This window comes from Macaca nemestrina, chromosome 8, assembly GCF_043159975.1.
Source record: "Macaca nemestrina isolate mMacNem1 chromosome 8, mMacNem.hap1, whole genome shotgun sequence".
Taxonomy (NCBI): Eukaryota; Metazoa; Chordata; class Mammalia; order Primates; family Cercopithecidae; genus Macaca; species Macaca nemestrina.
This window is the reverse complement of record NC_092132.1, coordinates 151,828,308-151,972,486: the sequence shown is the minus strand read 5'-3', so window position 1 is coordinate 151,972,486 and position 144,179 is coordinate 151,828,308. Positions and strand designations below refer to the sequence as shown.

Sequence of the window (144,179 nt, the reverse complement as noted above, 5' to 3'; positions counted from 1 at the left end):
CTACCCACACGCCACCAAGCAAAGCAACATAGAGCACCATTAAATTGTGCATTATGGAAAATTAGCTTTACTTCTGTCTAAAGAAGATGGAAAGAGGCAACAGTCAGTAAACTATAGCAAACTATTATAGAGACAAAAATGCTATAGGCATACTTCGTTTTATTGCACTTCACAGATGTTGCATTTTTTTAAATGGAAGGTTGTGGCAGCCCTGTGTTGAGCAAGTCTCTCAGCACAATTTATCCAACAGCACATGCTCCCTTCATGTCTCAGTATCACATTTTGGTAATTCTCATATTATTTCAAGCTTTTTCCTGATCTTATTACTATGATAGGTGATCTTTGATGTTACTTTTGTAATTGTTTTGTGGTGCCAAGAATTGTGCCCATATAAGACCACAACATTCCTCCATCTCTATCTGTCTCCTCAGGCCTCCCTGTTCCCTGAGACACCACAATATTGAAATGAGCCCAACTAATAACCCTAAAATGGCCTCTCAGTGTTTGAGTGAAGGAAAGAGTCACGCGTCTCTCACTTTAAAATCAAAAGCTAGGAAAGACTAAGCTTAGTGCAGAAGGAGAGTCAAAAGCCAAGAGAGGCCGAAAGCCAAGCCTTTTGCACTGAAGAGTTAGCCAAGTTGTGAATGCAAAGGAAAAGTTCTTCAAGGGAATTAAGTGCTACTCTAGTGAACACAAATGATCAGAAAGTGAAATGACATTATTGCTCATATGAACGTTTTAGTGGACTGTATAGAAGATCAGAGCATTTGCAACATTTCCTTAAGCCAAAGCCTAATCCAAAGCAAGGCTCTGAATCAATTTAGTTCTACAAAGGCTGAGAGAGGTAAGAAAGCTGCTCCAGAAGTTTGAAATTAGTAAAAGATGGTTTATAAAATGTGAGGGAAGAAGCTAGCACCGTAACATAAAAGTGCAAAGTGAAGCAGCAAGTGCTGAGAAGCTGCATCAAGTTATCCAGAAGATCTAGCGGAGATCAGTGATGAAGGCATCTACACAAAACGACAGATTTTCATGTGGACAAAACAGCCTTCTATTGGAAGATGCCATCTAGGGCTTTCATAGCTAGAGAGGAGAAGTCAATGCCTGGTTTCAAAGCTTCAAAGGACAGGATGACTCTCTTGTCTGGGGCTAATGTAGCTGGTGACTTTAAGTTGAAGGCAATACTCATTGGCTCTTCCAAAAAATCCTAGGGCCTTTAAGAATGATGCTAAATCTACTTAATCTGTGCTCTATGAAAGGAGCAAAGCCTGGATGACAGCACATCTGTCTGAAGCATGGTTTACTGAATATTTCAATCCAACTGTTGAGACCTACTGCACAGAAAAAAAGATCCCTTTGAAAATATTACTGCTCATTGACAATTCACCTGGTCACTCAAGAGCTCTTATGGAGATGTACAAGGAGGTGAATGTTGTCTTCATGCGTGCTGATGCAATGTCCAATCCACAGCCATGGATCAAGCAATAATTTTGACTTTCCAGTCATATTATTAAAGAAATACATCTTGTAAAGCTACAGCTGCCACAGGTAGTCGTTCCTCTGATGGACTGGGGGAAAGTAAACTGAGAACATGGAAAGGATTCTCATGCTAGATGCCATTAAGAGCATTTGTGATTCATGGGAGGAGGCCAAAATATCAACATGAACAGGAGTTTGGAAGAAGTTGATTCCAGCCCTTGCGGATGACTTTGAGGGGTGCAAGACATCATTAAAGGAAGTAACTGCAGATGAGATGGAAATAGCAAGAGAATTAGGATTAGAAGTGGAGCCTGAATATGTGACTGAGTTTCTGCAATCCCATGATCAAACTTGAATGGATGAGGAGTTGCTTCTTATAAATGAGCAAAGAAAGTGGTTTCTTGAGACAGTATCTATCTATCTATCTATCTATCTATCTATCTATCTATCTATCTATCATCTATCCATTTACCTATCTACATACCCATCCATCCATCCATCCATCTATGATGAAATAGTATTCAGCCTTAAAAAAGAAGGAAATCTTGGCATTTGTGACAACATGGATCCACTTGGAAGACATGATGTTAAGTGAAATAAACCAAACACAGAAATACAAATACCACATGATCCCACTTGTAATGCTTATAGCTAACAATATTATGCTGCATACTGGAATTTTCTGAGAATAGACCTTAATTGTTCTTACCACACCCACACACACAAGGTCACCATGTGAGGTGATGGATATGTCCATTAGCTTGATGGTGGTAATGATTTCACAGTGTATATGCATATTAACATGTCATCTTATACATTTTACATATATACACTTTTAATAGTCAATTTTGCATCAAGAAAGCTGGAATAAAAAACCAAGGAGGTACTACTTCGAAGTATTTTTCTCTATGGAACACGATTATGTTAATCATAATATGTTTAATGGAATAATTATAGCTATTTTAAACATAGGTTTGAACTTTTCTTTGAATATCAATTTCTTCTTTTGCTGGAATATGATAGATATTCCCCAGTCAGGAATGACCAAAACAGTTTCTTGAGTCCTTCTGCCCTGATCTGCAATTTTTCTCTCTTCTGTCTTTTCCTTAAGAGTTTTCCAGGAGACTTTATAGACTCCCTCGTATCTATGTATTATACTGTTTATTTTATGATTATAAATCCGAGGAAGTTTGGTTTCTCTGTAGGATGTCACTAGTAGTCTGCCAGCCTCTTCCCCAACCCTTGTGCCAATCTGTGGTCACCCATGGTAAGGGGACAGCAGGGCAATGACAGAGAAGGTCCTTCGGCTTGTTTTCTTGCAGGGCCCCTGGCAGCGCTTTGTTTGCCAATATGTGTTAAAATCGTCAGTCCTACTGCAGGTCTCTTATTTTCTCAGGCTTTATCTGGACAAGGAATTTTTCATAGCAGCTTTAGGAGACCCGTGTCCCTGAGGACACACATTGGTTCTCTCATCCCCCTGACTCTTGCTCCATGAATTGCCACCCTGGTTCAGTTCTCACACCGCAGCCCCCAGCCCTGCATGTCCTGTAAACATACTGAGCTCTCCCTGGCAGGGTGGCCGGCCTCACAGGGTCCTCTGAAATGGTGCTTTGGATCTCTGAGGATGTGAGTCACCTGCTTCCTCGCTTGGTGAGGGCTTTGATTTCACTGGGCAGGTGGCCCTCACCGTCCCTGGTGCCCACCTGAGGCTGGAGGATGAGTGGGAGGGCCTCCCCATGAGTGTCACAGGGGGATGCTATTTCCAAAGACACAGCACACATTCTGACTCATGATCCTTTTCAGGGTGTCTGTAAGCAGGCTCCTGATAAAGCTGTGGGGTGGCACCCGTGGCCTCTTCTGCGGTGGCACCCATGGCCTCTTCTGCGGTGGCACCCATGGCACTGTGTGGGTCTCTGGCCAGAGGGGCTTCACTTTCCCTTTCACTGTTTCCTAGATGTAGATTATCCTTTCACATCCATGAGGGCATGTTGTCCTGACCACTCCTTCCTGGGGTTTGGTGTTACTGATATCTATGTATTGATGTCGACATCTGTATCCACATCCACCTCTGTCTGTGTATCTCTATGTCTCTCTATCATCTAGATATCTATGAAGATGGATAGAAAGCGGTAGGCACATAGATAATTGACAGATGTAGATAGATTTATTTATAGCAAATCTAAATCTATGAAAATCTGTTAGAGCTACTTATTTATCTATCATCTATCACTTATCTATCATTTATTACCATTTGTCTATTTTATCTACCTATTGATCTATCATGTAGGTATGTATCTATCATCATCATCACTTGCCTATCTACCTGTTGATCTATCATTTATTATCTACCATCTATCATCATTTGTCTACCTACCTATTGATCTATGATCTATTATTTATCCATCTATGTATCATCAATCATCGTTTGTCTATCCGGTGAGCTATCATTTAGCTGCATATTTAAAAGTTTAAGTTTTTAATATCCTCCTCTTCCCTTCCACCTTTTTCAAATTAAAGTTGCCCTTTTAAGTAGAATGACTTTTTTCAAAAATAATATTTCTCATTTTAATTTTTTTTGATTTTTACATTTTAGTGAGAGTTATGCACATACCTGTGACATACAATTGGGTTCCTTTTGCTTTTTAAAAATGTCTATAATTCAAAGAGGTGAGCAAATCAAGGAAAGTGGTGATGTAGGCGGTGAGAGCAGGCACGTGTTTCTGCAGCATCTTCATCATCAGAGTGGTGGTCGTGCTGCAGCATTTTATTTCTAGAAATATGACCCATGACTTCCTTCTGTGCTGCCGATGAATAATTAAAAAGCTATCTGCGTGCAGTGCTGAAGATGATCCTCCTTTTCTTCCCCATGTAGTTGTAAAATGCACACTGGATTTAGAGGATTCAGTACAAAATAAAATGCAAAATATGTCAATATTTTTCACATTGAATACACAATGAAATAATTATATTATGGACATATCGGCTTACATAAAATATATTATTGAAGCTACTTTTGCCTGCTTCTGTTTACTTTTTTACTTGTCTGCTGGAACACTAAATTATGTATGTTTTTTGCTGTCTGTTTCTATTGGAGAGTGCTGTTTTTGAACTTTGTAGACCAGTTGGAAAATTATTTTATTCTTTGTAATTCTGAATATGATGGGGTATCATCAAAGAATCTGAGTAGAGGAGTGATGCGGCGAGTTTTGCCTTTGGAAAACATCACCGGTCCTGCTGTGGGGAATGCCCCTAGAGGAGGAGTCAAAGGCACCGTGGAGACGTGGGACAGAGTCCTTTGCGGTATCGTGAACACACGGGAGGCCCAATCTCTCCCCCAGGGCCCTGGCACCTGCTTGTGTCCCTGTCTGCACAGTGTTCTCAACCCTGCCCTTCCCAGCCAGCCGCAGCCCACACATCACTAACACATCTACTCAAGTATAGCTTCTTTCCAAAGTACTCTCCACAACCCCTCTCCCTGTAGAGTAGACAGCTTTTGAAATAGGTTCTTTCATAATGGCTCCTTGTCTTTACAGCGCTTACTCCCTCTGTGTTTATGAGGATCTGAACAATGCCTGCATCCTTCACCTGTGAATCAGCCCCGGGAGGCCACAGGCCCCACTGAGGTTCACTTTGGGTCCCCGGCCCTCTCACGGCGCCTGTTACACACTTGGTGGTCAAAAAGTAATTGCCGAATGAACAAACAAATTAACAGATGAGGCGCTCGCTTCAACTTCAGGCACTCCAGCGCCGAATAAACCTGACTGAAAAGCGTTTCTTTTTTTGTTTTTTGGTTTTTTTTGGTATTGAACACAGAGCAAACGGGAATGCCGACTGACTCAAGTGCAACAAATTCCAAACGGTAATTCCAGACACACTGAACACATTATGCCCTTTAGTAGACATCTTCTCCAGCTCAAGCAGACTCATTTAATTCCTTCTTTCCATGAATTTTACCCCCTACATTTTTAACAGAGGAGCAGGGTTGGTGCTTAACATTCTCTCCGGTGATGCATCTTGCATCTCAGAGCAGGGAAATGTATCATTTTGAGAAAACGCATAACAACAAAATATTCTGAACATCTCTAGGCCTACTCAGTGGGCACTGGGGAAATCTTCGGGTTGAATCTGTAGGGTACATCCCTTGGGATCTGGGGCCCTTGCAGATGAAGGGTTGGAGCCGGCAGTCATCGGCACCATGCAGGAAAGAACAATTACCTACTGACTTTTTCTAGATGTGTTTTGCTTTTGCATGTGATCTTAACCTTCCTAGAAACCACGGGTCCTTGCATTGTATTCCTGCATTATCTGTCAGTGGGTTATCCCTGTATTGTTTTATCTTCTTTTCTTTTTTGGATCCTCTTCCACTGATAAATGCCAAACAGCAACTGAAGGTATTAGTGACCTTCACTATCAGTGTTTCAGTGTTAGGCAACCAAAATGGATTGTTTTTATGAAGCCTGGGGGAGGCGCCACTCATCCTGTTGTCTTCTAGCATAAACAGGTGAAGGCAGCAGAGGGAACATACAGGTCTTAGCAGCTGATAAGGTTGGCTGTGTTCCCCAGCAAAATCTGATCGTGAATTCTAGTTCTCGTAATCCACATGTGTTGTGGGAGGGACCCGGTGGGAGGTAATGGAATCATGGGGGCAGGTACCTCCATGCTGTTCTTGTGATAGTGAGTCAGTTGTCACAAGATCTGATGGTTTTATAAGGAGCTTTTCCCTCTTTTGCTGGGCACTTTTCCTTGCTGCCCATGTGAAGAAGGACGTGTTTGCTTCCCTTCTGCCATGACTGTAAGTTTCCTGAGGCCTCTCTAGCCACACTGAACTGTGAGTCAATTAAACCTCTTTCCCTTATAAATTAAACCTCTTTCCTTTATAAATTACCCAGTCTTGGGTATGTCTTTATTAGCAGCATGAGAATGTACTAATACAGCAGCAGATAAAAATTCCATTGCTATTGTGAGCTGCAAATAATTTTCAAAGATTTAAATGGAAAATAAGTGGAAATTGTACTCACTGTATTTAATTACCTCTATAGCAAATCTAATATCTCTCTCATATCATAAGTTTGATTAATAGGTGCTGACAATTAAATTACTCTCAGTAAAATTTGGGTTGGTAGCAGTTTGGAACATTTTTGATTGGAAATCACCAAACCTAAATAGTTCTCTAATCAGGAGAAATCAGGCACGCAACTGAGATTCAAAAAACTCCTCGTGGGGGATGTTGAAGCACCCAGTCTCTGCATACCTCCACTCTGCCCTGTCTACACATTGGCTCTGTCCTGGACTTTGTCTGCAGACCACAGATGTTGACTTTTCAGCCCACGTGGCAGGTAAGGTCACCACCTCACAGTGCCCAGCCTCAGCCTTCAGGGTGATGAAAGAATGAGTCTGCCTCTGGATTTTCTCTGTCTCTCACACTCCCTCCAAGAATATTAAAAACAAAAACAACTACATAAAAAATCAGAGTTTGATGGTTGTGTGTTACTGACTTATTCCAGGTTTGACAGATAATTCATCCCTACCTCTGCCTTCATTCAACAGCCTTGTATTATGTGGCTAGATGAAGGGTAGATAGATAGATAGATGGATAGATAGATAAACAGATGGATAGATAGACGGGTGGATAGACAGGTAGATATATGAATGACTGGGTGGATAGATAGATGGATAGAAGATGATAGATAAATGGATAAATGGATGGATAGAAGGATAGATGGATGGATGAATGGATATATGGATAGAGAGGTGAATGGATAGATGGACGGATGGATGGATGGGTTTATAGATGAGATGGATGGATGGATAGATAGATATAGATGAAAGAAATAGAGAAAGGAAAGAAGGATGGAAAAAAACAAAGACAGAAGAAAGAAGAAAAAAAAATGAAAGAAAGAAAAAGAAAAAGAGGCCAGGTGCGGTGGCTCATGCCTGTAATCACAGGTGAAACCCCGTCTCTACTAAAAAATACAAAAACTTGGCCGGGTGTGGTGGCAGGTGCCTGTAGTCCCAGCTACTTGGGGGGCTGAGGCAGGAGAATGGCATGAACCCAGGAGACAGAGCTTGCAGTGAACCAAGATTTCACCACTGCACTCCAGCCTGGGCGACATAGCAAGACTCCGTCTCAAAATAAAACAAACCAAAACAAAACAAAACAAAAAACAGAAAGAAAGAACGAGAAAGAAAATGGTGGCTAATACATAGATGTTAGATGTTATAATATCCCCAGGAGTTTTCTGAAGTCAAGGATAATGCCATCTGGTTCCTAACACCATTCACAATGCCTAATACATACCAACTACTTAGTATTTCTTGAGCAGATGCCAAACCAAGTTTCTATATATTTTGTTTTGTTTTTAATATTCTATCTCAGACACAGTGGATGCCAGAGAGTTCATTCTCATTGATATTAGATCTCTTCAATTCAGCCCATTGTCCTCCTGCCACTTGCAGTCACACTTTAGCATCATGGTCAGTGCATACAGTTTCATTTGAAAAGCCATAGATTGACATTGGATTATTATGTATGTTGTTGATTACTTTTCTGGGCTATCATTCATCTAGACAGACATTGACCATATTATTGGAAACATGCAGAAAGGCACAATTTTCATGTGCAAATTCAAGGATGCAGGAAATACTACAGGTACTTACTGACTGCCCTTAAGTCTACTTAAATCCAGGTCTAAACTTTCACCTCCCTCTACTCCATCTGAGGACTGGACAAACCCGGGCAGGAAGCAGGGCAGAGACCAGGGATTCTCCTGATTCTACATCTTGTTAGGCTCAGAAGACAACACCCCAAAGTGAAGACATCAGAGGAACCCTCTGGAGCAAAAGGTTTTCTCTTACTTCCTGCCCTCCCGTCTCACAGTCCCTTTGTCCCCCGAGGCTGGCCATAGAAACTAGAATCCCTTTAACCAAAGGTGGGTCATAGAAACCAGAACCCCTTTTCCCCAAAGCCAGCTATAAAACCCAAAAATATGATTCTAACTTCCCCCTGCCTTTCTGTGTAAAAACTGGCCAAATAAAGAAATCATCTGACCTACTTTGACTGAAGGTTCTAAGATCCCAGTTCCAGAGAGAATCCTGGCCTCAGTCCAGAAGGAAGAAACACTGTTCAGAGAGGCCAAGAAAAATATTGACACGCAGGCCTTACTGGGTTTCTCCAGTTAGTCTATCAGCACAAGAGCATTGGCCTTTATGTCCAATTACATTTCTCTCTCTCTCTCTTTTTTTTTTTTTTTTTTTTTGAGATGGAGTCTTGCTCTGTCACCCAAGTTGGAGTGCAGACGCACCATCTCAGTTCACTGCAACCTCTGCCTCCCGGGTTCAAGCAATTCTCCTGCCTCAGCCTCTGGAGTAGCTGGGATTACAGGCACCTGCCACCTGCAATCCTGGCTAATTTTTTCTATTTTTAGTAGAGACAGGGTTTTGCCATATTGGCCAGGCTGGTCTTGAACTCCTGACCTCAGGTGATCTACCCACCTTGCCTCCCAAAGTGCTGGGATTATAGGCATCAGCCACCATGTCTGGCTGTCCAATCACATTTCTATATGACTGTCCATACCTCATTGAACGTAAGCATAAAGATAGACAATTTCCCTTATATCTTTGGGTCTTCATTCTGGAGGCTCCTGTGTCTACACACTAATTTGTGTGCCTTTTCTCTGATTATCCTGCCTTTTGTAAGTTGATTTTTCAGCTAACCTTCAGAGGGTGAAGGGGAAGTTCTCCCTTGGCCCCTACAATCACTTGTCCTCAGTGACTTCTGCTGCTGTTTGTGTGGAAGCTAAGATACAGTTTCTCAGCAGCAGCCCTGGAAGGTGACAATATCAGCCGATCCCAGGCACGAGGCATAGACCCTCTCCCATGGCCCTCCTCTCTCCTCATGTTGCTCAAAGGTTCTGCCCCTAAAACCTAAGTGGGACAATGAGGTAAGCTGATACTTGGTGGTAAGACTCTGACTGCCAGAAACACCAAATTACAACCATAGAAATCCCAGAGGCAAGGAATTAAGATGTCCTGAGTAAAGTCAGGGAATAAAAATAATAAAATATAAATTATCTCAAAAATATCCACCCATAAGTGGAAAATCCAGTATCCTAATGCATAAACTTATTGTTATTGACTGTGATTGAAATCACATTGGATATTGTATTAGTCTATTCTCACACTGCTGTAAGAAATACCTGAAATGGGGTAATTTATACAGGAAAGAGGTTTAATGGACTCACAGTTCCACATGGCTGAGGGGGCCTCACAATCATGGCAGGAGGCGAAGGAGTAAAGTCACGTCTTACACGGTGGCAGCAAAAGAGCGTGTGCAGGGGAACTGCCCTTTATAAACCATCAGATCTTGTGGGACTTATTCATTGTCATGAGAATAGCATGGAAAATAACCCACCCTGATGATTCAATTACCTCCCACCAGGTCCCTCCTATGACACACGGGGATTATAGGAGCTAAAATTTACATGAGATTTGGGAGGGGACACAGCCAAACCATGTCAGATATCTTCAGTTCATATCAATAAATAAGAGTCAATTATAGAAATGGAAAGACATCAGTGAATTTCCCAATTTGTTTCTCTTATAATCAACATTAACACTTTTTAACTCCCTCCCTTTCTTTCTTCCTGCCTTTATTTTTCTTTCTTGGCTTTCTCTTAGTTTTGGTAAATCTATAATTTTTGCTTCAACTTTTGGCTTTAAATCCTACCTGATCCAACTTATTTAGCATGTGACGAATGGCCAGTTAACCATCAAATTTTAGAAAGCTGAGGCTATGACTGCCTGGTTCATAGCAATTTTCTTATGACTTCCTGCTTTTGCTCTGTCTTCAAGGTTATCTCTGTTTTGTTCTTGTTTCTGGCTTTCAACTTACTTTTCAGATTTGTTGATGAAAAGAGTCAAACTCTCCAAGATGTTTGAAGAGATTTATTCTGAGTCAAATATGAATGACCACTGGCCCAGGGCACAGCCCCAGGAGATCCTGAGAACATGTGCCCAAGGTGGTCAGGCTACAGCCTTGTTTTATACATTTTAGGGAGACATGGGACATCAATCAATATGTGTAAGGTGTACATTGGTTTGGTCTGGAAAGGGGAGATGACTGCAAATGGGGATGGGGGAGATGGGGGGCTCCAGGTCATAGGCAGTTGCAAAGATTTTCTGATTGGCAATTGGTCAAAAGAGGTATTATCTACAGACCTGGAATCAATATAAAAGAATGTCTGGGTTAAGATAAGCGGTTGTAGAGACCCCTTTATCATGCAGATGACTCCTCCAGGTGGCAGGATTCAGAGCTCTTATCGGATCTAAAAACATGCCAGACTCAGTTAATTCCCTATTGGGCCAGGGAAAAAGAATAGAGAAAAAGAATTCTCTATTGGATCTGGAAAAAGAAGAGTGTTCTCTACGGAACATAGATTGTCCCCAGAAGAGACAGCCTTGCAGGGCCCTTTCAGAATATGTCAAACATATGTTTTGGGTTAAAACACTTTGATTTCCTTCCTGGCCTACTACCTGCCATGTGATGCTATACCAGAGTTGGGCTGAAGTTGTTTGTACTCCTCCAATAATCCATCTGAAGGTCTGAAATCATGACTTCTGTTTCTTCGACTCCCCCACAGTGATGGTCCGAGACTCCCACCATTGGCTCATAGAAGTGGCTTCATTAATAAATGTGATTAGACTAAAATTAATAATTTCTGTATTTTGTTAGACTGATTTCTTAAGTAATGGAAATACAGCTTTTATATTCATGCCCATGGTTACTCCAATTGAAATTACCAAAGTACTCAAGAATACAAAACACAATTTGTGCTTTGAAGGGTTCAAATTTCCAAATCACCTTAAAGTGTATTAAAGATAATACTATTAACAATTTTAAAGTATGTACTGGTTGGCTATTTTAGAAATATATATATATGACAGGGTCTCACTTCTCAATCTGTTGTAGAGGCACAATCATGGCTCACTGCAGCCTCAACCTCCTGGGCTCAAGGGATTCTCCCACCTCAGCCTCCCAAATAGCTTGGACCACAGGTGGGTGTAACCATGCCCAGCTAATTTTTGCATTTTTTGTAGACACAAGGTTTTACCATGCTGCTAAGGCTGTTCTCAAACTCCTAGGTGCAAGTGATTCTCTTGCCTTGACATCCCAAAGCACTGGGATTAAGGGTGTGAGCCACCGTGCCAGATGTGGATTTTATATTTTTAAATATGTGTAATGTCTTTTTCTCCAAACTTTTAATCTGTACATGGGCAATTCTAATTTTTTTAAGTATGTAAGAATGCTAGTTCTCATTTTTACTGCTCCAATTATCAACTTAGAGGCCTACCCAGGCATGCCACTGTCTGGAATTCAAGGAGTACAGAAAGAGGAAAAACTTATTTTTCCATCTGCCCTCCGAGATTCTGTGTCTGGGTCTCTGTGTAAACTGACGAAACACAAATTAATAAGAGAAAAACCAGGTTTAATGACACGTCAACACTTGGGATTTCAAAATAAGTGTGGCTTAAGCAGGTGGTTAACTTTGGGGCTTCCAGATGATATTAAGGACGATGAAGTGTGGAGAAGAAGGGAGATGAAAGAAGGGAAGTTTGGTGCTTCTGGGGGATGAGTTATGGGAAGGCAAGTAGGATAAGAAGGTAAGGGACATTTATGAAGGTTTGTTATGCAGATAAGAGTCATCTCAGGCAATAAAATTTGCTCTCTTTCAGGTAAGAGAGAAGAGGACACTTTTGCAAATAGAAATTTCTTTTGTAAAAGTGAATTTCCTTTACCAAAGGGCTTTAGAGCTTTTCTTGCCTTTGGTGTTCCTCAATTGCCATCAGCTCAAAATAATCCTCAAGCTAGAGTGGCACATTTTGGGGTAGCATCTTCTGGTTCCCTTCAATGTCTCTGAGCAAAGGCTCCTCTTGGAAACTGTTTTTCTCTATCTCACTCTGATAAGTCACAGTAGCACTTGCTCTGCAGCGGTTACGATAGTGGTCTGCTGAGGTTAGAGTTAGACAGTGGACCCTCTGTTCCGTGAGTCACTGTGAATAGCAGCCTGGGAGACCCCAGCTCTGGGCCAGCTCTGTCAGAGGTTGTAATGATCATCATTTGAGATTTGCCAGCTGAGCAGACAGTGGGTGTCTCCTAAAGCCCCTGTGATCCCACGACTTTGGCAGCTCCGTTTGTGCTGGAACTGTGCACTGCTCAGGGAGAAGCAGGGCTGTGCCTCCCCGGTGTCCTCCTGCCGACCCACACCTTGGTGGCTCGGCTCACGACGTCCCCAGAGCATCTTGTGTAGCTCTTTGGTCTTCCTAGACCCTGCCCAGGGTCAAAGCCTGGCCTTCAATCCCCGCTCAGTTTTCACCTGCAGACAAAGGCCTCTAACATGGCTTTGACGGACTTGTGTCTTTTTTTCATTTCCTCATAAGACAGCTCTCATTTGCAGCTTTTAGGACCTCAAGGCAGAGACCTGTGTTTGTTTATTTTCTTCTCCTTGCAGTTTTGAAAAACATAGAAAGCAAAATAACAATAAAATAAATATCTTTTTGCTGAGTGTTTGCTACCATCTATGTCTGCAGGATGGTCTTGGAGAAGGCCAAATATATTCTATTTGGTCCCCTATGAAAACCCAAAGTAAAAATTAATAAAGCAATTTTAAGATGGGAACTTTTTATTATTATTATTCTGGAATTGAATTAAGGTTTGTCTTCCAGAGAAGCAAAGAAATCAATGCAAATTCATTTTAAATATTCCTGCAAGCTAAAGGAATGCTTAATATTAAATTATATGAAAACAAATTATAAATTAAAACAAAACAGCGTCTGACAGACAGGTACAAAAGGACCTTGTAATTACCTTTATCTAGGAAAATAGACATTGAAACAGAGTGAATTTCTAAATTAGTTTGCTTATTAGAATGTATCTTATACGGAAGGGGGCATTATCTCTCTAATTAGAAAGAACCTGATGTTTTGAAAACATTCAAGCCAACTCATTGTGAAATGTTAAATGAAAATGCTGAATTTCTCTACAAAAAAAATAGATTGGAAAATTGATATCTCATTGGCTTAACTCAATCTGTTTAAGAAACATGCCCATAATCCCAGCAATTTGGGAGGCTTAGGTGGGGCGATCACTTGAGGTCAGGAGTTTGAGACCAGCCTGGCCAACATGGTGAAACCCTGTCTCTACTAAAAATTCAAGAATTAGCTGGGCGTGGTGGTGGGCACCTGTAATCCCAGCTACTTAGGAGGCTGAGGGAGGCTTGAACTCGGAAGGTGCAGATTCCGGTGAGCTGAGATTGTGCCACTGCACTCCAGTCTGTGTGACAGAGCGAGACTCTGTCTCAAAATAAAAAAATGGAATACTTGTAGACGATCTATCATACACTTCCTGATACCATGTACAAAGAACAGCAAGAGCAATGCCCCCACCCCCAACGGAAAACACATCCGGATGGTGGCATTACCAGCACTGAGTCAGGGCTGGCCCCACAGTCCTCGAATCCTTGTATTCTTGGGAGAAAAAATTTGGCCAAGAGATAGAAGTAGATTTAAGGCAGAAATGAGAATGTATTGGAGCAAGGAGAGGTACACTCGGAAGGAATGAAGCAGGCAACTCCAAAGATTGAGTGCCCCACCTGATGGTCGGCTCAGGGCTACTATGGAGTTACTATCCTCTGTTGTTTATCCTGGTCTCTTCCCCTCGTCCTTCCCTCTGGGCAGGCTGTTGGCTACTCGCCCCATGCGGTGTCCTGCTGGCATCTGGAGGGGCCACATGCACCATTTGTTGGCTGAAGTTATGCCTATGCTGTCTGAGGGCAATTTTCTCTTAGCAGTCTAGGACCCCCACAGGAAGGTCATATACAGGTCAAACTCCGCCATTTTGACCCTTACTGCGCATGCCTGGACACGTCCACAGGGGAAGGTCAAATGCTTCCATTTTAAGTTCTTATTAGGAAGTCGTTGGCCACAAGCTCAGGTTGTCTCCTGTTTTCAGGAAATTTTCTTTTCCCTGTTACCAGCCCCCTGACAGTCTCCTGACATTCCTTGGAACCTAGTCCCTCTCTGCTCATGTCACTGCCCAATGGGTTCAATTTGCCTGCTGCCTAGACAGAGCTGATTCATCAAGACAGAAGAAGTGCAACAGAGAAATAGTAATTCACACGGAGAAGGCTGTGCAGAAGACTGGCGTTTTATTATTACTCAAATCAGTCTCTCCAAGGATTCGGGAGCAGAGTTTCTACAGACACCTTGGTGGGTGGGGGGCAGCCCTTGAGCCAGAAGTGCTGATTGGTCAGGGATGAAATCATAGGGAGTTGAAGCTGTTCTCTTGCACTGAGTCAATTCCTGCGTGGGGGCCACAAGATCAGATGAGCCAGTTTATCTGTCTGGGTAGTGCCAGCCTATCCAGCAAGTGCAGGGTCTGCAAAATATCTCAAGTACTGATATTAGGAGCAGTTTGGGGAGGGTCAGACTCTTGTAGCCTCCAGCTGCATGGCTCCAAACCATAATTTCTAATCTTGTGGCTAATATTAGTCCTACAAAGGCAATCTAATCCCCAGACGAGAGGGAGGTCTACTTTGGGAAAGGACTGTTAGCATCTTTGTTTTAAACTATAAACTATAAGTTCCTCCCCAAGTTAGTTCAGCCTATGCCCAGGAATGAACAAGGACAGCTTGGAGGTTAGAAGCAAGATGGAATCAGTTAAGTGAGATCTCTTTCACTGTCTCAGTCATAATTTTGCAAAGGCAGTTTCACACACATCTTCCTGTCCACCTGCTCTCACAGTGATGGAGTCAGGGGGACGAGGGCGGGAATGGAGCTTTTGTTCTGGGGTCAACTCACTCATTCTGTAGCAGCAACAAGTTCAAAGTCTCAGGGACTCACAGGCAGATGGTTTTTGCCACAGCTGCATTTCTGTCCTGAGTCACCTGCACTTGGGTGTCTCAGCTGGAAGAGCCATCTTTACCTGGTGCTTTGGGGAGAAACATGATGGTTTGGTGCTGGCAGGCTCCACACAGGTGAGAAATTGTGCACACAACACTCCAATTCTGGGACAGGAATGGCAGAGGAAGAGAAGTGGGATCATCTTTCAGGCAGGACAGAAAATACTTGGGAACAAGAACAACACAGCCAGTTACAATGTGGGGTAGATAAATCACCACGTTAAAGGGTATTAAACTGAGTTGGCTCTTGGTGTTATGCCATCAGTCCATTAATGGAGGAGCCTAAATAACTCGTTTTCGGGTGTGAGGTCATGCAAAGGAAGACAGAATGACAATCTGGCATCTTGACAGGTTGTGCAGTTAGACTGATTAATTTGAATCCATTTAATATCATAAATAATATTAGATTGACATGATCAAGTTTTGATGGATAGGAGCTTTAAAATCCCCACAAACATTACGTATCTCTTTTTGAAATCTGGCTTTATGGGACAACAGCACGTTTTTGGTTTTAGGGGTCAAGAGAGCATCATCAATAATGCAGATGGGGTAAAGTCACATTGCAGCGTTTGTGTTGCGCTGATCTGCTAAGTAAATTCTCTGACGTTGCTGGGTGGTAATTTGACTTGCCACTATTGTAGTGTGGCTGAAGTCGGGAGAATTTTGACCCAATGAAGGAGAATGCAAAAGGTTGACATTTTGCCGAAAAACTTATATTTCTTGATATCACACTAGGAACGCATTTTCTAAATATCCATCCAAAGGCAGCGATGGATAGAGTAAGCAGCTGTGACAATATGGACATCAGGAAGGCAGGCCAGTGTGCTGGGAGACAGGAGCTCTCTCTTTAAGCCACAGCTTTGTGAGCTTCAGCGATTATGCATCCGGACAGAGACAGCAGCAGGACTTTGTGCCTCCGTTGTAGCCGTGCCTGGGGGCATGCTGGCCAAGTTAAAGCACCAGTCCACGCAAAAATGCTGGGCACACACTGGCCTTTGCTGCCTGACACAGAGTCAGACCAGCACCCAGAGCCAGGCCATCTTCAGGACAGAGCCAGCCATGGGGTCATTTTGTGTGGCTTCCCAGACAGCCAGGTGGGAGGGTATTTGCTGTCTGCCAGGTCTCTCGAGCTACAGAATTGTGGTTTGGTGGAGCATGCAAATGCGCTACCCTCTCTTTCCAGAAATCCCGAGTGTGCGGTTGTCACTGGGGTCCATAGCAGGGAAGACGTGCAGCTAAATGCACTCTCAGGACATCTCTTCCTCTGTGCAAGGCCTCCTACAGTTCCCGGCTGCACTGACATGACCCACCACCCACAGTCGCCGTGGCGTCAGTGCTGCGTTGGAGTGCCTGGCATAAGGGGTCTCCTCCCCAAACTTGCAGGAAACCTTTTGGCAGAAGCGCAAGCTCCGTATTCAGATGTTCAGAGTGAAATGTTCTTGTTCTTGTTGCCCTGTGTTTTGGAGTCATTAAATCACAACTGGGCTCCCCTCTGCTGTTCAGGACAATCATTCCAGTCCTTACCTTTCACCAGGGGAAACCCTAGGTGTGGATTAAGATCTTGCATCTGTGAGAGAAATGTCTAGCACCTTCTTAGAGTTATAGGGGAGAATTGGACCTCGTGCATTATAAATTGTGTTCAAATATTAGCATTATTTAATGTGACTCTAGTCTTTGAACTAATGACTATTGAGTTTTAAAATATAGGTAGACAAATGAGAATTTGATTTTTTGCAATGTTGATAACATGATGTTATGTATCCTGGTAAGTGAAATATAGACTAACTTGTAGAAGTTATTGGAAGGCATATTTTTTTTTCTAAGAAAAACTTTGGAAGATCTATGAGCTGGCCAAAGAAGGAATGTACTGTCTCAGGAGGCAGTATGTCCTATCCCTGGACACGTTCAAGCATAGGGAATCTTACTGTTTGGCTGAATTTTTGTAGAATGGATTAAAGTATCAAATTGTAGTTTATTGTTCAGTAGAGTTTTTTATTTGTTTTTGTTATAGTTATACAATTAGTGATCGACTCAAAATCTTTACTAACCTTTTAACTGTGCATATAGCATACACCAGTTCCTGTGTGGGCTAGTTACACTAAGAGGTGTTAATTTTAGTATTTCCATGCTCAGCTTTCTAACTAGAGAATATTCTACGTCGAAAGGAATAAGGTCCAAATGAGGCCGAATATATTTAAACCTATCCTAATTAAAAGGAAAAGTGTAAAAAGTAAACTTCCACATCTAGACAGCCCTAGAGACTACCAGCTATATTCATTTTTCATTCTGGCGAAGATATATTTTCGATGATCCAATTTGCATTTCTCTCATGCCGAATGGTTTTGAGCACTTGGCTATGAGTGCACCATTTGGCATCTTCTGGGAAGAGCTTGTGCAAGTCCTGTGCTTATTCTTAATGGAGTTGTCTGTCGTTTCATGATAATTTGTAGCAGGTGTTCATGCATCCAGGGTAGGAGTCATTTGTTGGATAAATAGATTTCATGTCTTTTCTTCTGTGTTGGCTTTTTCTTTCATTCTCTTTATGGTACTTTTTTTTTTTGATAAGCTGAGATTCTTAATTATAATGTAGTGCAGTTATCCTTGTTTTTATGATTAGTATTTTCTATTGGTTAAAAAATACTATTCTGGTATATTCTAATACTGTTCTACTTTCTATGTTTAGTTATATTAACCATCTTTAATCAAAACTGTCATATTCCTGGAAGGCCTGTGACTGATTCATGCCTTTGAAAAACTGGCAGAGTCCACTAAACTAACTTGTAAGTATTTCCTAACACACAGCATTTCCACTGCTAGATAAATATTCAACAGAAATAGATTTGTATTCACCCAAAGGCACTATAGCTTAAAGTTTATAGCAGCCTTACCCACGTTAGTCCAATGCTGGAAGAAACTCAAATAGCCATCAAATAAGAATGGGCAAATAGATGGTGGCATGTTCTTGTAATTAAGCACTGCACTGCAAAGAAAAGAAGAACATTACTTGCAACAACACGAATGGATCCTAAAAACATTATGTTGAGCAAAGGATGCCAAGAACAAGTATGTACATACTGTTGGGTACCATTTCTTGGCATTCAAAAACTGGCAAAACTAATGTATGTCAATGAAGATGAGAATAATGGTTACCCTTAATGCTGACACAAGTATCGACTTAAGGGGTGTGGGTGCCTATTTTGGGGGTGCTGGACATGTTCTTTATCCTGATCTTGGTGTGGTTCCACAAGACTAAACGTATGTAAAAACTGACCACGGTTTACACTTGAGGTTTGTAAACCTGAACAAAGTCAGTCACACTTAAATTAAGAATCAAAGGAAAAGATCTCAATTTGTTTAACAAGGCAATAGCACCCACGTTAACAATAACAACCTCAGAAAGTGCTCAAGTTATAGCTGAAGGACTTAGTTCTGAGATTCATATGCTTAAAACGTGTATGCAAAGTTGCCAAGTATGTCTCGGGTCACATTGCAACATCCTGGGAGATTTTAAGTCTGTGGAAATATAGGGACCAGAAGGTGGCCCTCGAAAATCAAATCATCTGCAATGTCACTTCCATACATTTTCTGATCATGCCCCTTTCTATGAAAAAATTAGTTTCCCAAGTGAAACAATTCTTCCTCTGAATTGACTTTGGCTTAAAACAACAGCTTTAAAGGTAACCGCATAGACCAAATGGCACAAGGAAACATGCAATCCACCCAGTAAGGAGGAACAATGACTTAGTTACATGTTTTAATGGCTGTGGCTAGGATTTGGCTGTTGAAAAAGGCTTGGATCTCTGGAACTGAAGGTGACAGGAAGCAGCCAAATGTCTAGGCAGATGGGGCAGGTACCGGGTACCCACTGACCCCCACCTCCAAGCCAAAGACTGTTTAAAGCCTAAAAGCCAAGCTACAGGTTTAAATCCTCAGACTGGATTGAGAAACTGTCTTCCTATTCCCTCACTGGATTGTGAACCTGTCTTCCTGTTCTTGGACTGGATTGTGAACCTGTCTTTCTGTTCTCGGACTGGATTGATAACCTGTCTTCCTGTTCTTGGACTGGATTGGGAACCTGTCTTCCTGTTCTCAGACTGGATTAAGAACCTGTCTTTCTGTTCGTGGACTAGATTGGGAACCTGTCTTCCTGTTCTTGGACTGGATTGGGAACCTGTCTTCCTGTTGTCTGACTGGATTGAGAACCTGTCTTTCTGTTCTTGGACTGGATTGGGAACCTGTCTTCCTGTTCTTAGACTGGATTGGGAACTGTCTTCCTGTTCTTGGACTAGATTGATAAACTGTCTTCCTGTTCTTGGACTGGATTGGGAACTGTCTTCCTGTTCTTGGACTGGATTGGAAACTGTCTTCCTGTTCTTGGACTAGATTGATAAACTGTCTTCTTGTTCTCGGACTGGATTGATAACCTGTCTTCCTGTTCTCGGACTGGATTGATAGACTGTCTTCCTGTTCTCGGACTGGATTGATAACCTGTCTTCCTGTTCTTGGACTGGATTGATAACCTGTCTTCCTGTTCTCGGACTGGATTGGGAACCTGTCTTCCTGTTCTCGGACTGGATTGGGAACCTGTCTTCCTGTTCTCGGACTGGATTGGGAACCTGTCTTCCTGTTCTTGGACTGGATTGATAGACTGTCTTCCTGTTCTTGGACTGGATTGGGAACCTGTCTTCCTGTTCTTTGACTGGATTGAGAACCTGTCTTTCTGTTCTTGGACTGGATTGGGAACCTGTCTTCCTGTTCTTGGACTGGATTGGGAACCTGTCTTCCTGTTCTTGGACTGGATTGGGAATCTGTCTTCCTGTTCTTGGACTGGATTGGGAACTGTCTTCCTGTTCTTGGACTAGATTGATAAACTGTCTTCCTGTTCTTGGACTGGATTGGGAACCTGTCTTCTTGTTCTTGGACTGGATTGATAGACTGTCTTCCTGTTCTTGGACTGGATTGGGAGCCTGTCTTCCTGTCCTTGGGCTGAATTGAGAACTTGTCTTCCTGTTTGGGGTGCTTTCCTTGGATTGATCCTCACCCTTCACCTATTTTACATATGCCTACCCTTTCCTAATTGGTTTTATATACTGTTGTGCTAGCCCTTGAGTGGTGTCTTTGCTTTAACCTTTTTTGCATACTCACAAACCAATCAGCATGCACCCTCCATCCTGTGCCTACAAAGAGCCTAGACTTAGTTGGTAGAGTAGGAGACAGCCTGACTTTGGGAAAGATGACCTGCCCTTTCTATCCCCTCTCCAGCTCCCCTCTCTGCTAATAGCCATTTTCATTCCTCAATAAAATTCTTCACCTTCATCATCCTTCAATTGTCTGTGTGACCTCATTCTTCGTGGATGTAAGACAACAGCTTGGTACCCACTGAGTATGGGCACCCAGAAAGGCTGTCACACCAGTCCTTTGCCCTCACCAGTCGGGGCAGCAGCTCCAGATGCTAGAGGCAAGGGGCCACCTGAGCTGCTAAAACACCGCTGTCTGTGGACAGCAGAACTAAGAGAGCACTGCAACACCCGCTCTGCAACACCCACTCTGGGGCCTTGGGATTGCAGGCACCTCCACCTGGGCACCACTGCAGGCTCTGCATGGAGCTTGCTCCTGTGTCAGCACTGGAGCTGTTGGCCTGGACACCATACTTGCTCACTTACATGATCCCTCCTGCAAGGGGCTGAGCACAGCGGGCTGAATGGAGGGGCTCCCCTCTCATGAGTCTGGTGAAGGGGCCAAGAAAAATCCTTCATCAGAAGGTCAGAAAAACCTGATCAAGGTATTTATATTTTGGCCTTTTTGACGAAGCTGAGCTGAGCTTAATCAAATGCAGTCACAACCCCATTCTCTTAATGTATGAATAAATTATTATGCTCATACTTTGAATGCAATTAGGAAAAGGATCTTTCCCAATGAAATTTTTCTCTAATATTGTGTAACAGAGAACTTCAGCAATTCTTCTAACTCAGTGCTGTTTTTGAAAGCTTGCATTTGGGACCAAACAAAGGAAGAGCTTTCTAATGAAACCTAAATATTAAGTCTGTTGTGCATTTTCAAAGTTACAAGTGAAAGAAATCTGGGAATTAGAACAAAGCTTTGCCTGGGTTTTCTTTTTATTTTTAAGAATGAGATAGGGAATTGCTTTGACTTTTACTAGAAAAGTTTTGAAACCTACCCAGGTGGTTAACTCCCTATCTTCAGAAAACAACTGTCTTACTTCTGCTTTATATATAATTTTCTATGAAGTGCTCAAAGTTCTTGTTGCTCTAATCTGTTGCTGAGTTTCAAATATCCTCTGAGGTTCAGGGAAATGCTATGGAGTATTTGTTGAAGCAAATGTAAAGCTCAATGAAAACCAGCATTTGAATTTTAAATAGGCATTATTCGCAAAATAAATAGAACAATAGCCATGAGATTCTGATATTCTTTAATCTTAAGTGGGGTTTCTAACTTTTCAAAACAGTTTTGTTATGGACAGTTGTAGCTCTTTTAAAATTACAAAAATCATTATCAAATTGATAAAATGATAAAAATCATTATCAAAAGGATAGCTCCCGAATATTCTACTGAGCGTTGGTTGTAGGAGAGCAAGGCTTCGGTGGGGGGATATTAGCTGGCACAATGCTAATTTTTAGATAGTTAGATATCCACACAAAATGTGAAGGAAGCAATTGGGTATAAGATTCTGGAATTAAAATATGAAACAGGACAAGAAGTTTAAAGAGTTCATTCGAAATTCTAGGTAAATTGTAGGGAGATTGAGTTGTAGATTTAGTTTTGGGGGCCACTGGTTTATGGATTGTATTAAAGCCATATCCTGGGTGAGATCACCAAAGACCAGTGTAGATAAAAAGAGAAGAATTATAGGCCAGGCATGGTGGCTTATGCCTGTAATGCCAGCACTTTGGGAAGCTGAGGTTGGCAGATCTCTTGAGGTCAGGAATTCAAGACCAGCCTGGCCAACATGGCAAAACCCTGACTCTACTAAAAATACAAAAATTACCCAGGCTTGGTGGTGGGCACCTGTAATCCCAGCTACTTGGGAGGCTGAGGCAGAAGAATCACTTGAACATGGGAGGTGGAGGTGGCAGTGAGCCGAGATCATACCATTGCACTCCAGCCTGGGCAACAAGAGTGAGATTCTGGCTCAAAAAAAAAAAAAAAAAAAAAGAAGAATTCTAAAAGAATATAAATTGAGACATTTTCTATATTCAAACAATACTTTTTGTGGCAACCAGAATTCACAATTAAAAAGTAAAAGCCCCAGATTGGATAAAACATTTACAAAGTTTGTAGCTAAATATATGTTTTTCCTTGCAAATTATAAAGCATTGCATTTATAATCGTAGCAAGGAGTGCATGTGTTAATTTGTGAGTTTCTTTATGAGAGCTGCAGCAGCTCCTTAGTCTCCTCATGATCCCTGGGAATTAAAATCCAATCGCACACAATTCCGAGGTCTGTGTCCTTCAGGCCTCTCTCCACCATGCACTTCTGCCGCTTACTTTCTTTAAGGTGGGAATCTTCAGGATTCTGTATTCTCCAGGCCAAGCTGCAGCATTATCTGCTCCATCACTCCTGACCGTGGCCTCTAAACAGCCAGCAGTTTCAGATGAACATTGTCTAACCTAGAGTTTATATTCTGGTTTCCAAAGGATCATATTTTTAACTTCATGTAAGTTGTTAGAATCAAAACAGAGTATGTGACTGTGTTAAAACAATCCAAGGCACCATAAAATGTTCAAGAGTTTATTTTAGTAAAAAGCAGTTCCTGAAATGGGGCCGCTGCAAACCAGAAGGGGTTCAGGAGCTCCTCCTTGTCAGGCTGTTAAGGCATCAATAACTTTTCTATTTTAAAGCAAGATTGTGTTGCTGGAAGAGAATTCAAAGTGTCAGCCTATGAAAACAAAAGAAAAACAAAGGTTCATATATGGAGCAAATTACGGTCTTATTCTTTGGATCCAGAGGGCAGAGAGTGGAGATTTCTAGACTGGAGCATGAAGCACCTTTCGGTGGTGGAATGCAGGTGGCAGGTGCATGTCTGGATGTGGTATCAGGTGATGTCCTGGGGAACTCTCCCAGTGTCCCACAAAGCAGCACCCGTGAAGGTTGTCCATGGGTGATCTGTTGTAGTGAGTTTTCTGATGAAGGTTGTCCATGGGTGATCTGTTGTAGTGAGTTTTCTGAAGTTTAAAGTTATCCGCTTTCAGCTTTCAGGGCTTGGGAAAAGGGCAGTTTTAATTTCCATAAAACTAGAAAATTCCAGGATTCTATTCAGTTTGCTTTTTAAATCTAGGTTAACCACTTAGCTTGGGCGATTGGTGTTTCACATGCCAACAGTAACGAACGAGAATCCTTAGTATTTGATTTATTTTTGCCAAAAGGAAAGAAAATTGGTAAACGAATGGTTTTGTCTCTTCCTTATTTGAATTCATTTTTCAGATTTTTAGATTTGTTTTGCTTTTCTTTTATCATCACAACTGCTATGTTTACGTGTGCGTTGTTGCTCTGAGAAATGGCATTACATCTGAAGCACAGAGTGAGAAGTCTTTTATTGCTTAACATGTTTTCTTTTTCAGGTAAAGAAACACTTTCAAACTAACTCTTCAAACCTCTTGTCCTCCCGCATATTTTAAAGGATTGTCTGAAACTTTCACAAGTAGAAAAGAAGTCCTTTCTGTTAATGTGCCTGTGACCTAAACTTACGTTTTAACAGCTTCACCCATAAGTTAGCCTACTCTTTAGGCTGACTAGTCAGTGCGATGGTTTGGATGTGGGTTGTTCGTTCCCACCAAAACTCTTGTTGAAATTTGATCCTCAATGTGGGGGTCAGTGTTGGGACATGGGGCCTAAGGAGAGGTGTTTGGGCCATAGGAGCAGATCCTTCACGAATGGCTTGGAGCTGCTCTCTGGGTAGTGAGTGAGTTCTCGCCGGAACTGGATTGAGACTCGATTGGTTCTCACAGAAACGGAGATGTTCCTGTGGGACCGCGTTGTTATAAAGCCGGGACACCTCTCAGGATTTCCCAGCTTCCCGGTGCCTGCTTCCCCTCAGACCTTCTCCGCCCTGTGTGAGATAGCATGAAGCCCTCGCCCGAGGCCAGAGTCACACCTGCGAACCTCTCAGCCCGCAGAACCATCACTAAATAAACGTCTTTTCTTTATCAATCACCCAGCCTCAGGTATTCTTTTACAGCAACACAAAATGAACAAAAACCCTCAGAATGTGGCAAGTTGTCACTACGGTTTCATAACAACAGCTGATTTTCATCAAGCACAATGTGAATTTAATTACTTTTAATATGACTAAAGGTGTGTTGGAAAGTTTTTGTAGCAATTTTTTAATTAAGTCTATTACTCCCTCTGTGCCATGGAATTCTGATCACTTTTCATAATCTTCTCTTACAGTCTCATAACCCATGAGCGGTAGAATGAAACTGTTTAATAGTAGCTTTTTAACTGTTAAGCCTCTAGCGTTTGAGAAAGTCAAAATTTATCCATGCTTTTTTTTTTTTTTTCCTAGTCTGGCTATTATAATGGGCAATTTTAACTCCAGATGACTCACTTAAGAGAATGTTTGTTAGTTGGTGGCAGAAAAATAATTACAAACAAAGGTCTTTTATTTATTGTGGAAAGACCTCTATGCAATAGGCAGACAAGAAAATGCTTTATCCTGCTCCCCAAAGACGAACACGGCCAATCAGTGTCTTCTACCATAGGGCGGGCATTTGAAAAAAGGATTGTGCCATGTGGACTTAGTTCTGGGCATTTTAAAATCGTTTTCCTGCTGTGGGAAGATACCATTAATTGCTCACATAACAATAATTCTCCCTTTATACCTTATCCATGGGAACTTCATTTTGTTCTAGTTTAAAATGTTTCCGGTTAAAACATCATGTTTCCTAGCCTCTATGAAGAGGAGACCGCTGGACATAGTTCTGACTCATAAGATATAATTAGAGACCACTGTGTGTTTGTTGGGAAATATTTTTAAAAGCACCAAGTGCAGAGGACCTGCTTGTTCTTGCCCTTAGTCCTGTATGTCCCCTGCCTGGTGCAAAGATGTGATGTGCAGAAGAGCGGCAGCCATTGTGGGCCACTCGAATTCAACCCTCATGTTGAAGAAGTCAGCACAGACGGGGCAAGGGGGGTCTAAGGAACAGATGGCATGACGCAGCCGCCACAACAGTCCTGAAGGTTCTCCCTCCATAGTTTCTGAAATATGAGAAAAATAAACACTTCCATAAACACATATGCTTCTCCTATTTGAGTTTTCCCTCATAGGCAGCCATATGCAATATCAAGTATACAAATATCTGTCAATTTTAGTATTTCCATGTGCTTGTAAAATGGTCAAAAATAGCAAGTAGGCTACGACCACTTGTAGAACTAAACTGGCTCTTGAGATGACCCAATCAACTCCTGATTGAATTTTTTAATAGCGGTTCTGGGAATCTGTACTTTCCCACAGCCTCAGGTAATGGTAATCAACACGGCTGCATTACCATGTTTTTGAAACTACTACAAATAGAATTTGTGAAACTAGTACAGTTTTGTGAAACTACTACAAATAGAATTTTCACTTGAATAATGTCTTAATGACTGAACTTTAAAATACACAGACGGTAGTGAATCAACAGCTTAGGCTCATCGTGTCCATGCAGTGTATTGTTGCTCATGGACTGAGGCTGAGAGAGGGTATAGAATGAGGACAAACATTCTATTGTTCATCACTGCAGATAACATTTGAGCATCTAGTATGGATTAGGAATTGAAGATGGAAAGGTACTCCTCAATGAGTTTGAGATTATTTCTCAAAAAAATTTAAAGTAAAAGCTATATCTTTTGCATATACTGTTGGTATTATCGATTTCATTCAATTACCCTTGCATCTAGACCTTGTTCAGACACATGAAATATAAGAAAGAAGCAAGATCTTTTCTTTCTTTCTTTTTTTTTTTTCTTTTTTTCTTGAGTTGGAGTCTTGCTCTATTGCCAGACTGGAATGCAGTGGTGTGATCTCAGCTCACTGCAACCACCAACTCCATGGTTCAAGTGATTCTCCTGCTTCAGCCTCCTAAGTAGCTGGGATTACAGGCACGTGCCCCCATGCCCAGCTAATTTTTGTGTTTTTAGTAGAGATGGGGTTTTACCATGTTGGCCAGGCTGGTCTTGATATCCTGACCTCATGATCCTCCTACCTCAGCCTCCCAAAGTGCTGGGATTATAGGCATGAACCACCACACCTGGCCGAAGCAAGATCATTTTATGTGTATTTACATGTTGCATTAACAAAAATACTTTAATATCCTGTACACTGGATTCATAATTGTCTGTCTCCATAAATTCTTTCTTTCCCTGAAGGAATAGTATATATGCAAGTTAAAAAGCACTTTCTCCTCCAGTCTATAAAACCTCAGCAAGAGGCAAACTAATGTCCAGATGTGTTAAGGAAAATCTGAAAAATTTCAGGTATATCCTGGAGAAAATCATGTGGGTAGTGGGTTGGAGGGACAGCATTACAGGTATTTCACTCATTGTACAATTATTTCTTCAGGATTGACTCAATACCAGGTACTCTTGCAGGCATCAGGGATAGAGTAGAAATGAGACAGGTTGTATATTTGATCTTACGTTGTGTCCCTTCTAATGAGGGAGACAGACAATATATACAAGACAAAACTAAACGTATTAGTAAGGGAATTTCAGATTCTGATTCATGGTTTTTTTGCTTTTGTTTTTGTTTTTCTTTTTTTGAGACAGAGTCTCACTCTGTCACCCAGGCTGGAGTGAGTGGCCGGATCTCAGCTCACTGCAAGCTCTGCCTCCCGGGTTCCCACCATTCTCCTGCCTCAGCCTCCCGAGTAGCTGGGACTACAGGCGCCGCCACCATGCCCGGCTAGTTTTTTGTATTTTTAGTAGAGACAGGGTTTCACCGTGTTAACCAGGATGGTATCGATCTCGTGACCTCGTGATACGCCCGCCTCGGCCTCCCAAAGTGCTGGGATTACAGGCGTGAGCCACCGCACCCGGCCTCTGACTCATGTTTAAAAGACAACGGAGCAGAGCAATTTCAGAGTGAGTAGAGAAGAGTCAATGAAATGAGGTGGGCTGGAGGGCTGAGGATGGGAAATTTGAGCTGAGGCCTGAAGGACAGAAACCTCCAGCCGTGCAAAGTTCCCTGCGAGGAAATCCCAGGCATGACACCTGTCTGTGATGTGTGTTCTGTTTCACTGTCCTCGGACATCCCGTCTGTGATGTGTGTTCTGTTCTACAGTCCTCGGACATCCCGTCTGTGATGTGTGTTCTGTTCTATAGTCCTCGGACATCCTGTCTGTGATGTGTGGGACATTGGAGAACAAGGTTCCAGGAGGATCTGGATGCGCCAACCCCCCTGCCTTTCTCTGAAGATGTGTCAGCCTGAGCGCAGTGACTCACACTCTTCATTATTGGTGTTTAGGGTCTAGCACCATTCCTAGCACTGCAGCGACAACTGTGAGAAACAGATTTCAAAAACATTAGCCAAGCAACTTGAAGGTTTCTTTCATTGGGGAGGAGGTAAGTCTGACAGAAGAGAAATGACATTGGAAGACCTCAGGGCTGATGCAGGAGATGGGAGGAGAGACTTCCAGACATACTTGTCTAAAAGTTGAGGAGACGATAAGAAAATGCCAGTACACTCAAGATAATAAGAACAAATAAAATTTTGGTGATTAGTGGACAGTGGAACCCATCTTCAGCAGGTGAGACTCGAATATATTTATGTGACCCTTGGAGCCACCAGAGTTCTCTTATAGTGTTTCAAACTTGCTTATCAGAAAGTTGTAATTTCTTTATCTAGGACAACTGGAAATTTATAAATGGTCCAAATGAACTAAAAGTATAAACCCCCGGAAAGACTAATATAAAAGCATTCTCCAAATATTTATCTTCAATGTAATCATGACCCAATGCATTCGAATAATCTTTCATATTTTCAGGATTAGAATTCATACAAAGTTTATTTTTCCAGGTTTAAAGATGTCCTAGTGAGTGGGGCTTTGGAGTATTGGAAGGAAAGTTAAACGTCTGTTCACCTCACGCTTACAATCTGTGAGACGGTTTTCTATTTAAATTATCTCATGTAATACACATGAGTCCCAGGAGGCATGTGTGTCACTAACCCTACTTTGAGGAAACTTATTTTGAGAGTCTGAGAGTTGCTCTAGAAGTACGTGTGTGTATTTATGTTTATAGTACTCAAAAATAAAATATTTTGTGGTGACAAATCAGAACTGAAGAATACAAGTTTAGTTTCTGAAGTCAGTATTTCCCCAGCTACGGCCCAGAGAAAGATCCTCAGAGTTCCAGTTGTTGTTTACTTTGGGTGGGGATTGTATCTTACTCAGGACTGGGAAAGGTTTGTATGCACAGCACCTGCAGTTGGGTGATAAGAAGTAACTGCGGGCTCTGTGTGGAGGAGTCAAGTTGACTAGGCAGAGGAGGGTATGTAAAAGTTTCCTCTGAAATGCAGGAAGAAAAATGTTTTAGAAAAATGGTGGTCCCTCTAGAATATTTGGGCTTGCTTTCTGGTTCCACGCCAAACTTCAGAGCACGTGAATATGCTGCTCTCAAATGTAGCATTGTATGAAAAAATGATGGAGATGATCTGATGGTCCTTCTCCTTTAATCCCATAGGAAAAAAAAGATTCTCTCAGTCAATGGGGGGAGGGCACGGATCGGAACAGATTTTTTAATATTACTGGGAAATATACGTTCTTCATTCTTAAAAATCACTATTTGCAAAAGGCGTTGCACTAACCTTTACATCTTTGTTCCTTTCAAATATGAAAATTTAATGGCTATGATGTTGGTTATGATACATTTCATTTGTTAAAATTAAGCAATTTTACTTGCATCTTAAACTTTGATGGAATGGTAATTTTCCTGGCTTTTAGTAGCTCTAAATCAAAATTGGTCAAGTCAATTTAACCATAATTTAGTAAAATAAAACATTTCCCTGTGGTCTGACAACTTCCATGAATAATGCATCCTTAATAGCTGTCAATTAAGGTAGTTTTTAGAGATTTATGATGGAGGCATAAATATCTCCAAAGGTGATTTATGGCACAGACTCAGACAATGCTTTGGATAAAGCTACTCTGATGGCATATAAATTACTATATGGTGTAAAAATGATAGAAAACACGTTGTACATCTGTATTTGCTGTTTCCTGCTTCTTTTTCTTCCATTCTTTCACTTGTCATTCCAATATACAAATCACAAAATTTTAGCGTTAAAAGGCATCTGAGACATTATTTGGACTAACCTCCTTATTCTACAGATTACACACTGTAATAGATATTCTGTATATATTATATGAAATGTGATGTAATTAGAGAGTGCTGTGACTCCTTTGAATGAATTCAGAAGCTTATAAACATATGCACCTGAATCCCATAAAGAATCACTATAGATTATGACCAGTTTGCACTTTGGGAGGCCGAGGTGGGAGGATTGTTTGAGTTCAGGAGTTTAAGATCCCATCTCTCTGTCTCATTCTCTCTGTCATTCTCTCTCTCTCTCTTTCTCATATATATATATATATATGAGATATATATATATATGAGATATATATATAGGAATACATTTAAAAGTTTAATGTTCAACAACAGAAGACTGAAAAGTCAAAAAAGATAGGAAAATGACTAATAAGATAAATACTCTGTGGTAAAAGCTGCCATGGCAAACTTCATGCACCAGCAGGCGGATCGTTTGCTATGTGGCTGGACAGAACCCCCCTGTCCCTCTGCCCTGTGTGTATGCACCAGCCTCTTGCTAAGCTGGGGGCTCTGTGCACACTGAGACTGCTGCCTTTGTTTCTTCTTCTCTGGTTCACTCTTTTAAATGCATGTTCTGAGTTTCGTGCAGTCCTCTGAGTTCTTCCCTCAGGTCCTGAGGAATCAACTCTCAGATCCAAGAGAGAGAATATAAAGGGTTTTCATCAACACCATTGTTTTCTGGAGTATGATAAGCAGCTCCCATTCCTGGTCCACAGGTAGACTTAGAAGCTTGAGGAATGCTCATGGGATCAATCGGAAAATTGATAAGATAAAGTCAATCAGGAATTTCTTCTGGGAGGACCCTACGATGGTATGTCTGTCAGGGAAGTCTCACCAAGGGCTAATGAAATGTCAAACTTACTCTGGTCCATTTAAATAAACTCAGCATCCGTGCACAAGTCGATACAGAAATGGTTTACAAAGCCAAGTCAAGCATCTGTATGCCATCTCTTGAAAGTCTCCAGCTTCCTCTCCCGTGTTTGTTACGTGAAATCTGTCTTCCATCTTTTCAGCTACTCTCCCCTTCCCCACTTGATCTTCCATCCATGGAAATCCACTCAACCTGCCTAGACCTTCAAACCAATGCTCCTTTGTTTGACTTGCTAAGGTGACTTTGACTTGCACCATACTTCTAGCATTTGACTTCTTTCTCCATTAACCCACTTACAGCAAAATCCTATGTGAAGAGTACTTTTCTGTAACACTGGCGTGACCCACCAAAACACAGAACAGAGGACATAGATTGCCCATTAACATTGTATTAAATACATCCATAAGCCAAACTGCGAGGGTTTGTAGTTGAATATGCGACTGGAAGTAATGTACTCTCCCCAGTGCATCCTCAGCCACCTCTTAGGTGGCTTCTTTTTCATTTGCTATTTGCCATCTACTGACACCATAGTAGTATAATTCCACCAGCCCCACTAGAGTTTAGAGCTGCCATACATTCTATACCTGATCTATTCGTCTACAGCTTCCCAAATGAGAAATCAGTGATCAATTCAGAAACAGATGACAATGATAAAAACCCACTTTACATCTTAGGAAACAAGTGCATGATTCATATGTTCTGCAAAACTACTACTTTTATGTTAAAAAATTAAAATGGCCGGGCACAGTGGCTCAGGCCTGTAATCCCAGCATTTTGGGAGGCTGGGGCGGGCGGATCGCAAGGTCAGGAGATTGAGACCATCCTGGCTAACACAGTGAAACCCCATCTCTACTAAAAATACAAAAAATTAGCCAGGCACGGTGTTGGACGCCTGTAGTCCCAGCTGCTGGGGAGGCTGAGGCAGGAGAAAGGCGTGAACCCGGGAGGCAGAGCTTGCAGTGAGCAGAGATCCCACCACTGCACTCCAGCCTGGGTAACAGAGTGAGACTCCATCTCAAAAAAAAAAAAAAAAAAAAAAAAAAAAAAAAATTAAACCAAGAAGGACTAAGTAGTTTAGGAGATAAAATGTTAAAAACCAGCTCTAGGAGATACAAATGTGGTTGTTGCACAGTGGTGATGCAGGACCCCCCTCAGGAGACCTTTCCTCTTTTACCCCCTCAGACACACGAGGACTTTGCCTGTGCTTGCATGCTGGTCCCTCAGTTGAGGTGTGTTGGCTGTGGGGGAATCTTCTCCATCACTGGAGGCTGGGTTGCAAGTTGTTATCATTTGGATTTCTGAGAAGTCTAAACGCGGCCACTCAAATGGTTGAAGTTTTGGATAGCTGAATAGGGGTTGGAAAAGAAAGTAGCTATTGAAATTCTGAGCAGTGCTAAAGATCAGGGGAGAGCCAAGTAAAAACTTGGTTGGGGACAGTCAAAGAACTGGAACAAGCTCAGGAGAGAAAAGGAAAGGATGGCCCCAGAGCCACCACTGAGCATAAATCAAGGTTGTCAATAGGGCGATGTCTGCAGGAACAGTGTATCAGTTAGCTCTTCCTGCATAGCAAACCAACCCAAAATGTGGTGGCTTAAAACTACGACCATTTCTTGAGTTCACACTACTGTGGGTTAATAAATTGGAGGGGACTCAGCTGGGGAGATTTGCGGGGTTGGCAGGGTTTATGCAGGCATCTGTGGTCAGATTCCAGGTTGGCTGTGGCTGGATGGTCTGGCACGGCCCTGTGTGGGATGGTTCCTGTCTTCTCCACTAGGTCTCTCTTCCTTCAGCTGACTAGCTCCGGCTTGTTCATAAGCCCCTGGGCAGGGCTATGAGAAACAGCAGATACGCCCGAGGTTTCTTGAGGACAGGGGTCAAAATAGCTCTCGTGAGCCTCATGTCAGCCAGAATAAGTCACAAGGCCAGCCCTGATTTAAGAGATGAGGAAGTAGACAGTCCCTCTGGATGGGAGAGTTGCAAAGTCATTTTGCAAAAAGCATGAATTTAGGGAGGCGAAATGGTTGCAGACATTTTTATAACCACATATCCCAGCGAGTGACAAATGGATGAGCAGTTGGGGCAGCCTGGATCCAGAACACATCTTTAGATCATCACTTTGCAGATGGCGCTCTTGCCCGAGGCTCTTCTTCAAACCAGTTTTTGAGTGAGATTGGTTTGGTTCCCTGCTATAGAATTAAATGTAAATGAATAGTGGGGGTAAGAGGCCAAGCAGGTGTCCGATGTCTCCCATGTAAGAGTAAGATGCCTTTGGGGGTGCTGTGGCTGAATCCAGCTCGTGTGTGCGTCACCCACACAGTGTGCCTGTGAGACCCGGAAACCTGCAGAGTATCCTCTTCTTGGAACTAGAAGCAGGTGCTGTTTTAAAGCTCTTCTCCAAGTCTAAAACCCTTCAACAGTAACACATGTCATACCACTGAAAGATACATCATGTGTAAGGAGAGATAAGATGTGTCTGCAGCTCCCTCCCGTCCTCTCCACACCCTTCCATCCACGTTGCTGCCTTGACAGGGTTAAGCAGGTGTCACTTCTCGAAGCACCTTAATGCTCCTTGTCCTGAGGGCCTGCAATGCTGGACCTTAACTGATCCGTTGCCCTAACTATGGCACCTCACTGCTCTGAAGACCTTTCCACCCCATTATCCTTGCTTTTCCTCTCTCCTGTGAATGCCCCTGGCAGAGGCTGCCTGCATCACCAGGCCCTTGTGTTTTGATGGACAGTCCCAGAGTGGGAGCTCCTCAGGGTTGGCTCCAGCTGTGTGTTTACCGTGTGGGACGTCTGGTACCCCACACAATTCTGAGCTTCGCTTTCCTAATTCAAAAATGAAATGCAGCCAGGCTTGGTGACTCACGCCTGTAATCCCAAGACTTTGGGAGGCCAAGGTAGGAGAATCACTTGAAATCAGGAGTTCAAGACTAGCCTGGCCAACATGGTGAAAGCCCATCTCCACTAAATATATGAAAATTAGCCAGGCGTGGTGGTGCACGCCTGTAGTTCCAGCTAATCAGGAGGCTGAGGCCGGAGAATTGCTTGAAATCGGGAGGCAGAAGTCGCAGTGAGCCGAGATTGTTCCACTGTATACTGCAGCCTGGGCAACAGAGGGAGACTCAGTCTCAGAAAAAAAAAAAAATGCTTACTTGACTAGTAGTTTAAGTTCTTCTCAAAATAAAATGACTCGCTTTGGTTTGACAATATTATTAAGGATTTTAGTCATTCAAAAAGAAGGTAAAGGGTTCTTTGTTCTACTCGTTACCTCTGGTTTTTGACTCCCTCATTCAAGTGTACAGTCAATTCATCCATTTACTTTGAACGATAATAAAATAGAAGTCAGCAGGAAACTGGCACTCTAGAACCTGAACTATCTGAGAAGGCATAAACTCCCTAAAATGTAGTTTAACCAGGGAGTTCAGCGCCAGGTAAAGAAAAAAGTCTTTGAAGATCTTTTTTCAAAAAGTATTTGAATGGTAAAAAACCAAATGCTACTTTAAAAATAATATTTTTTTTGTGGTAAGAACATTTAACATGATGTGTTCCCACAACAAATTTTTAAATATGCAATATAATAGTCTTTTTTATTAAAAAACAATAGAAACAGTGTATCACTATGTTGTCTAGGCTGATCTTGAATTCTTGGCCTCAAATGATCCTCCCACCTCAGCCTCCCAGAGTGTTGGAATTGTAAGTGTGAGCCACCATGCCTAGCCAGCATTCTTAACTACAGGTAAAATGTTGTATAGCAGACCTCTAGAAACTTAACCATCTTATATTACTGAAACTTTATACCCCTTGATTAGTCATTTGAACATGAAGAAGATACTTAAATTTCCTACTGGCTTCCAGACTTTCATCTTCTCTGAACAACCATGTTTTCAGGCCATGTTTTAAATGGATCAAATGTTACCACTTCAAATTATATCTTCCAAAACAAATTATAAAATCTACTTTTTAATATTTTGGATGTTCTCCTTTAATGTGTTAATGTTATTGGTAAATAACTGTATCCAACAAATTGAATTATGATTTATTAATACATTCAAAATAAATTAGACACATCCCTAAGCATACTATTTCTGTTTTTAAACAAAAGTCCTTGAAAACTCATGCAATTGCTTCATCTGCACTGTAGAAGATTAGGAAAGTGAGTGGAGCATTTACATGGAGGTTGGATCTCATCCCAAATCAACAGGAGTTCATAGCACTTTGTAGGAGTAACAAGATAGACGGCATTTTACCAGAAGCATTATTTTTTTTTTGAAGGAACTTTTCCAGGAATAAAATCCTAGCATCAAAAATACATATTTTCTAGTGACGATCAATTTCGCCGAGAAATGCAATGTTTTCAAAAGTGCTATCAACCGTCTGTTATGAAGTCTACAGCAATTAAGTACAAATGTGCTGTCCTCCCCTCCTTCCTCCAGTGCCACGCCCACTCTAGACCGGCTCGGTGCCACGCCCACTCTGGACCGGCTCGGTGCCACGCCCACTCTAGACCGGCTCGGTGCCACGCCCACTCTGGACCGGCTCGGTGCCACGCCCACTCTGGACCGGCTCGGTGCCACGCCCACTCTGGACCGGCTCGGTGCCACGCCCACTCTGGACCGGCTCGGTGCCACGCCCACTCTGGACTGGCTCGGTGCCACGCCCACTCTAGACCCGCTCCGATGAATGGGAAGACGGACAGTTCCTCCGGGCTGGGTGAGGAAGGTAACTGCACATGCTGTGGCAGGGCGATCACCCTCTGGAGGACACAGTTTTCCACCAGTCCGGCCACAGGGCTGGAAACCTCTCCATTCTGTACCTCTTTGGGTTAAGAGCACAAACACCTCAGTTAAAGCACATCTATCCTGTGTGCACTGAAACGGTCGGGTGCTTTTTGCCTTTCTTTGTGTTAATATGAAGTAGCACATTGATCGATTTGTGTATGTTCAACCGTCCTTGCATCTCAGGGATGAATCCGCTTGATCAGAGTGAACACATATTTTTGAAATGCTGTGGAATTTGTTGAGAATTTTTGCATTTATATTCAGCAGGGATATTGGCCTGTGTTTTCTTTGTGCGTGTGTGTGCTTGTGTGTGTGCGTGTGTGTGTCTGTCTGTCTCTCTGGCTAGTTTTGGAATCAAGGTGAAATCAAGGTGAAACCAGTGGAACAGAATAAAGAGCTCAGAAATAAATTCACACAACTCCAGACAACTGACTTGTACAAAGCTGCCAAGAACACACATTGGGGAAAGGACAGCCTCTTCGACGAATGGTCCTGGGAAAGTTGGATATCCACACGCAGAATAAGGCGATTGGGTCTCTACCTCTCATCATCACCAAAATCAACTCAAAGTGGACGGAAGACCTAAATGTGAGACCTGAACCTATGAAGCTACTGGAAGAAAACATAAGGGCAACACTTAATGATATGAGACAGAGCAACAATTTTAAAAATAAGACCTCGAAAGCAAAAACAACAAAAACAAAACTAGACAAATGGAAGTATGCCAAACCTAAAAGCTTTCACACGGGAAAGAAAACAGCAGAGTGAAGAGACAACTTACAGAATGGGAGAAAATATTTACAAATTATACACCTAACATGGAGTTAATATCCAGGATACACAGGGAAGTTAAACAACAGCAAAAAAAAAAAAAAACAAAAACAAAAACAAAAAAAACTAGAAAAGGAAAAAAGAAGACAAGACAAGAGAAAAAAAAAACACCTAATTTAAAAATGGGCAAAGGACCTTGATGAACATTTCTCAAAAGAATAAATTCAAATGGCCAACAGGAATATGAAAAAATGCCCAACATCCCTGCTTATTAGGGAAATGCAAATCAAAACCTCAATTCAACACCACCTCACTCCAATTAGAATGGCTTTAGTAAAAAAGACAAACAAAAGAAGAGTTGGCAAAGATATGAAGCAGAAGGGACTCTTAGACGCTGTTGGTGGGATTGTAAATTAATAAAGCTACTATGGAAAACTGGAAGTTCCTCAAAAATTAAAAGTAGAGCTACCATGTGATCCAGCGATTCCACTACTGGGCGTAGATCCAAAGGAAATGAAATCAATGTGTGGAAGGATATTGACACGCTCAGGTTTATTGAAACACTATCACAATAACCTGGAGTTGGATTCAACCCGTGTCCAACAAGGGATGAAAGGATAAGGAAAATGTGGTATACATGCACGACGAAATACGATTCAGCTACAATAAAGAATAAAATTCTGTCATTTGCAATAAGATGGATGAACCTGGAGGGCATTACATGCAATAAACAAGCACAGAAAGATGAGTACAGCATGGTCTCACTCACATGTAGAATCTGAAAAAGCTAATCTAGAAGCACAGAGTGAGCAGTGGTTACCAGAGCAGGGGAAGGGGAGAGGAGGATGGAGGGAGGATGGCTGACAGGCACACAGCTACAATTAAGCAGCAGGAGGCAGTCTTGGTGTTGTACTGCACTGTGGGGTGACAGTGGCTCACAGTAGGATATATAACAGAATAGCCAGAAGAGAGGTTTTTTTTTTTTTTTTTTAGACAGGGTCTCACTCTGTCTCCCTAGCTGGAGTGCAGCAGTGCGATCATAGCTCACTGCTACCTTGAATTCCTGGGCTCAAGTAATCCTCTTACCTCAGCCTCCTGAGTAACTGGGACTACAGGAGTGCACCCCTGCACCTGTCTAATATTTTTATGTTTGGTAGAGACAGGGTCTCACTATGTTGCCAGGCTGGACTGGAGCACCTGGCCTCCAGTGATCTGTCGCCCTGACCTCCCAAAGTGCTGGGATTACAGACATGAGCCACTGCATCCTGCCAGAGAGGCTTTTGAAGCTTCTCACCACAAAGAAATGATAAGTGCATAAAGTGATGGGCAAACCACATGTTCAGATTCATTAATTATATAACCTGTATCTGTATGGAAACATCAGATTGTACCCCATAAATATGTACCATCACAATGTGTTAATTAAATAAACAAAATAATACTTTGTGAAAAACGCAATATCTGCGAAGCACAATAAGGCAAAGCATCATAGAAAAAGTAAAGGAACGTGCTGCAGAGACGCAAACATAACCTTCCGGAGATTAAGAAAAAACTGTCCAAACTAAAAGAATAGAACATGATCATGACTCTTCTCTAGCAGGAAGTAAACGAAGCTGATATCCCCCCTATTGATGCAGATATTAGTGAGCTGCTGAGTTTGTGCATGTAGTAGCATTAGATGGACTAGAAGTATATAATTTGTTTTGTGCTGGATACAAGCACAATGACGGGTCAGTCAGCCTTCTGACCTTTAAAATAAAAGATACAGTGTAGAAGTACAGTTTCAAAACACAAAATAAAGAGTGGTTTCCTCTCTGCCTGAAATGGAGAACACAAATTCGATTCCCATGTTACAGAATTTTTTTAAATTGTGCTTTTTCTACTCTATTATTTTAAATATTTAAATGTAACTTTGATAACCTGGTGATAGAATTAAGAGACCTACTAATTTAGAAAGAGAAAGAAAAGGATTGGCTCAGGTAGCAAGACGGACTAGATCTCTGATTGAAGGGGTATCCGGGGATCAAACTAGATCTCTGATTGAACAAGTATCCGGGGATGTGCTGGGAGAGTGTGATAATGAAGCCCTCCTGGGCTTAACCAGACCATGTGGCTGTGACCTGACAGCCACCCTCGCCGTGCCCAGAATTCCACATCAGGCTACAGCCAAGGTCCAAAGGCATCACCTCCCTTCATTGTCTGCCCAGATGCCGGAGTGAAAGTTCACAGTCCCAGGGCGTTCTCATTTCTTTTCCTGAGTAACAGCTAGTTCTGACGTTAGAATTGTTTATTTACTTTCATAATTCATACTTTACGTTTTATATAATTATATATTTATACTTGGTATGTAATGCGATTTAATATTTAATACTCAAATCCAACTGTTAGTTTATCTGTCTGTTATTTGCACGTTGGTTAGGTTCATGAGGTCGATCATGAGGTCAGGAGTTCGAGACCAGCCTGGCCAATATGACGAAACCCAGTCTGTACTAAAAACACAAAAATTAGCTGGGCATGGTGGTGCATGCCTGTAATCCCAGCTACTCAGGAGGCTGAGGCAGGAGAATCACTTGAACCCAGAGGTAGATGTTGTAGTGAGCCGAGATCAGAGATTGCGCCACTGCACTCCAGCCTGGGCAAGAGAGCAAGACTCAGCCTAAAAAACAAACAAACATAAAAGGTAAAAATTCAGATTGTGTAACCTGAATTGATGACAGTATGACAGAGCCCAGGAGCGGGGAGGTGTAACTAGTGGGACCTCCCTGGTTACAGAGTGGCAGCGAAACACTGGAAAACACAAAGCTCATTCATTCATTCATTCATTCTTCATTCACATAATAAACATCTCCTGAGTAATGACGCTAAGCCAGGCAGTGCCCTAGGGCTGCAAATGCAGTCATAAACTTAATACAATTCTTCCCATCATTAAATTTATACTCAAGCAGGGGGGACAAAGATAAAACATCAAGAAAAAAATTCTATTTTAATAAAAACTGTAAACCCTTGGAATGTTTGCAGGAGGGTGTGCTATAAAAATAAGTTTGGCTTTCTAAAAAGATTTAGCTGCCTTCTCTAAAATGTGCTATTGGGGAGCAAGGAAGGAAGAAGAGGCCAGGTAGCAAGGAGGCGGATTCAGGGTCCAGATGAATATTTGATGAAGAAGAAAGCTTTTCCTTCTCCATCTGAGGGCTTTTTCCTTCCTTCTCTCCCTCCTTTTCTTCCCTCCTTCTTTCTTTCCCTTCTTCCTTCTTTTCTTTTTTCCCCTTCTTTTCTGTCTTTCAAACAGAAGAAAGAACTCCAGATGCACTGACTTCGAGGAACCAGTTAGACCCGTGTACCCTGCCTGATCATAGGCTATGGCATTTCTTACCCATGGGATGCACTTTCAAATGGGGAGGACAAATAGGAAACAGCTATACACAGGTACACTAAAAATCCAGGGTTATTTCTGCAGTGAAAAATGCATTATAAGTGCAATGGTAGATGGATTTATTGCTGAAAGAAAAAACAACTAAATCTGGATGGATTCTATCACTCACCTGGCCGTTGGGTTGGTGTTCAGGGGAGAGAATACCATGGGCAATTGGGTGTACCTTGGATTTACCCCCACCTTGAATTATTTGATAGAAAAGGGTGATTACCTCGCCTCCTCAAGAGGTGTCTTTTCATTTGCATTTTCAGTTTTGTAATAGTTCTGCACGAGGTTATAATTTCTATCTTTATTTTTCCCGGATGAAGAAAACCAATGCATCCCTAATTGGCTGACTTTAGGAAATAATACATAAAACTCACCAGGCATCAAATGTACTTATATCTCAGAAGTACAACAAAAGCCACGAGAATGGATATTTTTCATATTTAAAGATGTAAACAAGTGTGATGACAACATGTAGGAGTCTGCTAGCTATTGTCCATGTGAAGAATATATTTTTAAAATGATTCAATATAAAGTAAAAAAAAAATGGAATAAAGAATAAAGTCATAATGAAACCTTTGTGCTGCCCTTGCTGGATCTGGCATTGATGTGGAGGTATCCTAAACACATCTGCTTTCAGACCTAAATAGAATCTGATTTGACTAACAAATGCCTGAGCTGTTTGTTTAATTCCTTTTACAAAAGTTGAAAGCAAATACTTTGAAAACGTTGGTAACAAGAATCAATCCAACAAAAATTTGCTAAACATTATACAACACAGAGAAAGGTCTATCTGTATGTTAACCTGCCTGGGAAAAAAACTGAGACGTAGAGTGAAGATTGCTAAGTTTTCATCCATTCACAAAGCAGTCCTCTAAAAAGAATAATACATTAAGTAGTAAAAAATCAGTCATTTTTAAATGGAAAAGATATAAAGATGTGCTTAAACCTCAGGGTAAAGTCTTTCCTATTGTAAGGTGTTAACACAGTAATTTCACTTGGAGTCATTTCTTATCTTTCTTTTTCTTTATGACTCCATTATTTTCTTCTCTTCTTTATAAAGCTGGAGGATATAGCTTTTAAAGAGGCAGGAAATAAATTCAAAAGACTACAAAAGCTTGGCTGTGCTAAGTCATTTAGCAGAGCACAGAGGCATGCATTAAGAAAATAAAGGTGCTATTTAAAGAGACTTTAGTTGAGGACGTGGCCCCAGATAGCTATAGGTAATGAAGGGAAAATTGCTGTCTTGCACAGGGCCTTGAAGAGGAAGATGTGAAAATGTGAATGTCAGGTGGAATCCTGCAGGATATTAATGAAAGGATTAGAAGTTCAGAAGGAAAGAAAGGTGAATTTTGTGGCAACATTTTGAGCAGGATTAGGAGAGGAAAAATTGAAAAGAAGGCCAAATAGAGAAGAATTAGGTCAGATAACATCCTAATATGGAAGGAGGGAAAAACAAAGAAAAATTATACCTGCAGAAATTAAGATTATATTGGGCATTAAACATTGTGAAATGGGCATTTCTGTTGATATATTATCTGGGATTTTTTAATCCTTACTGGACAGAGTCAAGATGTGAATCTGCCTCTGTGTGGTTTCAAATCTGGAATATTTTCCAGCTTTCGTCTTATCAGTACACACCACGTCCAACATCATTACACATGACAGTTTCCCAAATCCAGTGCTTACAGACATGTTAATATTTAAAAATAAGCGTTTATTCTTTGTGAGTCTCAAAGGACTGGCTATATGGAAGATCAACTAAGAAAATTAAGGTCATGATTGTCTAATTCAGTGATGACTTTATCATGGGCATTGTGAGGTTAAATCCCCTTCAATTCTCAGGTGAGCTGTGAGTAATCTAATAACGAAGGCTAGAGAAAGTCATCGTCAAAGAGGCCGTTGGGTAGAAAACAAAGACTGTTACTAGTATCCTGACCTTATAATTTGGCCTGTTTTTATAACCTTTTGTTTTTGTATGAATTGTCTTTATCTCAATCTATTTGTAAATTTTATCAAAGAATTACACCTGTTCTTCTAATGTTATGTTTTGTCTTGTTGTAAAAATTCATTTTTAGAAACAAATTATGATTTTTTGTTTATTTTGGAAAATTTGCAAATTATCCCAAGTCTGCAATTCTAGGGACTTCACATTTCAGTTTATCCAAACCAGAACCCAGGGCTGAGGTTAGACTGGCATCTGCTCCAAGCATGCAGGGGACTCCTGGCCTTGCCTGATCACATGATGTCCTTTCTTTTAGGCATAAAGCTTGGTGGCTTTGGAACTTCCACATTGAGAAGTGACCCAGCTTTCTCTCTTCAGTGACCAAAGGAATTTTCCAACAACTTTTGTCAGCTATTTCTTTTATAAAAGGGCATTTATTTGTAGCAATGATTTTTTGGTTTTACCTAAATTCTTATTTTGTCTTGAAGATATTTTTTCACATTTAGTTTGTTCCAGCTCTTTGTTGCATACGGAGCTCTTCATATTTGAGAAGCTACATCTCAAGACCTGGAGAATACATGCATTCATGGATATCTGTGTCTGCAGCTCCTCAGCATAGCTTCACACATGTTGTAGAGAAGAGTAAAACCTCCTCAAACGCAGACTGCAAGATCCTTAGGACTTGGTTAGCAAATGAACGCTTGTGTCCACGGCTATAGTGTGGTCCAGCCACATTCTTTATCCAGTTCAAAATGACAACAGGTCTTGAAGAATCAGAGTGTTAGAAATCACAGAAAATATAGACTGATAGAGGCATGAATTTTACTCCAGAGACTCTGGTGTACAATAAAAGACACATTACTTTATGATCTTCATGAATCCTTCTAGGATTCTGACCTGGAAAAACTGATGAGGGATTCAGTCTTACCCATCTGGAGTGGTGGGTGCTTTACATGGGTCAGGGAGGTCTATCAGGAAAAGAGATTTCTTGTGTTTGGGCCATTCTTTATACCTTCTGTAGTCCCTGGCCCTGGATGGCTTTGGTTGGGCCACTGGTCTCTTCCAGCCTCGCTTGGTCCTGGATGCAGCTCCCCTGAGGCCTGCAGCTGGGAGGCCATGTGACTTGGGATTCTGCAGGGCTGATGAATATTCGGGGGGCCCATTAGGCGGTACAGGAGATCCCCAGCATGGAGGTAACGGGACTCCCCAGACAGCAGCCCAGGCGAGCCACAGAAATGCAGCAATGCTGTTTATAGCTACAAAAAGAGAGCAAGAAAAAGCCTGAGAAAGAAGAAACCAATCTTCCGGAATTTTCAGCGGGTCAATCAACCCCTGACAAACAAATAATCTATATGTCCCTGAAATAAACAGGGAAGAGACTGAACAGAGGAAGGAAGGAGGTGGCGAAGGCAACACAAACACACCTTCAGCCAGTGAGAAAACAGCTGAGACTCCCCGTGCAGGAACGCTGGGCGGTCAGATGGCAGCCCATTTACTCATGTGCGTAACTAAATATTAACCCCAAGTATTTAGTTCATTCAATCCATGTGTCATTTATATTGGTGACAATTCAATGTAACCATTGTTTAAGGATCATGAAGATCGCAACTGTATGATAGTTAAATTTTCTGCCTTAATTACTTCATCGGTAAAATGAAGATAATACTAGGAACTACCGCACAGCACTGTTTTGAGGATTAAACAAAGTAGCACACACAGGATAGTGCCAGGGACACAGAATGCTGTGAGAGTGGTAGAGGTTATGTCTAACTTACACTGTCAACCTGGTGGTCCACAGGACACCTGTCTAGAGCTAAATGTTAGGAAGGTTGGCAGAGCTTACTGACCTTGGGAGATGGTGGCTGAGCGGGATCAGGGCAGCCTCACAAGGACACATGGTCCCTGCTGATGCAAGTGGAGAGAGAAGGAGAGGACTGAACTCTGTGAAGGCACAGCTGGACACAGGGCCCGCAGATTCCCTCACCTGCAGCTGGACACTGGGCTGGAGGACTCCCATGCCCGCAGCTGGACACAGGGTCTGCGGACTCCCACGCCCGCAGCTGGACACAGGGTCTGCGGACTCCCAGGAACACAGCTGGACACAAGGCCCGAGGACTCCTGTGCCTGCAGCTGGACACAAGGCCCGTGGATCCCCACGTCTGTCTCTGGACGCGGGACCTGAGGATTCCTGTGCCTTCAGCTGGACCCGGGGCCCACGGACTCCCAGGTGCACAGCTGGGCATGGGGCCTAGGTTGGGATGTCAGATGCTAATGAGACATGCTGTATGAACAAGCATGGGGAGTGAACACGCCTATGCACCGAGAGACCACCCAGAACATGCTTCCAGCAACACCTCTTCCCACCCCCTTATGGGTAACCATGTGAGTCTCCCATAACGGGAGTTTCTCCAGCAGTCATCACCACTGTCTCATCCTCACGAGCGGCACACCCTGAATTCTCTTTCTCTCTCAGGGTGTCCTGTCTATTCTGCACCTAACTTTCAAATTATTCTTTTCCTTTTGCACTACATTCCTCTATGCTGCATCTCCTTTGCTGTGTGTCTCTTGTTTAAATTATTTTAAGCCAAGAAGACAAGAACCGAGGTATCAGAACAGCTGTCAACACATGTGCTGAATGTGTTTGCGGCCCGCTGGATTGGGGTCCCACATCTTTACCATTTCCTGCATCCACCACATCCGGGTATTTGACCACTGACCCCACAGTTCCTCCCATTAGAAGAGATTACTTCCCTTTTCCCTCTCCCTACCCACACTTTTTGACTAGGGTTCTGGCCGTGCAACTGATTGTAGTCAATACATAAGGAACACAGGTGCTGGGTGCCGGCCGACCCCGGGCTTTTAAAGGGCACATCTGTGTCTGCTTGCTTTCATGCCCTTGCAGTTTCCATAAGAACCAAACCTTCGCCCACTCCACCAGCTTGCAGGTGTAGGGGAGAGGAAAGGCATGCAGCACCATCCTCAGCCATCCTGGAGCTGAGAGCCAGCCCCTTAGCCCGGCTCACTCGGACAATCCCCAGACACGTGCAAAATAAACGCTTACTGAGGTGCATGGTTGTTACCTGGCAACCGCTGGTGAATAGACCTCTAAGGCCCTTCTCCATAAGTTCCATCCAACCAGTTTTCCTCCTTTTGCTGATGTGCTTTTGGTGTGGTTGAGCAGCTGAAGAGTTGCCAGCCTTCCACTTGACTCTCCTTATTGTAACTTTAGACCTGGTGACTCTCAGCCTGTGTGAAGCTGACACAGAGGGGACTCCAGGAGGAAGGAAATGGAGACCCCATTAATGGAGCAGAAGGCCCAGTCCTGCATAAGGCTAAATTCAAAAAACTAAACGTGCTTCTGATGTGGTGACATTGCATTCACTTTTTAAAGATTTATATAAAACTCTAAGTCACAAAGCAGAAGGAGCAAATTAAGAAGTAGTTGCTAGAGACAGAAATGCTGAAGGAAATGTCGAGGAAAAAGATAAATGGGAAAATATGTTAAAATGGACATAAGAACCTGTAAAATGGCACCGCTGTTTGGAGCCGTGGTCTTTCAAGGCCTCTCCATTCTAACTATGGATAGCAGCACGTTTTAATGTATATTCTAAATCTTTATATGAATATTGATGGCCCTCAGTCATCCTGAAAGACTGAAGAGTTGCCAACCTTGCACTTGACTCTCCTTATTGTAACTTTAGACCTGGTGACTCTCAGCCTGTGTGATGCTGACACAGAGGCTGTGTCAGCTTCTGACATAAAATGTCTATTAAAATAAATAAATATTTATTAAAATAAAAAATATTTTATACAAATACAAAATATTAAATATTAAAATAAAATTTTATTTTAATAAACATAAAATTATGTTTATTATTATTGATTAGAATGACAAAGCATGAAGGCATGTAAAAATGTCAGGAAGCAAATTCAAATGACTAAAATAATAAAGATTTTGCTGTTGAAGAGCATGCACTTTGGTTATATAGAGATTTCACTTGTGTGGCACTCTCCCAGTCACCAAGATCGGCTAAGTGAAGCACTGAGTATGTGGATTTACTCTATTTATTTTTGTTAACAATGACCTGTGACCATGAGTTATGTCTAATTTAAGCCCTTGTGGATCATCCTCATGAACCTAGGGTTCAACTGGACTCACCCTCTTTTGAGAGATAAGGACTATAACTTTCTGTTTTTTTACATATAAGTCAATGCAACACACAAAATTGTTTTCTTCCTCTTGATTTTGGTAAAAATAATCTATGAGCCCTAAAAGAGGTACAAAGCTAGTGGTCCTCCACATTCTTAGTCTTGTGCTGATGCAGATATTGACTTAGAACCACTGAGAGACGCACCTGGCTTCACATGTCCCACAGTAGCCCAACCTTTCCTGTATGTCCCCTTGTTCTTCTTTCACCGGTTACCATTGTTACTTGAAAACTCAGTTAACACTATGAGTATCAAGGAAAATAGATAAGAACAGTTAAAGAAACAATTACATACATTTACATTGTTTTATTGTAGAACATTTAGGACACAAAGATTAGCAATAAAAATAAGAAGAATCACTTATCCTTCAACATCCAGAAATGACCAGGCTGACATTTTGTTAAAAATCCCTCTAGATCAAGCTTGCTCAACCCATGACCTGCAGGCTGCACACGACTCAGGATGGCTCTGAACGTGGCCCAGCAGAAATGTGTAAACTTTCTGAAGACACTATGAGTTTTTTTGTTTTTTGCAATTTCTTTTCCCTTCCTTCCTTCCTTCCTTCCTTCCTTCCTTCCTTCCTTCCTTCCTTCCTTCCTTCCTTCCTTCCTTCTTCTTCTTCTTTCTTTCTTTTCTTTCTCTCTTTCTCTCTTTCTCTCTTTCTCTCTTTCTCTCTTTCTCTCTTTCTTTCTTTCTTTCTTCTTTCTTTCTTCCTCATCAACTATCATTAGTGTTATGGTATTTTACACATGGCCCAAGACAATTCTTTTTTCAATGTGGCCCAGGGAAGTGAAAAGATTGGACACTGCTGCTCTAGAGTCTCACCTCATGCCCACAAATATAACCTCTGAAAAGTGATAGGCATGCCATAGATTCCTCCTCTTCCTCCTCCTTTTGCTCCTTCTTTTTTCTTCTGACATTTTTTTCTCACAAGAGGAAAAGTTTTACTTTAAAATTTAGAAATTTTCAGGCAGCAAAGTCTATCCTAAACAAAATAGCAAAGGTTAAAAAAATTACAAAACAGAAAACCAAATGTTTTCAAAATGTAACACCACTAAATTAATGTATGAATTTAGTGCAAAACTACTAACGTACCATTAAATGTAGCTGGGGTGCTGTTGTTTAATTTTTTTATCAGTCACTATTTGGTAAGGTAATGTTAAATTACAGACTTCTGGTACCAACTCATAGCATATAGAAATGATCTTCGCTGTTTCAAATGTCTCCACTGGGTCAGGTCAGCCTTCGATTACAGTTTAAGTCATAGTATACCTTTTATTTTAATCGACATATGATACACTGTCTAATCCTAGAAGGCCTGATAAAGTAGAAACAGTGTATTCATTAGACTTATATAAACATCTATATTCCAAAAACAGTATCTTAGGAATGTTAATTTTATCAAACAAAATTTAATGAAAGCAAATGTAGCATTGGTTAAATACTAGCAGTTAAATAAAAAGAGACAAATCAAAATTACTTTTAAGGACAGATCACGCCGATGGATGTTGGCTGTCGCTGTGGATGTTTGGGGGTTAATCTGCCCTTCTCCTCTTCCCCTGGGGACCTGGTGGTCCAGCGGACCCCCACCGGTCCTGGCCTCTGCCCCGGTCTGGCTGCTCGTTGAATAGTCAAAGAAAAGATGACACTTAGAAAAATCTGAAATTTCAACTCTGGTTGAGCCAAGTCTTGCTGTGGTGCGACTATTTTCTTTTTGTGGCCGGTTATGATTCTTCCTCGTTGACAGGGGTCCACACATCCGGCTGGAGCTTTCCTCTGACAGGAAGTGATCGGCTTGCTCAGAAGGAGGCGGCTCCTTCAGCTCTTTCCGGGTCTCTGTCGGTCTTCCTGCATGCGCAGCGCTTCTGATGAGCGTGGCAGAGGTTTCCACACGCTTTGGACGTTTCTTTTCTGTTTCAAAGTGGAGAGCTCCCTCCTCAATGGATGTTCTGCAGGGTTGCATTACATGTTCCTCAAGGGGTGCAGGCAGCCTTTGAAGTTTCAGCTGAACCTCTGGACTCTCACTTTCAAGCTGTGAATTTTCAGACTGCAAAGATGCTCGCTGGGTTGGGAGACTTTTCATTTCACCTGCAGGCTCTTGGATCATTTGATTTTCTTCACACCTATGCAGAATATTTTTTAAATATGCCTTATTTATTTCCTTAACATTTTCTTAAAAAATGAATATGCTGTATTCCTAAGAGCAATTTTAGGTTTACAGAAAAGCCGAGCAAAATATCCTCCTTCACCCTAGACCCCTGTTACTAGCGCCCTGCATTGATGAAGCACGTGCCTACACTGATGAGCCTGTATTGATGCGCCATTGCTGCACATACTGTTAAAATGTAGCCAGAAGCGAGGTTTTCAATCTGTGGGTGCTGAGTCTCAGAGGGTCTCCCCAACATGCACAAGGCTGCCTAGTAAGCAATGGCCAAAACTATCTTGCAAATCCAGACCTCTCTGACTCCACAGCCTCTCTGCAGCATTTCCCACCAATCATCAGGAACCCCAGGTATGGGGACAAGGAGCCGGCTTATACCAGCTTCTCCAGAGCCTGCTTACTGCTAGTGTTTCATTGAAGCTCTGTGTTCAGTAGTCCCATCTTGGTGGCTTGAATTTGGCCGTAGTGGGGATACGGTTGGCCCTTCATGTCCCTGGCTTCCCAATCCCTGGATCCAACCAACCTGGGATTGAAAAACATTTCCCAGAATAGTTACATCTGCTCTGAACACACACAGTTTTTTTCCATTGTCATTTTTCCCTAAACAACACAGTATGTCAACTCTTTACATATAATTTGCATAATGTATTCAAAGTACTTCAGAGATGATTTACAGTACACAGGAGGGTGTGTGTAGGCTCCATTCAAATATCATGCCATTTTTATATCAGGGACCTGAGCATTTTGGATTTTGGTATTCGAGAAAAGTCCTAGAAACCCTGTCTCATGGATATCGAGGGACACCTCTGTTTGTACCATGAAAACCGACACACACCTCAGAGCAGGGCCTCCCTCCCATTCAGAGCCTGTTACCTGCATGCTTCTGAGAGGAAGACTCAAGGGAAAGGTTTTATTTCCCATGAGGACCAAGAAAGAGGAAAATCTCCATGTGCATAAATTAGGATGTCCAGAAACGACGAAAAGCACATACTTCTGGAAGGAATATAGATTAGTGGAGTTTTTCCGAAAACCAACAGCATTTGGTATCAATCAGTTCCAGAGTGTAGGAGGGGCCAGAACATTCACATCTGCATGAGGTCCGGCCATCCGTCTTCCACAGTGGAGGTGAGCGAGCTTGGCTCCCACCCCGATGAGGTCCAGCCATCCGTCTTCCACAGTGGAGGTGAGTGAGTTTGGTTCCCACCCTGATGAGGTCTGGCCATCCGTCTTCCACAGTGGAGATGAGCGAGCTTGGCTCCCACCCCATGAGGTCCAGCCACCTGTCTTCCACAGTGGAGGTGAGCGAGTTTGGCTCCCACGCTGATGAGGTCCAGTCATCCGTCTTCCACAGTGGAGGTGGGCGAGTTTGGCTCCCACCCTGATGAGGTCCGGCCATCCGTCTTCCATAGCAGAGGTGAGCAAGTTTGGCTCCCAAGCCAATGAGGTCTGGCCATCGTCTTCCACAGCAGAGGTGAGCGAGTTTGGCTCCCACGCCAATGAGGTCTGGCCATCCGTCTTCCACAGTGGAGGTGAGCGAGTTTGGCTCCCACGCTGATGAGATCCGGTCATCTATCTTCCACAGTGGAGGTGAGCGAGTTTGGCTCCCACTCCGATGAGGTCCGGCCACCTGTCCTCTGTAGTAGAGGTGAGCCAGTTTGGCTCCCACCCCATTCCCCAAAGAAACAGCAAGCAGATGGGAATTTCCTCTGTGGATACTCAATGAGTTCTCATCACTTATTTAAGAACTGTGTGCTGTGTGGCACAGGCTGAACCAGGCACAGAGGACAGAAGAGAGAAAGGCTCTGTCCTGCCTTCAAGAACCTGGGGTCTAAGACAAGTGGGAAAGTCTGTGTTAGAATTTAAGTCAAGGTCTGATCAAACCAGGCTCAAATTAGTTAGAAGTTTTGGTATGATATTTAAAAAATAATCTGAAAGAATTTTTGTGTTCAGACGGAACACACATTTCCAGCTGGGACAACTAGGCCTGCCTAGCATTTCCTCTCTCTACCCTTGGTTGCTTCACCTATCAAATTAGGACACTAATTCTGCCTGCCAGTCCCACAGTGCTGTGTGAAGATCAAGTAGGATTGTAAATGCATAGATACAAGTATTTAGTTCTCACACACATAGGCTGCATTCAGGATAATTCCTTTTGAAAATCATAGTTCTCTTCTTTGGAAAGAGCTTCTATCCAGAGCTAGAGATTTTGTAAGTGCCTGGATTTAATTCATGCTTGTTTTAAGACAACTATCTCAGAATATTGGTTATAATCTCACAATTTCTTTTTGCAATTGAAATAATGAACCAGTGGCTTCTTTTATTTCCTATTTTCCCAACACAGTGCTTTCCATGGAAGCCATAGCACTACGCCCATTCGTGATTTTAATTCCTGATGCTCTGGCTATCTTGCCTGGGCTTTGTGAAAATTAATGCCTCTTTAGTAATTTAAGTTTGTAATATTATTTGAGTTCCTTTGAGGAAAAGTTTTACATAAATGTCTTATAATGGTTGTAATAATAAGAAAGAAACCGAACGGTAATAAAACAATTAAAGCGAGACAAGGAGAGTCATTTTCTCTGTGAAACCTAAGTACACCAAACAACAAACAAAAAGGAATCCCTGAGGCAAAACCATCTATCGTACCTGAATCTAAAATGCCGCGAGTATCCCAATTCTCTTTCTAGCACAAGGACAACTATATGTTGATTTTATTTTAGGATGAAAAGAACATCAGATAAAGAATATCCATCATATCCACTTTATTTGGAATATGGCTTGTGGGAGAAATGTGTATTGTGAAATAATTGACAACTATGGGGAAATTAGAAAGACGTTATTCTAAGTATCATGTTCAGAGTATATCATGAAAAGTAAGAATTTGTGTGAGTAAAATTAACGTGTTCTTGTGGTCATTTAGTGTCCTTAACCTTGTCCAGAAGCATTTCCCTTGACCTCTCTTTGCCCGTATGCTGAAGGGACGTCGTGCTGACATCCCTCTGCCTAAGCCAGTAACTCCACACTCAGGGGCTCTCTGTGTGCACCGTTTTACTTGTTCTTTCCTGCTTGATTTCCATAAAGATTTGGCTTACTCTGCTACCATCACCAAAGAATGAACAGTGGACGGATTCAGGGAGAGGCTTGACCCTCTGAAATAGTGCAAGCTGGTGAAAAATGAAGAGAAAAATAAAACACAAACCCTTGAGAGTAAAGAAAATAGATACAGAGGACAAAAGATATAAAAAAGATCCATTTTGTCACCATTTTATTTAAATTCCTTATTTAACTTTTTCTCCACGTAAGCCTCACTATTTTTATTCTTTGTACATGTTCCTTCGGTGCCTGTCATTGTGTTTGAGGGAGGTGTGGGCAGTTTTATTGCAAAAGTCCACTCTTTAGAGGTCCTCAGACACACACACACTGCCTCAGCACTGCCCCCTAAACACCTCAGGCGAGGAATCGAAAAGTAAAACAAGCTTACTATGAAAGTGTTCCTGAGACTTACCTATGACGGTTGGAAACTCCGTATCCACAGCGGACACAGCTCCCATGGGATGTGGCTCTTCCATCTTGCACAGCCTCTCCCATCCTGCAGGTCTCCATCCGGACGTGCCCTCTTCAGAGAGGTCCCCCTGCCCATCCGAGCCAAGCGATCCTCCTGCCGACCTTCCTTCCTCTCCCTCGCCCGTCACCCTGTGTGTCCCTCACAGCCGCGTCTCCATCCAGGATTCTGCCTGTTGTCTGTCTTTCCTGCTTGAACAGATGCTGTGCGGTGGGGAGTCATCTTTTCCTTCTGTATCTGGGTGCTTGGTGCATAGTCAGTGTTCAGTAAACATTTAGCTAGTGAATAAAAATCAAGCTTGAGCATCCCAGATGTGATGGTCAATGTAACCAAATTGGTTAGTCTGTGATACCCAGTTTTTGGCCTAATGCCAGTCTAGATGGTCCTGTGGAGGCATTTGGTAAATGAGATTAGCACGGAAATTAATGGCTTTGAGTAAAGCCAACTTTGTGAGGGGCTCTCCATGATGTGAGTGGCCCTCATCCAATCAGTTGAGGCCTTGACGAGAAAAAGACTGAGGTCCCTGAAGAGAATGTTCTGCTTCTAGCCTGTCTTCAGACGTGAGCTGCAACACCATCTCTGTCCTGGATCTGCCAGCCAGCTGTGCAGATTTTGGACTTGTTAGCCCACACAATTGCATGAATCAGTTCCTTAAAATTGCTGTCTATCTATCTATCTATCTATCTATCTATCTATCTATCTATCTACCTATCTATCTGCCTACCTATCTATCATCTATCTACCTGTCTGTCTGTCTGTCTATCTATCTATCTATCTATCTATCTATCTATCTATCTATCTATCTATCTATGTACCTACTTATCTATCTATCTACCTACTTATCTATCTATCTATCTATCTATCTATCTATCTATCTATCTATCTATCTATCTATCATCTATCTTCTACCTATCTGCCTATCAATCTATCTGTCATGTACTTATCTATCAATCATCTATCTACCTATCTGCCTATCTATCTATTATCTATCTACCTATCTGCCTACTTATTTGTCTATCTATCTATCTACCTATCTATCGTCTACCTATCTATCTGCCTATCAATCTGTTATCTATCTATCTATCTCTATCATCTATCTGCCAATCTATCAATCATCTATCTACCTATCTATCTCCCTGTCTATCATCGATCTACCTATCTGCCTATCTATCTATGTGCCAATCTATCAATCATCTATCTACCTATCTATCTGCCTATCATCTATCTACCTATCTGCCTATCTCTCTATCTGCCTATCTATTTATCTACCGTCTAACTATCTATCTTCTACCTATTTGCCTATCTATCCATCTATCTGTCTATATCTATCTACTTGTCTATCTATCTATCTATCTATCTATCTATCTATCTATCTATCTATCCACCTACCTACCTATATCTATATCTATCTACCCATCCATTCCTCAGGTTCTGTTTCTCTGGAGAGCCCTGCCTAATACAGCAGACCACAATGATCTGATCTTCTACTGCTTTTACTTGTTAACTCATTTTGCACTTACTCCACTACTGAGTCATTATCACTAAATATATGACCCACTTTTTCAACTAATCTTTAAGCTCCTAGGGGAAGGGTGTATCTTGGTTTCCTTTTCTATCCCCCGCTGCCGTCTGCCTGCCTGGCTCTGGCATTTACTGTCAGATATGGACTCTAGGGTAATACCTAACTGCAGGGGTCTTGGAGCCAGCGGGAAGGCAAATCAGTGAATGCAGAAATAACTTTTGGAAAAGTAGCTGAAAAAAGGTTTCTCCAGGATTTTTCCTTATGTTTTAACATGGGGTTTCAGATTCGAAAACAATTTATATTCAAATTGATTAGACATTTTTACTTTAGAAGCAAACATTTTGTGAGGAATCTAAAAAATAAACTTGGGATATACTTTCAAATAATCAAGTTTTTTTCTCAGTCACAACCTCTAATGTTAGTTTATGATTTGATGAAGATTTTGCCATCTGAACTTGACCAATGATGAGTGAAATGTGTGAAATACATCTCCATTAATTGATTATTTTGGAGATAGTTAAAAGTTATATTAAAGTAAATATTCAAATATATTCCCTTCTAATCCTCAAACAGCAGGTGAAGAAAATGACCCAGAGAAAAAGAAATAAAAACTTGACAGAAAATGGTTGTGAAATTTGCTAACCAAGTGCCAATTTTGATCTATGTGAACACAAACCAGTAAAATATATGCAGAAGTTTCCTTAATTAAACACTTCAACAGAAAAAAAAAAGAAAACTGCAATGTCTTATTCTTCACACCTCTCAGAGTAGGCTCGGAAAGTTCTAGAATACTCTACTGTTGGAAAATTGGTTAATAAAAAGAATAGATTCCAAAATTAGCTCCATCAGTTTCTCTTTCCAGAGGTGTCACTTAGCTCTTCTCCATCCTCAGTTCCATCTTTTAAAGTGGGATACACAGAACTCCTCACAAAGGTAACCTTCCTAGTGGCATATGCAGATTTGGTTGTGACAGCCCAGAGTTGGTGATGATTCACTGATCAGAACAGATCCGTGACGTGGCTGACGACGAACGCAGGCTGCAAGCAGCCCTGCTATCCTCTCAACTAGATCTGTGCAAGACACTCAATAAATTTCACAACATAAAGTCTTAAAAACATTGTTCTGGGGGAATCGATCTGAAATATTGTCCTCAATCCTCGTAAAGAAAAATGAAGTTATCTTCAAAGAGCATCTCAGGCGAGGTCTCAGGAAGACGCTGATATGTGGTCATCAGATCTGTTTCCTCCTTTTCCTGGGCACAAAGTAAGGGTAAGTTTCCAGCTTATTTAGCAGCCAGACATGGCCCACGGGCTGTGGTCAGAGCCCTGCAGTGGGGCTCCTGTGAGAGGCATCTGGGGCTGGACCCGTACGCGTTCCTGTGTGACACCTGCATCCTTCCCCACCAGCTGTCTCGTTATTGATCCACAGGCCCCCTTGGAAACATGGGGTAAAGACAGGAAAACCATCAGCCAGGGTCCCCCCACAACCACGGAGAGAGGCACCGCCACCCACACATACCAGCACACACATGACTGCAAGTGAGAAACCTTTATCAAGAAGGAATAATTTTTTTATTATTATTACAAATGTTAGCCTTATCTTAGCCAGTACAAGTTTTGGGGTCAGGATCTATCCAGCACGGTGTGGTGAGAGAAACAGAACCACAAAATGATGGATGTGTGCGCAGTTAAGAGGGCTGGTTAACTAGGATACAGGACCTTTAGGCTCCTATTTTTGCATCTGTGTCGAAGCTTGAAGTCTGCAGAGCTCCCCGTCAGGGAGGAGAGATGGATCTGCAGTGAGAGAGAATGAGTGCAGATAGGACGGGGCCTTCCATGCGTCCCACTTGTAGGATGTGGATATCCGGAAAGAGAAGGGGGTGCTTTCATCCTGGAAGTGAGTACAGGCATCTGGCCTCTGTACTGAAGAAGCAGAGGCAGCATCGGGCGGCGTCTGGGAGCTCAGGGTGCAGCGAGAGCCTCCCATGCTGGATTCAAGGGTGAGACAAAAGATGACCAACACGAAGCACCATGGAGCAGCCATGCCTGGTGCCTGTGCCTCCGCTCCGGCCTCTGAACTTCAAGGCCTGGATTGTACTTCATGTCCACCTTCCAAACACCATGTATTAAGCCTCCATCGCCTCCTGCTAACTCAGAAACTATGGTGTCGTGTTGGATTTCACATGTCAGCTTGGCCGGGCCCTGCTTCCCAACTCTCACTAATCCATAAATGCTCCTCTCAGTTGAGTTGGCTCAGCATAAAGCCCCCACACAGGGCTGCCCCGTCACGACTAGACTTAATACCTGCTAATAGGAACAAATCTCAGGTACTGGAAAAATGAAAGTGGGTCTAACACACATTCATTTTTAATCTCTTCAAATCCTTTTAGTTAGCCTCTGGCAGGAATCACACAGGAAACCATACCTTTAAGGATTTGTCAGAATAAGCCTGCTCTGTGTCTACTTAAAAACCAAGTGGATTCGATTCTAATCAGGAATGTGGTCTTTTCTCTTTCCTCCTATAGACTCCAGAAAACATGTCAATACTTGCATAGGTTGAGGAATTGCTGTTCTTAACAGCTGTGTTTTAAAAAGCAGGGCTCTGAAACACAACAGGTTGATATTTTGAATTAGGAATAATTAAAAACAGTAATAATTCATTTCTTATGCTGTTTATAGATAACTTACACATACATAGCACAAGGTAGCATATATTAAAAGAGGAGTTAGAACAGATAAAAGGCAGGAGCTTAATAGCCCTTGGAATACATCTAAAATGCAGGCCACTATGATGTACAAAGTGTTTGAGTTGGCAGCACGTGTGGCTTCCAGGAAGGGTCAGTCAACGTTTCCATGAAGACTTCCCTCCCCACACAAACGCTCATGGTCAGTATCTGACTCAGCACAGCCTTCCTTCCACTCCAGTGTGGACTTAGAATCCCTCGTATCAGGCCGAGGCGGGTGGATTACGAGGTCAGGAGATCGAGACCATCCTGGCTAACACAGTGAAACCCCGTCTCTACTAAACATATAAAAAAATATTAGCCGGGCGCGGTGGCGGCGCCTGTGGTCCCAGCTACTCGGGAGGCTGAGGCAGGAGAATGGCGGGAACCCGGGAGGTGGAGCTTGCAGTGAGCGGAGATCGCGCCACTCACTCCAGCCTGGGCCACAGAGCGAGACTCCGTGTCAAAAAAAAAAAAAAAAAAAAAAAAAAAAAAGCGAGATGGTGGTGTGTTTCGGGTCAGCTGCTACAGACTGCAGTTCTCCTCAGCTGTGTCTAATCTGTGGTTTATCCTATTTCTTGAACTGATTTTAGTTAGCATTTTATATTTCTAACTTACATACATGTTCTTGCTAATCCAATCTGAACAACCTCATCAAAAACTGTGGATTATTTTTATGATGGGATTTTATAGAATTACTACGACCAAAGAAAACATTTTTTTATTGCAGAAATCATAATATTTAAGATTCTAAATTTAGAAATGATTGTTTGGAATAATACTATTGTATTACATTTCAGAAATAAACTCATTTTCCTGCTTCACAAAATTGTTACTCAGTGTTTTCTGTAAATTTGGGTAAGTATGAAATTCACATAACATTACATAGAAAAATACATGTACAATCTTTTGAGCTCCTACTAAGTGTCAGAACCTATTCTAAAAGTCTCATTGATATTATCTAATTTAATCAAATAGCCCTGAAACCAATTCATAGCAAAATTAGATTTAAGGTAATGTGATAAAACACAGAGGCATGCTGATTTCCTATTACACACTTTTATCACTTAAGTCATCATTTACATGTCTGTGGTATTTCAAAAGGGGTCTTGATAGTCATATTCAAGATCAAGCTATGAGGCTGAATTTTGAAAGAGAAATGCCGTCCCCCAGCAAGAGTATTTCTGTTTTCCATGCACCCATCTGATCTCTGCATCAACCCTGAGGAAAAAGCTCTGTACTGTGAATAGGGAGACAAATTCATCGATTCTCGCTGTCAAGTAATAAACAGCACGGGGTTTCATGGTACCATCTGAAGCAATTTTTAAAATGTCACTTGGCGAAAGTTTGAAAATAAAGCTATAATTACTGTGGCAATGTCAAGGAAAGGGGCTTAGAGCTGTCAAGATAAGGCAGTGAGCTCTGGGCTGCAGGGGACTGAAGCAGCTTCTCTACGACTCTCAGGCTGCTGACCCGTCCTGGCCTGAGCCACGTCCTGGGCTCGGGGCCAGCGGCGGAGAGATGGCCCTGGCACAAGCAGGGCCTAGGAGTCCTCTTGGTAGAACTCCACTGTCTTCAGACTTTGGACAATCTCTTATATTCGTATGGATGGCATTTTCTATTGACTGCGTTCAGCGCCACTGGGAGGTAATTTCCGTACGAAGACATCACTGCATCAGAAGAGAAACGGTGCTGGAGTTCCCAAGAGAGCCCAAATGAAACCAGTTAAGGTGAAATACAAGCAGGAGTGTTCCTGATGCATATTTTTAGGGCAAGCTTTCCTCCTCAAAACACAATGAGGAATTGTGTTTTATAATTTTGCACTTAAAACTGTTGTTTCATACTGATCTGCTACTAAATATATTTACATTAATATCAGCATCTGCAGGGAAATTGCAATATCATGAACATGAAAAATTCATGACTCATGTCATTGCTAATAAAGAAAGACCCTATAACCACAATGCTGAAAATATTTACAATCGAGAAAATAAATTAATATTTTAATGAAAGCAGAGAGCGGGGGTACATTTGAGATCATGTTATAATCAGTGGTCATGTTTCATGTTTAGGTCGCAAAGTTTACAGTTGTCAAAACTTGCTCAAATAGTAAAGAAATGGATCTAATAATTGAATTTGACAATTTAAACTCAATTGTAGTATATTAAAAAATTATTTCCAGGGAGGTCTTGAAAGATAGTTTGTGCCTCATAGGAAGGGTAGCATAATTTTAAATGATGGACAGAATACTTTAAAAATTATTATGCATGGGAAAATATTTAAATCACTAGGATTAAGAAACAGGCAGTTGAAATAGAATTTGGTTTAAATTATGGGCACATGAAATTTGAAATGCAAGGAGGGAAAAAGCTCATTTTTTATAGCCTGGTTTCTTAGGAATGGTTTTAAATAAGATTTATAGTCAACGTTTTCATTGTGAAATGTTAACAAAGCATCAGATATTCGAAAGATTTAATAGAAGACAAACGACGTGCCTTGTTTGTTGAGCCCACCAGTTAAAACTTTATGTTATTTCTGTTCGGTAAAGCTTTACGGAGTTCCTACTCTGTATGCAGCTTATGTCGCTGTGAGAATTCAAAGACAAGTGATCAGTTGTTCTCGGCCTCAAACCCCCCATGAGGCAGTGCAGGAGAGGACCCAGAATGGGGGCTGCAGAGGACAGGTGGGCGGACGGGGGCCATGGGCACTGGGAGGGGCACCTGGGGCTGTTGTCCACTGTGGTGGATAAGGGAAGGTGGGTCTCCGGGCATAGGTGATGGTGTGGAAAACCAACCCAATCATTCCATCTGGATACTTCCTTCAGTCCCCCATGGGGAGTCACTGATATTTATTCAAACAATCTGTGTGCCTGCTTCGCATGCCTGCTGTGAACGCTGCAGGTCTGCACACGGCTTGCTAAGAATGCGTGTTCTGCCTCAGAGAGGAGACTCCTTGGCATTGTGGATCGGTGTGCACGTGACTTCTCCACGTCGGCCTCACTCCTTCGCGTGGGGCAGCAGGACCTGGTGTCCAATCCAATCATGATGTTGGCTTTTGGGGGAGATTTAGGACAGAGATTGTGGTGTCAGCTTCATAGACAAAAAGCTGGGGTTCTAGGAGACTGTAGTGACAGAATCAGCATTCAGTAACAGTTTTCTGACCGCCTTTCCACCAATTTGTCCATTTGAGTTATGGAAGTCTGTTAAGGAAAGCATAAAGAAGGAATTGGAATAAAGTTCTCTATTGGAGTCCTGCACCCTTGCTGGTGGATAAACAAGCTTTATACTTTGAAGTGGCTGGAAAGGTAAACTCTCACTTTTGTAAACATTCCGTGTTGTTTTGTTTTGTCTTTTTCTCTCTCCCGCCTGTTACTGCTGTTGTGATCATTAGAACAGTACAACTGTTGCTCATGATCATTTCCCATCAGGAGAAATTTAGTGATGTCTGAACCTGGAAACTCTTGAGAACAAACCTCCAACAGCATGAAGTCTCAGGAAAACAGGCTGCTCTCTGCAAAGATGGAGAGAAGTCCCCCGGGGCTGCCTTGGGACTATGTGTGTCTCCATTCATGAAAACCAGAATGATTTAGAGCCAGAATGCGGGACACCCTCATGTGGCCCTCCCCTTTTGGCCCTGTCACAACCCACAGCCCCCTTGCTGGTTCCCACTGCACTCCTGTGGAAGGTTCCAGAACCCACAGTGCCTTGCCAGCAGTCCGCCAGTGCCCACGGAGCTTCCTTGCTGCTGTTGCAGGGCTCCCTGGCACTGGCATCTTACCTCCACTGCCCTGCTCCTTCCCTGAAGCGTGCCCCAAATAGAGGCAAGAGGAAGCAGCCTTCCCCTCCACACTCTTACCCCAGCTCAGACCACAGAGGGTTTTGTCCTTTACCAAACACACCAGGATACTTTCTGCCTCTAGACCCCATTTTATCTTCTCTGTCTGTGGGATTTGTTTTCGAAACAGGCCTTTCATATCTGGGCAGCACAACTCTCTGCCTGACTCCGTCCCACCAGGGCGCTTGTCCCAGGAGGGCGCTTGTTCCAGGAGGGAGCTTGTCCTAGGAGGGAGGACTTTGCTGGTTCGATGGGGACTGATGTCTCTCCTTCCTCCCAGCTGGGAAGCCACATGAGGGCAGCCTCTGCCGGAACGGGGTGCTTTCCCAACGCCCACAACAGCACTGTCCTATGTGCTGGGCTCTGAAATTATTTGTTGAAGACATAGATATTTAAGTCAGATTTTTTTTTTTTTTTTTTTTTTGAGGCGGAGTCTCGCTCTGTCCCCCAGGCTGGAGTGTGGTGGCTGGATCTAAGCTCACTGCAAGCTCCGCCTCCCGGGTTTACGCCATTCTCCTGCCTCAGCCTCCCGAGCCCGCCACCACGCCCAGCTAGTTTTTTGTATTTTTTTAGTAGAGATGGGGTTTCACCGTGTTAGCCAGGATGGTCTCGATCTCCTGACCTCGTGATCCGTCCGTCTCGGCCTCCCAAAGTGCTGAGATTACAGGCTTGAGCCACCGAGCCCGGCCTTAAGTCAGATTTTTTAAAATGAAAGCTTAACAGAACATCATGGAGTACACTGTTAAAGTCCTTTAAGTCACCTGTTTAAAAATATGAGGGCCCCACATTGCTGGATGCCAATCCATAAAGACACATAGCACAGAAGTCAACGCAGGACTTTTTGGAGAGCTGCTGGCCTGGCCTCTGTCCTGCATCCTCCCTCCTTGCCTGCCCGGCTTCTTTAAAGCAGAATGCACTAAATTTACAGACCAAGTGGAGCCCAGCTTCCCTGAAGGAGATTGCACCGAAGTCACAGATCAAGTGATGTCCGGCTTCCATGAAGGTGATTGCATGGAGTTCACAGAACGAGTGGTGCTGATTTCCCTGAGGAGAATGGAAAGAGGTCACAGACTGAAAGGAGCCTGGTTTCTCTGAAGGACATTGCACCAAGTTCACACACCAAGTGGTGCCTGGGTTCTCTGAGTAGATTGCCCCGACCGAGATCACAGACTGAGTGGTGTCCAGCATTTCTGAGTGGAATACACCAAGGTCACAGACCAAGTGGAGCCCGGCTTCCCTGAAGGAGATTACATGGAGTTCACAGAGTGAGTGGTACCCGGCTTCTCTGAGGAGATTGCACCAAGGTCACAGACTGAGTGGTGTCCAGCATTTCTGAGGAGATTGCACTGAGGTCACAGACTAAGTGGTGTCCGGCTTTCCTGAAGGAGACTGCATGGAGTTCACAGAGCGAATGGTACCCGGCTTCTCTGAGGAGAATGCACCGAATTCACACACCGAGTGGTGAGGGCTTCTCTGGGGAGATTGCACTCAGGTCACAGACTGAGTGGTGTCTGGCTTCCATTAAGGAAAATGCACTGAGATCATAGACCAATTGGCGTCTGGCTTTCCTGAAGGAGTTGGCACTGAGGTCACAGAGCGAGTGGTGCCGGCTTCTCTGAGGAGAATGCACCGAATTCATACACGGAGTGGTGCCTGGCTTCACTGAGGAGAATACACTGAAGTCACAGACCGCATGGTGCTGGGTTCTGCAAGGAGGTTGCACCGAGGTCACAGACCAAGTGGTGTCCGGCTTTCCTGAAGGAGACTGTATGGAGTTCCAGAACAAGTGGTGTCCAGCTTCCCTGAGGAGAATGCACCAAGGTCACACACTGAGTGGAACCTGGCTTCTCTGAAGAGATTGTACCAAAGTCACAGTCCAAGTGGTGACAGCGTCCCTGAGGAGAATGCATGGAGTTCACAGATCAAATGGTGCTGGCTTCCCTGAGGAGAAGGTACTGAGGTCACAGACCGAGTGGTGCTCGGCTTCCATGAAGGTGATTGCATGGAGTTCACAGAGTGAGAGGTGCTGGCTTCTCTGAGGAGAATGAACTGAAATCATAGAACCAGTGTTGACTGACTTCCCTGAAGGAGATTGCACGGAAGTCACAGGCTGAGTGTTGGCTGGCTTCCCTGAGGAGAATGCAGCCAGGTCACAGACCAAGTGGAGCCCAGCTTCTCTGAGGAGAATGCACTGAATTCACCCCAAGTGGTGCCCAGCTTCTCTAAGGAGATTGCACTGAGGTCACAGACACAGTGGTGTCCAGCATTTCTGAGGGGAATGTACCCAGATCATAGACTGAGTGGAACTAGGCTTTCCTGAAGGAGATTACACGGAGTTCACAGAGCGAGTGGTGTCCGGCTTCTCTGAGGAGATTGTACCGAATTCACACAGTGAATGTTGCTGGGCTTCACTGAGGAGATTGCACCGAGGTAACAGACCAAGTGGAGCCCGGCTTCACTGAGGAGATTGCACCGAGGTAACAGACCAAGTGGAGCCCGGCTTCACTGAGGAGATTGCACTGAGGTAACAGACCAAGTGGAGACCAGCTTCACTGAGGAGATCGCACCGAGGTAACAGACCAAGTGGAGCCCGGCTTCACTGAGGAGATTGCACTGAAATCACAGACCGAGTGGTGCCAGCTTCTCTGAGGAGAATGCACCGAGGTCACAGACGGGGTGATGTCTAGCTTCTCTGAAGGAGATTGCTTGGAGTTCACAGACGGAGTTGTGCTGGCTTCTCTGAGGAGAATTCACTGAGGTCACAGACCAAGTGGTGCCGGCTTTTCTAAAGGAGATTGCAGGGAAGTCACAGGCTGAGTGCTGGCTGGCTTCCCTGAGGAAAATGTAACCAGGTCACAGATGGAGTGGTGTCCAGCTTTCCTGAAAGGGATTGCACCGAGTTCACAGACCGAGTGGTGTCGGGTTCTCTGAGGAGATTCCACAAAAGTCACGGACCTAGTGGTGCACAGCTTGACTGAGGAGACTGCACCAAGGTCACAGACGGAGTGGTACCTAGCTTCCCTGAAGGAGATTGCACCGAAGTCACAGAGCAAGTGGTGTCGGCTTCCCTGAAGGAGATTGTGCTGCGGTCACAGGCTGAGTGATGTTCAGCTTTTCTGAGGAGAATGCACCGAGGTGATGGACCGAGAGGTGTCCGACTTCCCCTGGGGGAGAATGTGCTGAGTTCACACACTGAGTAGTGTCTGGCTTCTCTGAAGGAGAATGCACCGACGTCACAGACCTAGTGGTGCTTTTCGTATCCCTCTCTGCTGGTGATTCTTCGCCTGTCTGTAGCATTCTCACTGCCCTTTCTGCCTGGCAAACTCCTACTTATTCAATACCTCTCAGCTCACACTCAACTTCTCTGCGGAAGCTTCCAGTTCCTTGTCCCTCTGCCAAAGTTACTTGTTCTCTTCTCTGAGCTGTTTTGCACTTTGTTCATGCTCTGGGTGGTAGTTTTGAAGCCGGTCCTCCCATGGTGACTTCTTCAGGGCAGCCTGTGCATCATGTGTTTTTAATTCCATGGTGGTCCGGGTACCCCTAGCGCAGGGGTCCCCAGCCCCCGGAGCCAGGGACCAGTATCAGTCCCTGGCCTATTAGGAGCTGAGTTGCACAGCAGGAGGTGAGCGGTGGAGGGCGAGCAAGTGACGCTTCCTCTGTATTTACGACCGCACCCCATCAATCATATTAATGCCTGAGCTCTGCCTCCTGTCAGATCAGCAGTGACACCAGATTCTGATAGGAGCTCAAACCCTACTGTGAACTATGTATGTACGAGATCCAGATTGTGCACTCCTGATGAGAATCTAATCCCTGATGATCTGCCACTGTCCCCCATCACCCCCAGATGATACCATCTAGTTGCAGGAAAACAAGCTCAGAACTCCCACTGATTCTGCTTGACAGTGAGTTGCATAATTATTTTATTATATCTTACAATGTAATAATAATAGAAATAAAGTGCAAAATAAATGTAATATGCTTGAATCATCCTGAAATCATCCCCCATGCCCTGTCCATGAAAAAATGGTCTTCCCCAAAACTGGTCCCAGGTGCCAAAAGGTTGGGGGCCGCTGCCCTTGGGCGTTGTTTGTGAGCTTGTCAACGGCTCGGTGGTGCTGACAAAGGTGACAGTTCCTCACAAACAATCTGTGCACACTGATTACTCTATAGAGCCCTGGAGGGTCTTTAAGTGGTTTTACGTGTGCTGAATAATAATAATTGCAATGAAAACTTCAGGTGGATATTGTAATATTATATTGTACAATATTATATGATGTACCAGCTGAATCAGTGAATTCAGTGCATGCCCAACTTAAAATGCTTTTACTTCTCTTTCATACTCAGAGAAAGATCACGGATATTACATTATTTAGAAAAACGATTAAACATCTAATATAAACCCAATGCATTAAAATAGTTTTTAAAATGTGTTTTGATGATATTTCTCATCATAATATGATTGAATACCTACTCTGCTAAAACAAAGCAAAACGAAACAACAAAAGCAAAAACTACAAAGAAGAGGAAAGAAAGAGACAAAGACAAAAAAAGGAAAAAGGGGAGGAAAGAAAGAAAGAAGTGAGGAAGGGATAGGGGAAGGAAGGAAAGAAAGAAAGAATTAAAAAAGAAAAGAAAATTAAAGATTTTGGCCTATGCACAGTTCAAAGTTTCAGAGATCACTCTGGTCACAAACCACTTACAGAGAAACTTAAGCACCTCTGAATTTTGTGACTAGTCTTTAAAAACTATAATTCGAGAGAAGCATTACCATTTTTGCTGTGCTAGAATTGTGTGCAATCATAATGAAAACATGAAAAAGTAAAATTAAATACTATATTGTATATAATATGTGTGTGCGAGAGTGTGTGAATCAGCCATTAGCTTTAGGAACTTAAAATACTGAATAGAAGCAAACCATGTTGTATTTCATCATACCGAGTAAATCTGTTCTTAAGATGAACAATTGTGATTATGATTTGGTGTCCTATGAAAGCAGATAATTTTTACAAATGCCTAAATTGATTTGTTAATTCTTGATTTTATTTCTTAGGCAATTGAAGCTTAAGTGACTTTGTTTGTGTTGAAGAACACGCTGCAGGATTCTTTCACACAGCACAAAACTCACTATTTTTTTTTTTTTTTTTTGTCCTTGGGTAGTCTTGTGGGTCAATAGATAGGGCTTGCTCTTTATACAAAATGAAATCAGCTCAGACACTCTTAAATACTGCTAATAAGTTACATATTCCACTGTCTTTAATGTTTTACATTAGTATAATCTGGAAGTGACTACAAGTGACTTTTGAAAATAATTCACTAATAAACTCTTTACCTTAGAATAAGATTGTGAATTGTAGCATTTCACTTGGAACTGAATGTTACTGTTTAATTTCTTCAGCAGGCAGATGCTGAACTTTTCTTATTCCAGTCTTCAAATATCTGACCTCTAAAACTCACCAGCTCAGAAAAGATTATCTAGGTATTAAAAGATTTGCTAGCTCGGTTTAAAAGGTCTATTTGCCGTGCTTACTGCATCTGTAAGGCTCGTGGGTAGGGGATTGTAGCTTCAGTGACTCTCTGACCTGCGCCCCTCGCTTCTGCCCTCTGGCTGCGGTCCCACTTTGACTTCATCACGTAGAAAAATTACCACATGACCTGGACACAGAAAGTCATAGAAATGTCCTGTGTTCGACTTATTTTTCTACATCAGTTCTAGCTAAATTCCTTTGCAGTAAATCTTTGAATGACTGCTCTGAGAATTAATAGGGGGCACGTTATATTAAGAGATAGAGTTCTTCCATTTCAGTCTGGTATATTTGTGTACAATTGCTGTTCAGAAGCTTTTGCAAAATGAGGACCGATGAAGCTTCTGTTAGAATGATTTTTTTCCCTTGGGAATCATTAGGATTTAGTATAATTACTATTAATTTTTATTATGTGCTTTGTTAAAAGTAGACAGTTTTAGGCCATGGCCACTTATTTTTTTCTTTAGAAAATATGGGCCGGGCGCTGTGGCTCATGCCTGTAATCCCAGCACTTTGGGAGCCTAAGGTGGGCGGATCTCGAGGTCAGGAGTTAGAGACCAGCCTGGCTAAATGGTGAAACCCCATCTCTCCTAAAAATACACAAATTAGCCGGGCATTGTGGCACACGCCTGTAATCCCAGTTACTAGGGAGGCTGAGGCAGAAGAATCATTTGAACCCGGGAGGCAGAGTTTGAAGTGAGCTGAGAGAGCGCCACTGTACTCCAGCCTGAGCAAGACTCTGTCTCAAAAAAAAGAAAAAGAAAATATGTTAAATACATTCTTAAATTTAATTAAAATGAAAGAGTCGAATTACTCCTTTTTCTCAGTCAAAAAAACAAGCCAATTTGATTAAAGATAGATAGGTAAATGGAGACAGATAGACAGATACAGGTATAGATATGGACACCTTAGCTACATAATCCAGAAACTAGAGAGATTTGGCCAACTCTATTCCCACAATGTCCTCAGTATGTTTGCAATTAACTAGTGTACTAGGAAGCATTAGAGTATCACTTATACAAAGTTCTACTTTCCAAACCAATATATTAGATTAGATCTGCGACAGAGTGACAGTAAGACATACTGAAGAACATCGATAACTGAATGGAAAACTCTGAAAACGCGGGTATTAATTCTATGCTTTAAATAAGGTCAATCGACTGAACTCTATTCATCTGTTTTTTCTGGGCTCCTCGGTTTCTGATGCTGTCTTAGTCAGTGTGTAGAGTAATGAGTAAGTTCCACAATGTCTACCTACACTGCACAGAGGAAGACAATTAAACCCAAGAGGACAAGGAAATGTCTGTATGGATGGCTCTCCCCAGGATGAAACGTCAGTGATCAATCCAGGAACCCTTTGTGTATCCAAACCCCACTTGTTCTCATGAGAAGTCATTTGGTGGAGAGAACATTCATCTACCATGTGGGACACTGAGCACTGACAAGGTCAGAGTGAACAGCACAGGTCACGAACCCAGGAGAATCAACGGGAACAAAGACAGGGATCCCAGCACCCAGAAGGGCCTAAGGTAGATTCGTTTGCTACCTCTGGTTACTCTTCTCGAGTCTCATTTTCCCAGCCATTCTGTTGTCGTTTCTGTTCCTTACACACATCAAGCTTATGTTAGCCTACAAGTCTTTGCACCTATTGTTCCCTATGTCTGGAGTCCACTCTCCAAATATCTATAAATTTAGGCCATTTTCATAATTTAGGTCTTAGTTCAAAGGTTATCTCTTCAGAAAGCTCGTCACTGACCTGGAGGAAGTTCTTCCTGGTCTGCCATCATCACTTCTGCCACAACTTAATCATGGTACCCCAGCGTCATTCCACACTTTTACATCATAAGCAAACAAACACACACATGTAAATGCCAGAGTGGTGTGGTTGAAATATGTATACGAGTGTATATATTTGGAGGAAAAGTATTTTGCAAAAATACCTACTACACATATACTTTGATATATTATGTTCACAAAATGTTTGATCCTATCTCCTTCTAATCTCTTCTGCCATTTCTTTATAACAACAACAGCTGGTTGTGACCCAGTAAGTTGATTCCGCAAAACAAAATGGGTCCTATTAATAATCTGAGAACACTACTCTCTCCTGCCGGTATATATTACTTTGTCATACTTTTCAGTTTCTTAAGAATCTGTGTTTCCACAGGTGGATATAAGCTTGTGAAGGCATTAACTTTATCTTTCCCTCCTTTATATTCCCAGCACATAAACAAGTCTGTGACCCAGAGAAGGTAATCAATGAGGTTGGACAAGGAAAAGAATTAATGAATCAATAAAGGAAATATCAGGTGGAAAGTGCATATACAATCTATATAATACTTACTTAAAATGAGTCCTAATTGTAGATAATCTTTTTATCCATACTAGCTTCCTTCATCATCATAAAGAAATGTTGCATAAGAAAGGGCATTTCAATAAAAGGCTTCCCATGTTCTCAGGTTTCTCATTGACCTTCAGTCAACCAGAACCACGTATGGAACTGGAAACATGCATCTCCAGGTCTTAGAGCTCCCAGTGGGGACTCCGTATGGAGGCTTCAACCCAACACTTGCCCTTGGCATTGCCCTAGCAGAGGATGTCTGTGAGGGTTCTGCGTCTGCAGCACGCTTTTGCTTGGGCACCCAGGCTTTCTCATACCTCCCCTGAAATCTAGGTGGAGGCTGCCAAGCATTCTTCTTTCTTGTATTCTGCATACCTACGGGCTTAACACCACATGGAAGTAACCATGCATTCTACAATGTGGCAGCCTGAGCTGCACCTGAGCCCCCTTGAACCTCAGCTAAAGCTGGAGCAATCAGGATGTGGGAAGCAGTGTCCTCAGGCTGCACTGGGCAGCAGGGTCCTGGGCCTGGCCCACAAAACCATTCTCTCCTCTTAGGCCTCTGGAACCCTGATGGGAGGGGCTGCCACGAAGATCTCTGAAATGCCTTCAAGGACTTTTCCCTGTTGTCTTGGATATTAGCAATTGGCTTCCTTTTATTTATGCAAATTTCTAATGCAAGCGGTGGCTCCACAGCCAGCTTGAATTCCTCTCCCTAAAAAGCTTTTTCTTTCTCTGCCACATGGCCAGACTGCGAATTTTCCAAACCTTTATACTCTGCTTCCCTTTTAAATATAGTTTCCAATGTTGTCACTTATTTGCTCTTGCATCTGAGTGTAAGCTGTAAGAAGCCAGATCACATTTTGAATGCTTCGCTGCTTAGAAATTTATTCCACCAGATACCCTAAGTCATCACTACCTAGTTCAAAGTTCCACAGATCCCAAGGACACAGACACAACACAGCCGAGTTTTTTGGTAAAGCATAACATGCATGACCTTTGCTCCAGTTTCCAGTAAGTTCCTCATTTCCACCTGAGACACCATTAGCCTGAACTGCGCTGTCCATATCACCATCAGCATTTTGGTCATAAATACTTAACCAGTCTCTAGGATGTGGCAAACTTTCCTTCATCTTCCTCTCTTCTTAACCTTTCAAACTCTTCCAGCCTCTGCCTGTTACCCAGTTCCAAAGCAACTTCCACATTTTCAGGTATCTTTATAGCAATGCCCCACTCTTTGGTACCAATTTTTTGTATTAGGTTGTTTTTGCATTGCTATAAGAAAAACCTGAGGCTGGGCAGGGTGGCTCACGCCTCTAATCCCAGCACTTTGGGAGGCCCAGGTGGGCGGATCACCTGAGATCAGGAGTTCGAGATCAGCCTGACCAACATGGCAAAACTCCATCTCTACTAAAAAGTACAAAAATTAGCCAGGCGTGGTGTTGTGTGCCTGTAATCCCAGCTACTTGGGAGGCAGAGGCAGGTGAATCTTTTGAATCCAGAAGGTAGACATTGCAGTGAGCCAAGATTGTGCCACTGCACACCAGCCTGGGTGACAGAGTAAGACTCCATCTGAAAAAAAAAAAAAAAGAAAGAAAAGAAAAGAAAAGAAAGAAAGAAAGAAGTGCCTAAGCCTGGATAATTTATAAAGAAAAGAGGTTTAATTGGCTCATCAGTCTGCAGGCTTTACAGGAAGCATTGTCCCAACATCTGCTCAGCCTACAGGGAGGCCTCAGAAAGTGACAATCATGGCAGAAGGTGAAGGGGGAGCAGGCACATCACCTGGCAAAAGCAGGACCGAGAGAGAGAGAGAGAGAGAGAGAGAGAGAGAGAGAGAGAGAGAGAGGAGGGGAGAGAGTGTGTTAGCTGAAGGGGAGTTGCCGTGCAGGTTTATATGACTAAATCTCACGATAACTCACTATTGCAAAAACAACCATAAAGAATCCACCCTCATGACCCAACCACCTCCCGCCAGGACCCACCCACAGCTTTGGGGATTACAATTCAACACGAGATTCCGGTGGAGACAAATGTCTTAACTATATCACCACACGTCTCCTCTGCTACACCTTATAGTAAAGTAAAACATGCGCAGTAAAGTAAAACATGCGCATCATTGATTCTTCCCATTGATGGCATCGTAACTAGTCTGTCAGTTCTGAAATCTAGGAGTTGTCTAAGCTATATCTTTGCTTTTTGGCCTCAGCATCTAATCCGTTAACAAGTACTATATGGCTCCATTTTCGCCAGTTCCAACACCAGATCCTTATTCAAGCCATCAGCTTGTCTTCATCAGAATAATGTAAGAATCTCTAATTGTTTAACTTTATTAAACTTTTGTGCATCCTACAATCCTTTCTCTGCATTAAATCCTGAGTGGTCCTTGAGAAATGAAATTAGACCAAGGCATAGCCCTATTTAAAACCTTGCAACAACTCCCCACTGGCTTCCATTGTATTTCCATTTGTTTGTGTGTGTGTGTGTGACATTCTCTCTCCTTCTGATTACTTAGATGTCCCAATGTATTGCCTCCGTCTCAATTTTAAAAACATGTTCATGTTTCTCCCTAATAGAATCATCTCAGTGTCATGCTATTCTCTAACTTCTATGGTTATTTTTCAGAACTTACCTTACTCCACCTCTTTTCTGCAAATGTAACATACAGAGACTCCATTATTTTCGAATATTGCTACTGCTTTTCTTTACTGGTGAGCTTTCCAGTTATCTTCCTTCTCTGCATGCTCCTTCTCCGCCTCTTCTGATTCTTCTCCCCTTCATTCATAAAATGTTTTCAGTGACATTATCCCCTCTAATCATTTCAACAATGGCATATCCACTCTTGCCTCCATCAGAGGTCCCCATTTGAAAGGTTACACATCCTACATCTATGTACCTGGTTCTCTGTGTTAGACCAGCCCTGAACCAGTCTAATTCAGTCATTATATGAAAAGAAGTAGGGTGCTACCTACTATATCAAAAACATAATCAGTGCTTCACTAGGAGTGAGAAAATAGATACTATTCTCTGCAAATCAGAGACCTGCATTACACGAGGGTAAAAAATTTGGAAAAAGTGGCCGGGCGCGGTGGCTCAAGCCTGTAATCCCAGCACTTTGGGAGGCCGAGACGGGCGGATCACGAGGTCAGGAGATCGAGACCATCCTGGCGAACACGGTGAAACCCCGTCTCTACTAAAAAATACAAAAAACTAGCCGGGCGAGGCGGCGGGCGGGCGCCTGTAGTCCCAGCTACTCGGGAGGCTGAGGCAGGAGAATGGCGTAAACCCGGGGGGCGGAGCTTGCAGTGAGCTGAGATCCCGCCACTGCACTCCAGCCCGGGCGACAGAGCCAGACTCCGTCTCAAAAAAAAAAAAAAAAAAAAAATTTTGGAAAAATTTTTATCTCCAGTCACACGGAAGAAAGACCCGATATTTACTGAACTTGTAGCTAGTGAAAATGATGCAAAACAGACTCAGTGTTGTCTTCTATTACTATCTCTTGGCAACTTATTAATATAAAGAGATGCACTCAGGGGTAAACTGATAGAAGAGGGCTACTTTTCTTGTGCTTGTGCAAACGAATTTACATGTTTAAAAATATAGAAATGTAAGAAGAATGGTAAGGGTTGAAATACAGCAGGGGGAGTAAGCAGAGGGAAGGAAGGGAAGACTGGGTGTGAATCACACATTTTCTTATCTAATATAGTGAGGAGACTACAGATGAAACAAGAAATGGAGGTTAAGACAGGCCCATCAAGCTATCTATGTCATCAGTAAAATATCTAACAATGCAATTATTTGTACATCTATCAGGAGAAAAGTGGGTGGATTAAGTTGGGTAAATTCTTTGTCTTTTACAGAGACAATAGATATTTTACAATCAATAAATCAAACATTAGAGGTGAGGCACATTATACTTAAAAGCATGCATCTGCATAAAAGTAAACTGAAAATCGAGACCGAAAACAGTTACTTCAGGAAGAAAGAGGTGTACAATTTTCATTTTATCTCATTCTAAACGTTTTTCTCTAAACACGTGGCAGTTTCTTCATATCTAATTTTGCTCAGATAAAATGAGATCATCTTTCATTTTTATAAATACTGTCTAAGGTAGCATTAGCATATCATTAATGCATTTTTGATTCACACTATTCATATTTGAAAACTAGATATTTTGACTCTGTTCTCCATCTAACTTGGTCTCCAGATCTTGGGCTGTTCTTATTGGCCTTTTAAAAACATATTTAAACTTACTAAATAATATCTCATTAAATAGAAACCCCTATATTCTAGCCCAAGAGATCATTAATTTGGTGGTAAAGCTGCTCACTCCCCACAGCCTCATACTTTCAATGATATTTATAAATTCTCTGCTATATGTGTATCAGTGTCTGAAACACATGTGTAATAAAATGCATAATAAACTATCTTTAAAATCCTGGTGAATGCAAACTACTGATACTTCTGACCATTTTTTTTTCCTGGCTTAATTTTTATATTGCACAAGAAGGATAGAAGGATGGAGTGTGGGATGTGGAAAGACAGTGGGGCTATAATTATACCTCTGTTGCTTACTCACATCCAAAGCATAGCCATGCCAAATGCCAACACTGGACCTGTCTCTTCATTTGCAAAGTGAGGTTAATGGTTCTTAAGGGACTGAGAGAACTGCGTGGGAGGATTATATGAGACCACATATGGATTTAGAAGCAATCAATATATATTAGCTTTTCTTCTTCCTATCTTGACCTAAATTATTTCAAAGTCATGTAATAAGATGCTGTGTTGATAAGATTATTCATAATTCAATGGAAAATACCAATGTGGATTTCAAATCATAAAACTTTTCTTTGCTTGTTAATATGGACAAGATCTATTGAATATCTTATTCTAATATCATATTCTAATATGGGAATATTTCAAAATGTCTTTGGAGAACCATGACTGTAATGCATATTTTAAGTGAAAATGAATTAAGTCTGCTGTGAGAATAAAAATGTGAAGAGTCCATTTGAACAAAAAAAAGACAGTAGGACATTTTTAAAAAATGAATTATAGAAATAAAAGGAACAGGTAGTGAGTTGGTTTCAGAAGAAGCAAGACTATATTTCAGTGAAATTAGAAGAAAATGAAGGCAATTATATACTCATCAGCAAAGGAATGCTCCCTCAAAGAATTCCAAAGTGAATAACACCAGCCACATGTCACTGAACAGGATTTTATATCACCATAAAGCGAGTCCAGAGGTAACAGGTGCTGCACACATCCCTGAGGTGACACCCGGCAGCAGGTACATCCCTAGAGGAATTATCTATCAGATGGGGAGAAAAGTGAGCCCCAGAGCTGTCAGGATAGCTGCAGCCAGTAGAGGTGCATGAAGCAATGCCTGGTGTGTGCTCGTGACACTGGGCAGGCAAGCCCAAAATCGGGGCTCAGCTGGGAGGGTTCTTGGCTTCATCCAGGAAAGAACTCAAGGGTCAGCTAGTGGTGTTGGTAACAACTTTTATTGAAGTGACAGTGCACGACAGCGGCAGAGGTCTTGCTCCTTGCAGAGCAAGGTGACGCCACAGGCCGTGTGCCGAGGGGCAGCTCAGAGGCAGTGCTGCGCTCAGAGGCATGTGCACTCATATTTGTGCTTTTGCTCATATTTCATGTGACTTCACTGAAGAGGGCAATATCTGAATGCGTGGTCCCAGGGCGGCATTAGGATTTCTGATGCTTTACATTAAAATGTTTATTTGCTCTTGATTCATATTTTCAAAACAATTGATGTACTCTGAGACTACTTATTTTGAGCAGAGAATGGACCCAGAAATACTTTTCCCAACATTCAAACTGTCAATTACATGCAAATTAAGGGGTGAATTATGCAGAAATTTCTAGACAAAGGGTGGTAACTTTCAGGTGTTGCCCTGGAATGGGGCAGCAATTTGCAGGTGTCGCCATGGCAACAGCAAACCGAGATGGCACCGGTGGGGTGTCCTATGGAGAGGTGCCTTTGCCTCTTCCCTGTTTCTGGCAGCTTTCAATCTGGTCCGGAGTCCAAGCCCTGCTTTCAGATTCAAGTTCTGCCTCCTACCTCACTAGGAGTTTGATAAATACTAGTTGAATCTTGAATCAGTGGATAGGTGAATTACTACCTCCAAGGCTAAACTTAAGCATTGGGTTAAGGCTTCACATGAGAATATCAGAGGAAAGATTTGTATTGAGTTTAATTAGAAAAACAGAAAACAACAGCCCCATAAATATGTGAGCACTTCCCCAGGGCACAGACAATCTGCAAAAACTAATAATGAAAGCTCTGCCCAGGAAAATTTGCCGTAATTCCTGTAAATTCCTGCCGTAATTCCTGCCGTAATTCCTTACTGTCTCAGGTAAGGCAAGGCCTAATGAATCTTAAGAACTCAAATGGGACACTGAGATGAGGCAGTGAAGGGCGACTCACAGAGCCTGGTGCGCAGCCAGGGTTCTCTTGGGAAGATCAGGCAGATAGATTTGGATATGTAGGTATATAGTTGTAGACAGAGCTATGCAGGTAGCTGTAGATACAGTTATAGAATCGAGTCAGATGTTCAGATAGGGACAGAGATAGAGACACAGATATTTAATAGACACAGATACAGAGATGGAAATAAAATAGAGATGAAGGTACAGGCAGATAGAGATACAGATGTAAATACACATACAGCTATTTATTTTCAGATTCTCTCTCACCAGCTTCCCCTGCTTATACCGTTTTTCGAAGTACGGAAGACAATCTTGGCTTGGTTTCTTCAGGTCCTTTCTTGAACCACATTACAACACCTGAGATAGGCAATTGGAATTCACTCTAGCAATGCCCTGTTGTCTGTTTGTCTCTCTTGTAGAAGCAAAAGGCTGCTGCGTGCTGTTCCAGGCTGGGGCACCTGTCACCTGGACTGGTCTAGCATGTGAAGGACTCATTGTGCTGGAACAATTTCAAAACCTACTTTATAGGTACCAGAAGGCCACAGCCTCAGGTCGTTAATGTGTCCTCAGAGCACAGCAGGCATTGGGAGTTCACAGTGAAGGATGTACACCTATGTGATGGGGATGTGGCTGCAAGGCACAGAGGCCTGGGGGAGACTCTGGGGACCCCCGAGTTTGTGTGACATAAGGGTCAAAGCTGTGGATTCCTTAGCTGTATAATAAAGACCAGCATTATTATCTCTTGGAATAGTTGTAAACTGAAACAGCATAATTGCTTAGACAGTATTTGAGTGCCAGCTCTTGACTTCTTATCTTACTCCCTGTCCCCAAATGGGCATGAGAGCCTTTGTTATAAAAGAAAATACTGGAGGGGCTGGGCGCAGTGGCTCACATCTCTAATCCCAGCACTCTGGGAGGCAGAGGCGGGCAGATCACTTGAGGTCAGGAGTTCGAAACCCACCTGGCCAACATGGTGAAACCCTGTCTCTACTAAAAATACAAAAATTAGCTGGGCATGGTGGCAGATGCCTGTAATCCCAGCTACTCCTACTCGGGAGGCTGAGGCAAGATAATCGCTTGAGCCTCGGAGGCAGAGGTTGCAGTGAGCTGAGATCATGCTATTGCACTCCAGCCTGGACAACAAAGTGAGACTCTGTCTCAAAAAAAAAAAAAAAAAGAAAGAAAGAAAAGGAAAATATCAGAGGGACCACTGTCATTTGGAAATTGAAACACGACTTGTGGAATGATGTTAATGGAGCTTGGAGCCAGGAGAAGAAATGAACAGCGCAAAGGAAGGGAGGAAGAGTACATTCTTGCCAGAGGAACCCGTGTCCTAAAGGGCCTCTCAGGGGAAGGGGCACAAGGTGTTCAGGAAGCACCCAGTGTGTATGACAGGCCGCCTGCCAGGGGGTTGGGGAGTACACAGGCTCCACCACCGACAAGCTTGGCAGGGCCTGGCACCGTGATGCGTTGTGCCCTGCTTAGCAGAGTGACAGGAACTTTAAACCACTTCATAAAATGTAGGAAGCGTTCTGAAATGAGGACCGTTGAGATGAAAGGCATGGAAAAAAAAAAGGCTATTTCTTGTCATATCATTAAAGCTTTCCAAGAGTCTCCAAAATATCAAATTATTTGCATCGTTTACTGAGGGCCATGGTTCACACCTGTACTCCCAGCTTTGGGAGGCTGAGGCAGGAGGATGTCTTGAGCCCAGGAGTTTGAGACCAGCCTGGGCAACATGGTGAGACCCCATCTCTATAAAAAATGCAAAAATTAGCAAGGTTGTGGTAGTATGCACCTGTAGTCCCAGATACTGGGGAAGAAGAGGTGGGAGGATCGCTTGAGCCCAGAAAATCGACGCTGCAGTTAGCCAGGATGACACCACTACACTCCAGCTTGAATGACAGAGTCCCTATCTTCAAAAACAACAAAACAAAACAAAACAAAACCAACAAAAGCCCCATATTCTCTGCATTGTTTCTTTTGCCATTAAAAAATATTATACAACACAATTTTATAGTTGGAATACATTTTTAGTTTCTTATAAATATTTCTTATAAATATTTGATTATTTCTGCATTTGATGAATGCAGAAATTTTTTGAGTTTGAGTTTGCAAAATTTTTTGAGGATATTTTGAGTTTGCAACATTGTTTAACACCTTAGCCAGTTTCAGTGTTTTATTTTCCAGGTTACTTGTGTTTTTGCTCATATTTGCTAGTTGAAGAGGGTGACATTTCTACGCATAGTCCCAGGATGGCATTAGGATTTCTGAAGCTTTGTTTTTGTTTTTTGTTTTGTTTTTTTCCCTTAATTCACATTTTCAAAACAATTCATGTGCTGTGAGATTATTTATTTTGAGCAGAGAATGGACCCAGAAAGACTTTTTTCCAACATTTTAACTTGGAATATCTTTGGAATCACCTAAAATCTACCTATTAGTTAGCAATTACTTCCCAAAAGATTAAAGAAAATCCTAGAAAGCATATATTTTCCCAAAACTTTATTGAGAGATTTGCATGTCTTTAGTTTTTAAAAAATAATTCATGAAATCATTTTTTTTCTGTGATTCTATGCATTTTTGCCTTTACCACACATTCATGTGAAATAAACTGGCACTTTTACATAGCCTGCAATCTTAAAAGTATAATGGCAATACAAATTAATCAGTATTTAAGAAATGTATAGCCATATGTATACATGCAACGTTTTTCAAATTTAATAGAAACAGCAGTGATGTTATAAAACATTAGTTAATATTAAAGCATGTCTTGTCTTCTGCTGCTAAATCCTATTACAGGTATTAAAATACTCATCTGATTTACTTAAGAAGGACTATTGATATATGTGTTTTCAAAAGAAATCTTTTTGTCTTGGGAAAATGTCCACGTGGCCTGGCCCAGTCAGCTTGTCACTGTTGAGTGCGACTAGCTGTGTATGGATGGGCAGTGGGGTGTAATTCCGTGTCAGGTGCAATGCAGTCTGGGGGATCTGCCTCCGCATTTCAAACCTGTCCTTATAGGTTTGACCAAACAGACGTGCATCGGTGTCTCATCTCTCTCAGCAGTACCAGGATACTCCATGGGTTCCATATCCCCAGGTTGTCCTGGGATGGAGGTGGGGGCCCTGTGGTTCAAGGAGAGCCTGCAGCAGATACAAGCTCCTCTGTCTTCTTCCTGCAGTGGGGGCTGCCCCAGGGGCAGCTCAGTGACTAACCCCTGGAGAAAATTCCTGGACTGTCAGGAAGGGCCTGTCTATAACCACATTTTGAGGGTCTCTTGTGGGGAATGAGTGGCGGTGCAACTTGTCCCTAGGCTTATAAACAGGCGCTTTTGAAATTACAGACATGTTTTCAACCTCTTAGAACATCATCACTATTATTGTTTTTTGATTTTTGCTTCATTGAGTATAAGTTTTCTTTTTGTTTTATAAATTAATACTGCTCTCCAATTTTGTTAATATTCAGACATTCAGATTTTTGTGGATAAAATAACAATTTTGTGCACTGCTTATTTTATTTTTGAAAAAATGATTTTGTTCTTAATGGGAAGTTTTGCTTTCCAAGATAAAAATAATTTTCTGTGGAAAACAAACGAAATGAAGAAGAATTCCCCAGACATTGTGATGGGAAGTTAAGTTTTATAGAATGAGGACTCTTGGAGCTGATTTCAAGCCACAGAAGCCTGTTGCTTTTGGGCATAGGTGACAGCCGGGGATCTGCTGTTATCTGAAAGGAGAAAAGATTCTTTGGATGTGAGCTGCTTCTCAGGTCTATCTGTTTAAGGAAAATAAACGTTGCATCTCTTGTAATAAATATATGAGTTATGACAGAATAGTGACTTTTATTCATAGCTGTGGTATTTCCTGTAATATAAATAAGCAACAGCACGGCACTGCGGTCTACTTTTTGTAAAATATTTTAATAATGCATCTTCGAACAATCAGTTGGATCAAATCTTAGCATGTATCAGTCTGATCTAATATATTAAACGTGGCTTATGCATTTTTTGTGAAATAATTCCTTTTGATTACATTTTAGAAATGTGTTCCAATCAATCATAGGATTTTAGAAAAAACTCAGTAAATCGTTAAGTCCAACATTCTCATGTGAGAGAGTATGACATTGAGATTTGGGTCCCATAACTATTAATAGAAAATTTCAGATTTAGTGGTTATGTCAAAATTACTTGCCTTCTAATTATGTCGTCTCTTTCCATCAATAATTATGATGTTCTTGAAACACATAAATGTCCACAGTGAACTCATATGATTGAGTCATATTGACTGAGGACATGTAAGGATCTATTTAATTATGAATTATTGATATGAATGAGAAGTTATACTAACAAGAAAATCTGTGTCTTCAGGAAGGGGAACATCACACACCGGGGCCTATTGTGGGGAGGGGGGAGGAGGGAGGGATAGCATTAGGAGACATACCTAATGTAAATGACGAGTTAATGGGTGCAGCACATCAACATGGCACATGTATACATATGTAACAAACCTGCACATTGTGCACATGTAGAACTTAAAGTATAATAATAAAAAAAAAGAAAAGAAAATCCGTGTCTTTAAAACCTAAGTGGTTTTGTTTGCTCAGGTATTTTTCAGGCCTGGTCTCCATTTCCATTTTGTTTTAACACACATAATTTCTGTGCTTTAATCATTACACTATAATTTAATCATTAAAACCTTTTTGGTCAAATAAAATTCTTGAATGTTTTCTCATTTAGACTTAGATGAGGAGACTCTCATCCTCATTTAGGATATGTATGTATAAATTCACATATATATTTATAGAATATCCATGTATTTAATGTTATAATATATATCATTTTATCAATATTGTATGTTTCCTTTTGAAAGATTAAAATCATTTCTTCCAAATGAGTACTTTAAAAAAAAAAACCTTATAATTCCTCTGACAGCATTAATTACTCTTTATATTTAAAATTAACCCTTTAATAATACATAAAACATTAGTAACAATATTTGACTTTGAGGAAGTAAACTGGGTGCCCAAATGTCGAGGATAATCGTACATCTTTTGATACTTTTAAATGTTTAATGTGCATTGATTACCTTTTTGAAACAAATTAATTTTTACATTAAAGTGAAATGCTTTTTAAGTAATTCTGTTAATAGCCGGTTCTTTAGTTCCACCCCCTCTATGTCCTCATTTCACAGTTTCACGTGGAGAGAATAATGGCTGTGAGTGGCTGACTCGGGACGCTGCGGGAGAGTGTGGGTGACAGGTTGTGTTAGACACTTCTCAGTGACAGAGCCAAGGGTCCAGGGCCAGGCCCCGGGAGGAAGAGAGGCCTCTGCCGGTGCAGGGGACCAGGCCTCCTCCTTCCCTCTCTCCACCCTGCGCTGTGGAAAACTTACCTGGGGCTCGGGGCATTTGATGATGAGAAAAAGAGGACCCATCACCTCAACACACCTATGGACGGGAACAGGAACCCCGCACAGGACCAGCCGTCTGTGTTCCTTACCACTGGGATCCTCGACACACCTATGGACAGGAACAGGAACCCCGCACAGGACCAGCCGTCTGTGTTCCTTACCACTGGGATCTTTGACACACCTATGGACAGGAACAGGAACCCTGCACAGGACCAGCCACCTGTGTTCCTTACCACTGGGAGCCTCAACACACCTATGGACGGGAACAGGAACCCTGCATATTTAAATATTCAAATATTCTGAATATTTTTCTTAACTATCACTATTCCCTTATAAGAATTTTCTGTGTTGATGGTTATGTTTAGAAATACCAAGGCTACTCCTCTTCCCGTGTACTTCTGCATTTATGATTCCTATGTGTTTCTATTTTATATGAATTAATTTACCTCCTTAAAATGCATCCATCTCAGCCTGCAGAGGAAACATGATGTTTACGTACCTTTCATTGCCTATATATCCCTTGCCCCCATCAGAGTTCAGCTGTTGACATGGAGTTACTGTGCAACAGTTCACCTGAATTGCATCTTTAATCTCCTGGACTGCAAAAATACATAAATACATAAATAAATAATATTTCCGTGTAAACTTTTGTTGTTAATACAGCTTCCGGCTACTCAAAGTTATATTGGTGACTTAAAAGAAGTACTGGATGATGAGAAATCACTACACAATACTGTGATTGAAGCTTGTGGCCTGTCAACAACTGCAAGGCACAAAGAAACCTGACTGAGGAGTTCTGAACTGCTGGAGGGTGTTGAGAGTAAAGCAACACTATTAATCATTGCGTGATTCTGAAGTTATTTGAGGTTGGATTGGAAGTGTTCATGTGTTTCGAATGACTTTTGAAATTAAAAAAAAAAAAGTTTATTATCCAGTATTTTAACTCTCCTTTAAGGCATGAAAAATATTTTAATAGAAATAATTTATATATCAGACACCAAGATCCTTTTCAATATTTATAACTTTTAAATACCTTGCAAAATTATAAAATAAGAGTGGGATCAGGAAAAGAGTTAAAGCATTTCTAACTTCGAATCATTTTAAAATATGTTTACTTGGTGATCAATGAGCTCCACAGAAACTCTCTCTAGATATTCAAAGCTTTGAAGATACTATTAGCTATGAGGCACGGTGAAAGTGTGCAATACCTGTTCAATTATGGACTTGGCTCCCTAACAGGTCCTTATTGAAGAATGTTGATTTCATTTTCCAACCCTTACATTCATCTCATACCATCAAAAGGTAGCACCTTCGGCAGCTGCTTTCAGAAAAAACGCCAACAAATGCAAAGCAAATCACAGTTTTGATGAGATTTTATGCAGAAATTCTTAGGGCCTCAAGAAGACCTAGAGTAATTGTGGGTGGCATTTAGCTTTAAAAGTATTTCTTAAAGTGTATGAAAATTTTTGCAAAGTAAGCGAAACATTTAGTCTTCAGTTATTATGATAAAATATAAAATATGGGCATAAAATGGAACACCTTCAATCTCACAAATGTGCAATGGTACTGAAAATTGAAATAGAGCTATTAGCATTTAGGATTAGTGATTGTAAACAGTGGTGTGTTTTGACAGTAGTTTTGTTTACCTTTCTCTTTTTAAAAATGTTGCTTGTTTTTGTTCTTTTTTCTTTTGTCTCTTCAGAATATTTATTCATTTTTCACATAGCATATGAAAGGGAAAGTGACTTGAATTTACAAATGAACATTTTAGGAATGTTGAAGTCTTTCAGAAGTTACTGAACATGTATTATCTGCTAACTTCTGAAAAACTGAAGTTAAACCACGTATGATCTTTACCACTATGTTTCTAGCGCACAGACACATATAAATATGCATATGTCTCTCTGTGTATATATATATAAAATCACTTATTTCTTTAAACACTTATGTTTGTATATATGCAATGTGCTGAGCTGGACATTTAAGCAGCTTCACAAATAATGATATATTCAATAGTTCTATATACAAAGAGGTATACATTATACGAACACATAAAAAGGTTACCTGGCAACCCCTAGAGTGAGCATTCCAACCAAAGATTTGTTACGTTAATACAGAAAACTTCTCAAAACAGTGCTATACCTTATTATGTCTTATATAGCAACTATTTTTTCCCCAAAAGCTATTTAGGCACCAGTAACAAAATCTTTCTTCTCTTCCTCTCTCTTACTGTCTTTCTCTCCTCTATCTCTCCCTCAGACACCCCTCAGTGTACTGTCTCCTGAGATCCAGGGCAAATGAAAGACGGGAAAGCCTCCAAGCCTTCTGGTCCATGTCGAGGCTGCCTCAGGCGTGCAGAAGATACAAGTAAATGCTGTGGCAGGTGCAAGCTCCCCGCCAGGTCTGCTCTGGCATGAACAGAGCAAGGTTCTCAAGAAAGGAACTCTACAAGGATGGAGAAAAATACTGGCTAACACACTTAAGACTTTGGTTCAAAAAGCTCTCACATATTGGAGTTCCTACTGGAGATCTCTAGTCTTCTTGGTTGAGAATAATTTGGTGTTGGGATTGATGCCAGGCCAGTCACTGAGCTGGGTTGTGGGCAGAGCTTTGTTCCAGTGGGATCGGCCCCGATGTGCGTCTATCTGTGCAGTGCTGGAGGACCCTGCTTGGTCGGATCACGAGATTCCATTTTTCTCTTTCAAGCTACCCTTAGCTTTTAAGACACTGCCTTTCCCCATCAACATCTTGGGCTAAAATGGAATTTACTATTGAAATGTTGGTAGGTAAACACGCATATGTTGTTCTTAAATCAGTGACTTTCTTCATAATGGTTTCCACGTACACAAGAATCTTTTCCTATAAACTACATTTATCCAAAAGGCACGTACAAGTTTTTCTATAAACAGAAATTGGGTCTGAGGTTTTGAAAAAAAAGAAAGAGATGGCCCTTCATCTTTCTTTCATTTTGTGCTTCCAAAAGGACAATCATATCTATGTCTGCCTCATGGCGTCCTGTATTACTAACATCTGTCAGAAGTCACGGCTGTTTGTGTTCCATGCTTTGTCCTTTCGTCTCTTCCACGTCTGCTGGATTCAGCCCACAGTTTATAGGTGCATTCAGGTGCCCCACCCTAACAGTACAGAAACAACAAAATCACCTTCATCTTTCTTAGTGACGCAACATTCTTTCTAGTTAGCATTTTATTCCTCACTTTTAAAATCCAGATTTCTTTAAATAATGGCCAGTTGCCATTGTCTCTATTTTCTCATCATCCCCTAATGTATCAACACACTGAAATCAAGTTTGTTCACTTTAAAACGTCAGTCAGATTTCCTAATGAATACCCTCAAGACCTCTTAATACAAAATCCAATGGAATGCATTGGATGTTCTTAGCATACAATCTTGTTGGAGCATACGACTTTGTAAAGCATCTTTTCTTGAACATTTCTTCTTCCTTGCTTCCAAAGATACAATTCTACTATTTTTGCTACAATTTCTCTGGGTATGATTTTCCTGCCTTTTAAAGTTTCATTGATTTGTAGCAATGGCACAAACATAAAATATATACCTTTATGAGTTTCTACATATTTATTCACCATACATCCAGAAAATTAACATATTCATCACTCCAAAATTGTTTTCTCATACCCATCTTCCTTCCCCTTCAACCACAGTCTTATTTTCATGAGTAAAGATGTATTTGCATTTTCTAAATCTCATATAAATGCAATTAGACAGTAAGGTGCTCTTTTGTGTCTAGCTTCTACACTGACTCTATTTACTTCTGGGTTTATTTATGTTGTTGAAGATATCAGTAATTTGCTCCTTTTTATTGTTGAATAGTATTCTATTGTATGGATATGTTATGGAATTTTAATCCACTTATTTGTTGACAGATCTTTGGGTTGTTTCCTGGACAGTAACTTTTAAGGCTGTCCTTAATCATTGATCTCATCTTTGAAAATTCCCCTTATTATTCCTCCTCGTTGACATGGCTCAGCTTGGGTAAGTGATCCTACACTGTAATCCACACTTTTTAATTTGCACAACTGCCACTTTTCTAGACTGGGAATTTCTTTGGTTTAGAAACAAATTGTTATTTATATTTGCAGTACCAGGCTAAGCTGACACTGTCTGCTCCAAAATGTGGATGTCCAATACATGTTTTCTGAATGAATGGATTCCCAGATTGTTGGAATGCCAGAAAAATGACTACACTCACATGTAAACTACAAAATGAGTGATGGGCTGGCTGGTGACTGGAGCCATATAGGGTTTCTCTGATGGAGTTTTGTACCGTCTAATTTAATGTTTCTGGATCTGAAGAAGGATCCCTAGAAGAGAAAAGTAAACAATTCTTTGATGTTTTTGAAATTTTAGAAGCCTTAAGGGCATGTCTCTTTTTAAAAATAGTTTGGAGTGCCTTGTCCTCAATAGACAAAGATCTTGCTGGATCTAGCAGAACTGCCGCTCCCCCAGGCCATAGTTGAGGTGCCCCTGCCAACCCTGAGTCAGCATCTCATCCTCTAGGGATGCTGTGGAAACTCTTACACTATTCCTGAGTCACCAACCCGTTCCTGAGTCAGCAACCTGTTCCTGAGTCACCAACATTTTCCTGAGTCACCAATCCGTTCCTGAGTTACCAACCCGTTCCTGAGTCAGCAACCTGTTCCTGAGTCACCAACCCGTTCCTGAGTCACCAGCCTTTTCCTGAGTCATCAACCCGTTCCTGAGTCATCAACCCACCCGTTCCTGAGTCAGCAACCCCTTCCTGAGTCACCAATCTGTTCCTGAGTCACCAACCCGTTCCTGAGTCAGCAACCCGTTCCTGAGTCACCAACCTGTTCCTGAGTCAGCAACCCGTTCCTGAGTCACCATCCTGTTCCTGAGTCAGTCACCCGTTCCTGAGTCACCAATTCGTTCCTGAGTCAGCAACCTGTTCCTGAGTCAGCAACCTGTTCCTGAGTCACCAAACTTTTCCTGAGTCACCAACCTTTTCCTGAGTCACCAACCCGTTCCTGAGTCACCAACCTGTTCCTGAGTCAGTCACCTGTTCCTGAGTCACCAATCCGTTCCTGAGTCAGCAACCTGTTCCTGAGTCACCAGCCTTTTCCTGAGTCACCAATCCGTTCCTGAGTCACCAACCCATTCCTGAGTCACCAGCCTTTTCCTGAGTCAGCAACCCATTCCTGAGTCAGCAATCTTTTCCTGAGTCACCAACCTGTTCCCGAGTCAACAACCTGTTCCTGAGTCAGCAACCTGTTCCTGAGTCACCAATCCGTTCCTGAGTCAGCAACCTGTTCCTGAGTCAGCAACCTGTTCCTGAGTCACCAACCTGTTCAGGTTTTACTATTTTTCAGTCACATTGTTGGTGGTCATCCCTGGAAATCCTGCTCTCCAATTCAGAGGGAAAGAAAAAGATTAAACCTTTCAAAGTTCTTCTCTTCACAGTCACAATCTCAAGCCTCCTCCTCCTTTGAGATTTTGTGTTTTCTTCAAAATCTCTATGGTGCGATTTCCCAGTCTCCACCATCCTTCTCACTGGAATTTTTCCCACCCTAATGTTTGTCTCTCTTCCCCCTTCTAGTGCTGCTGGAACATAGCAATGCCCAGATTTGCGTTTACACATTCACATGAATTCATCCAGATCAGTGCCACGGGAGTCTGAAGAGGGGGAGTTTCATCAGAACCATTCAGAGAAATCCTCCGTGAACCAATGGTGCATTAAATGTATTTATTTTTCAGCTCTGAGAATGAATATAATGTCTAAAATTCATCAAGTGTTCTTCATAATATTGAAATTTTTCTTAATGTCTGTTAGGAGTAAACACTCAAAAATGTATAACATTGCCTGGAAAACGGTAGCGTTAATCTGTATGTGTAACTAAATTTATTAATGCAAAATGCAGGGGAAGATTTGTGACTCTCTGAAGGCTTCACTCCTTCCTCATCTTACTTCGACAGTCTCAAGAACAGCAGAGAAAGAGCCCACACTGGTTTCTTTGCTCATGGCAAGGAAAGAAACAATTCTGTTAGTGATGGTAGAGAAATCCAGGAAACTCTGGGAGTTTTGCACAAGTGAAGAACAGAAATACTATGCAAGAAAGTTAAGGGACGACATTATCTGTGAAACTGAATCAAATTTATCAATTTGTTCGAAGATTTTCTTCCTTCAATTCATTGGGTGTGGGCAAGAAATGGGCCATCATATCCAAAGCTGTGAACCTCTGAATCCACCCTCTAAATCCTGATTTAGGACACCAGTTCAACTTTATTGTTGATTCAATAAATGTTTATTGGGTTCCAGTATTTACAGGGCATTGTCCTAGATGTTGGGGCCACAGTGTGAATGAGACAAGGTCCCTATCATGGCACCTACTTGAGAGGCAGAATAAATAAATATCACATGCCGTTATAGAGATGGAACATGCTTTCAGCTTGGTGGAAAATTCCATAAAGTAAAATAAAGCTGGGTAAGGAAATAGAGCGTGAAAAGCTTTGGGGTGTGTTGTAAACAATATGGGTGGCTTCCTGTATCTCTATGCCTATTAAAGTTCTTGCTGGTTGGCTGTTGTCCCTGACATTTCAGAGGTCATCTAGTCCCACAGTAAAGACACTTTGTTAGATTGGGGCGTGGAGACTCTGAAAATATTTAACTGGTCTGTGTTTCTTTCATCTAGAAGAATTCCCAAATCAAGATTGGCCAAGAGCAATTGAATCAGTGGTTTCATATCAGCATCTCCTCAAAAAGATGTTCGGATTATTTCGTGTTTGTAGATAAATTACACAATGTCTCAATTATAAATTTAGCTGCTTAAGTTATGAAGCAGTCATTGAAAGTCACGCTACTTAAGGAACATTAATGGAGTCTAATCAAACACGATGCCACTAGGAGGTGACTCTCACTGTGTTTAGGACCACAGTGTGTGAGGCAGAAACCAGATCAGGCATGTTCAGTAGCCAAGGACACTAGGGACATACACCACCTTAAGAATACTTCTTCGACCTTGTTTTATTTTCTTGCAGTGGTGAATAAAGTACACTTCTCTCATATTTAGATACAGATCATCTGGTTGTCAGAAAAATGATGAAAATGATTCCCTTTGCTTCATGAATTAACAACGTTAAAAACATGTCAAGTACTTTCTTGTTTTCTATGGGCTTTTTCTTACAGTCCTCACACAGCACAGTAGGACAAGGTATCACGGGTTCCGTATCCGTGAGATAGTGACGCTAACAGAAATGGAGCCCTCGTCCAATTTATTTAGCTAAGAAAAGGTAGAGACGACTTTTCCTCAGAAGTAAAAGTAGCACATGCTTGGCAAATATTAATAAATTGATGCTAATAACATCCAAACTGTATTTTCCTAGGATCACAACCATTACCACTTTTGCATGTGTATATTGTTACACTCACTACATTCTATCACAATCATATATTTCATTCCTGAATTCTTTTATAATTCTGTGCATCCTTAGTGTCTAGTCTAATGTTTGGCACAGATAAATGTTTGCTGAGTGATTGTGTGAATGACAGAGACTAAAGACCTCACGGTAAAGTGAACCAGATGTAAAAATAAACAGGTGCAATGCAAAGTGATTTGTGATGTTACAGTGGAATCCTCAGAGTGTGTGTGAGCACTGCTGAATTATCTATTCAATGGACAAGGGCCACAGCGCTTCCTGTAAAACAGAATGGTTTAGGGACTTTAATTCCAATGTGTCCAACCCAGTTCCTCTGCTCCCCCTTCCCGGGTGGAGCAAGGCTACTGGAAGGTTCCATTCCCCTCCAAGTCAGAAGTGCAATGTGGTTTTGCAAAAGTTGTTTAGGTTAGAAGAGAAGCAAGACATACTTGAGTTGAGATGACCTGACTTCCATTTTTTTGTAGAGTTATTATCTCAGGCAGATTGCTTAACATTTCCAACCTCTGACCACATCTCTCGAATAAGTTTGAATCGTGAATGATAGATTGTCTGGTTAAGTTCATCTTGGGTGTCTTCTATGTGTAATTGATGTAGCATCAATTTATCAGAGCATTGTGTGAGATAAAGCCTGTGAATGCATTTTGTAAACCATGAAGTGATATGTACATACATTAATATTGTTAGAAATTTGTGGGGAAGAACATGAAGAGAGACCTCCAGCCTAGAGTTAAATTATGAAGTTCTAAGATGTAGTCTCTTCATTACACGATTCCAAACTTCTGGAGAGGTGGGGCCGGGTGCTGTCTTATTCTGGGAAAGTAGTCTCAACCCAGACTGCACGTTAGAAAGCTGTAGAAAGCCTGCAAAGGTCCTGATACCTGGGGCCAAACAGAGACCAAGTAATTGAGACTCTTAGGAACAGGGGCACGCGTCCAGAGGATGATCCTGCCTGGCCAAGGTTGCACCCCGCAGAGCTTAGACTATGACTTACCCTGTTCCTGTTTCTCTTTGTTATCCTCGGCCCATTTAACAGTTTGGATTTAAGTAGCAAATTTGTAAAACACAACACCATGCGCTCACTAAATATCAAGTTTTCTTCAAAGATAGACTCACTCAAACTTCCCAGCCAGATTTATAACCAACCACACTTGACCGCAGACAGGCCTTACATATTCTTCATATGATCTGAAGCAGAGGGTGAGGCTCTTGGGGACAGCTGGAAGTGCATTGTTTTTTTTTAAAGTTTAATACGTTTTGGCTGAGGTTAAGATTGTTAAGACTGTTAAATATTTAAACCAGTCTTTTCAGAAGGACGTTTGCATTAAAAGGAAAATTTGAAAGGTATTTTAATAATTTCAATGTTAGCCTCAGGGTAGAATTTTCTTACATTTAATTATGAATTCCCAGGCTATCTTTTCGACTGATATATTCATAACCACATATTCATATCCATAAAAATAAGCAATTATACTTTCTGCCAATGGCTGCCTGTGCGACTACATGTGGCCTTCTTACTTGATTAAGGATTTCAGCAAATTTAATATAAATACCTCATTTAAGAACATCTGAGAAATGAATGTATTAAAGTATGTTAAATTTGCCATGCAATTGAAACTTAGTAGAAATCTTAGTGGTCAACTAAATTCTACTTTCGATTAGAAAACTTCAGGCAAATCATTATTTAATCCAGAGGTTAACCCTACATCCTAAAATATATACATATATAAAATAACATCTCCTTACCTACTTTTCTGTAAAGTTACACCAAAGCATCATTTAGGAGACCAACACTACAAGCATTCTGTGAATCCTGTGCATATTTTCATTTTCCTTATTAACAGAGATAGTTATAAAAGTATTTTTGTCATATTGTCTACATTGCTTTAAATGCCTTTACCTGTCTCCCTTTAAACATATCCACCCTTTAAATATGACTCAAAATTCACTTACAAAACGCCTTTCCCAATGCCTGACCATTTCATGTTCCCAAGCCTCTCTCTCTAGGCATATGTATGCAACAGGACTTAACATATTCTGTTTAATTGGTTCTCTATCTCTGTATTTTCGTCATTTTTATAGCCCCAGTGTTCAAATCAGCACAAAACAGATGCCCAAAACCTTCTTAACCTACTTAGAGAAATAACGTAGTACTTCGATGTTTTTCCCTGTTTATGAAGGGGTCTCAGCATTAATTTTCCATGGTCTTGCTGGGTTTCTTCTCAGCTTAGATCTTCTTTTGTATTTTAAATTAGCCAGTCACTTGGCTGAAAAAGCAACCCTGCTGCCCTGAAGGAAATAGCTGTGTCAGGCCACCCACAGGGATCTCAGAAGGACGAAGGGAACGATTGTGTTATTGTTTCAGGGGCAGCGCTGCCAGGACTCCTAATGCCCATTGAGACATTTTACCATGAGGATTCTGAAAACATAAAATGCATCTCATATAAACCATCTCCTTTGTGGTACGTGCTTCCCAGAGATGTATAGGTCATGTAATAAAGAATTACCTGCTGGCACTTACATTATGTTGTTGGCAGAAAAGTGTCTTCTAAAGAGGGACCATTTTTACAGTGTAATATCCATGGGGTCCCTCGGGAGCCTGTCCGAAAATGAGGCTATTTCACTATTGGGCATGCTGGCTTCTTGGCAGGTCAGCTGAGTTGGCGATGTGAAGTGCTAATTGCTGATTTCCAAGACTTGGCCTGTCTTTCTGTTATGCAATGGGCTGAGAACACCGCCTTCCTTCCCACAGGCTGTTTATGAGGAATCCACAGTTCCTTATTAGAAAGACAGGGCTGGCTCCTAAGGGCGACCTAGATGTGAAAAACTCACATTCTCCTGCTAATTCTCTAAGTTAGCAAGTTCTCCAAGAGCAAGCTCCAGCTAAGTCTGCTTAAGCTGGTCTTCCTCTTCCTCAGCTGATTGCAGCATTAGAACTTGTGCCAGCAGCACAGATTAAGGGTAGCATGAAAGGCAATGAAAACATCCTATTTTATAGCTGTCAGGATACATATCAAAATAAGATATTAAATTTAAAAATATGAATAATAGGCTAAATAGTTCTTCCCTGAATATAGTGGGAATTTTACCATTTTAATCACATGACCTCAGGGACGCACGCAGGGAGCTGTGTCTTCGTATTTCACCCCGAGGGTGTCTCCCGCCTTGGGTAAATACTCTGTTCTTAAGGGTCTGTCTCACTCTTCAGGCCCAGAATTCACTGCTCATTCACACTCTCTCTGTCTTCCTGGAAGGGTCACGTTTGCAGAAGAGCTCCACTGTAGGGCAGGGAAAGAAAATTCTTTCTCTTTCTTTTCTCGGACAGCCCTATCTCAGCTGTCATTCTTCAGGGATCTCTGCTGGGGACTAAATTCCTTAAGGCCATGCCTGTACTTGCAAATGCTTCTTAAGCATCTTCAAATGTGTTAGAAACAAAATCCTCACCTGCTGCTCCTAGAAGAGACCCCTGCTAAGTTACAAATGAGTTTCTGCAGCCCAGGAGCGCCTGTCTACTTGGGGGGCTTAACCAGGAGTATGTGCAGCCTGCGCAACTGTTCAGCGCCTAGCGCGGATGGATGGTTCTTTTGTTATGAAAACCAAAGAACTGCCTCCAGCAACCTTTCTGGCCCCAGGTGCACGTGTCCCACTCAGCAGGGTATCCTGACACGTGAGTGGGAAAGAGAGGCAGTTCAGGGGATGTGTGTGTGGACAGGGAATTAAAGGGCCTGTCAGTACAAGAATCTTTTATTTGCTTCCACACTGCCCCCTATCTTTGAGGAACGTATCCTCCCCAGTCCTTGGTATCCACGATTTTCAGGTGGGTGACCAGGCCACACCACCTGCAGCAATACCAGGCATCCTAACGTGTAACGTGAATGAGCTGACATTTTTTTGGATCCTTTGCAAGCTCCGAATCTTGAGCCCCCCAGCCTGCGGGGCTGCAATGTAACCGTGCCTGTTTCACATAGGAAACTGGGGCACAGGAACCTAAATGACCTACCTAATATTACTTGTAGCAGGAAGATGATTCTTGTGATGGGAGATTCTAACATGCGAGTTCTACGGCACAGAATAAGACGGAAAGCCCTGCCTAGCAGGTACTCTGTGCGCTTGTTTCCGTTCATGCTTGTACAATTGAATGGGAGAAATGCTTAACTGGACTTTCAAATGTTGTGAATGATCAGCTTCTGTGCTGTGACAGATTGTGCTAACTCTAGAGATTTCACTTCCGAGTGTCTCCAACACGCCTGTCAGGGTCAGACCCACCCCTAAGCGTGCAATCGCACACATACTCGTGAGCACTCTTCAGGCTGACCAGGTGCCAGCCGTGTGACAGGCACGATGGAACCATCATATCCACCAGCCTAGGAGTTATTTACTTGGAATCTCCTACGCCCAAACACTGACAGGGAAGCGCAGGTTTAAAGCACAAAGCTAATTATTCAATTATTCCAGTGATGTGTGGAGGCAGGATTTGAACCCAGACCTGTCTTCATCTCAGCACAGCTCTTTACTGTGGTGCCCCAGGGTTACCGCATCCCCCAGCCAGGGCTCTCCATGGCCTTTCAAAGAAGACAAACCCACACCGTGTACCAGTCAAGGTCCCGCTCAGGGTGCAGCTGTCTGCAGGGCACCGTCCGCACAGCCCAGGCAGGGGCATGGGCGGTGAACACACGCCTTTCAAATCAGGCGTCCCACCGGCTGCCAGTGCTACCACCGCAAACCACCGAACTCTATTTTTACCATGTAAATAGTTAAGCACAGGACCTATAGTTTCTTTCTTAAAAACGAAACACAACAAAAAACAAAACAATGTTTTCTGAAAGGGATACACATTTTGAAATACGACTAATCTTTTCCTTTTTCTTTATCAAACAACTCTGTCCTTATGTTAATTTCATTCCCTAGAACTTTATGTTCTTGGTCCCAAGTAACTAAAATACTTGGTCCTAATTTTTGAAATGCTAGCTTTGGTTTCAATGTATTATAACACAGATAGAGGCAAGGAATTACAAAATCAGCCTATCCGAGGAGGCTTGCTCTGAAATGCTGGAGTTCTTCTGCCCCACTTCATGGACAGTTGTGGAGGGCGCTGCGTTTAACATCAAATCTGGATCAGAGGCAGGGCCGTCTGAGTCCCTCTGCTCACACCTGATAAACAGGCAAAATGGTGCTCCCTCTTCAAAGCCTTATAATCAAGAGGTTATGTACATACAATTACTAGAACATATTTCATTATATAAATTAATATTTTATAGAAGTGTAAAATGTATAGTATAATAGATGACAAATGAAAATAAATATATACAGTCTCCTCGTTATTGAAGGCCTGCTGTACATAAAATTTAATATGTATAATAAAACATATGGAATAAAGTATGCATTTTATATATATATCTTACACTGTCTAACCCCTCGTGGGTGCCTAGGAGATGTAACTGTTTGTATTAAACCAATGTGCTTAGAAAGACTTTTAGAAAAAACGACAACAGAAATGTTCAGACAGGCAAACTGAGAGGCGGAAATAGGCAGGTCTGATTTAAAATATGATGGCGATATGATCACATGGCTTCAAAGTGTTAGGGTCCCACAAACTCGCTTATGACCATAAGGGATGACATTTCCATCTCCCGCTTACCCAGAGTCCTGTTGTGTCCTGGAAGCCCTGTGTGGACCCTGAAAAAAACCTCTTTTCCACTTAGACAAAGCCCAGGAGGAGCCTTGGATAGGGAGCCTTGGATAATGGTCAAGAAAAGTACCCAGGTTATCTCAGAGGACCTGGAATGACCCATTTCTTAGCACTGACCAAATCGTTCTTTGCCAGATCAACATGTTCCTCTGGGGCACTGAGTCTCAGTGACCTCCAGCGGGGCTCACACCAAAAGGGGCTGCTCGGAGACGCAGGGCATGGCTACAGCTTCGCTCAGTGGCCCCGAGGGTCCCTGTTCATTCGGGGAACCTTCCTGCCAGCCACACATTGCTAAGCTGGCAGGAACATGGTGTCAAGGCTACCGGGTTGGTTTCATCTTGGTTAATACTTGGTGAATTCTGTAATTGCGAGTCTTATTATAAAGAAGTTTAAAATTCACAAATACATCATGTTACTACGCTAAGAACACGTATTATGAATATGCACATATATAACACAAATACACACAGTAGTCCTGTTTTAATTTTATTCCAACTGTGTGCATTCTGGGTCTACATTTACTAAAGGACCATTTTGACTGTTTAATATTTTAGTATTCTCTAATTTACATGCTACTCCTTAGGTTTGAATAACAGTCACTATTTATTTTTAGGAATTTAAAAACTCAAAAAAATTAATCAATTGACTTTACTTACCATTATTTATGTCCATGGTAATATTCTGCTAAGAGCCAATTTAGCTATGCAAATATATGCGCACTTTATGTCTAGAAATCCCATTTAATTTTAATAAGTTAGTAGACAAAAATCATATATTGTTGAATTAAAAAGATTATGAATAAAGAACAAAACTGACTATCCCACTGGAGGAATTTTTATTATTCAATAACTTAGTTATGAATTAAAATGAGACCTGTAATGAAAAATTGAGTATGTCCAATCAAATCACATACTTTAGGAGCAAAATTCTTACCATTAATTTGCTAAGAAGACAACAGGAAACAACATGGAAACCACATTCTCCAGAACTTAGAAAATGACCCCCATGAAGGCTCATTACATGATTGCTAAATCCAGTTACAGTAACTGTTAATTCTAATCCTGTGACATAACCATACAGTAGTTTTGGAAATTCAAGCTACCTAAAAAGGTTCTTAATTACTTTTTTTTTTTTTTAATGAGTATTACTTAAAAGCTCTTTAAGTATAAAGCATTTAATTTAAAGCCTATAGAACATATTTTTCCCCACATTTGCCAAGTTTTAAGTGAAAACCATTGAAAAAACCATTCCAGACTATGAAATGCATAATTCAATTAGATGCAAGTTTTCAAAGCAAAAACATGCTGGAGCAGGAGCGATCCCCAGGCCGGGGTGCAGGGCTGTGGGTGCCCAGCCTGTGCTGGGAATGGCAGGTGAATCTTCTGCTCCAAGACCTGCTTGTGGATGGCATCTCTTTGGTAGTTTCTCAATGAACTTGCATTGCAGCTCAGTGCCAGTGATGGCTAATGGCCAACACAGCTCATTCTCATCTTCACTCATGATGATAGTTGTCTTGTGAAAGAGAAGCCTGGGGAAGCCACTGTGTACTAACGTTCTGTCAGCTTTAGGAATCCACCCAGAATCTGGTCTAGATTGGGTTCAGTACATGTCAATGTGGTGCTCCCTTTTCTTTTTGTCATGGAAGCAGTATTTATGTCACTTCCATTTTCTAGGATGAGCTTTATTGTCTGGTTCATTTTGTCTTGTAGTTGAAAACAGCTGGTATTTAAAAGTATGGAGATGGTATTTATTTACTTATACTGTTTTGACAGGATTCTCCATAGTCAACATTAAGGCACAAATTCATGTTAAATATTCCAACATGGGAAGGAAACTCTCTCACTGTGGTCTCTGGTTCCCATACGCCACTCTACCTAAAGCTTAAGCTACACTAATTTCCCAAAGTGCACTACCCTTTTCTCCCAGCATGCAGTTCTGCTGAAATTGGTTTTCCTGAATTGCTTTCACTGTTTAAGTCTTACATGTTTTCCTGAGGAGAAAATTTAATCCCCTCTCCTGTATGTGCCTTCTGTAATTATGTTTCCTGGGAGTAAACCAATCCATTCTTCATTCCCAAGGCTCCTATAGCAGGGAGTTCTCATGCCTATGATTGTGGCTAATGATTTATCTTATTTATCACATAATGTGTTCACATTGCATTCTAATGTCACCTCTTACTACAGTACCTAAATAACTCCCCCTAAAATGCTAAGCTGAACAATATTAAATAATTTTACTGGTAAAAACCGTCAAATATGTATAATTATATAGCTCTAAACTATTATCAATAACTATTCATTATAAATAAAATAAGCATACAATGATACATAAATGCAATATAATATAATAAATATAAATTAACAGAATATATAATGTGTGTTTTATATTATTTATGATATGACAGTGTACACATACTGAGTGTTACATAAATGAACTATTATATAGCATACATATTACACAGCACATGTAACATATAAAGGTTAAATATTATACATGAAAATACAGGTTGAGTGTCCCTTAGGCAAAATGCTTGAGACTAGAAATGTTTCAGATTTGGATGTTTTTGGATTTTAGAATACTTGTGTATGTATACATAATGAGATAACTTGGGGATGGCACCCAGGTCTAAACATGAAATTCATTTATGTTTCATATTCACTGTATACAGATAGCCTAAAGGTAATTTTATAAAATATTTAAACAACTTTGTGTATGAAGCAAAGTTTGTATCCATTGAACCATCAGAAAGCAAAGATGTCAGGTGTGGAATTTTTCACTTGTGACCTCATGTTGGCACTTTCAGATTTTGGAACATTTTTGATTTTTGATTTTTGAATTACAGATATTCAACCTGTATACAGACAGGTTACAAAGAACATATTTTCTTTGTAAAATATGTTCATAATTGTGTAAAATAATGAAATATAATAAATTTCTCTAATTTATTGATAACTTAAACAACTGGAAACTCAACTACTTCAGAAATCATTTGAATATCAGCTTAGACCTAGAGTTTTGTTTTTTAAGTTTTAAAATAAATGATCAGGTGGCACATGGTAAGTAAAAGATAAACGTGAGTTAAATTAATATACACAATAATATATATGTTTGTTGAGCACGAAATTATATCATTTTCCCAGTTATTTAATTATTGAATTAATTGCATACAGTTTTGTTCCAACAATTATTCAAGATGGCTTACAAAATACACATAGCACAAACAAATAAAAACAACAGAGGTTATATGAGGTTATATGAGTAAAGGGAGAATGAAGAAAACATTAGCAAAGTCAAAGTAAGTTGTCACACGGTTGATTCTGTGGATTTCATTCAAGCTTCCTAAGTGGCAGGGAAAAGGGAAAGCATGAGACCTAAATGATTCACAATCTCTCCAGGACAAAATTACATTTATGACTATCTAAGAGTCAATTTATTTCCTTAACCGAACCTAAAAATGAACAAACCAATCACTTCTACTTTGGTGCCCCATTAAAATATAGCTCCATGAATATCTCTGCTCTCTTCAAACAGCATCCGCATACCAGGTGCAATAAATTTTTTCATTGTGTGTGTGTGTGTGTGTGTTTTAGAAAAGAGTCTCCCTCCGTTGCCCAGGCTGGAGTGCAGTGGAGCAACGTTGGCTCACTGCAACATCGGCCACCAGGGCTGGAGCGATTCCCGGCCTCACGTAGCTGGGATTACAGGAGCGCACCACCATGCCTGGTCAATTTCTGTAGTTTTTGTAGAAACAAGGGTTTCACCATGATGGCCAGGCTGGTCTTGAACTCCTGGGCTCAAGTGATTCCCTCGCCTCGGCCTTCCAAGGTGCTGGGATTACAGGCATAAACCACCACACTTGGCCCTAATTGTGTGTTATTTTAAATACCCATCACTATAAATTGTTGAAATCTCAAAGCACACTGAATTTTAAATAAAATGCAAGTGTTATGGTCCAAATATGTGGTTGTAAGTTACCTTGCTTAATTAAAGACAAATTATAGAAGAGACAGAGGAATCAATGGTGGTTAACATCAGTTAAGGTTTTGAATCAGAAAATCCATGTTCAGTACTAGTTCTGGGCAAAGTTTATTTATCTAACAATCTGCTTAGCCATTTGTTAAACAAAAATAAAAATACTTTTCTCATGGGACTTGCTGTGAGTTTTAAATTGGATTGTGAATACAAAAAACTTTAGTTCAGCAAACTTCAAAAATGTTCGCCTTCACTATTATGTAGCAGGTGGCAAGGACTCACTGAATGGAAGCCACATTTTTATATGTTCTGCTTCCCAAAGACTATTTTAAATGTATACAAGAGCAGAGGCAAATGATTTTCTAGGCAAATAGAGTTTAGCGTTTTTATAACTGATAGGATAAAATGGATATATGGTATTTTATTTATCTATAAAAGATTTGCATAAGCAAATAATATTAATTTGTAAAATATACACTTAAAATTTTCATTAGAGCAAATACAAATTGTTTAGGTTTACGCTTAGATTGAAGAGTTCTAATTGGGCAAATGAGCTTTGAAAGTGGACTTAGCGATAACAGGGGTCACTTGGTAATTGCTCAATCAACACCAAATATGTTTGATCGTTTGAGCAATGTCTAGAGGAAGATATTACTTATTCTGCCCACATCTGGGATTCACAGAGAAATAACAAAGACTTGAAAAATATGAATTCTAAGCACTCATTGAAGGTAGCAACACCTATGACCCGATTTTCAGGTAAGATAGTAGAGTGAAGTGTGCAAAGAACAGGGAGAGGTGGTATCATAATCTGGAATGCTTTCTAATTTGCAGTGAGCTTTTTCAGCTCATGAACACGAGTATCCTGGAAATGCATAGGAGGTACTTCCAAAGGCAATGGTTATAAGGGAGAAGCAAAACAATGACCCGGCTCCAGCATGGGAATAAATCCCAAGCAGGGACACGCCCGGGGAAGGCTGTCAATTTCTCCACTGCCCTCTGCTCCTGTCTTCCCTTTCCTGCTGATTCGCTCATTGCTCCTTTACTTCTTTGCCTTCTGTAGTCGGGTGAGCCTTGCATTCTTCCCATCTGGATAAGCCACGGCCACATTGTGGTAGGGACAGCGAGGACCCTAATCTTCAGTATGTCCAAAGCCTCCGAATGAAGGCTTCCGTTTTCGCTGCAGCCCCCCAAAATTACACTCCATTCTCTCTATCCTCAGCAGCCGGGCGGCTGACATCATGCTTCACTACCTTCAGGGTTACTGCCACAAATAGGAGCTGAGGCCAGCTTCTCCCACTCCAGCTGCCCAGATGCTTGAATCAAGAGTTGTCTTCCTAGAACAACAGACTCACCCTGTCTCTTCCACAGTCACAGGAAAAAGTGCCAACTACTCAAACCAACACAAGAACCCTCGAATTTCTGGCCCCAACAAATTCACATCTTCAAACTCAGTATGTATTGAGTGTATTCACAAAATATGTATTCACAAAAGTGCGAATATTACAAACTCAATATGTAATATTCACACTTTATCCAATGTATTGCCATTGATCAAACACAATACGTTTTTTACAACTCCACCATTCTTCCAAACGTACTTGCCTGTCTCTTTGAAGTGGCCCTGTTTCTTTAGCTGACTGAGCTTCATTCATTAGGCCCAGTGTGAGGATCACAGTGCCCTGGTCAAGGCAGCGCTAGTGTCTTTCTTTATCTTCCTTCCAGGCTGTCTTATGGCAACTCTCTCAACTTGCCCATTTGTGTACGATAAATGTTTTAAACGAGTTAGTGAATAAACAAATGGGTTAAACATTCAATCTTGAAAACAACGTTTGAGTTCCTTAATTAAGAAAGTAAAATAGTTGGCCGGGCGAGGTGGCTCATGCCTGTAATCCCAGCACTTTGGGAGGCAGAGATGGGCGGATCATGAGGTCAGGAGATCGAGACCATCCTGGCTAACACGGCGAAACCGTGTCTCTACTAAAAACACAAAAAATTAGCTGGGCATGGTGGCGGCGCCTGTAGTCCCAGCTACTTGGGAGGCTGAACCAGGAGAATGGCATGAACCCGGGAGGCGGAGCTTGCAGTGAGCCGAGATGGCGACACTGCACTCCAGCCTGGGTGGCAGAGCGAGACTCCATCTCAAAAGAAAAAAAGAAAGAAAGCAAAATAGTTGAGGAAAATAATAGCAATAAATTTTCTCTGTCTATAATCTTGTGACAAACACTAGTCTTGGTCTATTTTAGAATTTCACATCTATGAACTTTTCTTTCTGTGTTGTTCAGGTTCAGGGTCACTATAGAAACCGTTAGACATTTCTCCCAACAACTCAGAAAGTTATTAAAGTGAAAAAAGTTATTGAAAACTGAAAGTTATTCTGTAAGCACTGTGCATACTGATCGTAACATCACTGAAAGGAAAACTGAAAACATGTTTGTATTTTGAGCTTGATTAAAAAAAAAAAAAAAACTGAACAGAATACCAGGTTATGTGTGACAAGGTTAAGTAACTATTTCACAAATCATTTTTCTCACCTATACTAAACACCACTGAAAAGAAAAGGAGATTGATTACAACTTCAGATACCGCAAAGCATCTTTGTGACTTTTCCCTGACATGTAAGTCCTCAGAGAGGAGCCTGTATCATTTCATGTTTTATGTGCAAACCACAGCCCATCCACCAACTTCACAAAATGAAAACAGAGGAAATGTTTTTTTCCGCTGGGTGTTCTCTGTTTTTTCAGTATATGTTTCTTCTCATCATCTAAGCTTAACTACAGACTCCGGGTTAGGGCTTTCTGTCTAGATGTATGCCAGGCATGGCCCTAGCAAATTCATGGTATCTCCCTGGGGCTCAGCTTCATGATCTGAAAAGTGGGGAAAAGAGAGATAGAGAGAGAGAAAAAGCAGTGTCTGATAGCATGTTTTCTTACTTCTGATATTCTTTTAATCCCTAAAAGTTGGATAACCTAGGAATAAAATCAACTATTTAAATTAAAAAAAAAAAAGTTTTAAAGTCAGTTTCAAAATACAGCATCACTCAGAAGAATAGAGTGTTAGATTCTTCTAGTAAATTAAATTGATAAACTCATGAAAGGTATGATAAAGGGTAAAATTAAATATTTTGAATTTTCCTTAAATAATAATTATGGCATACACAGGAAATGGTTGTCTCTCTTGAAAAATAAGAAATTCATGGAAACTATGCATTTAGTAAGATAATTGTATGATTTTCATTTTACAGATAATGGAAATAAAGACAGAGAAAGGGGTGTTCTAGGATGAAGTCATTTTCTTGATTTAGACTCAGATGGTAAGAAGGATATTTCTGGTTATGTGGTTCTGACTGGATTCAGGTGTTTGAAATGTCTTTATTGTTTCAGGATTTATTGTCCACAGTACATGTGGTGTTTAAAATACATAGATCCCTGGGGATGTTGGCATTGAGTGTAAGTCAGTCTGTAAATCCATGATGTTAAATAAGTTGAAGGATTCCCACCTAGAGTGCCTCAGAGTCATCTATGAGACTTTAAAACCATGTGTTTTAGTCCATTTTGTGCTGCTGTAACAGAATGCCTGAGACTGGGAAATTTATAAAGAAATGAGGTTTACTTGGCTTATGATTCTGGTGGCTGAAACGTCCAAGACTGGTCACGTGCTGCTTCAACTCATGGCAGAAAACAGGACAGAAAGTGAGCGTATGCAAAAGGAACAGAGTGAGAAGGAGCAACCTACTCTCTCAATAACTAGTCCAGTCCTGTGAGTGCTGTTCATGAGGGATCTGTCCCCACAGCCCAAACACTGCCCACTTGGCCCTACTCTCAACAGTGTCACATGGGAAACAAATTTCGGTGCTAGTTTTGATGGGAACAAGCCGCGTCTGACCTCGTACATGCCTTGCTCCTCAGTGGAAATTCTGATGTGTCCCATTCCCTTCCTATTCCAGTGGACGTCCCACTCCCTTCCTATCCCAGTGGACTCAGCATCTGATAGGGGAAACCACAAATGAACTGATGTAAATTATAGAAGTATCACATTCTCTTATATTGTCAAAGAAATCAAAGCTGAAAATTACAACTAACTTATGTGTTCCAAATCTTTTCTCACTGTTACATCAAATGCAGAAAATATTTAATTTTTCTACTCAAAGTGCTATAATAGCATCCTTCCATAGCCTAATTTCTAGAAATTAGACTGACACAAAGAATCTCTTAGCTTTTCTTCAAAAGTTTGCTTCACCTTAACTCACAAAACAGCACGTCAAGACATCAGATCACCATGGAAGCTGACACCAAGACTCCAGTCACAATGCAGACTTCTGCTGCCTAGGTCCTCCCCCTCTTGTCCAGCTGGAGAAGGAAGGGTGGGAGAACAGCTTTTCCCTTACCCTGTGATCCATTGGGCCACAGAGACCCTTTGTTTATGGTGAGACTTGTAACAAATCTCTCAAGATCAACAACAAAGATCCCACAACCACAATCCAAAATAGAATTTTCAATGATGTCTCCTCATTTCTATCTCTCCTCTGACCATAGGAACCAAACCCCACACAGATGTGCCCTCACAGACACCAACTCTCCTCTCGCCGGGCCTTTTATCCTCAACCTAAACCTTTGTCTCTCATAACGATGAAACAAAAGCTACTACAAATACCAATAAAAGTAAATATTCTTCAGGGAGGAGAATGGGAGTAATTGTGAGTATGCAAGAACATTGAGTCATTGCCCAGGCTAAGCACTTTCTCAGAGTTCCAGCTCAGCCAACCAGATCTATTCTCATCAGAGATCAAGATCTTGTCTATTAAATTGCTTTTCAGCCACAGTTGTCAAATGTGTTCTCATTGTTGATCTTGATGTCTCATTAGAGTTGTCAGAAAGCACAGATTTATGAGGCAAGCATTGAAATCTATACCGTCTCTGATTTAAACTTCAAGAAATGTGACTTCATTAATATACATGGGCTTTTCATTAATTATTTATTTTCCTAAGCAATTTCTGAAGAAATATTCAAAATTCAGAGTTTCACAGATGAATGTTGAAAGAAGCAGAAGATGCATTAGAAAATAATTTTCTAAAATTTCTATTCTTTAGTAGAAGAAGGAACACTCTCGAAGATAAAGAAAATAATGGAATTAATCAAATCCAAATGATTTACATCCCTCACATATCAATCATTGCTCGTTTATAATGAGGATACTGAAAGAGTATCTCTTTACATCATATTTCTGTTCAAAGATCAATTTTCATAAGCATGCCATGAATTATTTGATGGCATAACATTCTCATAGCTCTGACTAGTTTTAGTATTGTTTTCTTTCATTGCTCTAAGTGCAGATATGATTTGCACTTTCAAACTTAAAGGAGCTTGACCTTGCAGAAAGAAAATAAAAGCACGTCTTCAACTCTACACATTCTAAGTCCGCAATCAAAGCAGACTTTCCATAGTCTACAAAATTTTCAGTAATATATGAAGTTTTTGTTTATGCCTTAGCTCAGTCTGCCTGATACAAAAATAGTATCCTTACCTGTTTATGTAGTGGTCTAAGTAAAGCCACATTTCAAAAAATAATATTATTGAAGCATTTGCCAAATAAATCAAGATACTATTCCACGTCCTTGACCAAGGTCTTTAATTTTATGCTATCCTCATATCTCATCTTATTAGTAGATACTGATCTTTCTGGCTTTTTAAATATAAAAATTCCCTGCAAATGAATTTCTTCATTTGCTTGATTTAGACTTCATTTGTTGAATGTACACTTTGTTGTTTATAACTAGATAAAATTTTTAAAAACTGATTTTTCTTATGTTTCTAAATTTCCATTCTAATTTCCAGGATGGCTAAAATTGATAGCTTACTTTCAGGTATGGATCTACATAAATCATAATATGAGTCCACATGTCAAATAGTCCCTAATTCTCTCATACTGCCCCTTTTCTATTAATCATTTTTGCTTTCTTCAATCTGACTAGTGTTTTAAAGATACAGTTTAATTATAAGTTACTTTAAACACAAGGAAGAGAATGGTATGATGGATATCCCGTTATCTATTATTCAATTTGAAAAATTATCAGTCCCATTTCATTTACACCCCTCTATCTCCACCCATACTCTGACCCACACTGAATTATGATTTTTCAGTTGCGGTACAAATGGAAAATTTTAGGTGCTGATATTCAGAGATTTCTGACACTCTCATTACCTCGAACACCACAACCCACAATACTGATACTGGAGTTATGAAGAAATTACTTACGCGCATAGTAAGGGTAGGGGAGTCCTTGGTAAGGCTTTTCTTTTTAATGAAAAGCAGCCCCAAATCATTTTCTAAAAAGAGCAGCCTGCAAAGTCGAGCGGTAGACACAGACAGGGAAGCTGGGAGCTTGCACGAGTGAGTTCCGGCAGGAAGCAGGGGACTAGCCATGTTCACGGTGGCAGCTCCATCTTCCCTTCTCTGCCAGGCACGCTGCAGTAAGAAGCAGACAAGACGGCACCAATTAATTGGAAAGCCTATTTGCTTAATAAGATTAGGGTGGGGGTGACCAGCTTTCCCAGCCATCAGGTATGACACTCCAGGAAATTTCCTCAAGCCCCTTCAGTGGCAATGCCCCAGGGATTCTCTAATGCCTATCACCACAGATACGTTTGTTTGTTTGTTTGTTTTCTTTTTCTTTTCTTTTCTTTTTTTTTTTTTTTTTTTTTGAGACAGAGTCTCGCTCTGTCGCCCAGGCTGGAGTGCAGTGGTGCGATCTCGGCTCACTGCAACCTCCACCTCCCGGGTTCAAGCATTTCTCCTGCCTCAGCCTCCCAAGTAGCTGGGACTACATGCACCCGCCACCTCGCCCAGCTAATTTTTGTGTATGTTTTTATAGAAACGGGGTTGCACCATATTGGCCAGGCTGGTCTCGAACTCCTAACCTTGTGATCCACCCGCCTTGGCCTCCCAAAGTGCTGGGATTACAGGCGTGAGCCACCTCGCCCGGCCCACAGATAAGTTTTGTTGGTTTGGGGGCTTGTGTCAGTGGGATTCCACAGTATTCTTTTGTAAATCATGAAGTTGCTTTGTCGTTAGTTTATTCCTTTTTACTGCAGGGTTACTTCCATCCAATGACTATCAGAATGTGCTTATCGATCTTCTGTGAATGGAATTTGGGTTGTTTCTAGTTTGGGGCTTCATCAGTAAGTCTGCTACAAACATTCTTGTGCAAATATTTTGTGAACATATATATATATATTTTTCGTTTCTCTTGGTTAAATATCCAGGAGCAATATTGGTTGGTTCAAAGGCATGTGCTTATTTAAATTGGTAAGAAACTGCCAGTAAGTTCTGCACAGGTGTTTCCCACACTGTGCTGCATGAACAGCACTGCCTAACAGGCTCGGCTCTTCCACATCTTTGTCAACATAGGTATTGTGTTTATTCAAAATGATTACTTTTTGAAGGAAGTACAACAGGATTCAGAATTAATTGTTAAATATAAATATCTAATTTTTATTGAACCATTTGTTTAACAAAATATTTTATTTCATCATTTAATTGATTGAGCCTCTTGGTCAAAAATTAGTTAACCATATAAATATGTGAATCTATTTTTATCTTATTTCTCTTTCTCTTTTTGTTCTTTCTCTCTTTCCCTCTTTTTTCTTACCTTCTTTCTTTTTCTTTGTCTTTCTTTCCCTTCCCTCCTTTCCCCCTTCCTTTTTTCCTTCCTTCCTTTTATTTTTTTCTCTCTCTCTCCTCCTTTTATGGTATTGTCTTTTTCTGATCTTGGTATTTGTTTTCTGAAGACATTGTTTAGAATTTGTGTTAATTCTTGTTCAGTTTTCTTACATCTTTGCTAATCTTATGTCAAGTTTTACATCTTTTTTGAGAACGGTGTTGAAGTCTCCCATTACAATTGTACACTTCCATGTTTTATCCTTTCAATACTATTATGTTTTGCTTCAAATATTTTGCAGCTTGTTGTTTGTTGCATATGTATTTGAGATAGCTATGCCTTCTTAATGAATTGCCATTTTTATTATAAAGTATTTCTCTTTAGCTCTGGTAAACAGAGACTTTCTCTGAAGTCTATTTGATATTAATACAGCCACTACTGTATATTTTTTATTAATGTTTACATTATATATTATCCATCCTTTTAATTTCAAAATATATTTAAAGTTTGTTTTATAGACAACATATAATTGGATTATATTTTGTAAGTCACTGTACCAATCTTTTAATTGGTGTAATTAGATCTTTCACTTTTAATGTAATTTTTGATATTTTAGAGCTTAAGCATGCCAATTCATTTTGTATGTTTATTTTTCTATTTTTGCTTCTCTATTTTTCTACCTTCCTGTAGGTTACATGAATATATTGTAGAATTTCATTTTTATTTATCTGTGGAGTTTTGATTATACCTCTATAGCATTTTTAGTGGTTTCCTTAGATATTACATTTTATACATAATCTATGACAGACTTTTGGGATTATAATTTTCCCTACTTCATTCCAGTGAAGTATAGAAACTTTTAAGCTTCGCTTTATGTCTCTTTACCATCTTTCATTGGTAATGTAATTATCATAAATTTTTTTTTTCTGTATCTATTTAGGACTACATGAAGTAATTTGTACTTCAAGCATTAAACATAATTTAGAAAACTCGAGAAGAGGAAAAATCTATTGTTTTGTCTTCTTTTTGCTCACTTTGTTCTTCCTGCTGTTCAAACATTCCTTCTTTTACCATTTACTTCATTTACTTCCTGTTTGGAGAAAGTCCTTTTAGCTATTTCTTTTTAAAAATAGATCTATTGGCTTGATTCAACTGCAATTTGATGGGAATAGTTTTGCTGGATATAGAATTTTGGGTTGATATTTTCTTTTTTTTTTATTTCTTCTAATATGTATAAAATGCTATGCCACTTCCTTCTGTACTCTGTGGTTTTTGATGAAAAATTCATTTTCATTCAAACTGCTTTTCCCTGTTGGTCATTTCTCTCTCACTACTTTCAATATTTTTTTCATTATATTTAGTTTTCAGAAGATTGATAAGGATGTGTATTAGTTAGATTTCTTTTGAGTTACCCTGCTTAGTGTTCATTTAATTTATTGAATATATAGGTTTGTATCTTTTTACCCAATGTGAGAAGGTTTTAGTCATTTTTAGTACATTTTTAGCCCCACCCTATTTCTTTTCTTTTAGAACTCATTAATATAACTGTTGGATTTTTGTGTCATCTCAGAATTCCCTGACTGTTCATTTTTTTCCTCCAGTCTGTTTCTTCTCTGTTATTCACATTCCAAAATTTATATTGCTCTGACTTTATGTTCACTGATTCTTTTATGTACCCTGCATTCTGCTGTTGTACTCAACCACTGGGTTTTTAGAAAAAACATAGTAGTATAATTTATATAAAAAACTACACGTTTGATGAGTTTGGACACATGTATACAACCATGATACCATTACTGGAATCAAGGTAATAAACATATTCATTACCTCCAAAATCTTTTTTTTCATACCTTCATGGGTGTTTTGGTTTGTTTGTTTTTTTGTAGTAAAAATTACTTAACATGAGATCTACCCTCTTAACACACTTTTAAGTAAATGATATAATACGGTTAACTATAAGGCACTATGTTGTGCAAAAGATCACTAGAACTTATTCATCTTGCATAACAGAACCTTTATACCCATTAAGCAACAACTCTCTACTTTTATTTCTCCACAGACCCTGGAAACCACCGTTCTATTCTCATTTTCTATGAGCTTGACTACTTTAAATACTTCATATAGGTGCAGTCATGAAGCATTTGTTCTGAGGCTGGGTTGGTTCAGTTCGCAAAACACCCTCCAGGTTCATTCATGTCCTCACAAATGACAGGGCTTCTCTCTTATAAGGCTGAAAAATACTCCATTGTGGGTATATACAACATTTTCTTTATCCATTCACCCACAGACAAATACCTGGTTTTGTTTCCACCTTCGGCATTGTGAATAATGCTGCAGTCAGCATGGATGTGCAAATATCTCTGGGATCCTCATTTCAATGCCTTTGCCTGTGTAAGTGAGACTGCTGGATCACATGGTAATTCTAATTGTTTGAGGAAACTCCATACTGTTTTCCGTAGCGGTGGCACCATTTCCCATTTCCACTAACAATGTACAAGGATTCCATTTTCTCCACATCTTTACCAGCATGCTTACTTTTTAATTATTTTATAATAATCTTCATGAGAGGTGTGAAGTGATATAATTCATTGTGATTTTAGTTGTCATTTCCCTGAGGATTAGTGATATTGAGCATGTTTTCATATACCTGTTGCCATTTGTATGTCTTCTTTTAAAAAATGTCTATTCAGGTCCTTTGCTCATTTTTTATGTGGGTTATGTGTTTTCCTGACATTGAGTTGAGCCCTTATATATTTGGGATAATAACCCCTTATCAGATATTTGTTTTATAAGTAGCTTATCCTATTCTATAGGTTATCTCATTGCTCAGCTGACTGCTTCCCTTGTTGGGCAGAAGCTTCTCAGACTGAGGTAGTCCCATGTATGTATTTTTGCTTTTGTTGCTTGTTCTTTTGGTGTCATATCCAAGAAATTATTGTCACAACCGATGTCAAGCAGCTTTTTCTCTAGAAATTTTACAGTTTCACACCTTACATTTAAGTCTTTAATCCATTTTGAGTTGACTTTTGTTTATGGTGTAAGATAGGGGGCCAATCTTCTTCTTTTGCATGTAAATATAATTTCCCAATATCAAAAAACATGTTTTTATACAAAAAAAATAAACTAGCCAAAAGGGAAATTAAATAATAGTCCTATTTAAAGTAGCATCCCAATGAATAAAATGCCCAGGAATAAACTCAACTAAGGAGATGAAATATTTGTAAACTAAAAACATTAATGAAAGAAGTTAAAGAGGACACAACTAGAAGGACATCCCATGTTCATGGGTTGAAAGACTTAATATTGCTTGAGGTGAAGTAGCATTACATCCTTTAACAAGAGTGTGTCAAGTAAATGAGTCCACAGAAAGCCCTAAGCCTGTCACTAAGGTGAAATAACAAGGAATAACGGTAAGAAGCCAGCAAAGCAGATGAAATGAAATTATAAAAATAATACTCAACCCCAAAGAAAGCAGACAGAGGAAAACAGGAAACAAAGACTAGATGAGACTCAGAGAAAATAAAAATCAAACAAGTACCTCTTGGTGATGATGGATATTTGTATCATGTTGTACATTTTAAACCTGCAAACCTTAGGTCAAAGCACCTCAATAAAGCTCTTTCACAAATTAACTAGCTCCGGTTAGTTTTGAGTACTGTACCATGTAGCCGCAGGCTTACATCAGCTCCCTGTGGTCAGACTAGGATCTGGAAGCCAACGCCTGCCCCCACACCTCTTTTCTCCTTACTCTGCAGCATCACGCCTGGTGGTTTTCTTTGTCCAGGTGCGGAGGCACCTGTGCCATGGGGTTAACCTCCTCTGCGACGCTGTCAGTTCTTGGTGCAATGTGTAATTGTTATGTTATCTTACCTTCTTCTTTCCAAGACCCCCGTCTCCTCCCCACAATGATTTTATGAAGGCAGAGATCAGAACAGAAAGGCGCAGAGGCCGGGTGGAGGATTTGGAAGGCAAGGGGAGAAAGCAGCTTGGGTGGGGTGATGACATGACGGGAAATTTGCCTTTGACAAAGACCACTCTCCTCGGTGTTTACAAGCATGTGGGGAAAGCACGAAGCCCAATCCAAGGAGACAAGTCCCGAGACCATCACAGATGAGCGGGAGGAGAGCGCAGGTGCACTTCCGCTCCCTGCTCTGCCATGGCATTCACAGCGTCTGGTGTTCTGGACAGGCAGCCACCAGGTGATGGCAGCTGCAGCCACACAGGCAGCTGGGCCCATGAGACTCTGAGGCAAATTCCTGGCTGCAGTGTATCCACACCTATCCCGGGTGTATAGTGACCCCGACCTATCCCGGGTGTGTAGTGACCCCGACCTATCCCGGGTGTGTAGTGACCCCGACCTATCCCGGGTGTGTAGTGACCCCGACCTATCCCGGGTGTGTAGTGACCCCGACCTATCCCGGGTGTGTAGTGACCCCGACCTATCCCGGGTGTGTAGTGACCCCGACCTATCCCGGGTGTGTAGTGACCCTGACCTATCCCGGGTGTATAGTGACCCCGACCTGAACACGGAGCCTAACTAAGCTTGCAGGAAACTATGATACTAAGGGTGTTTGTGACTAGAAGATGAATGTGTTGTAGCCATACATATTACATTCGTATGCAAAAAATGTAATTAATCTTCATGGTAAACGCTATCATATGTGTGAAACAATTTAGGAAGGTTGGTTAACAAAAAATAAAAAAGTACATTGATGTAACTTTTGGTCCCACTTTCCAGCATATTCAACTATCAACATTTCTGTACCTTTTATTTTTAAAACACACGTGCAAATAGATGTGGAGGTAATTCTTAAAAACCATGTCAGTTAAATAGCATTCTGTGTATATTATGTACTACAATTTAGATCAGTTTAGAGATCATTGTTGTGATCTAAATATTGTGATCTAACATATTGTTGTGTTAAATAGTATATGACAGAATTGATTATTGAAAATATGAAATAGGCCAGGCGTGGTGGCTCACGCCTGTAATCCCAGCACTTTGGGAGGCCGAGGCGGGCGGATCACAAGGTCAGGAGATCGAGACCACGGTGAAACCCCGTCTCTACTAAAAATACAAAAAATTAGCCAGGTGCGGTGGCAGGCGCCTGTATTTCCAGCTACTCAGGAGGCTGAGGCAGGAGAATGGCGTGAACCGGGGAGGCGGAGCTTGCAGTGAGCTGAGATCTGGCCACTGCACTCCAGCCTGGGCGACAGAGCGAGATTCCGTCTCAAAAAAAAAAAAAAAAAAAAGAAAAGAAAAGAAAATATGAAATAAAAGGGACAGAAGAATACAAACCAAGAATCTTAAAACATGCAAATCAATAAAAACAGGATAATAGCTTCTCAGTTATGAGCCATGTTTATGTTGAGGGAGATGTTAATATTTGTTCTAAATGGAATCACATGGCCTGTAACTTCTAAGTAAGTAGGGCATGTGAAATAAACTCCAGTCTGTCAGTAAGATTCAAATGCATAAAAGTTCAAACAAAAAGTTCTTATTACTGGATCAGAATTTTGTACTACAAACATGTGCACTGAAAGAGCAATCCCAGGGTGAATAAATGAAGATATAAAGGGAGAGGAAAAGTAAAGAACTTTAGGAACCTTTCTTGCCATCCACGGCTTATACACCTATGCATGAAATCCACATTTTCCCGACTAGCCAAAAGTCTCTCCGAGTCATTTCATATTTAACTTGAGGGGCATTTCGTGTAGTTTTTGATGTGTAAAAGAAGTTGAGAGGAAAGATTTTCAAACCTGAAATAAAAAAAAGAAGAATCTGATTTATTTCCAGCATACTTACGAAATCCTTCAGAAAAACGTTTCTTTCCCATATGAGTTAGAACAGTATTTTGCATTTTAAGATTTTTATATATAAAACACACTTCACATACCGGTAAAGTTTTCCTTTTGTTTATTTTCAGCTGACTTTCAGTAGCAAAACGTCTATGCATTCCTATAAACTGCATTCTAGATTATCCAGAGCAGCCATGAAACGTGGAAGCCAAAGAGACGTTCGACTCCATGATGAGGAGCTATTTGGTATTCAGAAACCTTCAAGGCTGTCAGGGGATTCTGCTGACACCTCTCAAAAGCCTCAAGTATGAAACCATTGTCTTGTTTGCCTCTTTAATTCAGCGGTCAAATAGGTATAAAGGCATTGCTCCTGCATAGTTTGCAAATAGGAACCTGAGTTTCAGATACTCTACAGTTAACTTTCTCTTCGTTGTACTTCATATTCCAATTTGCGGTTGTTGATTTTCACTCTTTCAGATCAGATGATTGAATTTAAGGTGAAAGAGAAGGTCATAGGTGTTTTCATACAATGTCTACTAATTTGGAAAGCAGTACACAGAACTCAAGAAAAAATAAACTTCTCTAAGAGAGTGAGGAGTTGGTGGAAATCCCTGTGCAATATAGCACAGATCCTTATGTGGAGGGCACATCACTGGCCCGGTCCAGACATTTCTACCAATGTGTTGGGAGTTCAGAGAGAGAACACTCTTGATTGGCCATTGCAGGATCAGAGTAGGAGACAGCCATGGGTAACAGCAGACCAGTGAGGGCAGGCCAGGGTAGCCCGTAGGAGAAATCGTTCCAAGAGTCTCAGGGAGGCCGTACACAAAGGTTTGCTTCTCACACTCCGCAAGTTCAATCTGGTACTAGTTGACTTCTCAGGAAAATGCACTCTCACAAAGTGGGCCAGGAGCCCTGTCTGATCTGGGCTCTGACAGGTTTTTCACCTGTGCCATCTGATACTCATTGCCTTTTTGGTCCTCTGCACAGGAAGAAAGGACAGGAAAGTCCAGCAGCAGCAATTCAGCTTTGTAACGACTTCTCTACACATAGCTTTGGCTAGAACATGTCCCATAGTCATGTCCACGTTTAAGGTCCTGGAGAGGAAAACAATCCTCTATGGATTCCGAAATGCAGAAGAACCATCAGCAATGTCTGCCCTGGTGGGCGGGCGAGGGTTCCCTTTGTCTTGCCTGCTATGTTTGTTTCCTTCCCTTCTGTTGGTCTCACCACTTACACCTGCGGTTCACCAGTTGCCCTGCTTGCCGCAGCACCAAAGTTTGCTTTAAATGGTTTCAGAAAGGGAGTACATGGTACATTTGTCATGAAGCTATGACCGGGAGAATTCAAAAGGAGCCTGTTCACTCATCACTCACAGAGCCGTCTTCCCACACACACTCGTAAACATGGATACAAAACATTTACTGACTCCACACCACCTGCAGTAGGGTTCTCTAAGTGTGGCCCTGGTACCATCAGCCTCTCCATCACTTCAGATTGCTTGTGAAAAATGGAAAGTACTGGGCCTGGAAACACATGTGATCAAGATTTCTGTCATTTGGGTCCAGGAAGGTGTGTCATAGTTTCAAAATAGTCCGAGTGATTATTCATTTATATTTGTGCCTTAGCGATGTGTCCCCTGGGCTCAGGGAGAACAACGACCTTTGTATTGGTTCTGTGTCCCCAGAGTGAGGTAGAGACTTTGCGAGTTCCGTTAAGTGCTCATTGACCTGAATTATAAGAGCTGCCTGGGGAGGAACTGCCTGCCACAAACGTACAAATCACTTGGTTGTAATTGCCAGCGTCTGGAAGGAAGGCATTTAGAGGACAGGACATCTTTGGAGCTCCCTTAAATGCTACCATTCAGGCAACAATAGCCGTTGTCTATGGAGGTGAACACCCCCAAAGGCCAGACCCAGTGTGAGTGTTGGCAAACTTTACTCCACGTTCCAGAGCTGCACAGCCTGCCTTGCTACCCAAGCCAGGGTCTGCTCAGATGAGGGGTCTCACAGCTGAGACACAAAATGCGTTCTCCAAATCAGGGTCTTTTTGGAGTTGCTAAAATGATACATTAGATTTCTGAGACAGCATCCATACCTGAAATTGTCTGAGACAAAAGGATGAACAGTCACCCTGTCATTAGAAACAAATGCCACCTCTCCTTACAAACCTAGTGAGTGAGAGGAAGAAGGAATGGGTAGAGAGAAATGTGCTTCCTAAAAACTCATCATCCCACATAGTGTCATCTGTTTCAAAATTAGTTTTATGAATTGTATGTTTATAGGTTTTATTTCTGTTAAACTGAATGCAACTCTATGGCATAAACTTTCTACCTTTTTTTTTTTTTAATTGTAGAGACAAAAATAGACAAAGCAGTTGGAAGAATGAGTCACACTGTGCATTGTATAGGGTGGTCTGTCTGTAGAGAACAATGCACTCCAACTCCCAGGTCCAGGCACCCTGGAGGGCAGAGACCTATCACTCAGGACTGCTGGGAGGTGTGGAAGAAATTGCATGATATTTGATATCAGGTTTATATTTTCTTTAAAAATTTAGTTGAATAAATGTTCTTATTTAAAATTTCTAATGCAATTACAATATTACTTTGATGCATTCTCAGGATTTGTTAAAAACATGTATTTTTAAGCCTCTTCTAAATAAAAATGATCAACATTAACCTGCCTAGAGAAATAGACATTTGGCTTGAAAATAATTTTATACATCAGCTTAGAGGCAGGTGACAGTAGTATCCTTCACTAGCAGAAGGAGAGGCATTCCTCTTTGAAGAATTCCTTATTAACAGCTAGCACAAAGGCAATCTGCAGCTCCTAATCAGATAATATCGAAGGTAATAAGCGCGACATCATTAGGTTTGCATAAAGCTATCTCGAGCACATTGCCCTGAGTGGGGGTAATTTCCCATCTGCAGGATATAATGAGTACAGAGAGACTTAATCAGAACCATGGTGCTTAATAAAATCCTAGAAATTCAGTAATAAAATTGATTTGCATGTGATAGAATGTAAATTACACAAGGCCAGTAGTACAACCCGTTGACATTGGAATTTGTCAATATTGAAACAAAAATTGCTTTTAATGTTGTTATTGAGTAATTATATAGAGTAGTAAATTGTGGCAGGGTTCCACAGACATTTGGTTTTCTCAGGTTACTGTGTTTAGTCATGCCTTAACAAATGAGATAAGCAAGACAGAAATTGTACTTAATGTCACAGAGCAGGAAACTGAGACAGAAGACCTGTGTAATGTGAGCCGATGTTAGACTGCTGCATCTCCATTCTGTCATCCATTCAAGAGACGCTCTTAAAACGAGCAGGTAACATCTTTGAGGGCCTAATCAAAGGAAATATGAGTATCTACTGTGTCCAAGGATTTTAGATGAACCTCTACAGGGCATTTCTCCACCCATATAATTTCAATTTTAAAGCTGACATTCTGTTTGTGAATAGTTACTTGATAGTTAATTGAACGAGCACCTCTGGGTGGCATCCCTAATTTAAAATATTGACGTTTCCACATGAATTAAAGAAATAATGTCTTTTGTGTGCATGTGTGTGTCTTAAACTAGCATGATTAGTCGTTTAACACTGCAGATTGCAAAAAAGGCAACGAATTGGCACTTCCGTATCAAAGGTGCAGTGACAATATTTATAGATTTTTAAAATTTGTAAGTGCCTTTTATATCTAAGAAAGAAACATTTAACTGCCTACAATTGTACTCACATGTGTTATAACTTATCAAATATAAAACATTGGCAGTATTTATAGAAGCAAAATTAAACAGGCTCTTTATTAAACCAAGAGAATTCAATCTCCAAATACTCAAGGAAACTTCTACTTCATTTCACTTATTGAGTTGAACATTGGATTACATTTTCTTTAAGAAGGATACGGCTTCTCCAATTATAGCTTTGGTCCATTTGCCGCAAAACGTGGTATGAAGTTATTTAAAAGAGTAGCTAAGTCTGACTGTTCTTTAATGTTTTATTTACCTGCTTAATAATTTTGAAATGACCTAAGAAAGAGGAACTCCAGTTATTGAAAACATTCTGAATTACTTACAGGTCCCAGGAATCATTGCCAAAAACAATGATTTGGATGATTTTTGGCTATTCATTTGGAAATGGGAATTCATTTTCTTTCAAGAATTTTTCAAGTAATCAAACTATGAAGAAACTTTTCTTCATGTTATTTAAAAAAATATATCTCAATAGTCATCCAGTCGCCCATAAACCAATGAATTAAGTGATGCCCTTATGATATAGATTTACATACATTTCTTAGTTTAAGTCAGTGCCTTTGAGTCTGTTTCTTCAAAAAGCTTGAGTAGAAAATGGTGCCATGCTTTAATACCACATAAAATCTTTCTGAAGATTAAGTGATTCCTACCTTTTCAATTTCGGTTTCCAGGGGGAATAAAAAATTGTGAGGTTGGTAAGCTTATACAACAAGCAAAATGTCCTGAAGGCTAAAGCACCTCCAGGAATAACACAGGTGCTGAAGGATTCTGAGCTGTGAATGGGTGCTGGCCATCAGAGGAGAGCCATCCTAACCAAGATGGAGGACAAATGATACAACTTCAAACTAGTTTATCTTACATGAAACCTTCTGATAACAAGTTCTGCGGTATTTGAATGACCTTATACAGTTGTGAACAGTTTATCATATTTAATTTTATCCACCTAGCTGCTTCAAATTGGGTTCAAATTTGACATTTATCATTTTTAAAAAAGTAAATATAACTGGTAATTTGTCATGACTAAGTCAATGAAATCTATACAAAGACAGCACTTAACACGATATTTATTTTCTTAAAAATGGTACAATGCTATTGTAATGGTACAATTCTCTAAAATAAGAGAAATTTACATCATCTTCATTTTATCTAAGGAAATAAAATAACTTCTTGAAAACACTGAAAAATAAAACTGCCTACCAAACTTTGTTTGCTACTATTACTTCCCGATTTCCACTATCTAAAAGAGGAAGGATTACTATAAACATATTTTTATTGGTTGTCTACTATAGACAGTTGAAATTCATGCAGGTTTGGTTATAACAATAATTTACTGTATCAACCCCAAAGATTTCATGATGTAACACATGTAACACAAATGGGGACCAAAAGTGCTTTATGCATGTGCATGCAGGAGTAAAATGGGCTTTTTAGGTATCTGTGTTAGTAAGGGTCTGATAGATAGGTAGGTAGGTAGGTAGATAGATAGATAGATAGATAGATAGATAGATAGATACAGACAGATGGCTGGCTGGCTGGATAAAGATAGATGGATAGATAGATAGATAGATAGATAGATAGATAGATAGATAGAGACAGATAGATGGCTGGCTGGCTGGATAGAGATAGATGGATAGATAGATAGACAGATGGGTGAAGAGATAATACATAAATACATGAATGGATGAATGAATGGATGGATAGGCAGATAGATAGATACATGGATAGATAGATAGATGGATAGAGGGATGGATGGATGAATGAATGGATGGACGGATGGGTACATAGATGAGAGTATAGTTAGATACATAGATACATGGATGGATGGATAGACAAATCGATACATACATGGATAGATAGATAGATAGATAGATAGATAGATAGATGGATGATACATAGGTGGATTGTTAGATACATAGATACATGGATGGATGGATGGATGGATGGATTAATGGATAGATAAATAGATAGATGGATAGAAAGATACATGGATAGATGGATAGAGATTGATTGATAGATAATACATATATGGGTGGATAGTTAGATACATATATACATGGATGGATGAATAGACAAATAGATACATCCATGGATGGATGGATGGATGGATGGATGGATGGATGGATGGATGGATAGATAGATAGATAGATAGATACAAACAAAGATAGATACAGAGATGGATAGATGAATAGACAGATAGATACATGGATAGGTGGAGAAATAAAGAGAATGCATAGATGGGTAGATAGATACATAGATACATGGATGAATAGACAAATACATACATGGAGGCATAGATACATACATACATATATACATACATACATAGATACATAGATGGATGAATGGACAGATAGATGGATAGAAAGATGAATAGATAGATACATGAGAAAGAGAGAGATTTTTAAGAAATGGGCTCCTGAGGTTTTGAGATTAAGTGTGAAAGTTGCAGGGCAGGCCAGCAGGCTGAAAGGCCAGGGAAGAGTTGAAGTTGCAGTCTTGAATCTGAAAGCAAAGCTCTCTCTTCCTTGGGGCACCTCAGTCTTTTTGTCGTAAGGCCTTCAACGGATTGGATGAAGCCCACTCACCTTATGAGTCGTCACCTGCTTTACTCAAAGTCTACCAACTTAAGTGTTAATCACTCCTAAGAAAGACCTTCGCATCAACATCCAGGCTAGGGTTTGACCAAACAACTGGGTGCCAAGGCCCAGTCTAGTCAATACGTGACATGGACCGTTTCAATGTCTGAGTTAGAGGTCTGAGTTATTAAAGACAGTGCAACAAAAACACAAGGAGGTAAGGTCAGTGTGTCGTTCCCTACTGTGTCCCCCTCACCCAAGAGAAAGGGAACTTCTGAGAATAATGGGCTTTAGTGATGTTTGCACAACTCTGCACATTTACTAAAAGCATATTGAGTTGTATCCTTACAGTGGGCAAATTTTATGGTATATAAGTTACAACTTAATAAAGCGGTTATATATGTGTGCACGTAATATAAGCATAGAGTTCTGTTACCACACTAGATTGAAGGTGGTATTACACTGTTTATATAATTAACTAGGGCTATTCAAGCCTTAGATAAAATGAGAAATGAACAGATATGGTGTAGGGGAAATAACGTGAGCATCGGTTAGAGTTCTGTATAGCATTAGTCAGCCTTCCTCAGTGAAAGCCAGTTAACGTTAAATGTCTGACCCCTTAAATGGAAGTCAGACAAGCAATTAGACGTGCTTGGATGATCACATGGGTTGTTGTAAATCAGTTTTAGTGTAACCTGAGACTAGAAAATCAATACGTAAAGAGAAGGAGACATCAAGATGGCCCAATCTGCAGAAACAAAGGAGCATTTCACCTTGATGTCCTGGCATCCAGAAACAGAACTCAGCTGCCGGCTCTCAAGTATCCTGTTTGGTTTTCTACAACCTGAACACAATCTACTGTCTTGGCCTTTGTAGGATGCAAAGCCCCCATCGTCCCTTTCATTATCCGCAGGGAGGGCTGGTTAAACAGCTGCCTTGGCCTTCCTGGGTTGCAAAGCCCCCATCACCCTTTTACTGTCTGCAGGAAGGGCTGCCGAAACACCCTCTTGGGTAGCAAGTGATCGCACCCCCATGGACCAGCTCAGCAGGTTGAGCCCCCATGGAGAGCACCAAGCCCACTACCAAGGAGGTATCCTCTCCTCTAAGCCTGAGGGACTAAGAAATAGCAGGCACAACCAGAATCAGAAAATTGCAGCCAGACTCCAGATCCCTTCTATAATACCTGTTTCTCTGCACTCACCAGCTTACCATTCCCTTCATTGCCATCAGAAAGGTGGGCAGTGCCCAGGGAGCTCTGGCCATCTGCTTACTACACAACATTTAGATTTTTAAGAGAAGCTGCTAACAGCTCCATGTTCTCTTCTGAGTACAGCCACGAAAGGCACACCGTTTACTTGTGAAATCCGATAGATCAAACGCTTGATAGAAATTGTACCTAAAACCTGGTTGGTCTTTCCAAATCCCACCTTGCATAGCTTGGCTCCTGTACTGAATGAATATGATGGAGCTAAAAGCAGTTATCAATTAATAGCTTCAAGCTCTTCTAGTTGCTTATAACTTCGATGATATTGCATTAACGCGTTAAATATTTATTCTGTTTTAAATACATCCTCTTTAAAGTATACTGGGAGAGAGAGAGACATCAATTTTTATAGCAAGTGTTCAATTTGGAATCTTTAAATTGTGTGTGTGTGTTTCTGGGTATGTGTTTGCGCGCATGAGAGAGAAACAGAGAGATTTACATAAATACATGTCAGTCTGTCTCCTTCATAATTTTTAGGAAACATTTATCTTTGCTTACTCATTCCCTAAACCTGCTCTCTTCATCCTGGTTATGAATAAGAATCGTTTGAATCACCTATGTCTGGATGTTACGGAAGTATTTAAGAGCAGCTTTCATATTCATAAAGACAGAAAGGTGGTGAAGAAGAAAGAATACGCCTAGCATGGTTATCTTGCCCTAGAGATAGTTTGACAGAGTTTTCAGGGAAGAGAAGTGCTTTTAGGGCAGCTGCAGAGGTGTGTCATGTACTAAAAGACCGAGATAGCAAAAGAGTATCATGAAAAGCGTACTTTCAGTTATAAACAGAGTGCCCCTTTGGTAACTTTCATCTCCATGGCCATGAGACGACAAACCTCGGGTGTCACTCCAGACAATGAAGCCACTTCAACAGTGGTGTTTTCTTTTTTTTTTTTTTTTTGAGACGGAGTCTTCACTCTGTGGCCCAGGCTGGAGTGCAGTGGCCCATCTCCGCTCACTGCAAGCTCCGCCTCCCGGGTTCGCGCCATTCTCCTGCCTCAGCCTCCGGAGTAGCTGGGACTACAGGCGCCGCCACCGCGCCCGGCTAATTTTTTGTATTTTAGTAGAGACGGGGTTTCACAGTGTTAGCCAGGATGGTCTCGATCTACTGACCTCGTGATCCGCCCGCCTCGGCCTCCCAAAGTGCAGGGATTACAGGCGTGAGCCACCGCGCCCGGCCAACAGTGGTGTTTTCTAACTTTCACTATTGTCATGGAACACACATGAATGTGTAATACTTATGTCAGAAGCTGTGTTAAGTGTTTTTCACAAATTATACAATTCAGGTTTTATTATTTTTGTGATTTTGCAGATGAGCAGATGGAATGAGGATCACAAAGAGACATTTGCACATCCATGTTCATTGCAGTATTATTCACGATAACCAAGAGGTGGAAACAACTCAAGCTTCTCTCGGTGGATGAAGAAAGAAAATGTGGTATAAACACACAATGGAAAGTTATGCAACCTTAAAAAAGAGGGAAATCTGCCACTTGCTACAACACGGATGGACTTTGAAGACGTTATGCTGAGTGAATTAAGCCAGTCACAAAAAGACAAATACCATGTGATTCCACTTACAGGAGGTCCCTAGGGCCGTCAAACCTACAGAGACAGAATGTAGAACAGTGGTTGCCACGGGCAGGGGGGAAGGGGTGGAAGTTATTGTTTAAATATTACATAGTTTCAGTTTTGCAAGATAAAAAAGTCTGAGAGCTGGAGGGTGGTGATGGTTCCAGAACAATGTGAATGCACTAATGCTGCTGACTGCATACTTACAATGGTTAAGATGGTTAAGAATTTTATGTTCTCCTGCACCGGAATTTGGTTAGACAGAAAGATGATTCATTTAGGTTATGGCTCACGTTGTGAATACAGGGCAGATCAAAGTACTTGAAGGAACTCAGTATTTAGATGCTTGAGTAACTTATATTTGAAGATAAAATTAGGGCAGGAAGTTACTTGGAAAGGCAACAAAGAACAATGCAAATTATTTACAAGACTTGGAAGATTTCCCTTGAGGCAAATGTGCTTTAAATATCTTCTCTACTTCAAAAGACAAAATTCTGTCAGTATTACTAGAGCCACTGATCACCTATAGTGCAAATCCAATAATACAGTTTTTCACTAGCTTGGGACTTCATGTTGCATTTGCAGCTCTTGTAACTCTTATGAGAAAATATCTTCTGAGTTCTAAACCAATATACAAACATTCCACGGAAACCCACAGATACCTTGCCGTTACCTGAACGTGTCATCACCTGAAGTTTTTTTCGAACTGGTGACCTAGTTGTGTAAAACAAAATCCAGTGCTTTTCAAGTTAGCCTATTGCCTCCACCTGTGACTCAGTCATGTGCCACACGAATAATTAATAGGAGCTTTAAATATTTTATACTGAAGTCAGCCTATAGTTTATTTCTATTGCTGTATATTGAAATAATAAAATAATTAGATTTAAACATTTTTAGATTCCATAGGGTAAAAAGTTAAAGATAATTAGGTAAAAGGTTAAAGATATTTTCACGCCAAATCTACCAAGTGACTTCAACGTTCTCCGAATGAAACACAACTTTAATTTACATTTAGAAACTGAAATGGAAGACATTGCAGTTCTAAAGAATTGTGCTCAGAGGTGAATGCTCTGATTTGGTTTTCATGGTGTAGACTTATTGCACCATATTCTTTTTCAAGGTAATTTAACTTAATTAATGCAAACTGTATTATAGGAACTCCGCCCTGTTTAAAGGACACTTTTCTTTGTGTGCGACTGTCTTAGCCCGTGTGGAAATTCCGCCCTTTTGAAAGTGCAGAGGTGAGGCTTATATCTGATTCTCCAGGTCTACCTTATTTTCTGTTACTGAAAATGGGCGCCCTGCATTGCGTCGTGTGCTGGGAAAGACTCCGGAGAGCTGAGTGTGAAGCCCACCTCCTTCTCACAGCGACTCCCGCTCTCCCTTTTCGAAGCTGAAAGTTCCAAATATAGAATGTCTACTCATCTCTGTGCCAAGTGTTACTGGGAGTCGAAATTCATTCTCATGAAGAGAGGAAGGCGATCTCCCTGTTGTGTTAGGTCCAAATACAATTCTCCAATTCAAAGCAGAGATGCAGCAGGATCTAAAGAGGGCCTGAGTAATTGCCCACCTCACAATCCACTACGAGGGAAATCAAGGATAATGACGCAGTGCAAGATCAAAGGCATTTGTGTAACTTCTTGTGTGAATTTTTTACTGGCTCTGATCTGTTTGGTGTTTGTTCAACTCCAATTATATTGACAATATAAGTCAGGAAAAACCTGTTGTTATTGAAAATTTCTGTCTAATGATGTTTAGTTCTCTGAATAAATACCTCATCTGTATTTCCCTTTATGCACATAGGCTATGACTGTGTGTCACCAGCCATACACCAGCCAGGAGTGAGATGAATGAGTTTCAGGGAACAATGATGAATGACGAACTAATTCTATAAATTAAATATCACCATTGTTACTAAAATTCTACAGGATCTGGAGCCTTTTTGAAATTTGGTAATGGAATTTATATTTACATAATCAAAATTAATTATAAACCTTGTTTATCCTTTCTCCTCTCTCTCTAGAACAATTTTGCTGCCCCTGTGCCCTCAAAGAAAAACATTGTCTTTTGAAACCTGGATGAATTTAGATGATGCTCTTCATTTAAAATGATAGCAATTATTTCTGTAAGTGGTATTACTCCCATGCAAGACAGAAAACCTTTGATCAGAATACAGGCCCAATTGTCCCATTATCTCATTGCACCAGTAAATGGAATGCTATTTCATAAAAATGTAGGCTGATAGAAAAAGAAATACACAAATCAAACATATTTCAGTGTTGTAACCGCATCGTAGACCTTTCATTTAAAATAATGAGTCAGTTACTCCTGTGCTTGGCATATATGCGGACATTGTCTAACTTCAGGCACATTGATGATATATAAAGTTTAAATTGTGGCCAACTCAAAGGGTTGTATTACCAAATACCAGTATAAACAGATCATATATATAGTTATATACATATATACATACAAATGCACACACACATATGTATATATGTATAGATACACAGAATATATTTAAAATACCTATAAAATATATTTAATACTTTATAATCCTGCTTTTTCAATTACTGTAGTCTTATTAAGTTTTATATATTACAAAACATTATATATGTTATAGATATATAGCTATAGACAAATATCGTCGCTATTGGTGGCCAACTGTTGGCTTATCTAAAGTAGAATTCATCAAGATTTTGGAAAAATTAGCAATTTATTTTACCAAATATGGGGGTTTATTGCTATTATAGAATGTTACTATACAGTTTTGAAAGTTTTCCTTTACATACTGTTTTTTTTTTTTCCTGTAAGAACAGAGCCTTTTTGAAAACAGAGTGTGTAGGTATATTTTAAATCTCTATCTCTAGTAACATGCATGTCACATAAGTGCTCTTTAAATGACTATTGACTAATAAAATATAATCAAATTAACTCACTCATAAAAGTAGAGACTAGCAATATACTGTGAATCGTGTACTGAAAACATGGCCCGTGAATCACGGATGAATCCCCTCCGGAGTAGAGTGACCTTGGTTTTCATAGAGATTCTAAAAGGCACAGGAAGCTTGCATCATGGGTGGATGTGAATTCTGCAGCGGAAATGAAGGTAGCACTGAGCAAACTGGATTCTTAGGAAAATACATCCCGAGACTTCATCTGATGTGACATAATCCTAACACCACATTGGTTTTACATCCAAGGAAGAGGGCACCCCACTGGCATCCAACTTTTATTATTAACAGAAGCGAAAGTGTGAAAAGAAGCAACTGTATCTGACTCCTAGCCCAGCACCATGTTACATCCCAGCCATTCTGAGTGTTTGTTACTTATTTTTCAAGGCTGGTGGTCCACAGCTCATAGCTTAGTATGACGGAGAAAGCCACACAGTACATTCTTAATGGGCCAGGGTTATACTCCAGAGTTCAACAGATGTTTCAGCTTTTCAATGTTGCTTGTAAAATATTATCCCTGCAGTGATGGGCACTTGGAATGCAAAGTGAGATTTAAAACCTTCTGTACTTAACCTAATTATAGACAACAGTCTTCTAAGTTCCCAAATATGAGAATAGTCAGTAGTGAAACATACGAACCGACAAAGTTGCCTTCTTTAGGTCTTTTTAGCACTAGGATGCACTTCATTCAGAAAACTCCAACAGTCATATTAAACAGACAAGACTGGGAGTTCAGAATATGTGAGGATTTATTTGTTTGCATTTAAATAGTGTAAGCATCACAATAGTTGAGAGTAGAATTGTTTACGAAGTTAGAAGAATTCCTCCTTGGAGGGACAGTAGTGGTGATGTCATCCATTTCTCTCTTGGAACAGAAAGAATGTGAGGCTTAGAATGACCTTGTGGCTGGACTGGGGCTACAGAGCTAGGTGGTAAGAAGGGTAGATTGGGCATCCAGGACCCCCTTGGTAGCTGGCAGGGATGGGGCTAGTGGAGGTCAGGCTATCCCTGCTTCTGTGTCACCTGTCCCAGGCATGGGACTCAGGCTCTCAATGGCAATTTGGCTTCCTCTACCTGTGTCCAACCAAGGGAAAGTTCTTCAGCTTTGCCCTCAGACTTTAACCTCTTTACAACAGCACATTTATTTAATTCCTTTCTGGTTATAGAATTCAATGATTCTAATACTTGCTGCACCCTGCTTCACAGAGGCAAGGAACTACTGATGATCTTGCATTAAAAGGGGACACAAGCTTTGGTGCCGGCTTCTGGTCATGCACATCCATCACGCGTGGACAGTTTTGAAGTGACCCCTATTTGCAAGGAATAGTTCATTGGCAATACACGAATGAGTCAAAAGATTTTACCAAATGACTTCTGTGGCATCTATCAAAACAACATCTCATTAATCTTCCATGTCATATTCTTGGCAGATTTTGAAAGATAAACTCCAGTTCTTACTTGAAAAGTTAATTTAAGGTTAATGTACTTACAGTAGTGGGGAATCCGAGCTCAGTGTCTGAGTCACAGAAGTGAAGGCAAAGGAGAACAGCAGTGATGGAGGGAAAGTAACAAGGAAGGACTGTGAACAGACGTGGAGTTGAAACACAGACACATCTGGCTCAACACAGGTGAGGATTCACTGTCAGGACCAGTGCCACTGCCATGCCATAGCAGCCTGGAGCAGTGTGCTGGGAAAAACATGCTTTTAGGCGCTCAGAGAAGGCACATCCTTTGATTGGTAACAATGTCAGCAGTGAGCAGGGAAGGGAGGTGGTGTGGTGTGTTCTGCACCTGCACTTTCTAAAGTAGTTGAGGTTAGTTAACAGCAGGTCAGCTTAACACTAGAAAGTACAAGAGGAAGGTGAGCCTTTTCAAATAGAAGGAAAAATTCAAGAACAAAATCGGACACGTGCTAAACATATCTTCAAAATTAGTTTAAGGGATAGACAAGATTATATATTATATATATAATGTATAAGATTACATGCCATATATAATTTATAAAATTCAAATATATTTAAAAAACAATTCAAGAAATGCTTATTCATATCTTCAAAATTAGTTTAAGGAATAGGCAAGTATTATATTTATATGTTTTTATATTTATATATTTATATAATTTTATATTTTGTAAATATTTATATATTTTATAAATAGATACTTATAAATATTTATAAAATATTTTATATTTTATATTTAGATATTTATATATAACATATATTTTATATAAGTATATATTAATATACAAATATATAATATATCATATATTATGATATATAGTGATATATTACATATAATTTATATGTAATATGTTTTATATATTGTATAATATATGTAAGATTACATACCATATATAATTTATAAAATTATATACATCATATATAATTTATAAAATTATATACATCATATATAATTTTAAAAATGCTGATATATGTAGACAACAGTTCAGATAAATTCTTATTCATGTATTCAAAATTAGTTTAAGAAATAGGCAAGATTATATAATTTATATATATAATATGTAGGATGACCTACCATGTATAATTTATAAAAAGCAAGTATATGTAGACAACAATTCAGAAAAACTCTTTTCTAATTTTTGTTTCCACTTTCTGCTAATTTTCTCTAATAGTTGTTTTAGTTCCTTCACATATGTAGGCCAAATGTCATAACAATTTCCTCATGCTGTAATGGGCTGGATATTTGTGTGCCCCCCAAAATTATAAGTTGAAGTGTAAAGCTTTGATGTGATGGTGTTGGGAGATGGGGCCTTTGGGGGGAGGGTTCCATGAGGTCATGAGGTCATGAGAGTTAGAGTTCCATGAGGTCATGAGAGTGGGGCTCCCGTGATGGGATTTGTGTCCTAAGAAGAAGAAGAGATGAGAGTCCTCTCTTTCAACTCCATGTAAGGAAACGGTGAGAAGGCACCCTCTGCAAAGCAAGAAGAGGGCCCTCACCAGACACCAACCTTGCTGATACTTTGACCTTGAACTTCCAACCTCCAGAACTGTGAAAAATAGACTTGTATATTTTAAGTCTCCCAGCCTGTGATATTTTGTGATGACAACCCAAGCCAACTAAGACAGATGCTGGTAAAACAGGACTTATAAAAATGAGGCCGGGCGCGGTGGCTCAAGCCTGTAATCCCAGCACTTTGGGAGGCCGAAACGGGCGGATCACGAGGTCAGGAGATCGAGACCATCCTGGCTAACATGGTGAAACCCCGTCTCTACTAAAAAATACAAAAAAAAACTAGCCGGGCGAGGTGGCGGGCGCCTGTAGTCCCAGCTACTCGGGAGGCTGAGGCAGGAGAATGGCGTAAACCCGGGAGGCGGAGCTTGCAGTGAGCTGAGATCCAGCCACTGCACTCCAGCCTGGGTGACAGAGCGAGACTTCGTCTCAAAAAAAAAAAAAATAAATAAATAAAAAATAAAAAAATAAAAATGAGAACTGAGTCTGTGTGGTTTTTTTCTACAATTTGAGAACATTAGTAGTGGAGAACTTCGGGTCATAGTGCAATGATCATGAGAAATATGAAATAGGTTCTTTGTCATTTCACACTGGGCTCACTTGGGGGAACAAAATGACAAAGAGAAACATTTTAGTTGCTTTCCATTCATTTATCTCTTTATCCTGTAAATGATTTACAACTATTAACAGATCTCTAAGCTCATACACTGTGCTAGAGCACGATGATATAAAACATAGTGATGAAGGGGTGTTGCTCATCTGTGCCTCACTGACTATTGTGTATCTGTTTAAAAACCATGACTCCAGTTGGGTGTGGTGGCTCACGCCTGTAATCCCAGCACTTTGGGAGGCCGAGGTGGGTGAATCACCTGAGGTCAGGAGTTCAAGACCCACCTGGACAATGTGGTGAAACCCCATCTCTACCAAAAATACAAAAAATTAGCTGAGTGTGATGGCAGGTGCCTGTAATCCCAGCTACTTGGGAGGCTAAGGCAGGGAGAATCGCTTGAACACAGGAGGCAGAGGTCACAGTGAGCTGAGATCATGCCACAGCACTCCATTCCAGCCTGGGCAACAAAAAAAAAAAAAAAAAAAAAAAAAAAGGCCATGACTCCGAAGTACGTTGACTACATGTATTTCATTTTTCTTATGAAACAAATTAAAGCTTGTGTTTGGAAATGAATTGATAAACCAAACATGCACTGCAAGTATCACGTCCCATTAACAATAACCTGGTTGATCAAATGGGAATAGTTTGAGGCCTCTGATGGATCAGAAGCAGACGAGGCAGATACTCTGAGCAATGCACAGCAGTGACTCTAATGTGAAAGAAGATATTCATCACGCATATACTTAGAGTGCTCAAAATTAATGCAGTTTTTAACCTGGTATGGATCAAATTTTAAGCATTTTCCTGTCAATACATTTGTGGCTTACTAGTTTCCTACTATATCGGATCTGACCTTAAAGTGTCAGTAAAATAGCACCTTTAGATAAATAATTTATAAACAGTTGACATAATATGAAGATACGCTCCTAAATTTGTAATTAAGCTTAGAAAGTATGTCTCTTCTTCTCAAAACAAAACACTCACACATTTTTTTAGGAATAATATTGATAGTTTTCATATATCATCTAAATATTGCACTGCTATTTTGGACACTTTAAATGATATTGTATAAAAACTTGCTCAGTTTTCATGGAGTGAAATTCTGTTATACAGAATTACGTACTTTATTATATATTATATACAGAATTACATGCACTTGCTTGAGATTTTATTAGCATGTTATTGTGTATTATGTAGTTCAAATCTCTTCCAGAAATCTTACTTACCCCACAGGCAGTCTGTGCCCACATTTCTGTCCTTTCTGATTGGTTTTGAGAACTTTTCCTTCTCTGTTCCCCATAAATTTTAACAAATAAAACAATTACCATTATTCTGCTACAAGGCTGCTAGTACTGCTAATTCTCTTTCTCCTCCTGCTCTCATTCCTCCTCCTCCCTCCTCCTCTCCGCTTCCTTCTCCTTTTCCCCCTTCTCCTTCTGTCTTCCTCTTTCACTCTGTAATTTCTCTACCTTTTGCAGTGGAAAAGGTTTCAGAGACCTTGTACATGGTTGCATTTAATGACAACTAGCGGTTTTGAGATTGTTGTTCTCACAAGGTTTATTCCATGGGAATACTGCTGCTCTGTATGAACAATTCTACATAGCCTTGAATTAAGCACTTTGGGATGTTAAAAAGGGATTAGACATATCTATGAATATAAGACATTGGTATCCAGTAGTGTCTTCTTAAATACAGCAAGAGAAGAAACTGCAATTCTTGTCTTTATACACGACCCTAATTTATAAGATATTGCTTCCATATGACAACGATAAGATGGTCAGGAAATGAATCCAGAGCATAATATAAAGCTGTGTAAACCTTATCTCACATGAAAATTATTTTTAAATAAAGAAAATCGATAAATGTGAGCAGATTCCTTACTTTTCCCACAAAATATCGTGTGTGTTTCTATTCTGAAGCCACCTTTGTGCTGGGATAGAAAATAATTGGTTATATTAATATTTTGTTCCATCTCTTTCTTGCTTCCCTGGAAGACAAGGAAATTGAGGAGTAGCTTTTTTTTTCTTACTGAGCCCCAACATGTTTTCACAATATTTCTCAGCACACTCTGCTGCTGACACTGTCAGTTGTCTGGAGCCGGGGGTTGGGGTGAAAGCATCGCCCCCTTGCCTGTGATGTCTCTTCCTGGGGTGCCTCTGCTCAGCCCACCCTCCAATACCCATTTTACTCAGTGTTGGGCTCACTCCCTAGAGCAAATATTTGCTTTTCTCGTTCTGTTTATTTGTTTAGCAAAATCAGTATTATTTTTAGATTATTAGCTCTATCTCAAGTTTTCCCCTTTCTTTAACCACAACTAATATGGTAAGTCTTGACAAAACAATGGTAATTATGAATGTTAGAGAAAACTTGCAGTTTTTATTATTCATCTAATCCCAGAGTTGACACTCCCTACACCATCGCTGTTTGACTTGGAGATGAATTCATTGTTTTGCTGCCAAAGTTGCCTTCCTAATTCCCTTTGATGAAAGCTCACATTTACACTGGTTTGCATTCTCCAGGCCTGCATGGATTGTTCCTGGGCTGAGCTCCGTGCATCTAATCAGCAATTTTAAATATGTCAGAAAACGGTGCAAATAACAATGCTACTGCATTAAGATGACTTTGCATGTAGGTTTCCATGTTTTTAAATACCTCTCAAGACTCCTGCTTCGAGGAAGCTTGAGGAAAATTGCTTTTCCGGTGCCTGTGTTAGCTTGGTGCAAAAGTAATTGCAGTATTTGCCGTTGAAAGTAATGGCAAAAACCGCAATTACTTTTGCACCAACCTAATACAACTAAAAACTATGGACATTCTATAAGAAGTTGTTGGGGCTCAGAAAGCAACACCCCAAAATGAAGCCACAGAAGCAAAAGTTTCTCTGATCTCCTCCTGCCTGCCTGTCTCTCAGTCCCTTTCTCCCCTAAGGCTCCATAGAAACCAGAATTCCTCTTCCCCAACGTGACTCCCAGAAACCAGAACCCCCTTCCCTCAAAGCCAGCCATAAAACATAAAAATATGACTCTCGCTTTCCCTCCAGCCTTCTGTGTAAAAATTGGCCATGAAGAAATGATCTGACCTACCTTGTTTGACCGTGAGTCAGGAGACCCCCATTCCAGAGGGGGTCCTGTCCCACGCCCAGAAGGAAGGAACACTGCTCAGAAAGGCCAAGAGGAATCTAGACACACAGGAAATGCTGGGTCTCCCAGCTGGTTGTTTGCCTTAGATCATACCCTTTTTTGTCCAGTCCTATTTCTTCACAGCTGTCTACACTTTTTGAACCTTGGCATAAAAAGGACAATTTCTCCTAGATCTTTGGTCTTCATTCTGAAGGCTTACACATACACCTTCGTAAATTCCCATGTCTTTTCTCCAGGTAACCTGTCCCTTGGTAGCGCTTTTCAGTGAACCTTCAAAGGGCAAAGGGGAGGTTTTCCCTTTACCTTCTGAAACTGTCAGAAAACTCTGAAAGGTGAGGAGAAGAAAAGAAGATGCAGAATCCAAGGAACTGCATTGACTGAGATTTTTTTCTTGCCTTGTTGAATTCAGAACTGGAGCAGAAGAAGCCAGCAACCTGGAAAAATCAATGGAGGCAAACAAAAGACCCCTCACGTGAAGCGGCTCTCTCAGCCTGAGAAACTGGAAAGAGGAGCTTAAGGAGAGACCAGGACCTCTGTTCTCATCAAATACCACAGAGAAGCTGTGGCCCCCCCAGCTCTACCCCATGAAGAACAAAGCATGAGCCTAAACACCCACTCTCTCAAGGACCTGGTGAAGCACCCCTAAGCCCTGTGGGGTCACTGCTGGATCTGCAGGGACAGGTCTGGGGCACCCACACCCTGCCAGCGAGCGAGGTATGAGTGGAGGCCAAGGAAACTTGCAGCTCCCACTGCTGCGGGCAGTAGCAAGGGGACCCCCACCACAGCCTCAGGGTCAGCGGAGGCCGAGTGGGGACCCAGACGTCCGTCCCCACCTGTGAGCACCAAGGCAGGGCCCCTTCTCCAGCTGGGTGGCATCAGAGAGAGCAGCTGAAACACAGGCTCAGTAAGATCCATGTCTCATAACATGACAGAAATGCCCGGCTTCATTAGAAAACCACGCTTCATGCAAGGAAGAGGATCTCAAACTGAAAGGACCCTCCTTGGATGCCAGCAGAGAGCTGCAGAGGCTGGAACGATCTGCACATCTGAATGACCCTCCTCAGCATGCTCCTGCATTCAGCCACACTGCAAACGTGGGAAAACAAAGAGTATATTAAAAAATGCATATATAAAATAAAAATGAACCAAATGGAAATTTTAGAACTAAAACATTCAATAACCAAAAAAGAAAACACTCACTAGATGAACTCAGCAGAAGAACAGAGGGCAGAGGGCAGAGCCATTGATGAACTCAGCAGAACAGAGGGCAGAGGGCAGAGCCAGCAAACTCATTTGTGCACCCAGAGAACACAGTACTCACAGCAACAGAGGGGAAAGGAGGCTGAAAAAAACAGAGAATTGAGGACCTCTTGGACTGTAAGAAAGATCTAATATTTGTGCCTCTGGTTATATGTTAGTGAATTTTTCCTGTATGCCCCAGTGCTGTGGTTTTGTGTCATGCAGGTGAAAGTTTGCAAATGCCTAATTTTTACTTCTCTGCATTTTAAACACGGAGGAAAGGAACACTGATCTATTACTATATATTCTATATTGTGAAAAACACCATAAAATCAAAATGCTGTGACTATATTCCACATTAAAAATGAATGAGAAACAGATTCTGAAAATAAAAAGCAGCACAGCAATTTCATGCAAGATTTTGAGGCCTTCAAAAAAGTACCAAGGATGAGATTAAAGAAATTGTATAAACCCTACATTTTAAAAAAGACACGAAAAATGAAAACACCTCCTTTTCAGGAGAATAGTCCGTCAGGAATTGTTCATAATCATTCGTGCCACCAATTCAGTGCTCAGTTGGGCAATCCTGCCCTTTTATTTTCCATTCCATGAGGAAGTGAGAAAATGTGTGAACAGTGGGAAGGTTTTTAGTTAAACACGGAAAATTAAACAAATATACTCATTCTGGCCCCTCCCTAGAATTCATTAAACTGGTCCCCGAGTAATTAAAAAGTTAAAAAGAAAATGGACAAGGATACAGAAGAGAGAGATTTTACGAATGCACATGAGAAGGAGATGACCTTCAAAGCCAGATGGGTGGATGAACAGCACCGGGGGGCAAAACCGAAACCCAGACACCCCCACCGGAGTTGAGAAAGAAATCCAGAGGTTCCCTGCCTGGAAACACTGTCAAGCCCTAAGTGGGGCATGTGAGAGGTGGAACTCTTACTTGCAAACCCCTCACTGTCCCCAGAACCTCAGCTAGAATCACATTCTAACTTGCCCAGGAGGGCAGTGTTAGATCTGAAAGGTGAGATTTCAGAAAATCTCCTGATTTCCAAAACTTGTACCAGATCCCAGCGTCTTGATTGAAAAGGTCTCCTGCCCTAGAGCAAGAGAGTCGTGACCCTGCCACAAGGTATACTCTGTCACGATATCCCCAAACCTTTGCCAAAGGATCTTCTGCGTATATGGTAGGATGATGATCTGTGGGAACAATCTGTAGAGATTACTGGATACTGTTCAGGTGAACGCTAAATTAGGGGAGCCAAAAATGCAGCCATCATGAGGCTATATGGAAATCAAATCAAATAAGGCATTTTTTCCTGCCCATTGGGTTAGTGATCCCTGGACCCACTCTGTGGCGATATCGCCTGTTTCTGAAAGTGTACCTGGCATAAGCACGCTCAAAGCCTAAAAGATACCTCATAATGTCTCCTTAACAAGGGGCAGAACATTTGATGGTAGGAAATGCTGCCTAGAAATGTATGCAACTCCCCCTTTCCACCAGGATGGTAATTGAAAAGCAATACTCCATTTCTTGTGGAATTGCAATGCATGGGACCATTATCTAAGACTTGAATAATGCAAAGTTGTGTTTCCGTGTTCAGATTGCCACTGTGGACCAAAGGAAAGAAAGTCATATCCTGGAGAATGAATAGGAATAGCCCTAAGCTTAATCAGAGAAGTGAGATGGCCATCACAGACACAGCCTCTTCATTGCAGGGAAGAAACGATGCTCCCTGGAAATTATCATTGATCTGGAAAATGCTTTCTTCTCCATAGCAATGAGAAACTCAAGAACCCACTTGCCCTCATCCAGCAGCGAGAACAGCATATACCCTCACTGTTGTATGCTAGGATGTGTGGCCTCTCCAGCTCTTCATCATGATTCAGTGGGTAGGGACTCTGACTTTTCATTAAGTCTTCACAGAACAGTAACTGGTCCACTGTACTGATGACATCACTCTGATTGGATCTAAATAGCGAAACCTAGCAAGATCCCTAAGGCCTAGCAACGCCTTAATATGATGAATGGCGCTAAAAATCCAGGCCCACTGCTGGGGACACTTCACATTTCCTCTTTAATGGTAATGACAGATAACCGCATTTTTCATCTCCTCATCGTCTTTAAAGCTGCTGGGTTTGAATGGTTTTGCAAAACACTGATGCAGATTCAGGCTCTATAAAAGCTGCTCTGCCACTTTCACCTTATGATCTGTAGATCCACTGGTGCTCCAGGAGTTTTGGGGAAGGGGAATGTTGTAAGCAATTTAACACATCCCAATAGAAGACACAGAGTCTACCTCCTAATGATGAAGAACACAGCCCTACTTCCCTATGTACATAACCACTCCTTTGTGAAAAACAGCTCATGGCTTGCTATTGATTCTTTTTACAAACGGCTAACCTTGAGCTGAAAGTGACCGTGAAAATTGACGCTCATTATTGACAGGTGTTTTCTGATCCACCAAGTGGGATGCTGGGGTGTGCACATGTACACATTGATGCTTGAACTCTTGAAGTCTTAAACAGGTTGAAAGAACAGGTGGCCCTGAGTGTCATGGCATTTATTTCTGCGGTGTTGCTGTTTTTCTCAGCTGGCATCTACGATTTTATGAGGCGTTCCCTGTGGGGAGCTGATTGGGGGTGGTACCCAGGCTTGGTGTAAAGATGATTATTCATAATATCATGGCAGCAGCCACTAGCTGAGGATAGAATACTAGAGGATTAGCATTCAACTAATAAGTGATGTGGCGAGAAGAAAGCTACCTATCGGCCATAATTTTAACATGTAATCTGGTTTCCCACTTTTCCTGGATACAGAGAAGCACAGAGGTATGCATCTACATTGAGTCACAGAGAGTGCTAGTGGTCTAGCCAAAAAGTTAATGACTTAGGAAGAGCAAGATTGGAGACTTGGTGAAAAATAATATGTATATGGTAAGGAGGCATATGGAAGGTATTAAATTGGGTAGGGCACCCCAAGTGGGTTCTCAAACAAGACACACACTTCACAGGGGATTTTATGTCATCAGCTGACTCACTTGGCCCATTCTGAAGGTGTCTGCTCTGCTTCCCCAGCCACAGGGGAGCTTGCTCAATGTATTCATGTACAAATACATTGTACATGAATGTATTTGTACATTCAGCTGCAAGCATGTGGGCCATACATTGGTTCAACAGCCTAGACTTCCTTTCACTGAGACGTATCAAACCGTTGTCACTGTTAAGTGTCCAAGTGGTCAACGGTAGAGGGGAGTGTTTAATAACAGCAGCGCTCCATTCCTTGGGAGGGTCACATAGCCGCCTGGTGGCAGGTTATTCTCATTGGATTTTTTGTCATGATAGAGGGAGATAACAATTTGCTATCACTGGAATAGACGTTTATTCTGGATATAACCCTTTTTCCTGTTTGCAATGCTTCTCTCTTATTGAATGCCTTTCACCATTCTCTCACACAACAGGGCTCCCTAGTTTGCAACTCATTTCAGGGACAAAAAAGTTGGACAACGAGCTTGCACTCATGGAATTCGCACAGCTCAGAATGAGAGAGACCTGTTTTTTATAGAATGAGAGAGGTCCGTCGAAGATTCAGTTGAGAGACCAGCTGTCTAACCACACAAAGGAAGCTTAGTACGCAGTCCTACTTTGAACCAACATTATGTAACACCATTTTCTCCCACAGCCAAAATAGGAAGGTCCAGTGATCAGCAGGTGAAAAGTGAAGTGGCTTCTCTTACTACCCAAGAATCCACTTGCACTTTTTATCTTTCTGATCCCCTCAACCGTGGGCTCGGATTATTTGCAAGTCTTAATGTTCAAGGGAGAAAGACTTGTGCAAGGGGGCACGATGAGGGTTCCCATTGAGTTTCATGTTGAGATTCTCACCCAGACACTTTGGCACTGTTATACCACTAAACCAATAGGCCAACCAGGCACTTGCTTTGCAGCCAGGGTGGATTGACTCAGAATACCAAGGGGAGGTATGAGAATATATACCAATTACTTATTATGTTTTTTTCAGACTGAGTATCACTCTGTTGCCCAGGCTGGAGTGCAGTGGCACAATCCCCAATCTTCACCACCTGGGCTCAAGTGATACTCCCACATCTGCCTCCCGAGTAGCTGGGATTACAGGTGCGCACCATCATGCCTGGCCAATTTTTGTATTTTTAGTAGAGATGTGTTTTTGCTATGTTGGCCAGGCGGGTCTCAAACTCCTGGACTCAAGCGATCTACCTGCCTTGGCCTCTCAAAGTGCTGAGATTACAGACATGAGCCACCATGCCTGGTCCCAGCTACTATTTTTTATTTGTCTCCTCCTCAATTACCCAGCTGCTTTGTATAAGCCATATTATATAAAATGCCCTCACATTTCTAAGGAAACATTCTAAAATTCTACACTCAGTCATACTGGTGAGAGGATGAAGTAGACACTCTCAGATATTTTAATACTGAAAATGTATACTTCTTCCTGCATCTTTTCTCAGTAACCTATTACAGGACATATTTTGTTGTAGTGCACAAACAGAGAAAGAAGGTGACATGGCATCTAGGAAACAATGGTCTTCATTAAACTATGTGGGAGAAGGCTCTCCCGGACAGGTGAAAGGGAATTGCTGTGGTAGGAGCCTGGTAGCTGTATGAGTCAGGGTTCTCTAGAGACACAGAACTAATAGGATAGGTGTATATATGAAGAGGGGGTGGTAATTAAGGAGTATTGACTCACAGGATCATGAGGTGAAGTCCCACAATAGGTCGTCTGCAAGCTGAGAAGCAATAAAGTCAGTCTGAGTCCCAAAACCTCAACAATAGGGAAGCCAACAGTGCAACCTTCAGTCTGTGGCCGAAGGCCGGAGAACTCCTGAAAAACCACTGGTGTAAGTCCAATGGTCCAAAAGCCAAAGAACTTGGAGTCCGATGTTCGAGGGCAGGAAACATCTAGCATGGGAGAAGGATGAAGGCCGGAAGACACAGCAAGTCTGCTCTTTCCAACTTCTCCTGCCTGCTTTATCCTGGTCATGCTGGCAGCTGATGAGGTGGTGCCCACCGGGATTAAGGGTGGGTCTGCCTCTCCCAATCCACTGACTCAGATGTTAATCTCCTCAGGCCACACCCTCACAGACACACCCAGGAACAGTATGAAGTACTGTCCTTCAATCCAGTCAAGTTGACACTCAGTGTTGACCATCACAGTAGCAGAGCTGATAACGGCCAGTCCAGAGCACAGCAGAAAGCCAAGAGAAAAGTATCTGCAAGGGGGGAAAAAAAAACGGAGCCGATAAATTTTCTGATGTGTGCATACAATCAAGTCAGGAGGGGTTTATGTTGTTGTTTCTTTTTTTTCTGAGATTTTTGCCAAAATGAGTGACCATCATACGTGAAATTGAGGCAGTGAGCTTGAGGAAAGAAAAACAACAACAGTGTACAATGAAATCAGTGTCGTTACACACACGAGCAGTTCTCCTCTGTGAAGTCGCCACACTGCGGTCCTGATGGTGTAGACAGGGCTGTGGCTACTCAGGCTTCAGGCGCGGCAGCCGGTCCATATGGACGCATGTGGAATGGAGCCAAAGGGGCGGCAGAAAACCAGGGACGTGTCTGAACTTGACAAGTAAAGATAAACCAGGGTAAACAGTCTACTTAGAAAGGTGAAAGTAAATACGGAAAAAGCAGCTGAAATTTTCTTTTTCTTTTTTTTTTTTGAGGCGGAGTCTCGCTCTGTCAGCCAGGCTGGAGTGAGTGGCGCGATCTCCGCTCACCGCAAGCTCCACCCCCCGGGTTCCCGCCATTCTCCTGCCTCAGCCTCCAGAGTAGCTGGGACCACAGGCGCCGCCACCACGCCCGGCTAGTTTGTGTATTTTTTAGTAGAGACGGGGTTTCACCGTGTTAGCCAGGATGGTCTCCATCTCCTGACCTCGTGATCCGCCCGCCTCGGCCTCCCAAAGTGCGGGGATTACGGGCGTGAGCCGCCGCGCCCGGCAACAGCTAAAATTTCCAAGCCACTTGCTGCAGTGAAATGGAAAAGAGCAGCGGCAGGCGGAGGAGGTTCCTGTAAGTCCAGGATACTATTAATATTCCACTTTTAAAACTATGTACCTGCATTACAGCAGTTAAAACATCTTAAGTATCTAGTCACATGCTTTTCCTTGGGAGAGACAAAGACTGTCTAACCGTTGGTTCTTCAGAAGCGGGTGTTGCTTTTATTCCCACTCTCCGTTTTGTCTGCCAAGGAACAAAGGAAGTAAGTAACACGGCGCTTGCCCGGCTTGAGGTGTGATTCGGGTCTCTGACCTCTGAGGAGCCCTGAGGGTCTCATGCGGGCCCTGGGCAGCTGCCGTAGTAGGCATTGCTTACAGGGTTTTGTTTCTATCATTTGCATTTATTGCTATTTGAATTAGCACTGTCTCCCCCACTCAGTTCTAAGCTCTTCGGAAGCGGAGAAAAATACATCTATTTTCTGGAATTGTTCCAAGTATTAGAAAGGATAATTTAAATATCTGGCTCTAGTTGTTTTCACCATAATCACATATAATGATGTTTTATCACCTTTAGCTGCTCTCTTCCCACTCGCTCATCCACGCTGAAGCCAAACAAATGTCCTCGTCCTAATTGCTGAAGAGTGTGATTAATGCTCTCTCCTCTGATGGAAGCACAGGACCCAAAATGATTTTTTAAGCAAAATCACCTCAGTGTCAGATTATTATGCATCAGACCATAACTGCAACGTGATCATGAAGTTTAAAGCTAAAGTACAAGAGGTGTGGGAGAGTGTCGTGTGTGGGGGGGTTGGTGTGTGCAAGTGTTGACCTGCCAACACTGGCAGATGCTGCGGTTTGTTTATGACCAAATTGAGGATGAATTTGGTCATAAACCAGGTAAGTGTCCTGGAGGCAGGTACCTCATTACCACAGGCTACCATTATACGCCCTGTTGTATCCAACAGGGTATATCTTCATCACCCACTCAGCAAACAGGTGTCTGTGAGAACCAACAACATTAACAAAACATGCTCATTGAAAAAAATATGCATTACCTTAGGACATATGGGTGAAAATAAATGTTATAATACTACTACATATTGTGGGGTATACAACCTTCTCTATTTTGAAGGTCAAAAATAATACTTTTGAGCATTTCTCATAAAAGGTTAGAAATTCTAATCCCATCCTCACTATGTTATATCACAACCCTATCATATAAACAGGTGTGTCATCTGGCTTGACTTTAAAATATTTTTTTTAATAAATATAGGTTAACAATATAGAGGTACGAGAAGCAACACACAACTCATTTTCAGGGTGTGTGCGGGTGTGTGTGTGTGTGTTTGGCATCTGGGAAGAAAGCAACTTAATGCATTGGGGTAAGTCACGTCATTGGTTTAACTCTTTCCTACCTAGTGAGCCTGTGGATACTGGAATCTTGAGTGCAGTGCTCCCTTTTAATGGATGGAAAGGAATTGCCAGGAACTTTGCACGTTTATAAGAGTTTCCCTGGAAATATCTTAAAAGTACATATTTCTGGACCCCACTAAAGGTCTTAAAAATTATGCTTATACAGTATGAGACCTGGGAGCTGTGTGTATTTTTATCTCCCTCAGCTCTCCTCAGAGGAACCAGGTATAGCTGACTTGATCTGATAATGTTTTGGAACAAGGATTTAAAAGTCACTGTACAATTAAAGATGTTTCTTAGAAAAATTGCCTTTCAATCCATCATATAAAATATAAATGATCTCAATTATGTATTCCAGATCATGAGATCAGAAATGATCTCAATTTATCTGTTCCAGATATAGACAATGGAAAAAAAATAGGCCTTCTATGTTAAGCCTAGAAATAATTCTTATATTTATGTATCTAATGTGAAAAAAATAATGAAATGCTACTTAAAGTTACACCGAAATCTTAATATAAAATTCAAACATCAAGCAATGAGTTGAGGAATAGCAGTGCCTGGCTCTAAAGGAATGGATTTGGGGCATTTTTCTGTATTATTTCCTACTCAATAGTAGGTAGAGTTAACAACAGGGAAGATGTGCTTTCATTTGTAGGTGGAAACTGAGCATATTACTTCTTAACATTTTTGATTGTAACTAAGTTTAAATATAGAATTTCAACTCATCTATCTGTGATGACCTGTCCTGCAAGTTTTGCACAAGACACTGAGAATGGGAAGCAAAAACTTATAATTTTGAAGTCAGTTACTGAACAGAAGCAGTTATCATAGCTCAATGTTTTATATATATATATGTATTTAGGAGTAGTAAATGGCTAAATTTAATCTCAAAGATTTTTTTTTTCTTCCTTTTCAGGTGAGTCCAAGCTAGTTTCTGTCTTGTGTCCCTTAGATTTAGTAGAAATTTAAAATCATTGAAGTGACTTTGAGATTATCTCTGCATTTTATTATTCAGTACAAACAATGAAAATTACAGCATAAAACATACAATTATTTAGCACTTAAAAAGTGCATTCATGTTTCTTCTTCTCGGAGCTTCTGTCTGCCTCCGTCAAGATTCCTGACAGTTCCGGGTTCCTGTGGGTTAGGGCACTAACATCCAGAAGAGTCTATGATGAGCTAACATCATGCAATGGTTTATAATGGAGTTCAGATTCGTGCCCAGGAGAGTCTAATGCAGGAAGTCACAGCAATTAGTGAGCACATTAAATTCACAGTGTGAGTCACAAGCTGCTCTGCGCACCATGTGTGTATTGATTCATGTAATCCTCATAACAAATTTAATGAGATAGACATTACTATAATTATTTTAAGATAAGCACAGGAATATGAGGTAATTTAACCAAGGCAAGTAAGATTTGTATGTCACAGACCCCTGTGGCAGTTAGTGAAGCCTGTCAATTGCTTTTCAGGGAAAAAAGTATGTTTGTAAATGTTGTAAACAACGTTAAATTAATAGGACTACAAAAGAATGTCTTTTGAAACATAGCTCTGGCTAAGAGACACTGCTCCTCCATGGTTGTTTCTTAGCATTCAACATCTACTACCCTCTGAACTCACTGCTCAGAAATAGTGCAGTCATGACCGAGTGGAGCTGAAGGCCACACACGCACACCACTTCATCAGGCGATTGCAAAGGCATTGGTGACAATTCCCATTTTCTCATATGATATTGAGAAAACATAATTGTTTTATCATTTCACTTATTTTCTCTTCTCTGACTGAATTTCACCCATTTGAAAAGTCCCAGTAACTACCATTGGCTCTATCTGCTGGCAACATTTGTAGAACTTCCCCCACACCATAAACATCAAAAATAGAATGTTTGGAAATAACGTTAAGAAATATCAGATATGATTGACATTTGTTACACATTTAGAACAAGGGTATCGTGTCTTTTGGCTTCCCTGGGCCACAGTGGAAGAAGATGAATTGTCTTGGACTACACAACATAAAACACTCTAACACCAACAAGAGCTGATGAACAAAAACAAACAAACAAAAATCACAAAAAATCTCATAATGTTTCAAGAAAGCTGATGAATTTGTGTTGGGCTGCATTCAAAACTGTCCTGGGTCATGTGCAGGACAAGCTTGATTTAGAATATAACTCTCAAAAGACTAGGAAGTGTGAAACAAGGCTAGGAAAGTATCTGTAACTTACAGACCATTTATAGATATTCTTGGGTTTTATATGGAGAGGTAGACTTGACTGACATCACGGGGTTCCTTAAGGACAGGGACTCTGTTTTCATCTCCTTCTCCTAATGTATCTAATACAGTTAATGGACATGTCTGTGTTCAGAAGGTATTCGATGAATCAATGAATGAAATTAAAAATGCAAAGTAGGAAATACAGCTATTAAAATAGTTGACCCATTTGGGTGATTTAAAGTCCCGTCTCTGTCATCTCTCCCAGTGTGCCTCTCTTACACCAATCGGTCTGACTGAAGAGAAAAAAAGTATTTCCATATTGATAGAAACTCTACATTATCTTTATGGTATGTGGGTAACTTCACTGCTCTGGTAGAGCTTCCAGATATCTCCTCATGGTTAAGGTCAGACATACCAGGTAATGCAGAGGTCCAGAAAAAAATAATGGCCTCTATCCCTAACCAGAAATACTCACAAATCACAGGCCATTTAAAGATCGAACTCTTTAAGTGTAAGTGTGACTGCAGAGACTGGAATTGTAAAACAGATTGATAAAATGTTGTTGGAGTTGGGGGAAAAAAGTTTTGGAGATCTTGTCAACCTCCAACTGAGAATGACATTAATGGAACTCCTTGAGCAAGATTCGTTCTCTCTAGTGAGCAGTAAGTGCAGGTGTCTGAGTGGACTTATTGGGAATGGAGAAGAGCGATTGCTGTGATTGGAAATCTCAACCACAGGATATATATTAGATTGGCGCAAAAGTAATTGTGGTTTTCATCATTAAAAGCAACAGAGAAAACAGAAATTACTTTTGCACCAACCTGATGTTATTCAAGCAGGACTAGAAAAGTCGGAGTGGGCTTGCTATAGAGTATGCAGCATTATTGTCAGCTAGGAGGGATGAAAAAAAAATTCCTCCTCTTGTCATGGCCAGTGAGGGACGCAATGTTATGTAAATGTGACTTAATGTTGTCTGGAATTGAGTTCCTGCTGTGGAAAGCTAGGAAAATATTACTTATGACGTATTTTAGTGGAAAGGGACAGGATTCAAAGCAGAGGTCACAGAAAAGTTGGAGTAAATACGTTCTATGCTGTCATTTTTTTCCCCATTTTTTTCTTTGATATTTCCCTGCTATCTAATTCAGAAGAAGTATAATTCTAAGAGTAGAAACAAGTAGCAAGACAGTTTAATTAAGGAGAAAGTTGACTTCAATGACAAGCATAGTGCAATTTTAAAGAAATTTTTAAAATACCACAGAATTTTCAAAATGTATGCGAATGTTTGCATAATTGACAAATATTAGCTGTGGCTTTTTGTCTTGTGTGTCTTTGTAATGTGTGTGATAGGCCTAGATATTATATTATGCACCTCTAAACACATAAAGCCAAGAATAAAAGCAGAAAAAGACAGACTACCCCTATAATTTAATTTTGTGCACCAACCCTAGTGGTCTTCATGTAAGACCAGGGCCTCAGAATGAAGGTAAGGGTTGAATGTCTCTGGATCACAACACAAACGTTCTTCTCATCCTCTGGGGGAAATAAGTCTAGCTTGCTCAAGAACTGACAATTGGACATAGGTTAAACAAGCCCAGATAAGAGAGGGTTTTGCTAGTGCTTTCATATTAAAGAAAATCTGATGACAAATAATGTGTTAAACCTTGGCAAAGTGTTCGGTGTAAGATGTTTATGTATAGTCACACGTGTGGTCTGGACCTCACACATTCAGGGAGCTTCAGTTGTGTATTTGGCTGTTTGGGGCTGAAACAGAGCTGTAATTTCTTGGATTCATTCAAGAGTAGAATATAAAATCAAAACCAATGGCAAGTTATAACAGAATAATAGATAGATAGATGATAGCTAGATAGTTGATGGATAGATAGTTGATCAATAGATAAATGTAGCAACTGTAACTAAAGCTAGGAAAATAAACATGTTAGGTCCACAATGAGGTGTGCTTCATGGTACATGTGGGGAATGTTAGAGCCCACCACAGTGACCCTTCAGGTGTGTCCTGAAGAGAGAGAAGAGTGTTAGGGCCTTTCTTCACTCAGAGAAACTCCAAATGTAGGTGTTATATCATTTGGACTTCCAGAGATAGGATTAAAAAAAATTTGGAACTGGTTTTATTGAATGACTTCCCCTTTCAGTCTATATTTTAAGCCCCACTAAGCTAAAGGCACTTACTTAAAAACTCTGAAGAAGAGATCAGCACTCCTGCAGGATTCTCAGAGATTGCGTAGACCAGTGTACATGGGGACCTATTTCTACACCTTGATTCTTTTATCTGACAAGACTTGACTTGGGGGTTCTCAGCACCCCTGGCCCTATTGTAGTCTCTGGTTGTGCTCTGCTCCCAGTATTTCAAAGACAGATTGAAGAGATTGTCCATTCCCTATAATATCATCTTGGCATCTTTGTCTGAAATAAATTTACCATAAATGCATGAGTTCATTTCTGGGCTCTCTAGTCTGTTCCATTGGTTGTGTATCTGCTTTCAAGCCAGTACCATACTGCTTTGATTACTATAGCTTTGTAGTATAGTTTGAAACCAGGAAATGTGATGTCTCCAGTTTTTCGTTTTTTTGTTTTTCTTAAGATTGCTTTGACTATTTAGTGTCTTCTTTGATTCCATATACACTTTAAGATTGCTTTTTCTATTTCTATGAAAAAGTCACTGGGATTTTGATAGAGATTGCATAAAACCCATAGATTTCTATGGGTAGTGTGGACATTTTAATACTATCAATTCTTCCAGTCTATGAACTCGATATATCTTTCCATTTATTTCTGTCCTCCTCAATTTCTTTCATCAATTTTATAGTTTTCAGTGTAGAGATCTTTCATCTCCTTAGTTAAATTTATTAGCATGTTTTTGCAGTTATTGTAAATTAGATTATCTTCTTAATTTTGGGGAGGAGTGTAATTTGTTATTAGTGTATAAAAACACTCCTGAATTTTGTGTATAGACTTTATATTCTGCAACTTTACTGAATTTGCGAATTAGTTCCAACAGTTTTTCAGTAGAGTCTTTAGGGCTGTTGAGGTTTTTTATGTCTATGTTCATCAGAGATATTGATCTATACCTTTCTTTTCTTGTAGTATCCTTGTTGGGCTTTGGTCTCAAGGTAATGCTGACTTTGCGAAATAAACCAGAGTTACCCAATTTTCCCAAAACCATTTGTTGAAAAGATTGTGCTTTTCCTATCAAATGGTCTTGCTACCTTTGTCTAAAATCATTTGACCATATATATAAGGGTCTGTGTCTGGGTTCTTTATTTCATTTCGTTGGTCTATGTGCCTGTCTTTATGCCAGTAGCACACTGTTTTGGTTACTGTGGCTTTGTAATAAGTTTTGAAATCAGAAAATGGTTTTTCTTTTTGATATCTGTGGCTACTATTTGCATTTTAAATAAATCCCCTGAGTTTCATTTTTTTAAAACAGCCAGCTTACCATTTGTTGATCGATTCTTACATGTTTGTTTTCTATCTCATTACTTCCTTCTCTCAATTTATTTCTTTCTGTATGCTAATTTTTTCATACATTTAATAAAATATTTTCTTTTCTTTTTTCTTTTTGTAGAGGCATCTCACTTTGTCATCTAGGCTGAAGTGTAGGGGCACAATTATAGCTCACTCTAGCCTCTAACTCCTTGGCTCAAGCAATCCTCTAACCTCAGCCTCCCAAGCAGCCTGTGACTACAGGCATGCAGCACCACATCTGGCTAATTTTTATTTTTATTTTTGTAAAGGGTCTTGCTGTGTTGCTCAGGCTCTTCTCAAACTCCTGGACTCAAGCAATTATCCCACCTTGTCTTCCCAAAGTGCTGAGATTATAGGTATGAATTACTGTGCCTGGCCTACAAATCTTGAATTGAGATGTTTAAGTAATTTATTTTGAACATTTCTTCCTTAGTAAGATAAACTATTAAAGTAGTTTTGCTTTCTGTTACAATTATTTTGACCTATAAATTGGTTACAAGTATAATCTTTACATTTCCAAATACAAAAATGTTAATGGCTGTATTTTTGTTTTTTATTTCTACATTATTTATGTTTCAATGGGAGAATCTACTCTAAATAATAAAAATCTCTTGAAGTTTTTCAGGATAAATATACAGCCACGTTTAACCCCATGTTTAAATAGTATAGTTTGTAATTGTTGGATTCAGGTTGCTCTATGTGTATGTGTGAATGTGTCTATAAAATCATAAATGTTGTATTGTTATTGATCTTAAAAATTGCTTATGTTTACAAATTACTGAGACCTATGGGTAAAACTTTTCCTGTTACAACAATAGATTTATTAATTTCTCTTTGTATTTCTGTGTATTTTTGAGGTAATTGTTTTACTATCTCATTAAGCACATACTCATTAACATTTAATTTTGTAAATGTCATATATCTCAATTCTATAGGTTCTATTTGGCTCTTTGCCAAAACTATGCTTTTGTCCCATGTTTATATTTACAGCCTTCTACTTACTTCCTTAAAATGAAGAGTAGAATTATTTTATAATCTGGGTCTTGGGTAATTGGTAAGTTAAATTGTTGTGGTCCATTTCTGAGGTCTGATTATTCTGCCATTTCTTATATGCTGTGCTTTCTGGCTTTGGAATTTTTATGGAATTTTTAATTGTGAGCTGCTTATTTTCTTGAGAACATAACCTGTGGGAATTTTT

The 144,179-nt window shown here is 40.9% G+C and overlaps 1 protein-coding gene and 2 long non-coding RNA genes across 4 annotated transcripts in view; 2 read left to right on the top strand and 1 right to left on the bottom strand.

The window, feature by feature from the left end:
• Positions 1 to 41,203: 41,203 nt before the first annotated feature.
• On the bottom strand, positions 41,204 to 102,903 carry LOC105491885 (cTAGE family member 2-like). 2 transcript variants are annotated; one of them, XR_011607310.1, is made up of 6 exons: positions 102,608 to 102,819; positions 51,410 to 51,744; positions 46,842 to 47,064; positions 46,572 to 46,731; positions 44,618 to 45,988; positions 41,204 to 42,793 (listed from the first exon to the last, which is right to left on the bottom strand). XR_011607310.1 is itself a non-coding variant. In XM_071068670.1 (6 exons), the coding sequence occupies exons 1-3, from the start codon at positions 102,673 to 102,675 to the stop codon at positions 47,056 to 47,058; spliced, it is 720 nt and encodes a 239-aa protein (XP_070924771.1). In that variant the 5' UTR covers positions 102,676 to 102,903; the 3' UTR covers positions 41,204 to 42,793; positions 44,618 to 45,988; positions 46,572 to 46,731; positions 46,842 to 47,055. The 2 variants fall into 2 exon arrangements, 1 of the variants encoding a protein (XP_070924771.1); XM_071068670.1 differs by lacking the exon at positions 51,410 to 51,744 and adding an exon at positions 47,227 to 47,869 and having other exon boundaries at positions 102,608 to 102,903.
• LOC139355950 (uncharacterized) lies at positions 102,832 to 110,016 on the top strand. The gene is made up of 3 exons (XR_011607311.1): positions 102,832 to 102,913; positions 106,297 to 106,400; positions 109,937 to 110,016. It is a non-coding gene; the product is annotated as an uncharacterized lncRNA (long non-coding RNA).
• A 25,351-nt stretch (positions 110,017 to 135,367) lies between these two features.
• The window catches only part of LOC105491884 (uncharacterized), an 18,236-nt gene continuing 9,424 nt past the window's right edge, over positions 135,368 to 144,179 (top strand). The window contains exon 1 of the long non-coding RNA XR_011606595.1: positions 135,368 to 135,941. This is a non-coding gene — a long non-coding RNA (uncharacterized lncRNA). The remainder of the gene's footprint in view (positions 135,942 to 144,179) is intronic.

What these genes read in the sequence shown, in the direction of transcription:
- LOC105491885 (XM_071068670.1), bottom strand. Translation starts at nt 102,675, where the DNA reads ATGATTTGGGGCTGCTTTTCATTAAAAAGAAAAGCCTTACCAAGGACT. An exon ending in CCCCTACCCTTACTATGCGC is followed by an intron (nt 47,870 to 102,607) that starts GTAAGTAATTTC and finishes TATTCTGCATAG; the next exon opens with GTGTGAAGAAAATCAAATGA.